Source organism: Muntiacus reevesi, chromosome 1 (assembly GCF_963930625.1).
Source record: "Muntiacus reevesi chromosome 1, mMunRee1.1, whole genome shotgun sequence".
In the NCBI taxonomy this organism is placed as follows: Eukaryota; Metazoa; Chordata; class Mammalia; order Artiodactyla; family Cervidae; genus Muntiacus; species Muntiacus reevesi.
In genome coordinates this window covers 181,879,106-182,019,411 of record NC_089249.1, presented here as the reverse complement: position 1 = coordinate 182,019,411, position 140,306 = coordinate 181,879,106, and the positions used below count along the sequence as shown (strand labels likewise).

At 50.4% G+C, this 140,306-nt stretch overlaps 5 protein-coding genes across 13 annotated transcripts; 3 read left to right on the top strand and 2 right to left on the bottom strand.

Annotated features, from left to right (window-relative positions):
• The first annotated feature begins 22,589 nt into the window (after window positions 1-22,589).
• On the top strand, window positions 22,590-87,849 carry WNT3A (Wnt family member 3A). Its single transcript, XM_065917304.1, has 4 exons — window positions 22,590-22,660; window positions 45,742-45,983; window positions 81,971-82,236; window positions 87,370-87,849. The coding sequence occupies exons 1-4, from the start codon at window positions 22,590-22,592 to the stop codon at window positions 87,847-87,849; spliced, it is 1,059 nt and encodes a 352-aa protein (XP_065773376.1).
• Window positions 87,850-105,006: 17,157 nt separating this feature from the next.
• Window positions 105,007-121,112, top strand: ARF1 (ADP ribosylation factor 1). Of its 2 annotated transcripts, none has more exons than XM_065917305.1 (5): window positions 105,007-105,159; window positions 119,037-119,221; window positions 119,296-119,406; window positions 119,496-119,620; window positions 119,791-121,112. In XM_065917305.1, the coding sequence occupies exons 2-5, from the start codon at window positions 119,074-119,076 to the stop codon at window positions 119,950-119,952; spliced, it is 546 nt and encodes a 181-aa protein (XP_065773377.1). In that variant the 5' UTR covers window positions 105,007-105,159; window positions 119,037-119,073; the 3' UTR covers window positions 119,953-121,112. The 2 variants fall into 2 exon arrangements, with proteins under 2 accessions (XP_065773377.1, XP_065773378.1); XM_065917306.1 differs by lacking the exon at window positions 105,007-105,159 and adding an exon at window positions 105,164-105,281.
• A 1,214-nt stretch (window positions 121,113-122,326) lies between these two features.
• On the bottom strand, window positions 122,327-124,619 carry C1H1orf35 (chromosome 1 C1orf35 homolog). The gene is made up of 8 exons (XM_065917293.1): window positions 124,406-124,619; window positions 124,166-124,316; window positions 123,958-124,003; window positions 123,792-123,871; window positions 123,510-123,582; window positions 123,248-123,333; window positions 122,708-122,830; window positions 122,327-122,623 (listed from the first exon to the last, which is right to left on the bottom strand). The coding sequence occupies exons 1-8, from the start codon at window positions 124,497-124,499 to the stop codon at window positions 122,569-122,571; spliced, it is 708 nt and encodes a 235-aa protein (XP_065773365.1). The 5' UTR covers window positions 124,500-124,619; the 3' UTR covers window positions 122,327-122,568.
• Window positions 124,620-125,261: 642 nt separating this feature from the next.
• Window positions 125,262-129,199, bottom strand: MRPL55 (mitochondrial ribosomal protein L55). 2 transcript variants are annotated; one of them, XM_065917303.1, is made up of 4 exons: window positions 128,967-129,199; window positions 128,162-128,248; window positions 125,931-126,135; window positions 125,262-125,530 (listed from the first exon to the last, which is right to left on the bottom strand). In XM_065917303.1, exons 2-4 carry the CDS (start codon window positions 128,227-128,229, stop codon window positions 125,381-125,383), a joined length of 423 nt encoding a protein of 140 aa, XP_065773375.1. In that variant the 5' UTR covers window positions 128,230-128,248; window positions 128,967-129,199; the 3' UTR covers window positions 125,262-125,380. The 2 variants fall into 2 exon arrangements, with proteins under 2 accessions (XP_065773375.1, XP_065773374.1); XM_065917302.1 differs by having other exon boundaries at window positions 128,162-128,251; window positions 128,967-129,198.
• Window positions 128,887-139,026, top strand: GUK1 (guanylate kinase 1). Of its 7 annotated transcripts, none has more exons than XM_065917301.1 (8): window positions 129,216-129,362; window positions 136,262-136,375; window positions 136,609-136,650; window positions 136,759-136,855; window positions 138,021-138,159; window positions 138,234-138,318; window positions 138,502-138,587; window positions 138,721-138,902. In XM_065917301.1, exons 1-8 carry the CDS (start codon window positions 129,302-129,304, stop codon window positions 138,754-138,756), a joined length of 660 nt encoding a protein of 219 aa, XP_065773373.1. In that variant the 5' UTR covers window positions 129,216-129,301; the 3' UTR covers window positions 138,757-138,902. The 7 variants fall into 7 exon arrangements, with proteins under 7 accessions (XP_065773367.1, XP_065773373.1, XP_065773366.1 ...); XM_065917296.1 differs by lacking the exon at window positions 138,502-138,587 and adding an exon at window positions 132,015-132,223 and having other exon boundaries at window positions 129,274-129,362; window positions 138,721-139,026; XM_065917295.1 differs by lacking the exons at window positions 129,216-129,362; window positions 138,502-138,587 and adding an exon at window positions 128,887-129,036 and having other exon boundaries at window positions 138,721-139,026.
• Window positions 139,027-140,306: the final 1,280 nt, after the last annotated feature.

Sequence of the window (140,306 nt, the reverse complement as noted above, 5' to 3'; positions counted from 1 at the left end):
CAGGGAGGCCTGGCGTGCTGCGATTCATGGGGTCACAAAGAGTCAGACATGACTGAGCGACTGAACTGACTGAACATGTATTCTTTCTAAATCCCAAGGAACATTTGCTGAGATAGATATCATATCTCATATGCAAAATAAACCCCAACAAATTTAAAAGAATTGAAATTATATAGAGTGTGTTCTCTAAACACAGTGGCATCAAACTAGAAAGCAGTACCACAAAAAGACACCTGGAGAGCCTCTAAACACTCTGAAACTAGACAACGCACTTATAGATAATCTATGGGTCAAAGGGTCTCAAGGGTCTCAAGGAAAATTTTTTAACATGTTTTTCAAATTTTTAGTTTTTAATTAAAGCAGAAACAATCTATCCCTTATTTGGAGAAAAGATTTCACTTCTATAATCTACACCAAACCAGTTTTCTGAATGGCCTCTTTTCCTCCCTTGGTTTATCCACAGCTAACAGGGACAGTGTCACTCCAGAGACTCCCCACATCTGTGGGGCCAGCAGAGAAAGTGGGCAGACACTCAGACTGAGACACCATTCCACCTGGACCCACAGATGGGGACTTGGTAGAGGGGGTGCTATTTGCACTTAGAGGTTATGCAGGAGTATGCTAGGTGCAGGCTGGTGTCCCATTTTCAAAGTCCCAGCCTCATGGATGGGACTCCCTTTTGGGACTAGGGAGCACCAATCCTGCATCCAGACTCTTCCTGGCCCATTGAGCCCATGCCTTCCTACCCTCCCAGGGGACAGCTTGGCTCTCCCAACCAGGCCTGGGTGGAGTTCTGACTCCACAACCACCACGTTCAGTCAGGTACCCAAACAAGAGGCCCTGGAAAGGTGCTCCTGTTCCATGGGGCTCACTGGCCTCCCCAAGTGGTTAGCACGTTCCCCAGTGGCTGGCCCCAGAGTTGGGGACTCACCCCAACGTTTTCAGGTTCCTTTGAAGTCAGGAGGGACGGCTGTTAGGTTTAGCAACAGGGTCAATTCTGCCAGCTGCCGTTCCTCTCTGGGAGCCCTGAGTGCCAAATGTCACTGCTGCCGAGTTGGACCCGCATTTTCCATGGCTTCTTCCTGAAGACTCAGGCAGCCTGGACCCCGCCAGGAACATTTTGTGTGACATTTGGAAAAAGTAAGTGAATGAGTGATGTGCTTTTGTGCCCAAAAGGTGGATGCCAGACCTGGATACCCTCTGTGATCAGTGAGGCTACCCAGCTCATACTGGACCTCCCGGATTGGCCATGATGTGCCTACCACAGTACAGAGGCCCACAGCACCTCTTCTTAGGACACCTCCATCTCCTTCCATTCCTTCTTGCCTACACGAACTTCCAAATGAACAACTTCACAGAGAGATGCAAGTTAGTGTGTTGGCTGGTAAAGGTGCTATTTTAGTGTCAGTGAAGGGGGCTCTTGGTATCACGGTAGGGCCGCCAGGATACAACAGTCATCCTTTCGAGCTCAGGCTCAGAAGCTGGTCCCACCCTGTCTGTGTCCCTCTCAAGTACCAGGACCAGCCCTAAGCCCAGTGTGAGGAGGGAAGGAAACATAAATGTCCAGCAGGGTTGAAAACTGATTTAACAAGAACTAATGAACTATCTGAAAAAGAAAGGAAAGTCACACCCTAGCTTTTCTATAAATGATTTTCAGAGGGATCAAAGAGGCATTAAAATAATGAAACTATAGGACAGCTTTCCACTGATGGGTTAGAATGGCTTTTGTAAACACGAAACACTGATGCTCATTTTTGATGTTCATTTTGATGCTCATTTGATGCTCACTTTTAGGCCACCTGGCAATATACCTGCAAAGTTTTAACTTTGTCAAAACTTTGACCCAGTCTCTAGGCTTTTATGCCAGAAAAAGAACAGAGATGAGCAAACAATCTGGGAAAGCCTAGGGATCAAAGCACTATTTTTAATAGTACAAAATTACAAACATGATAAATGTGCTCCAGAGGAGATCTTTTATCAAGTAACATTTCCAGGAAAGTTTTAATTGCTAAAAAAATACAAAAAAAAATTTTCTGGTTAAAGATGGATGTTTATCCCACACATTAATTTCTTCTTCCTCCTAAGACTTCACTAAAATGATAATAAATTAATTAAAAGATACGAGGCCCATGGGACAAAGTGATCCAGAGAAGCCAATGAGAGATTACAACAAATTTTTAAAGGAAAGAAAACAGATGGGTAAGTCTGGGCAGGGTCCAGGAAACCCCTGACTGAGAAGACAGCTGGGGTCCAAGGAGACTTATGAGCTAAACTGTGCCCCATGTTTAAATGTGGGTGCCCCAGCCCCCAAGACCTCAGAATTAATATATATGGAGGCAAGATCTTTAAAGAGGTGATCAAAGTAAAATGAAGCCATCAGAGTGTCCCCAATCCAGGGGAGGAAATGGGGATGAGAAAGGAGGAGGGGGACAGGGTGGAATGCAGGGTCCGGTTCAGGCCAGGCCACTCTGAGCCACCTGTAGGCAAGTCCCAGCCTCACCAGGCCTGTTTGTCCACCTGGGAGGTATGAGGTGAGGGCTGGGTGTTTGAACCGACATTCTGCAATTCTCTGTTACATGGCACTGCCTAGGAGAATAATGCCCAAAGGTGGGAGGTAAGGCATTGGCATCTGTCTTCTAAGGCATGATTTTTTTTATCAGAATCAGTGGCAGGTGGAGACTGCTGCTGTCTGAGTCAATCCTCTGACCGAACGTGGTCCCTGGGGACCAGGGCCCAGCTGCCCTGCCCCCCGAACTTCAGGGTCTTCCTCAACCAGGTCAACATGAAGCCCGTCCCAGATATCCGAGCTCCCCAATGTGGTTTTCCCATCTGACCACAGCAAGCTGAGTGCGGATATCAGTGCCTGGAGGTCAGTGAGTGAGGGCTGGGGGTGGGGAAAGAGTGAGTCAGACACACAGCAGGGAAGCAAATCATGCAGGGTCTTGCACTGAGCAAGTGGTCACACAAGTCTGGAGACCAGGGCAGAGTCCCTCAGGCTTCTGCACCAAGATCAGACTATGGTGCGAACAATGTACAGATGTGAGAGTTGGACCATAAAGAAAGCTGAGTGCCAAAGAATTGATGCTTTTGAACTGTGGTGTTGGAGAAGAGCCTTGAGACTCTTGCAATTGTCTGTGGTCTGCAATAGTCTTCCTTGGACTGCAAGAAAATCAAGCCAGTCCATCCTAAAGGAAATCAGTCCTGAATATTCATCGGAACGACTGATGCTGAAACTGAAGCTCCGATACTTTGGCCACCTGATGTGAAGAACTGACTCGTTGGAAAAGACCCTGATGGTGGGAAAGATTGAAGGCAGGAGGAGAAGGGGATGACAGAGGATGAGATGGTTGGATGGCATCCTCGACTTGATGGACGTGGGTTTGAGCAGGCTCTGGGAGTTGGTGTGCTGCAGTCCACGGGGTCGCAAAGAGTCGGACAAGACTGAGCGACTGAACTGAACTGAATGGGGCAAACAAGCAGGAACAAGGTGAATGAGAGCTGGCAGTGGTGGGCAGTCTCCGGCCATCCCTGCAGGGAGAGCTGACAGGCCTCTCAACACTCCTATCAGTAGAGGAAGACGAGAACAGCCAGACAGCCCCAAAACTGGGCTGCAGTCAGCTCAGATGGAAGGACTAAGGGACCAGCAGGTTCGAGAACCTGATGATGACTGTCAACATCAAGGCTGGAATTGAGGAAAGATGGCCAACAGGGTGTCAAAGGCATTTGAAAGAACATTTTTGAGATTCCCGCTACACTGGCAAATAAAAAAAGCCGCATTCTCCCTTCTTACAGATTTAACCCTGTATTCCGGGGACCACAGACAATTGCAACAAAGCAATCAACAGCAAAATGCATAGCAGACACAGAATCCCCAGCATCTTGGATACCTGAAAACAGTTTTGAACTGGCACTTGGGGTGGCAAGTCCAGGGTGGGAGGGAAAGGCTATTGTGAGCCTGGGGATCCTGCATGTCCATTGGCATAAGGACATGCTTTGAGAAACCTTGTCCCCAAACTCATAGACAGTAGGAACTTTGCTATCTGAAACCACACTGTTAAGAGTCATACAACCCATTCTTGCCTGAGAGACAGGAGCCTCATGGATCACTCTGACATGAACATATCTTTTTTGCCTTTTCATAGTCTTCATGGGGTTCTCAAGGCAAGAATACTGAAGTGATTTGCCATTCCCTTCTCCAGTATGTAGGTCAAGAAGCAACAGCTAGAACCAGACATGGAACAACAGACTGGTTCCAAATTGGGAAAGGAGTATGTCACGGCTGTATATCGTCACCCTGCTTATTTAACTTATATGCAGAGTACATCATGCAAAATGCCTGGTTGGATGAAGCACAAGCTGGAATCAAGTTGCTGGGAGAAATATCAATAACCTCAGATACACAGATGATACCACCATTATGGCATAAAGTGAAGAGGAACTAAAGAGCCTCTTGATGAAAGTGAAAGAGGAGAGTGAAAAAGTTGGCTTAAACCTCACCATTCAGAAAACTAAGATCATGGCATCCAGTCCCATCACCTCATGGGAAATAGATGGGGAAACAGTGGAAGCAGTGACAGACTTTAGTTTCTTGGGCTCCAAAATCACTGCAGGTTGTGACTGCAGCCATTAAATTAAAAGACACTTGCTCCTTGGAAGAAAAACTATGACCAACTTAGACAGCATATTAAAAAAGATATTACTTTGCCGACAAAGGTCCATCTAGTCAAAGCTGTGGTTTTTCCAGTGGTCATGTATGGATGTGAGAGTTTCACTATAAAGAAAGCTGAGCGCCGAAGAATTAATGCTTTTGAACTGTGGTGTTGGAGAAAACTCTTGCGAGTCCCTTGTACTGCAAGGAGATCAAACTAGATAATCCTAAAGGAAATCAGTCCTGAATGTTCATTGAAAGGACTGATGCGAAGAACTGACTCATTGAAAAAGACCCTGATGCTGGGAAAAATTGAGGGCAGAAGGAGAGGGCGACGACAGAGGATGAGATGGTTGGATGGCATCACCAACTGGATGGACATGAATTTGAGCAAGCTCCAGGAGTTGGTGATGGACAGGAAAGCCTGGTGTGCTGCAGTCCATGGAGTCTCAAAGACTGAGCAACTGAACTGAACTAAACTGAACTGATATGGACAAGCAGTTGGGTTCCAAACCTAGTATGGAAAGCAGGGTTCTAGGGTACCCCCCATGATCCCCACGCACAGGTGTTCGCACCTTGCATAAGCCTCAACCTTTGAGCGGGAATGAACCCGTGATTGTGATGGGATCAGGTTACTGACCAGTTGGCACTGAGAAGCTGAGTATCTAAGTGCATGCATGCGTGCTAAATCACTGCACTTGTGTCCAGCTCTTTTCGACGCTGTGGACAACAGCCCACCGGGCTCCAATGTGCATGAGATCCTCCAGGCAAAAATACTGGGATGGGTTGCCACGCCCTCCTCCAGGGGATCTTCCTGACCCAGGGACTGACCCTGCATCTCATGCCTCTGCATTGGCAGGTGGGTTCTTTTCCACTAGCGCCACCTGGGAGGCCTGAGTATCTAGGTGGGCCTGACCGAATCAGATGAACCTGTAGCTGGACCTGTCCCTCTCTGAGGTCACACAGATTGGAGGTGTAAGGGGCCCAGGGAGGGCCAGGCTGTGAGAAGGCTCATCGGCTTCTGAGAGCAGTCCCGGGTCGCAGCAGTAAGACGATAGGAGCCTCAGCCCTAGACCCACAAGGACCAAGGTTCTGCCAGTGGCCTCTGGGGTGTTGGGGTAGCTCTTCCCCAGCCCATCCCCCTAGTGAGAATGTAGCCTGCCCACGCTTGGTTTCAGCTTGACGACACCCTGACCAGAGGCCAGACGCATCCGGGTGCCATCTACAGAATGAGATGACGCTCAGGTTTTAAGCGCTGACCCTGTGCTAATTTGTTATGTGCCAAAAGAAAACTGACTCATCCGTTACAAAGCTTAGATCAAGGGGTTTCTTCAGACATGACTTTCCACATCAATCCAAACTTATAGGTTCCAGCAGGTGAAGGCTGCATGAGCAACATTTCTCCGCAGACAGTGCCATGCATTCTGAAGTGACCATTATTCCTTCCCTCCAGTCCCTATCTTGCCCCCACCCCACAAAGATGTTGGGAACCCCAATTGCTGACAGCACACTGAGCTGACCCTAATATCCCAAACCCTCTCAGAATTGCTCAATACAACACCTGGCCCTTTAAAAGGCCCCTCCTCCTCCCCAGGACACTTCAAGATTTCCCTTAGCACGAGGCCTCCCTGGCAAGTCAATGCACCCAGTGTGGCTCTGTTATGAGGGTGCCCCTGATGGTCTTTATCCACCAGACTTTATCAGCAGGTAGAAGGAGCATTCTGAATGTTCTGATCTTATCTTCTCCCACCTCCTAAACCTGCCTCTTGGACACAGAGATCAGTGATGGATCCCTTCTTTGATTCTCACATGCACAGATAAACTAATCCCAGGGCCATGCAGGGGAGGATTAAACCCAGACTACATCTCTAGGCAGGTAGAGGCAGCCTCTCCCGGTCCTGTGTTCCACCAGAGCACGGAATGACAGAAAGTGCAAATGTCTCACAGTGGCTTTTATGGGTCTGGGCCCTTTGTTCTGGAGCATCTTCTTAAAGCATCTTCCATATGTGCAAGCATTCTTTAAGCATCTTCTTAAAATCATGAACTGACCCAGACCAATGCTGTCTTTGCTGTCCTTCACTTCCCCGGCATGCTGCAGTCCATAGGATCGCAAAGAGTTGAACACAATTGAGTGACTCAGCAACAACAACAACAGCAAATAACTGCCTCTGACCCTCCTCAACTTATACTTCGTTGTTGTGACTTAGTCACTAAGTCATGTTTGACTCTTTGTGACCCCGTGGACCGCAGGGGCCAGGGTCCCCCGTCCTTCACTATCTCTCACAGTTTGCTCAAATTCATGTCTGTTGAGTCAGTGATGATATCTAACCATCTCGCCCTCTGCTACCCGCTTCTCTTTTTGCCTTCAATCTTTCCTAGCATCAGGGTCTTTTCCAATGAGTCATCTCTTCACATCAGGTGACCAAGGTATTAATGCTTCAGCATAAGTCTTTCCAATGAATATTCAGGACTGATTTCCTTTAGGACTGTCTAGTTTGATTTCCATACAGTTCAAGGGACTCTCAAGAGTCTTCTCCAGCACCACAATTTGAAAGCAACTATTCTTTAGTGCTCAGCCTCCTTTATGGTCCAAGTCTCACATCAATATATGATTACTGGAAAAAACACAGCTTTGCCTATAGGGACCTTTGTCAGCAAAGTGATGTCTTTGCTGTTTAATATACTGTCTAAGTTTGTCATAACTTTCTTTACAAGGAGCAAATGTCTTTTAATTTCATGGCTTCAGTCACCATCTACAGTGATTTTGGAGTCCCCCCAAAAAATAAAGTCTGTCACTGCTTCCACTTTTCCCCCTTTTATTTGCCATGGAGAGATGGGAAAAGATACCATTAGTTTTTTTGAATGTTGGATTTTAAACCAATTTTTTCACTCTCCTCTTTCACCTTCATCAAGAGGCTCTTTAGTTCCTCTTCACTTTCTGCCATTAGGGCGGTATCATCCATATATCTGAGGTTGTTGATATTTCTCCTGCAATCTTGATTCCTTGGCAGAAAGCTGGAATCCCCAGAGGACGAAGAGCTGAAAATGCCAGCCATCTCAGAATGAAAAGGTCAGAGGCAACACTAGTCTGGGTCAATTCCTGGTTTTAAGAAGATAGCATAGGATGAGCTCCAGCACAAAGGCCGCTGTGAACCATTTACACTCACTGCCATTCCGTGCTCTGGTGGCATGGAAGGCACCTGACAGGCAAGGAACGTTGGGCTGGGAGAAGCTGCCTCGACCTGCCTAGAGGTGTAATCTGGGTTTAATCCTCTGCTGCATGGCTTTTGCATGGCCCTGGGATTAGTTTATCTATGGACATGAGAACCAAGGAATGGGATAAAGGCTACTGGACACCATTCACCATCTGATGCAGAAGTAGCATGATGCTATTACCTAGGTCCATATAGTCACAGCTATGGTTTTTCCAGTAGTCATGTACGAACGTGAGAGTTGGACCGTGAAGAAGGCTGAGCACTGAAGAAATGATGCCTTCGACCTGTGGTGCTGGAGAAGACTCTTGAGATTCCCTTGAACTGCAAGGAGATCAAACCAGTCAATCCTAAGGTGAATCAACCCTGAAAACTTACTGGAAGGACTTATGTTAAAGCTGAAGCTCCAGTACTTTGGCCACCTGATGAGAAGAGCCTACTCAATGGAAAAGACCCGATGCTGGGAAGGACTGAAGGCAGGAGAAGCAGGAAGTGGCAGAGAATAAGATGATTGGATATCATCACTATCTCAATGGACATGAGTTTGAGCAAACTCTGGGAGATAGTGAAGGACAAGGAAGCCTAGCAAGCTGCAGTCCATGGGGTCTCAAAGAGTCGGACATAACTTAGTAACTAAACAACAATGACAACCACATTAACAAACTGTAGAATAAAAACCATATGATCATCTTAATAGATGCAGAAAAAGCTTCTGACAAAATTCAAAACCCATTTATAATGGAAAAAAAACTCCCCAGAAGATGAACTTAGAGGGAACCTATCTCAATGTATTAAAGGCCGTATATGACAAACTTACAGCTAACATTATATTCAATGGTGAAAAGCTGAAAGCATTTCCTCTAAGATCAGAATGAGGTAAGGATGTCCACTCACACTGCTTTTATTCAACATAGTTTTGGAAGTTATTAGAGAAGAAAGGGAAATAAAAGGAATAAAAGGAATCCAAATTGGAAAAGAGGAAGTAAAACTGTCACTGTTTGCAGATACTACACATAGAAAATCCTAAAGATGCTACCAGAAAACTATTAATTGAGATCATCAATGAATTTGATAAAGTTGCATGATAAATTAATACACAGAAATCTCTTACATTCCTATACAGTAACAATGAAAGATCAGAAAGAGAGATTAAGGAAACAATTTCGTTTACCATTGCATCAAAAAGAATAAAATACCAAGGAATAAACCTACCTAAAGAGGCAAAAGACCTGCACTCAGAAAACCATAAGACAATGATGGAAGAAGCAGAAACTCACACAGACAGATGGAAAAATATCCTATGCTCTTAAACTGGAAGAATCAGCATTGTCAAAATGACTATACTACACAAAAAAACCAACAGATTCAATGCTATTAAATTACCTATGGAATTTTTCAGAGAATTAGAAAAAAATTGTACAACTCGTATGGAAACACAAAAGACCCCAAACACTCAAACAAATCTTGAGAAAGAAAAACAGACCTTAAGGATTCAGGCTCCCTGACTTCAGAGTATACTACAAAGCTACAGCAATCAAAATAGCATGGTAATGGCACAAAAAGGGACATATAACTTAATGGGATAGGACAGAAAATTCAGAGATAAACCTACACACTTGTGGCTACCTAATCATGGCAAGATTACACAATGGAGAGAAGACAGCCTCTTCAATAAGCAGTGTGGGAAATCTGGACAGGTATATGAAAAGAATGAAATTAAAATATACCCTAACATCATACACAAAAATAAACTTAAAATGAATTAAAGACCTAAATATATGGCCTAAACAAATGGGCAGAACATGAGCAGAACACTCTTTGACATAAATTGCAGCAAGATCCTTTTTGATCCACCACTTAGAGAAACGAAAATAAAAATAAGCAAATGGGACGTAAGTAAACCTAAAAAGCTTTTGCACAGCAAAGGAAAAATAAACAAAATGAAAAGACAACTCTCAGAATGAGAAAAAATATTTTCAAACAAATCAACTGATGAGGGATTAATCTCCAATATACAGAAACAGGCTCACACTGGTCAATACAAAAAAAAAATACAATATAATACAATCCAAAAAATGGAAACGATTCATGTCAATGTATGACAAAAACCACTACAATATTGTAAAGTAATTAGTCTCCAACTAATTAAAATAAATGGAAAAAAAAGGAAACAAGACCTAAACATACATTTTTCCAAAGAAGACATACAGATGGCAAAAAAACACATGGATAAAGGCTGAACATTAGTTATTACAGAAATGTAAATCAACGCTACAATGAGGTATCACCTCACACCAGTTAGAATCGCCATTATAAAAAAATCTACAAACAGCAAATGTTGGAGAGGATGTGGAGAAAAGGGAACCCTTCTACACTGTTGGTGGGAATGTAAATTGGTAAAACCACTATGTAGAATAGTATGGAGGTTCCTTTAAAAACTAAAAATAGAGCTACAAGGTGATCCAGCTATCCACCTCCTGGGCGTACATCCAGAGAAAACCTTAAGTTGAAAGGATGAACACATCCTTGTGTTCATCGCAGCACTATTTACAGTAGCCAGAACATGGAAAAAACCTAAATGCCCACAATAGAGGAATGTATAAAGAAGATGTGGTACATATATACAGTGGAATATTGCTGTTGTTGTTTAGTCAACAAGTCATGTCCAACTCTTTGTGACCCCATGGACTGCAGCACACCAGGCTTCCCTGTCCCTCACCATCTCCCAGAGTTTGCCCAAGTACAATGGAATATTACTCAGCCATAAAAAGGAATGAAATAATGTCATTTGCACCAACACGAATGAACCTAGAGATTGTCGTACAGGGTGAAATAAGTCAGAAAAAGATAAGTATCTTATGAGATCATTTATATGTGAAGACTAGAAAAATAGTACAGATGAATTTATTTGCAAAGCAGAAATAGAGTCACAGATGTAGAAAACAAACCTTATAGTTACCATGAGGAGAAGGAGGCAGGATTAACCTGTAGAGTGTGGTTGACATATATACACTGCTATGTATATAAAACAGGTAACTATGGAGAAGGAAATGGCAACCCACTCCAGCATTCTTGCCTGGAGAATCCCACGGACAGAGGAGCCTGGTGGGCTGCCGTCCATGAGGTCGCAAAGACTCAAACACAACTGAGCAGCTAACACTTCCCACTTCCCGTACCACCAGTTACATTTGTCATGTTATCTGCACTGTTAAAGTCACATAGTTGCCAATTAAAAAAATAGATAGCTAATGAGAACCTACTGAGAGAACCTACACAGAGAATGCTATTCAATGCTCTGTGGTGACCTAAATAGGAAAAGAATCTTTTAAAAAGTGGATATATGTATATGTATAACTGGTTTACTTTGCATTGTAAAGCAGCTATACTCCAAAAAAATTTTAATTTAAAAAATAAAAACTTCTGTCCTCCTAAAGACAGTATTGAGAAAATAAAAATGCAAAGCATTAGACTGAAAGAAAAAATGTTCACAGTCATGTGTGTGTGTGAGAGAGAGAGAGACAAAGGTCTTGCATCCAGGCTGTATAAAGATCTATTCAGGAATACATCATGCAAAATGTTGGGCTGGATGAAGCACAAGCTGAAATCAAGATTGCCAGGATAAATAGCAATAACCTCAGATATGCAGATGACATCACCCTAATGGCAGAAAGCGAAGAGGAGCTAAAGAGCCTCTTGACGAAGGTGAAAGAGGAGAGTGAAAAAGTTGGCTTAAAACTCAACATTCAGAAAACTAAAATCATAGCATCTGGTCCCATCACTCCATGGCAAATAGATGGGGAAACAATGGAAACAGTGACTGACTTTATTTTCTTGGACTCCAAAATCACTGTGGGCAGTGGACTAACAGCCATGAAATTAAAAGACTCTTGCTCCTTGGAAGAAAAGCTAAGACAAATGTAGACAGCATATTAAAAAGCAGAGACATCACTTTGATGACAAAAGTCCACATAGGCAAAGCCATGGTTTTTTCAGTAGTCATGTACAGATGTGAGAAATGGACAATAAAAAGGCTGAGCACTGATAAATTAATACTTTTGAACTGTGGTGTTGAAGACTTCTGAGAGTCCCTTGGGCAGCAAGGAGATCAAACCAATCAATCCTAAAGGAAATCAGTCCTGAATATTGAAAGGACTAATGCTGAAGCTCCAATACTTTGGCCACCTGATGCAAAGCGCTGACTCATTAGAACAGACCCTAATGCTGGGAAAGATTGAAGGCAGGAGGAGAAGGGGATGACAGAGGACGAGATGGTTGGATGGCATCCCTGACTCAATGGACATGAGTTTGAGCAAACTCCAGGAGATGGTGAAGGACAGGGAAGCCTGGCGTGCAGCAGTCCATGGGGTCGCAAAGAGTTGGACACAACTGAGCAACTAAATAAAAACAACAAATCAAAAGTAAAAAGATAATGATCTCAGGAAAACATGTTAAACACTCAAATAGATACCTCAAAGTGAAAAGATGGACAAATGTTATTAGAAAAATGCAAATGAAAACCACAGTGAGCTATCACTTCACATCCACTAGCAGAACAAAAATTTAGATGAGTGAATAACATCAGGATTTTTGTTTCCAAGGGGTAACAGGGAATGGATTTACCTTGCGATCTAAAACAACAGCATCGAAGAATGGAAAAGAGAATAAATGGGCAAAATATAGAAAACAACAGATAGTGAGTGTCCAAACAGTGCAGGGCAGTGATTCCTGAACAAGGGAAAGCAAGCAAGGTCATCTCCAGTGGGCTGTCTGGGGAGATTTCACATTGAGGCAAGGAGGGGGATCTTCCTGGTGTCTTCCGGAGCTGAGGATGCAGTCGGGAGTCTAAGGATCCAGACTGGATGGAGTTCACAGGACAGAGCATTGGAGAGGAGAGAGCTGCGTGGAGAGGGTACCAAGACTTGCAGAGTGCTCCCTCGAGCCAACCACGAGCGCTGATCAGCGCATGCATGTGGTGAAACACCTGAAAGAATTAGAGAGATGGTCTCCATGGCTTACACAGGTCAGCAAGTTTCTGTTTCCAAGAGCCAGACTGGAAAAGCCTCATAATTCAGAAAATATCAAACAGCATCATCAGAAGTACATGGCCTCGATGCCAGGGAAAAGTTAGCCCTATACTAAATCCTGCTCAGGTCCTGACAAAGTTTAAAAGAAAGCCTCAGGAGAAGTTTTCAAGTAATTTAGTTGCATTCAGAATAAAGCTGAAGAATTTCTAAAAGAATGTAAAAGTATTCAGCCAAATAAGGTAAATTTCACAATGGCTGAGTCTCAATTGAAAATTATCAGACCTGCAAGTAAGTAGAAAAAGGACCCGTAGTGAAGACAAAAGGTAATCAAGCCACAGAAATAAACACAGATGATGCAGATGAGAAAAGGAGCAGGCGAGCACATCAACACAATGACCACAGGGATTTCACATATTTGTGAAGGTAGAGGAAAAACTCAACAGTTTGTGTTGTGACAAGGAGTATATTAAGGTGATGACACTTCTAAGGTTGAAGACTACAGTGTTTGAGAGTATTTGAGATGACACATACACTGGATGTGCAGATCAGACTCGGCAGAAAAGAATATTAGTGAACCAGAAGACACAGCACAGACGCAAAGGCTGAAAATATTAGCAGAGAATCAGTGAGTTGTGGGAGAGCTTCAGGCAGACTAATACTTGCATAATTGGAGTCCTAGAAGGTAGGATACAGGTTTATTATTAGGAATTGCTTACATATTTGTAGAGGCTGAGCACATCCAAAAGCCACAGAAATTCAGGAAAAGAAGATCACAGGCAGGTGCAAACCATGGGCTCTTTGAAAAGATCACTCTAGCCAGACTAATCAGGAAAAAGAGAGAGAGATTGATAATATCAAGTATTAGAAAGGTTACATCTCTACAGATACTACAGATATTAAAAATAAAAAATATTTTTACTGAGCATGCATGCAAGGGTTCATATTTGTAGTTGAACAGCTAGCCAAAAATAAAAAGTATTTTTATCATTTATATACCAATAAATTCTACAAGATCTATGAAGTGGACAAATTTCTTAAAAGACAGAGGCTATCAAGGCTTACTCAATAAGAAATAGATAACCAAAATAGCCCTACATTTATTAAAGAAATCAAATGTATAGTTAGTTACCAATCTTCCTGGAGAAAGATTTTCTTCCTAAGAACCCTTTACGCCCAGATGGCTTCATTGGTAAGTTCTACCAGACATTCAAGGAAAAATGACAGAAATAATCCACAGACTCTTCTAGATAATTAAAATTGGAAACACTCATGAGTAGTGTAAGAGGTCAGCATTATCCTGATGCCAAAATCCAACAAAGATATCAAAAAAGAAAATACCAGACCAATATCCCTCATGAACATAAATGCAAAAATTCTTAACTAAGTTTTAGCATATCCAATTCAGCAGTATGTAAAGAAAACAATACATCATGACCAAGTGGGATTTATCCTGGAAATGCAAGGTTGGTTTGACATTTGAACATCAATTCATATAATTCAGTATATTAACAGACTGGAAAATAAAAACCATATAATTGTCTCAATCGATGCAAAAGAATGAACAAATGCTAACATTTGGATAAAAACTTTCAGCTAACTAGGAACACAAGGGAACTTCCTCAACCCTTAAAAGGCATCTATGAAAAATCTACCAACATCATGCTCAAATGCAGAACAAAGCAAGAATATCTACTCTCATCACTTTTATTCAACATTGTCTTAGAGTTTCTAGCCAATGTGACAGGCAAGAAAAAAACGAAAGGTATCTGGAGTTGAAAGGAAGATGCAAAAATGTTTTTATTCATAGATAACACCAACATCTATGGAGAAAATCCTACAGAATCTATGGGGGGAAAAAAACTGCTAGAACTAACAAGTAAGTTTAGGAAGGATACAGGATCAGTGTACTAAAATCAATAGTATTTCTACATACTAGCAATGGATAATGGAAATGGAAAATGAAAGAAACGATATCATTTAAAATAGCATCTATCTCATAGACTAAAAAGAAACAGCTGGTCTAGAGGGCAAGTTGAAGATTTAAGAGAGAGGCGAGATGATGGCTTAGCCTGGAGACAATGAGAACAAATGCTTGCTGAATCTTCTGGATGAACTAGGTTGGTGGAAATTTCGTCCTCCGAGGCAGGGAAGATGAAGGCCCCATAGCAGGTTGTACTGGGAAAGCTGATGGCACCAATTTCCTTGTAAAACCTGCTATACAACATGAGAGAAGGGGGATGCCTTTTGAAAGCAGGAAGAAGGAGCTGTGCTGGTAGCGGGACGTGGGGATGCGAGGTGGAGCGTCTCAGCAGAGCAGGGAGATAGGGAGAAGGCCTACCAAGAGGCTGATGGCCTCGTAGGAAACACATTGTCAAGTCTCATTGGAGTCAGAGAATAGCAAAAGGGGAACGGAGTGCTCAGTGAGGACCTTGGACAGCTTCAGCCCCTCTGCCCTCCCTACTCACATGCTCCTATGATCATGCCCCACCCTTTCTGACCCGCTAACCACAACTTGGAGGTGTGTGAAGGCGACAACCCAGCCTCTCTTGACTCAGGGAGATGGAGACCAATGATAGCATGCTTCCCCCACCAGCCCTGGGGGAGGCACTGGAGATGAAGCGGAGGATTCAGTGCACTAAGAGAAGGCGATCTTGAGTGCAGAGGGAGTTAGAGGCTGAGTGGCAGGGAGGCAGCAAGGATGCCACGGAGGAGGCATCCAGACCCTAAGTCTGATCCTCTGAATGCCAGCCCCACGGATCTTGCACTCAGTTCCCCTGGGCCTCAGTTCTGACCCACATCCTGAGGAGAGTTACACCGTGTCTCAAGTTGTGACTCTCAAACAACCCGCCTAACTCAGACCAGCCGGGACTGAGCTCACTGCCGTTCCCAGGAGGAGGACCAGCTGCACCCAGTCTTGGGGGCGCCAAAGGCTGGGCAGGTGCTGAGGCTCGTTCCATCCACAGCTGAGCCCCAGCCTCACTGCCTGCACGTGACAGACCTAAAAGAGGCCCCGTGTCCTCCCAGCCCGCCTCCCTCAACATTTCCACACGGTGGCAGTGTTGTCCCAGAAGAGGACTTTTGGCAGGTGGCTAACGGCACCCCGGGGAAGTGATCACAACAAAACTTAGTGCTTTAGAATAGCTGGGATAACACAACACCCTCACTTTACAAGTGAGCAAAGCCTCGGAGTCAGGATTCTAGGCCTCACAGGAAGCCAAGATTCCAGGACAATTGATGTATAGATCCTAATGGTCATGATGAGCGTCCAGGATTCCAGAAAGTCCATGGTGTTGATTTTAAAATTCTTTTTGCTTATGGTTCTAAGACTCCATATGTGGCTCTCTGCTTGAGAATCAAGTGATGCCAAGATCCGATGGCTCAGCTCTGGGCCCCATGATTCTGTGACTGAGTGATGCCAGTGTTTCGAGAGTTCATTCATTCCGTTAAGCGGAATTCAGCATGTGGCTACTTGCCTGCATTCTAAGTTGATTCAGCCGTGTCCAACTCTTTACGATGCTATGCAATGGAGCCCTCCAGGCTCCTCTGTCTGTTTAATTCTCCAGGCAAGAATACTGGAGTGGGTTGCCATACCCTCCTCCAAGGGATCTTCCCAACACAGGGTCGAACCTGTGTCTCTTAAGTCTCCTGCGTTGGCAAGCAGGTTGTTTACCATGTGGCTACTTAGGGAGTTAGAAAACTCAATGGCCCTACTTTTTGACTCTTGGATTCCATCCTCCTCCTCCCTGTATCTCTCTGCAGAGATCCACAATTCCCAAATCACCAGGCCACCTCTGCCATCCAAGGAGGGCAAGCTCAAGGATAACGCAGCCTGGGAATTCCCTGGAAGTTCAGTGGTTAGTACTCAGCATTTTCACTGCAGTGGCCCAGGTTCAATCCCTGGGGCAGGGGGGGACTAAGATTCTGCAAGCCGCATGGTGTGGTCAAAAAAGAAAGAGTGCAACCTGCAAGCAGAACAGGCTCAGCCATGTCTTCCGCACTCCAAGTCCTAAATGGAGGGGATGGAAAGTTAGGGTGCCAACACAGAAAGACATATGCGGTATGGCTGCACACAGAAGTCTGCGTTACTGGGGATGTTTGCCAGCCTTCGATGATAGCTTCCCATACAACATCCAGAGCCTTGGCTCTTGGTGATCCAGGAGCAGACATCCTGAAAGGCATGAAGAATCCCTGGGCTATGAGGTCTAGAAATCAGAATCCTTTCACCCTGAGCCTACTTTCTCTGAACAAGGAGGGAGCTGACCTAAGGTTCTGGTCACAAATCAGAGCCTCCGATCAAAATCAAAATGGAACTCTCAGGGGAATTTAGAAAAGGTAAGGGGAGAGCCAGCTATAGTATGCTGTCTTGAGACAGATGGATTTGTTCTCAAAGAGACTTCCCTAAACTTCTGCAAATGCTCTCTCCACGGACTCCAGGAGGCAGGGAACGCAGCCCCCCAGGTGCCTCAGCCTTCACTCACAGGCATCAGCTCAGGAGGAACAGGCACAGACCGAGTGTGCTCTCCCGTGGACACATGCCCCCGTGCGTGACCTGTCCACCTCGGGAGTGTGTGCTCAGTCGCTTCCGTTGTGTCCGGCTCCTTGTGACCCTGTGGGCTGTAGTCCACCAGGCCTCTCTGTCCATGGGATTCTCCAGGCAAGAATGCTGGAGTGGGTTGTTGTGCCCTCCTCCAGGAGGTCTTCCCAAACCTGGGATTGAATCAGTATCTCCTGTGTCTCCTGCACTGCAGGCAGGTTCTTTACCTGAGCCACCACCCCGAACCACCTCTCCATCCCAGCCATAAACTTTTCAGGCTTCTGCCATGCAGCCTTCAGAATTATGAGTCCCTCCACTGGTAACTGAATCCCGGAAGGACTTACATTATCTACAGGTATGCAAGTTTGAGAGAGACTGAGACCCCAGTCCTGCCTTGACTCCTGGGGATCTGGGGAGAGCTGTCACCGAGCCTCCTTGCCTCCTTGTCCCCTTCAGAGACAGATGTTTCCAGGGGGCACTGGATGAGACCACGGCCCACAGCACTGGGCAGAGCCCTGGGCACCCAGAGCATGTGGGTACCTCAAAGAGCATCTGGGAAGTCATCTGATCTGCCTGCCTGCATTTGCCAGGAGAATCTTCCAGAGGGACAGGAGGAGGGGAAAAGTTCACTAGATGTGAACTGCAGAGGAGAGGTTCTTCGAACACTAACAAAACTACAAACCAAGTTGAAAAGATGTGGGCCAACAGTAAGGACCAACGCACACACACAAGGCAGGGCACATGAAGACGTGTACCCGCGGCCAGGAGAGGGAGGCATCAGCAGAAAAGCCAAGATGACTCCCACGCCTCATGAGCAGCTCGCCTAAGAACCACAGTTCCCAAAGTGTGTGCCAAGGCACCGTGGAGTGCCACAGCAAATTCCCAGGGTACTGCAGGATATTTTAAATGTTCAAGGAACAGGTAGCAATAAGGTCATCTGTAGGACAGATACCTACTAGCTCCAGGTAATTCTGTTTCAGCTTGGATGGTGGCATTTTCCTTTGTGAAGCTCAGTTTCCGGCTTTTGCTCTGATTACAACGCAAGTACCAAGTGAAAACTGATGAAGAACAGGAAGCAAAGTGTCTCCCCTGAGGCTGCAGGCACACACTTCCCATGGGTAAGTGACTGCAGTTATGTGAGGATGAAATAAATATAGCATTTTTTTCTTTTAACTTATATAAATTTCTTTTCCCAAGAGCTACTAACTAATACATTATTTGGACCTAACTACTTGCTAAACAAAACTGTTATGCATTTTTTGACCTCAGGCAAAAAACAAATGACAGAAAATGGACAGAAATTCTGCCTCTGAGTATAAGCACCCACTTCTGAAGAGCAGGTGTCCCAGTAATGACAGCCCCACGGCAGGTCAGGGAAGCTGCCAGAAAGAGCTTAGAACCAAATGGGCCTGAAGGTAAAAAGAGCACCCCTCCTTTGACTTTAGACCTTCAGCTTGTCCTCTCATAGCCCCTCCGAGGTCACAGCTGCAGGGCTTCACAGCTACCCAAAGCCTTTCCTGCCTCCCCTCAACTTAAAAAAAAATTTTTTTTGCCACTTTATTTTTTAATCCCCCAACTTTTTGAAAAAGAAGAAAGAGAATGATTAGGCATTTAGTGTCTGAAAGCCTGGCTCCCCTCTCCCCAGTACCGGAAGGATTTCTACCTGATACCTACCAGACTGGGATTCAAACGCTACCACGGACAAGAGTTCACTGGCTCAGAAAGCAAACTGCCCTTTCATCTGGGCTCCTTCACCCACCCTGGGTCCTTGCCCTCCCTTCCCTGTTTCCTGGAAGGGACCACCAACGCTCCTGGGGCCATATCTTCCTTCCTTCCCCTCTGGGACTACTCTGGAAGGAACGCAGCCCCAACGGGTCTCTGGAAGATCTATAGTGAGGCAAAAAAAAAAAAAAAAAATCTTTTCTCCAAGGGCATCCATAATTCTTCAGAATGCTGTATTAGATCTGTGGCCATGGGCCAGTCCTAGAAGCTCCCTCTATGTGACAGCAGACGGCGCTACCAGGAAGGCATCCTCCCCTTCACCCTCAGGGAAGGAACCCAGACTCCACGGCCGGCGTGACCAGCGAGCAGCAGTGCAGAGCAGACATGCCACGCCACAAGGCTGACTGTCCTTAAGTCAGACTGCAGAACTTCCAGCTGAACATCAGGGGGCAGGAAAGAGTTCCACTGACTCAGCTATGATAGAAACATCCCCCTCCTGCCCCAGTATTCTTCACTACCCCAGCCTGGGGACAGCCCCCACCCCCATGATCCTGGGCTCCTCAAGGGGCTTCTATGATGCCCAGAGAATGCAGTGGGGTCCCCTTTTCCCCATGCCACAAGCCCCATGAGAGCCTCACAGGGTCTGTGGAGGGCTGGTGGCCCTCGCCATCTGGACTCAGGTGGCACTGCTCTCCAGACGTCCCTCTAAGTTCCTGCCACCCAACTAAGGATCGCTGTTCCCCCTTTTCTCTACACTTACATGGCTGTTTGAGGTCAAAGCCTCCAAAAAAACTACAGAATCGTGGCAAAGGAAAAGAACCCTGCAAGATCACCATGCCAGCTCGGGAAGCCCCCAGCGCGGCGCCACCATGCAACTTGCCCTGGCTGCAGCTCGCTCAAAGGCACACTGTGATGAACATTTTTCAGGGAACTCTAAAGACCTAGGAATCTTTATGGGGGAGAGGAATCGGAGCAGTTATCTCTCTCTCTCTCCCTGCACCATAGGAGGCTTCCCAAGCTCAGGGTGCCCAGCTCTCTCTTCCTCTCTGCCACATAGCTTAGGCAGAGAGCACAAACCAAATGAATGGGTTGATTCATTCCCCAGTGGCTTAGCAGTAATGAATCCACCGGCAATGGAGGAAATATGGGTTCAATCCCTGGGTCAAGAAGATCCCCTGCAGAAGGAAATGGCAACTCACTCCAGTATTCTTGCCTGAGAAGCCCCATGGACAGAGGAGCCTGGAGGGCTGTCCACGGGGTCACCAGGGTCGGACACGACTTAGCAACAAAACAGCAGCAAGTAGGGACCAAATGAGAGAGAAGCAAGCAGCAAAGGAGGACAGCAGGGGCGTGGCAGATGAGGAGGCAGGAGGCAGGACTGAGGAGACAGCACCCACCAGCTCCGTCCTCTCCAGAGCCCGTCGCAGCGGGACAGTCCGTCGTTGGGCAGGACACAGCCATCCACTCCCCTTGTGTGTGAGGAGCCAGCAGCCTCTAATCCCAGGGCCCCACAGCTGGGGAGGGGGGTGGGAGTCTGCTGCATCAGGATTGGCCCCACCCTACTCCCACAGCCCAGGTCCCCAGTAATGCGATAATTGGGTGGGATTTTCACTGAGAGAGGGGAAGTCCAGAAGAGGACGAGCTAACTCCCCAACCTGCCTCATTCCGAAACTCTTCCCTCCTTTCCTCTGCGGGTGAGGGGGCACGGTGACTCAGAGGAGGCGCAGAAGGACCAGGCATGCGTAGACTCAACTGGATCCCACTGGCAGTGCCGGGAAAGGCAACACTCCTTGAAAGAGAGTGGCTCTTACTCCACATCGATAGGACCCCACAAGCACCCTCTACAGATTGGAAAATCAAGGTGGATGGGCCAGCATGTCACAGGGCATGGCCTGCCTCTAGCTCTCCAGCCAGTGCTAAACCTGTAGGGTCACTAATTCACTCCCTGCCCTGAGAAGCAGCCACATGCCAGCCAGAGGCCTCTTGGTGGAGTCACACACTCTGCAGATCAGGTGGTAAGGCAAGGCTCAGGGGCTCTGGAGAGGCCGATGGTCCACAAGAAGAGACAATACAGAAGGGCCTGGAGTTGGGATTTTTATTCATAGTCCTCCTCTCAATTGCAAAACACTAGCATGGATTCCTGCCCGCCTTTCTTCACAGTCATTGAGACTGACTGGGTCTCCTGCTAATACACAAAGTGGGGGAGGGAAGGGAAACCGGGAAGACTTCTTGACTTGGATCTTCCTCTCCCCAAATAACTCTGGCTCCTGTCTCCCTGGGCTACGGATGAATATGCAAACACAGCTTTGCAGTGGAGTAGGAGCTAGAGAACTGGCTAGCCACTCTTTGTGACCTTGGATAAGTCACTTACCCTCTCTGGTCTTCCCTTTCCCCATCAGCAAAAATCATAAGGCTTACCCGAGTTGTCAGAAATCGCTTCTGGCTGAAGAAGCCAGCCACCCTGGGCAGACTGTGCATTCAGTGGTTCCAGAGCCTGGGCACCAGTCGGCTACACTGTCCCTGGGGCCCAGAAGCGCCAGGACTGCTCTTCACTTCCCTAGCAGAGTGTGGGGGAGAACGCGGAGCAATCAACACCTGCCCCTAAACAGAGCTGGACTGTTTCCCAATAGTGACCTTCAGAAACGGGGCTGCACCCTAGATGCCCACCCAGCAGCTGTCCCCAGGCAGGCCTCCCCCTGTCCTGGCCGCTCGCCATTGGCCCAGCTCCCAGCAGAGCCGCAAGGCGCGGCTCGAGGAGTCTAGCCTCGGACGAACGGCCCCCCAGTAAGGGAATGGACGAAATGGAGCCGCAGCCCCAACCACCTGAGGGCAAGGGGCAGAGCGCGCGACCAAACCGGAGCAGGATCGACAGCGGGACAGAGCGTCCCGCAGTGAGTGCAGGGAGCGCGGGGTAGCAAACCTCAGGAACCTTCCATGAGCCCCGAGGGGGCGCGGCCCGGGAGCTCGGAGGGGATACCTGCGGACTCTGTAACCTCTGTCCGGCCGCCGCCTGGCCAGCCGCCCGTCCGGCACAACGCGACCCGTGCAGCCGGCGCACCCGCGCACCCCCGCACACCCCTGGCACCCCCGCGCTCCCCGCGGCCACGGGAGGGGCCGGCGCCGCAGCCGCCTCCGAGCTAGCTCCCAGGGCCCCGCCCGCCCCCTGCCTGCCCCGCCCCGGTCCCGGCCCCGGCGGGCGCCCCCCGCGGCGCTGCCCCGCCCCCGCCGTCCCGCGCTGCCCCGGGCCCCGGCCCGCCGCCCGGCTGCCGGCCCACCTGGCTCAGCGCCGCCCTCGGAGCCCGCGCACCCGCGCTCACCAGCGCACCCCGCGCACCCCGCGGCCGCAGGAGGGCCCAGCGCCGCCGCCCGCGAGCTCCCTGGGCCCGGCCCGCTCCGGCGCCCGCGCTCTCGGGGCGGACTCCTGGCCCTCCGAGATCTCCCGCCCGGCGATGGCCCCGCTCGGATATTTCATATTCCTCTACGGCCTGAAGCAAGCCCTGGGCAACTACCCGATCTGGTGGTGAGTGAGCCTTCCTCACGTTCTCCCCAGGCTGTGCGCGTCCCCCAGTCACCGTCCCCTCGGGCAGGGCCCCGCGGTGGCCCGGAGCCCACGCTCTGCCCTGCCCTCCTGTTCCGCGGGTGGTTTGTTTTCCTTGGCGGCCACTTTCGACCTGTTCGGGCCGGGGCTGGGACGCGGGTGGCGGAGTTTCCGGGGACATTGATCTCTCGGGCAGAGAGGAGCTCCCGGCGTCGGACGGGGCGAGCAGTGAGCTGCGAGAGGCAGAAACTGGATCCACACGGGTGGCACGAACGCTTGGGCAGCCCGAGGTCAAGAGAAGCCAGGAGGGCGAGCTGGGAGAGGGAGATCCGCCGGAGACTTTCCTTAGGACATGTGTTACACACCACACACGCACACACACACCTTAAAGCAAAGTCAGTGAGACAAGACCGAACAGCTCGAAGCAGCGTAGTTACGTAAAGACTGCGGGGACCCGGCCGGGAGTGGCGGGCGCACCGGGGCCAGCACCTGGCCCTGCTGCCTCTTCCTGCCGCGGTCCCGACCGAGATGGTAAGAGGGGGCTTCGGGAGAGGTAAAGAGGGAGAAAGCATCGAGTTTGAGGGCCCCTTAATGACAGGCTCCGCGAACCCACATCGGAGACGTCTTGCACTCCAGACAAGACACATTCCAGTGAAACCCTCCTAAACCTGGTGATGGAAGTGCAGATGAACCTAGAGAAGGTCCTGAAGGTCTACCGCACAAATCCCAAGGGGAGGAGGGATGCTACTTCGGTAGAGCCCCCACAGGCAAGGGTCGCTCCAGCTCCCCAGGGGAGAGGGCAGGGGCGCTCTGAGATGCCCAAGATTTGACGAACACAGCTGGGGGAAATACGGGAGCCGAGGGGCCTGAACGCGCCGCTGGAGGAGACCGAGATCAGAGACAAACCTTCACATACACATGCGCGCGCGCGCGCGCGCGCACACACACACACACACACACACGCACACACACACACACCAGGAACTCTCTCCGACGGCTTGCCTGGAATTATAATAATTATGCCGAGGGGAAGTTGGGGCGGGGGGAGACTGAGTGAGCCGAAGAACATCTAATCCGATAATAATTTTTCTCTTCGAGATTGTTCAGGAGCGGGGGCGCCCTAGGTGTGGGGCGCGGGTCCAGGCGCAGCCTGGCGGGACGGGGCGGGGCTCAAGAAGGAGGCACCGGCGGGTCCCAGGGCTCGGGAGAGGTGGCGGGGCGGCGGGGACGTGCTGCGGAGACCCCAGCGCGTCCCGCACCCGCGCGGCACCTGCAGCTCCTGACTGCAGCGGGCGTGCCCACGAACGCGGGGACACTGACTCCGGGGGAACCAGGGGAGCGCGTCGGAGAGAGCCCTCGGCGGCCTGCTCCCGCGGGGGCCTCTAATTAGAACCCGCCGCCGCTGCATTCCTGGGCGCTAGAGGAAGCGCCTTCGCCCCCGCGCTTCTTCCATAAAGAAGGGCCCTGTCACCAGTCTCTGGCCACCCAACGCCGTTGAATCTCTGTCCTCTCGGCCCTGAGCGTCCCTGGCCTTGCTCCCCTCAACACACCTATGCTAGCCTTTGCGCAGGGGCCAGACGTGTTCCATCCGAAAGATCCTGGGGCCTGCTCGGTGCTTCCGGCACGCTCCAGGTGAGTGGGGAGGGGCGTCCTGTCCCCACCCCTCCCTTTCAATGACCCACCCAATCAAGAGTCTAGAGCAACTCTAACCCCGAAGGGAAGAGGGTGCCACGGAGCCGCCCCGCCCCGCTTTGCTCGCTTGTTTCTTGAGAAGAAGCATCTTTGGTGGCCACAACCCCAGGGCTCGCTGAGGACCAGCACTTTTCTCTCTTCCTTCCCTTTGCCCCCAGGCCATCTGGACACAGCAAGGATGTGGTCTCTCCACGGTGCACATGAGCATAATGAAAAGGAGGGCTCACAAAGAAAGAAATGGCGTTTAACAGCAGCAGGAAGGCTCTCTGTCTTCATATCCAACCTGATGGAGTTTCCCACAGGTGGCTCCTTCTTTTTTCTTGCCAACCCCCTGTCCTGCTCCCCCACCCCTCAGTGAGGCCTTGGAGTGTGGGGGGGAGACCCTCTCTTTATAACTTCTCACCTTCACACTCAGCCTCCCTAACTGGTATTCTGTTTCACCTTCCCTCCCCAAAATGAAGTCCCTGCTCTCATCACTTCCCCCCACCCCACCCCCAACTCCTTGCATATGAAAGTGAAAGTGACAGGGACTTCCTCACCTGGAGAAACAAGGAAACAGCCCAAATTGGGAGTAATTAGGCTTTGAAGTTGGTGTAGTCTTGGTGGGAGGGTGGAAGGAGAGGAGGCGGTGGTGCCGCATCCTGTGGGGATTTAAAGAGCCAGCCGCCTCCCCAAGACCATCTTGGAAGTGTCCTTCACCCTAGATGTTCAAGGTCCAGAGACAGGTCCCAGCAGAGGCACAGACAGAGAGCCCTAAGACCAGAACGTTGGAAGTTGCAGAGACCTCCAAGAACGTGTGTTCTGGTCTCGTCGTATGACAGAGAAGGGACCTGGGAGGTGGCAGAACACAGGCCTAGGCACCTGATCCCAGAGGCCAGCCACCAGCATCCCATGGGGCCATGTACTGCAGACCTACGAGGACTCGCTAGCCCCTTCCCCCACACTGCCCTGATCCAGACTGAATTCTTGTTTAATTAGAATTGATCAGAAAGATCTATGTGAACACAGCACAGGCATCATGGTCCAGGGGAACACACGGAAACCTTGCAGAGCTATGCTCAGTACACAGCTGGTGATGTGCTGCCGGCACCTGCCTCCCACTTCGTGTGTCTGGGCTGATGGCGTCTTGTGATCCCCTCCCCTCCCCTGGGGCTGACCCTGGAGGTCAGCCTGTTTTCTCCCCTGCCCCCTCCCCACAAAGCTAGGCCTCTCCATCTCCTGCACCAGACTGCAGTGCCCCATCTCCCCACCTTCTGCGTCTATTCTCAGCTCCCTTCCACCCTCCCCTCTAACCCTCCTGGAGTTCCGGCTGCAGTGTCTTTACCTGCACAGAGAGCCTGGCCCTCCTTTTCCTGTCGGTTCCCCTTTCCTGCCACCCAGCACCCCACCAGTCTCTGCTGTACCTAGATCTCCCCAGCTCTGAATGGTACCTGGAGTGGATGTCACCCCAGCCGACCCCGGAAACTCCCTGGGAGGCCACGTCGGGTCTTCTCTCAGCCAGCTCAGCAGCCTGAGACAGACTCCCAGTGCAGTGCTCTCGGTTCTCCCCAGTTTCACTGCTTCTCTGCCCTCCTCCCCAGCCCACCGCACCCCACACCCTGCTCTGAGCCTGTATCCAGACCCTGAGGAATGCCAGCTTGGCCATCACCCCTCCACACACTCTAGAACTTTCTCTCTGCACAACCTTCCCTGGTGCTGGCTCTACTGGTTCTTCACACACAGGGGTCTTCTCCGCCCCAGGTGGAATAGAGGCTTCCCCACTGTGGACCCTGATATCTGTGAGGCAAAGGTGCATCTGTAATTCAGGGAGAATGAAAGAGAGCTCTAAAGGCTCTCTGCAGGACCCACAGCCTCAAAGGGTGTATGGGGGGAGCATGAGGGGGAGGAGGAGGAAGGGAGAGATGAGCAGTCACCCAGAGGAAGAGGTTGCTTGTGTCAGACGACACGGGATCTGGGAGGGCTGAGCCAGGCTCTGAGGCTTCTCAACCGGGAAGGGCCGAAGCAAGCCAGACTCCCTGAGCTGGCGTTCCCTGGTGAGCCTGCCCCGCTGCGGGTGCCTCCCAGGGCAGCCCTGTCCCTCCTGCCAATCCTTCCTTCTCACTTCTCCCTGTTTGTCCCTCTGTGTGTGCGCGCCTCTCCACCTATCTGTCTCTGTCTCTCTGTCTCTCTGTGTGTCTGTCTGTCCTCGTCCCTCTCTGTCTGTCTATATTTGTCCCTCTGAATCTCTGTGTCTGTCCCTCTCTCTCTCTCTGCCTCTCCCTGCAGCCCTGAGGCTGGTGATGGTACCAGCTAGCCTATGAAACTAAAGAAATCCAGATGCCAGTTCGACACCCTTGGTGTTGTAGGATCTCAGGGTACTAGGAACGATGCTCCTCCACAGAACCACCAGTGGACATCCTTTTATTGAAGAGCAATGTTAGAAATGACCATAGGTAAAATATGTATGACCAGAAATCTTGTTTTATATCACCAAGTTGAATATGCATCATCTTGATCCCTTGAAAGCTCATCATGGTACTCAGTCCTTCCAGAATGCAAAAGCATCACCCACCTCTCACATCCAACTTGATATGACTTGGCCACCTACACACTCGGGACTCTGTCTGGGACTCAGATTGGGGCAGCTTCTCCCACGCTAGCTAACCCTGCATTTCACTGGGCTTCTTGTCATCTTTTTAAATGATTCTGTTTTATTTGCACAAATCTCCTAGAATTCTTTGTGACAGCGAAGGGGGTGAGTAAATACAATCAAGGAGGAATACAGTCTGGAGAGGCTAGAAAATCACACTTTTCATGGTGGGTCTCACTTACAAATATCCAGCCTGTAAGGATGGAAGTTGCCTTGTTCCAGAGGGGCTGTCCACCATCGTGCAGGCCAGGACAAGGAAGGCAGGGTTTGGGTAAATCTCCTGTCCCTGAAATTATAAGTTATATTCAAACTGTAATCCACAGACCAGAGCCCACCATGGATGGTTGTTCATGAAGAAATAAGAACAGAAGTTGAAAATAGGTGTTCAGGAAGAATCATGGCGGTTTTAAAAATGTATTATGTATTATTTTAGCAGACTTTTAATGTAATTTATAATAATGGATTAGGAATTTTAAAAACCCCAAACCCAAGTTCTGTAGCTAGTTTGAGAAACTGAAGCCCCTACAACGGCCGCTTCTGCCATGCCCAAGTCAAGGGTCATTCCCCTTGAGGCTCCATCACCTAGCACTTGTCATTTGCATTTTTGAGCCAAGTCTTAGAGTTTGTATTTACCCCTTTCAAATGCAATTGAAGGACTGGAGCCTCCTGTGGTTGAGAAGTGTTGGGGGGACACCCCACTGAAGTTTGGTGTGTGAGAAATTGTTGGGCAAGGAGGACTGGACTTCTGTGTGGCTCTAGCAAATCCTGGGAGCAGAGGCTATAGGTAGCCAGAAGGCAGATTTTGGTTCAGTATAGGAAAGGCTTCCTCGATCTGAGAGTGGTGGTAGTGAGGTGCCCATCCATGGAAGGGTAGAAGCAGAGGCTGAGGAAGGAATAGCCTGCCTTGGTGGGGAGGTGGGGGCGGGGGGCATCCCACAGACACTACAGCGGCTGAGAATCCAGGGTTTATGAGACCCAACTCCTCCCCCACCCCCTCCCAGCTCAGCACAGCACTCATAGACCTCCTGGTAAGTTCCCTAAACTCCCCTAGGCACAGCGGGGATAGTTCACAGTTACACAGTGACCAATGAACCCATCCTGGCATGCCTTTGCCCCCCACATCCCAACAGCATGCCCTCCCCTCCTAGTACCCCTGCATCCTATCACACTTCCAGCCTTGCTCAGCTGACCCCAGATCTGACCATGACTCCTCACTCCTCACCAGACTGGGCTGGATGCTGTAGGGTAACATGAAGAGGTGGACAATAAGGCCCTGACTCCGGCCAGGCTGCCTGATCCCTGTGAAACCTGTCCCCCGCCACCTTTGTGGAACTGTCATAAGAATGGCACCTATATCACCAGGCTGTGAGATCCTACAGGGTATATGTTATCCTTCCCCCCACCTTGGCCCTTCACCCCTGTAGCTGTTAGAAAAGACTTTGTTGAACAAGTAAATGAAGGAATAAATGGGTGGAATATTTCCTATGAAAAACAGAAACTGTATTGGGTAGCCTGTGCTTGGGGGCATGAAAACATAGCTGACTGTTTTTACAGCCCCCTCGACTGAACCCCTGGCTCTAGGGCTGGGTCCCCCCCATGTACCAGACCAGCTCTGCCTCGGTCTCCCTCCCAGTCTCTCCAGGTGACACCCTGGAGGTGTCTCACACTTTGGTGCTTCCACATTCCTTCCCCGACGAAACGTGCCGCTGCCGCCCAGGGAAGCGGGCAAATGCATGGCCGCGGGCACGGGAGCCTCTGCCCGCCTGCTGGGACTTGCGCAAAGTATGTGTCAGTAATCCCGGCTCGGCCCGGTGGGGCAGGAGAGGGTGCTGGGAGGGCTGCAGGCAGGGCCACGCAGCCCAGAAGCTGGGAAGAGGTGGCCCCCGACACCAGGGATCCAGGCCTTGGGATGCCCCTCCTCATGGCCCCTCCCATTGCCAAAAGTGCTCCAGCTGCTGGGGAGGGGTCTTCCAGGCGAGAGAGAGAGAGCAAGGAGGCGTGTGGGCCCTTCTTGGAGATGTCATAGTGGGTAGGAAGAGAAGGCAAAATCTAGAACACCTGGGGCAGATGAGCACCCTTGGGGGAGTCTGAGTCCTACGAGCCTCCTGAACAGCTCCATCCAGAAAGGACAGAGCCTACCCATCAAACTGGGTAGCCATCAACCCACAAGGCAACCAACCTGTACTCAAGGCCTCCAGGCTGAGGATAGGAACCTGGTCCAGCCGTGGAGAGGCCCTGACCTTAGAAGACAGCAATTTAAAATGGGACAGGCACTCTGGAATCCTCATGTGTTTCGAGGAAAGTCTATGGGACCAACCACAATGCTCCTCCACAGAGGCCCTATAGGCAGAGTGGGCAACAGGGGGCCCCAGATGAGGAATGAGCAGAGATCTGTGCCCTCGAAGGACAAGGGAAAGTGTGGCCATGCTCTCTGGGGGTGGCCCCTTGTGGCCCACATGTGGGAGGTTGGGCAGGCGGAGTGGCAAGCTTCAGCGGGGTACAGAGAAGGCAGCTAGGAGCTCTGAGAGCCCAGAGCACTTCCTGGAGAGGTGACCCTGGATGATGTATGGATAGAATGTGGGTCACCCATCCCCCAAGGTGTGGATGAATCCGCCGTGCCTATGACTCACTTCCCCTCCAGGAGCCTCTGATAGAATGTGGCCCACCACCTCCTTGGACAGATGGAGAAACTGAGGCCCAGGAGAGAAGGGCAAGAACAGTTAATTCAGTGAATACCAGGAGGTGGTGATCACATCCTTTCCCCTAGACCTGGCCGAGCCCTCCTCCCCGCAGAGCCCTTCTCTCTTTGAGAATTGCTGTGAGGTCCCAGCCTCAGCAGGCAGCCGTAGGCAAGGGCAGAGTTGTGCCCACAGTGCACAGGTACCCTGTGTTTGCTGATCTTGCAAAAAGAAATCAGACCAGAGCTCAAGAGACCTAAGAGCCTGTGACTCCATTCTGATCTGTCAGATAACAGCGCACAAGCATTTAGGCACTCTGATTGAGGCTCCACCCCCAAAGGACCCAGGCAGGGACGGGGGCAGAGGGGGTCTGCGCCAGGTCCTGCCTTTGCCGCCAGCCTCTGTCCGTGAGAAGTGGCTTCTGTCCTCGGGTTTCACCACACATTTACAGTAAACTCTGCTTGAGTGAAGGCCATCAGCCCCGGGGAGCACAGTTGGCCCAGACTGGGTCCTGAGTGGCCTCCTTCCCCTGCGTGTCACAGCCAGCGCCTCTCCTCTATCTTGAGTAAGACCGTCTGGCAAGGCGCCTGGCCTTTCAACAGTGCAACTGTGCAGTCCTCAACAGGAGCGAACAGGGGCAGAGAGAGAAAAATCATTAGTGCTTTTGGGTGGCAGGCATGACTCACGTGGCCCCAGCCATAGGCTGGAATTGGAGTCTAGGGGCCACTTTGCAAACTGCACAAGTGTGTGCTCTGGGTTGAAAATGATGCCCTCACCCCCAAACAAATTATTACTAAAAATTAACCAAACATAGCATTCACAAAACCCTGGAAAACAAACAAGCTCTTCATCTTACCAACTTAATACAGGCATTTCCTCACTTTAGATTCTTCTCATTTTGCTTACACATTTTCCATGATCATAATAACAGTGTGCAGAGAAGACTATGTTCTGTTTTTTAAGGCTTACCATCTTCCACTAAACATTTTGCATCTGTGGGACCTTCTCAGCGATGGTACTAGCAGCTACTCAGGCTTGTGGTGTGGGCGTGCTTTAATCTCCTTGCCTGACCATTGCCCCCTTCTGCTGTATGGATGGCTCTGCCAGCAGAATCTCTCCAGAACCTAGGGTGAAGGCTCAGGGCTCAGAGAGGGATCTCCCCATAGCTGCGGGGAAAGGATGCATTCAGTTTGGGACAGTCTGATTTTGAGGGGCCTTTGGGACAGCAGATGTGACATCCAGCTGGGCATTTAAGATTCTAGCTCCCAGCCAGGGGGTGGCTGGTAGTGGGGATGCAGGCACTTCCTGGGTTGCCATGCGGCACTTCAGGGTTGGCAGTAGGAAGGGAAATGGAACAGATTCCTCATCGGGTGAATCATGGTGGCCAGGTGCAGGGTGAAGGAAGTGGGTGCAGTGAGGGCAGGGCCCTGGTGGTTCCCAGGAGAAGGGTGGCACACCCCCTCCCGCCTGGCTTTCCCTGAGGCCTCAGGACACAGTTTTTGTCCATCAGGGCAGGGCTGATGAGATCTGAAGTCATCATTGGCTAGAACATCCTGCGCTGGCAATGGCCATGAGGAGGAAGAGATCGTGAGACAAGGTCAGGCCCTCACAATGACCTAGACATATGGGCCAGAGCATAAATGAGGAGTGACTGGTTATGGGGTTCCCACACTCAGGGCTCACCTGATACCACCTCCTGTGAGTGGCCCTGAGTCAGGCCCCACCATCTCCATCTGGACCTCAGTTTGCACACCCGAAAAGCATGTGAGAGGCTGAGGGGGAGACTGAAAAATTAACCTGAAGCCCCAGACACCCAGGTAAAAACTCAGAGTGGGTTCCTGGGAGATTAATGAGACCTCATCCATCCTTGTGACCCCTCAGAGAGCCTCTCTCAGCAAGACCCTGAGTATGCCTCCTCGGGGTTTGGAAAATTCTGTAAGAGATAGGAATACCAGACCACCTGACCTGCCTCTTAAGAAATCTGTATGCAGGTTGGAAGCAACAGTTAGAACTGGACATGGAACAACAGACTGGTTCCAAATAGGAAAAGGAGTACATCAAGGCTGTATATTGTCACCCTGCTTACTTAACTCATATGCAGAGTACATCATGAGAAACGCTGGGCTAGGTGAAGCACAAGCTGGAATCAAGATTGCCGGGAGAAATATCAATAACATCAGATATGCAGATGACACCACCCTTATGGCAGAAAGTAAAGAAGAAATAAAGAGCCTCTTGATGAGAGTGAAAGAGGAGAGTGAAAAAGTTGGCTTAAAGCTCAACGTTAAGAAAACTAAGATCGTGGCATCTGGTCCCATCACTTCATGACAAATAGATACAGAAACAGTGGAAACAGTGGCTGACTTTATTTTTTGGGGCTCCAAAATCACTGCAAATGCTGACTGCAACCATGAAATAAAAAGACACTTACTTCTTGGAAGAAAAGTTATGACCAACCTAGACAGGATATTAAAAAGCAGAGACATTACTTTGCCAACAAAGGTCCATCTAGTCAAGGCTGTGGTTTTCCCAGTAGTCATGTATGGATGTGAGAGTTGGACTATAAAGAAAGCTGAGCACTAAAGAATTGATGCTTTTGAACTGTGGTGTTGGAGAAGACTCTTGAGAGTCCCTTGGACTGCAAGGAGATCCAACCAGTTCATCCTAAAGGAAATCAGTCCTGAGTGTTCGTTGGAAGGACTGATGTTGAAGCTGAAACTCCAATATTTTGGCCACCTGATGGGAAGAGCTGACTCATTTGAAAAGACACTGATGCTGGGAAAGATTGAGGGCAGGAGGAGAAGGGATGACAGAGGATGAGATGGTTGGATGGCATCACCGACTCAATGGACATGAGTTTGACTAAAATCCAGGAATTGGCAATGGACAGGGAGGCCTGGTGTGCTGCAGTCCATGGGGTCACAAAGAGTTGGACACGACTGAGCAGCTGAACTGAACTGAACTGCCCTGGGTTTGGAAATGGAAAGTCAGTGCCCTGCCTCAACATCATCCTTCCCACCACAACACTTCTGGAATGTTCACCGTTGTTGCTTCCTTCTTCTGTCACCACCTGGCTCTTTTTAGGATCCTCACCACCCCCAGATGAGAGTTGGGGTTTGGCTCCTGGTGATCTCACTTAATGCTGGCTCTGAGATACTAGGCTGGAGAGAAGCAAGTGGCCAGCCCCATGGAGACAGATGGGGCTCTGGGGGGAGGGGATACAGTGGCCCCACTCCTGAGCCTGGCTGAGCGTGCTCTCTCCTGCCACTATAATGGAATTCATGTTCTCAGAGAGCAGCACCAGAAGTTGCTGGAAGCCTTGGGATTTAGAAACAGAAATCAAAGGAAACCTTGATTGCCAGACCAAAGGGTTTGGACTTGAAGCTTCAAGAGGCTCCCTGGACTCAAAGTCCCGGGACTCAAAGTTAGGCTCACCTTCAGTGATCCCAGAATCAGTGGTTTCCAAACGCGGGCAAGAAACAGAAGCCCCTGCAGGGCCTGTCAGAGCAGGGCGCTGGCCCCGAGGTTCTGACTCAGCAGGCCTGGGGCAGCACCATCGGGGAACTTGCGCTTCTGACAGGTTCTGTGGCGCACGTGCTGCCAGCCCAGGGCCACCCTGAGTGTGCCCACCTCTCCCTCCAGCCATCTGGTGTTGTGGCTGGGAAACCCAGGTGCAAAGGCCACAGCAACAGGCAGAGGGGACCAGCCGGGGGGCAGATGGGAGCCACCGTACACATTGCCCCTCAATGACAGTTCTGTGCTAGAAACAGTGTCACATCAAACGCAGGAGCCCCACGGTGTCCTCTGTCTTTGGGTTCAGTGGTTTCTGTGTGGGGCTGTTCTTGAACATGACATTTACCTTACTCTCTGTCATAAACTGCATGTTCATGTTCCCCCAGATTTATACATTGATCCCCCAACCCCCCAGTGTGATGGTATTAGGAGGTGGGACCTCTGGGAGGTAATTGGGGTTAGATGAGGTCATGAAGGTGGAGTCCCGTGATGGGAATAGTTTCCTTAAAAGAAGAAGATATTAGAGTTCTCTGTCTGCCATATGAGGGCACAGCAAGAAGCTGGCCATCTGTGAACCAGGAACCCTTCGCCAGAACCCCACCATGTCCACACCCTCATCTCAAGACTGTGAGAAATGAATGTTTGTTGTTTCAGCCACCCAGTCTATGCTCTTTGTTGTGGTGGCCCACGCTCACCAAGATAGCTGTTCATAAATGTTATCTTGCATGACTGGTATTTAATATGTTTTAAGGGCGTAATAACATACTGGAAAGGGGAAGCCAACATGCCAAAACCCCATCCTGCCAAGTTAACGTAATGATGTTGGTCAGGTGTCTTGCTCTATCCCCAGCTTCTTGGTCCAGGAGATTCCCTGGGGTCCCACCTACCAGGTTGTATCATTTGGAAAGAGTCATATAGCAGCCAGGGCCAGGCGCAGGACCACACAGGTGATGCTGGTGGGGCAGGTGGGCCAGATAAGCAGCTCGACTTATGCAGGAAGAAAAGATTCCAGGGGCTTGAAAAGAAGAAGTAACCAGCCTCCGAGAGAGTGGTAGTGGGTCCCTGAGGAGGGGTGCTGTTGGGGACAGAGGTGGAGGAAGGGGAGAGCTGTCTAAAGGTTGTGGTGACCAGCCCTTGAAGGCGGCAGTGGCTTGAACCTGGAGGAGCCGCCTCCTGGCCTGAGCAGCTTTGAGGGCAAGAGAAAAGAGCCAGCATGCAGAGGAGAGAGATGGGGAATATTTAGTCTTTACTGAGTAACAACCGACCAGAGTTATGGCTTTAAACAGCACCTGTGCACTAGTTCACAGCTCTACAGGCCAGAGATCTTGGTGGTTTGCCTGGGTTTCCTGCTTATGATGTCTAGAGGCCAAAATCAAAGTGTTGGCCAATCTGGCAACAAATGTGCTCCCAAGCTCACCCAGCTGTCAAATTCTGGTCCTTGCGGTCTCCATGTTCTTACAGCTGTCTGCCACGGTGGTTCTCAGCTCCTCGAGGCTACTTTATGGTCTCAGAACGCAGCACCTTCATCTCAGAGCCAGCAACAGCTTCAGACGCTGTTGATGTCTCTGACTTCTGCTGCTAGGTGAAGACTCTGCTTTGAAAGCATACTTGTGGTTAGAGTAACCCAGATTGGTGGCCCTGATATGTCTGCTTTCCACTGCATGTCCTGCAGATATAGCAAGTGTAATCTGTCTGTATTCACAGTCCCAGACAGGAAGGTGGGCACTCTGGAGGCCTTGTGAGAACCTGGACTTGGTGGCCAGGAGAGCAGGAGAGCAACCACCTCCTTCAGGGTGTGCACAGCTGCTCTCTGTCATCAGATCTCATATGTGTGTGCTAAGTGGCTTCATTCATGTCCAACTCTTTGTGACCCTATGGACCATAGCCCACCAGGTTCCTCTATCCAGGGGATTCTTCAGGCAAGGATACTGGAGTGGGTTGCCATGCCCTCCTCCAGGGGATCTTCCTGACCCAGGGATTGAAACCCGAGTCTTTTATGTCTTCTGAGTTTGCAGACAGGGTCTTTACCACTAACACCACCTGGAAAGCTCAAACCACATGTCCCTTCCCAAATGCTCCTGAGTCATCTCCCTCTGGGTGCCAGTCCCCTGGGACAAGAAAATGACATCTTTATTTGTACCCACCACTAACTGCAGTTGAACCCACCTTCAGTTATGAATGGAGATGACAAACTGCCATAGCCTTTGTGGTTTTCTGCTATCGCCAGGGGAAAGCAGATACTTTCATCTCAGAAGATGATGGCAGTTGGTGCAGGTTACAAAATGTCACTGAGCCCTCAGCCCACTATGTAGGCTCAATAAAGAAACTCATGGTCCTGAATCACAAGCTTGTTCCCTGTTGTTGTAACCCGATGTCAGTCTGCTTGTTTAGTTGTAACTGTTTCTTTCTCCTCCCTTGGGTCTGGGATGATGACTTGACTATAGAGCAGAGAGTTTCTACAGGCCAAACCTGCTTCCCCTAGTGCTCACATCTCACACAATCGGTTTGTCTATCAGGATGGAGACCTTGCTAGCACACAGCCCAACACAGGCTGACTTCGGCAGTCTCTCCAGGGACATGCTTCTCTACTCCCGGATCTGACTCAGGAGTCCAGGCTGCATTGGTGTTACTGCGTTTTATGTGCTCTGAGCACTTGGGGAGCACAGAACACCAAGGTGGTGGCGCCCTGTAGTTGCAGCACTTTTCAGTTTACAGCATCCCTCTCCCACTAAGCTGTCTCTAGTTCCTGGAGAGACCGTTAAACAGGACAGTTCCTGGTTGTTCCTGGGGTCTGGGGCCCAGAGTCCTGGTGGACGCTGCTCCCCACCAACCTGTCCAGCCCCCAGCCCCAGGTCAATGTACCTTCCACCTCCTCCTGGAAGATCATGGGAGGAAGGAGTTACAAATCTTCATCTTCCAAGTATTAATTGACTGAGGGTACCTACCTCCTCCTCGGATTAGAAATCTGAATCTTGGGAATGTTGAGAAGATAGCACATGTCCAGTTTGGAGTTTTTTTCCAGCTTTATGGAGGTATAGAAGGCAATGGCAACCCACTCCAGTACTCTTGCTTGGAAAATCCCATGGGCAGAGGAGCCTGGTGGGCTGTAGTCCATGGGGTCGCAAAGAGTCGGACACAAATGAGCGACTTCACTTTCACTTTTCACTTTCATGCATTGGAGAAGGAAATGGCAGCCCACTCCAGTGTTCTTGCCTGGAGAATCCCAGGGACGGCAGAGCCTGGTGGGCTGCCATCTATGGGGTTGCACAGAGTCGGACACGACTGAAGTGACTTAGCAGCAGTAGCAGTTGACATATAACATTGTGTAAGGTTATTTGATGTATGTCCATGTAATAATGATGTATATATTGCAAAATGATTACCACAGTAAGGTTAGTGAACACACTTTGGATATTCAGTATAAATGTTTATGAACCAATTTATCCTTGAAGTCTCAACCAAAATTCAGTGACATCAACTGGGCCCCTGTGACCCTTCTCTGCCCCCTTTCTCCCACACACAGACTCCTCCCATGTCTGACAGGATTCCCCCCCCCCCCTCAACTTTCTGCCCTACATGGGCAGGGTCTGCATCACCAGGATCCTCTTTGTTGCCCAGCTCTGGGACAGAGGAACCTTTCTGGAAATAATTCAAGGAACTTAAGGGGCCACCAGGTCTAGCGTGGGTGGAAGAGGGATACAGTTGGGATTGGTGGAGGCCAGAACAGGGGAGTTCTGGGCTGGAAGTTCTCCCTCTGGGCTGGGAGCTGGCTGCCAGGACTCTGGCCTTGCTTGGGGAGTGGGAATACGGGCCCTGACTGGGAGGAGGCCAGGAGAAGGCAGGGTAGGGGCGCTAACTCAGCACCGCGACCTTGGGACGAGGCTGGGGAGAAGCCGTGAACTCGGGAGCCCCTCTGCTTTCCCTGGAACTGAGGTCTGGCAGTGTGAGGAGAGGTGGGGACAGGCCGCGGGGTTCTGGGGATGGGCAGCTCAGCCGCCACCCACAGTGAGCCCTGGCATCTGGCATCTGGCAGGGGGACAAGCACCCTGGGACTGGTGAGGACAGAGAGAGATGGAGTCCGCTTTTTTTTTTCTGTCTGAATTAAGTGGCCCTTTGTTTTTCCACTTGTTCTGAGTCTCCAAGTACATTCAGCCAGTTAAAGAAATCCACTCAGAAATCAATTGAGTAGATTTTCCTTCTGACAGACCATCTTCATCCCTTCTCCAGTTTGAGCCCGGCTGCCAGCAACAGAAGAGAAGGAGAGAACCCCACAGACCTCAGGAGCCAGCCCCCTTCAGAAAGGCTCCAAGACCAGAGCCATGAAGGGCAAACCCTACCATAATGTTCCATCAGGAAGTGTTCAAACATCCAAAAAGATGCAGGACTTGAACAAAGAACACCTAGGTACCCACAATGCACATTTTGCTTGACCCAGTGTATTCCATACCTCACCATCCCTTCTATTCACCCACCTATTCATTGTGTGTGTTTATGTGACCTCAATCCACTCTTTCCCTGAAGACTTTGGCTGGCTCATCATCAACTAGAGTTCGACATTTGTTTGCAAATCACATCCCATGTGGAGTGTCAAAATGTGGAACAGATGGGTGCAAAACATCCTGAATCACAGGGTGGAAGAGCCAGAGCTGATCAGGGCAGCCTCACCTGAAGTGACAGCTCACTCCTGCTTAAAAAATCCCTGGTGCTCCAATGGTTAAAAGTCCAGTTTGCAATGCAGGCTACACCAGTTCAATCCCTGGTCCAGGAGGATTGCACATGCCACAGAGCAGGTAGACCGTTGCCCCGCAGCTACTGAGCCAGCACTCCAGAGCCCATGAGCCACAGCTCAGGAAGCCTGCTCACCCTGGAGCCCATGCTCTGCAGTGAGAGAAGGCACTGCCGTGAGAAATCCACACACTATAACGAGACAGTAGCCCCCACTTGCTGCGAAGAGGGAAAGCCCGCTCAGAGCAATGAAGACCCAGCACAACCAAACATAAGTCCTTTTTTTAAAAAATGGAAGCCCCTTCAGTCCCAGGCAAACAAGACAGTTGGTCCCAGCCCCACCTGACCTGCTGGCCTCTGAGGCACCTCTGGGAGTCCTGGGTGCACTGAGGAACATAGATTGAAAACCACTAGCCTGGCCCCGACAGCACTCTCTCTGGCCTGGCACACCATCGAGGCCTCCAGAACTGGCCACAGCAGCCCAGTCTTTGCCTGAGGCAGAAGGAGCCTGGTGAGTGACCAGCCAGGCTAGCAGAGGTGGACTCCAAGCTATGGAAGCACAGTAGCAGCTGCTGAAGGGCCCTGAGCCAGAGCCTGATTCTTCCCCCACCTAGCTCTCACCCTGTGTTCCACCTGCTGGCTTCACAAGGCCACCTGGCTGTTCAGCCCCCTCCCCATGAGTCCCCCCACTCTTTACAGAGGTTGTCATCCGAAACTTATGCCTCCAGTTCCAAGTTACACCCTGCTTGTGCTGAGTGGAGTCGGAGAATGATGCTGGGCAAAGGTGGGAGGTGAGGGCATTCAGGGTCACTGTGAGAGGTATCACACGGTGGAAACGGATGGCCAACCTGAACCAGGAGCAGCCAGAGCCAGCCACATATGCCGATACAGGCAGAGTGGTCACCGGGGCCAAGACAGGGATGGCTCAGTGGGTGGGAGGGCACAGAAATTGGCTGAAGTCACTTGGGTAGGTGGTGGAGGTGACAATGTTCTGAAGGATACTGAGGTCCGGGGAGTTTCGCCCTCTGATTTATAAGTGGGAAGTGAAGTGAACTGTTAGTTGCTCATTCGTGTCTGAGTCTTTGCGATCCCATGGACTCTAGCTTGCCAGGCTCCTCTGTCCATGGGTCTCCAGGCAAGAATACTAGAGTAGGTTGCCATTCTCTTCTCTGGGGGAATCTTCCCAACCCAGGAATCAAACCCAGGTCTCCTGCATTGCAGGTGGATTCTTTACCACCTAAGCCACCAGGGAAGTGGGAGGTTATCCACAAAAGCTCAGACTGAGAGTGGCAGAGGGCATGCGGGTTAGACACAGTCTACCTCACCTGCTGACCCTCACCAAACCATCCTGGACATCTGAACTCAGCCTGGAGTGGGCAGAGCTGGCCCATCATCTCCACCCTGAAGTCCTCACCCTGCCCACTGGGTGCCCTCAAGAGCAGAGACTGCTGACCCTGGCCTGCATGCCACATCTGAGTCCAAGTGCCAGCTTCCCCCAATCCTCCCATCTGTGCATTCGGCCTATGCTGGTCCATCAGGAAGCTAAACACCTCGGTCAGCACAGAGGTCCGAGAGAGAGAGCGACAGCCCCTGCAGTCTCCACTCAGAGTCGTCTGTGCAGGACAGAGAGGCTCAGATCACAGAATACTTCCTAGAGAGGAGAGACCTCACAGCTGGGTGAAAGAAAGAGGCTGCCCTTTTTGAAAACCTTGGAGTCCCAGACTCTGCGGGGTGGGGAAAGCTGGGGAGGGTCAAGCCTGGCCAGGCACCCAGGATTCAATAGGCTCTGCAGGTAATGAAGAAACAAGTGAGGGAACAAGTCAGCCCCACAGTTGGAATGCCCCTCCAGGAATACAGACTCAGACAGGGCTATGGGGATGTCTGTGATATCCGCTGTGAGATCATGGCTGGGTTTTGGCTCATCAAGGCATGAGGATGCATAGGATGGAGACGGCACCCAGGGAAGGGTGTCAGATATTAGGGCACAGATGTAGGAGGGAACCAGGAGACCAGGAGTCTGGTTTGGAGGCTTCAGGTCTTCCCTAGAAATGGGGGCACTAGAGATGGCCACCCATGAAAAGAAGGCTCAGCTCCACTTGAGGACGTGGATGCATGGTGTCATGGAAATTCCCCGGGGAAAATAGGTTTTAACTCATGAGAGATGTACTTGATCAGGAAGGAAGAACAAGCCGAGGATAGAGGTTGCCCAGAAATGGTGGGCAGAATGGGCACAGGATGACACGATACCAAACTTGGGAAACCCTGTGTTCAAGACTTCAAGGAGTTGCCCTCTCCTCAGCCAGCTAACTGAATATACAACCACATAAGTGCTGCAGTGGGGAGGCGTAGAGGGTGACCCTCACACAGGAGGGCAGGGGGATTGCGGGAGATAAACGGAACTCTGTGTGGCCACAGAGTTCTGTCTCAGCCCCTGTGGGGTCCCTGGGTCCTGGTGCACACAAGGTTTGTTTGAGCCCTCTGAGCATCTCTGGCGGGAATGGGGTTTGATTCTAAACATGAACTCGCCCCTCCTACCATCTTCTGGGGCTTCTCCTTTGCCCTTGGGCGCAGGGTATCTCCTACTCCACATGGGATATTCTCCTTCAAGAATACGCAGAAGAACTATACAAAAAAGGTCTTCACGACCCAAATAATCATGATGGTGTGATTACTCACCTAGAGCCAGACATCCTAGAGTGTGAAGTCAAGTGGGCCTTAGGAAGCATCACTATGAACAAAGCTAGAGGAGGTGATGGAATTCCAGTTGAGCTATTTCAAATCCTAAAAGATGATGCTGTGAAAGTGCTGCACTCAATATGCCAGCAAATTTGGAAAATTCAGCAGTGGCCACAAGACTGGAAAAGGTCCATTTTCATTACAGTCCCAAAGAAAGGCAATGCCAAAGAATGCTCAAACTACCACACAATTGTACTCATTCACACGCTAGTCAAGTAATTCTCAAAAGTCTTCAAGCCAGGCTTCAACAGTATGTGAACTGTGAACTTCCAGATGTTCAAGCTGGTTTTAGAAAAGGCAGAGGAACCAGACATCAAATTGCCAACATCCGCTGGATCATCGAAAAAGCAAGAGAGTTCCAGAAGAACATGTGCTTCTGTTTATTGACTATGCCAAAGACTTTGACGTGTGGATCACCACAAATTGGATAATTCTTAAAGAGAAGGGAATACCAGACAACTTGACCTGCCTCTTAAGAAATCTGTATGCAGGTTAGGAAGCAACAGTTAGAACTGGACATGGAACAACAGACTGGTTCCAAATAGAGAAAGGAGTACGTCAAGGCTGTATTTTGTCACCCTGCTTATTTAACTTATATGCAGAGTACATCATGAGAAACGCTGGGCTGGAAGAAGCACAACCTGGAATCAAGATTGCCGGGAGAAATATCAATAACCTCAGATATGCAGATGACACCACCCTTATGGCAGAAAGCAAAGAAGAACTAAAGAGGCTCTTGATGAAAGTGAAAGAGGAGAGTGGAAAAAGTTGGCTTAAAGCTCAACATTCAGAAACCTAAGATCATGGCATCTGGTCCCGTCACTTCATGGCAAATAGATACAGAAACAGTGGAAACAGTGGCAGACTTTATCTTTTTGGGCTCCAAAATCACTGCAGACAGTGACTACAGCCATGAAATTAAAAGATACTTACTCCTTGGAAGAAAAGCTATGACCAACCTAGACAGCACATTAAAAAGCAGAGACATTGCTTTGCCAACAAAGGTCCATCTAGTCAAGGCTGTGGTTTTCCCAGTAGTCATGTATGGATGTGAGAGTTGGACTATAAAGAAAGCTGAGCACTAAAGAATTGATGCTTTTGAACTGTGGTGTTGGAGAAGACTCTTGAGAGTCCCTTGGACTGCAAGGAGATCCAAACCGTCCACCCTAAAGGAAATCAGCCCTGAATACTCATTGGAAGGACTGATGCTAAAGCTCAAACTCCAATACTTTGGCCACCTGATGGGAAGAGCTGACTCATTTGAAAAGACCCTGATGCTGGAAAAGATTGAAGGCGAGAGGAGAATGGGATGACAGAGGATGAGATGGTTGGATGGCATCACTGACTCAATTGACATGAGTTTGAGTAAACTCCGGGAGCTGGTGATGGACAGGGAGGCCTTGCGTGCTACAGTCCATGGGCTCGCAATGAGTCGGACATGACTGAGCGACTGAACGGAACTGTGGCCACAGAGATGCTTGTGACAAAGTCCCACATTGACTGAGAGATGGGTGAAGACAGGAACTGTGCCCAGAGCCTGGTGTGGCAGGAGCAGGGGGCTGGCAGAGTGTGAGAGGATGGAGGTGGACAGATCTCACAGGACTGTGCGGAATGAGGAAGTGTTCTCTCTGGGTCATCCAATGCAGTGTCTCCAGGTGGTGAAGGGCGTGGGCTGTGTGCCTCGAGGCAAGGCGGCCTCTGGAGATTTTGGAGACAAAGAGGGAAAGATGTTAGGGTCTGATTTGTATTTCCAGAGGGTAGGTTTATTTCTCTGAGAGACGGTGATTCCCGTTTCCTCTCATTCTCACCACAGATGGATGGATCTGGGTTGGACTCAGAGTAGGATTTACTGCAAGCATCATAGTGCAGGTGTGTGGCTTGCTAAGGAGCACAGAAACCTTTGTCCCATGTTCTTAGGGGCGCCTAACCCTCCAGGAGAGAGGAGATGCTGAACAAGAGGAACCTCTGGGGGCCCAGCTGAAATGTTTACAAAGTCACCCACCAAATAAAGGAAAGGGAAACAGACGTTTCCACCTGAATCCCACCAGAGAAACCTACCAGATAAGCAGGGATCATCTTGCCAGGCAGAGGGGTCAGTCTGGGTCTAGGACACATCCCACCAGAAACCCCAGTGGGAGGAGGAGATGGAGCTCTCAGAGGAGGAAGAGAGAGTGCTGAGGTTAAAGGCCAGGTGAACATGGGCAACACCTGTACCACTGTGCCAAGAGAGTGAGCAGATCTCTGGGGGCCAAGTAAGAAAACACAGAGCCACCCCACACCCAGTGGTCCCCCTAGGTCCACAGGGCCTCCCATGCATTGGTCTTCTCCTACCATCCTAAACATTTTCATGACCCTGAGACACCCTGAAGAGCCTTTGTGATATCCGTGGTTGATGGGAAACAGGCTTCAACAGATGGCCCTGAAAAAGAGCAGCGGCCACACAGTCGTTCACATGGAGTTTCCACCCAGGGGTGAAGGACGCATTGAGACACAGGAACCAAGCAGAGCTCTGCCGACAAGTGCCCATCACCCCACTACAAAGACAGATGCTCCCACAGATGGCAGAACCATGGGGTATCCATCAGATTGGGCAGGTATAACAACGTGTCACCGTGGGATTGGGGAAGCTCTTTCCCTCTGCCCTGGAAAGGGCCTGCTGGTTCTTCCTCTGAAATCAAGGGGTAATCAAACCTGTCCACCCTAAAGGAAATCAACCCTGAATATTCATTGGAAGGACTGATGCTGAAGCTGAAGCTCCAATACTTTGACCACCTGATGCAAAGAGTTGACTCATTGGAAAAGACCCTGATGCTGGGAAAGACTGAAGGCAGGAGGAGAAGGGGACAACAGAGGATGAGATGGTTGGATGGCATCATTGACTCAATGGACATGAGTTTGAGCAAACTCCAGGAGATGGTGAAGGACAGGGAAGCCTGACATGCTGCAGTCCATGGGGTTGCAGAGTCGGACACAACTGAGTGACTGAACAACAGTCACAAATAGTAACATGACTGCATTTCAATTAGTTGTGACACATAAACACGGGTGTAACCAACAGCCCCGTCAAACACAGAGCGCTTCCTTCACCCTAGACCCTAGCGGTCCAGTAGGACTTTCCACAGTGACCGAAATGTTCTTATATCTAACCATCCAACATGGTAACCACAGATCATGTATAGCTAGTGTGACTAAGAAACCAAATTTTTCTCTCATTTTTTGTCATTTTGCTTAAATTAAATAGGCACATGTGGTGAGTGGGAACCATTTGGCAAAGTACAGCCTGAGATACATTTTCTCATACCGCCTTTTGGTCAGGCCAGACCTCCCATGAGAATGAGGAAATATCCTGATTTCTGTACCTATCCACAGTGTTGCTGGGCCTTGGTCTCCATCAGCAGAATCGTGGTCACCCACACTGTGTCAGGTGTCGCTTAAGCTCCCTGCCAGGGAGATCTCTGACCTTCGCACCAGCAGGCCACTCCTCTCTATTTCCATGTAGCATTCCACTGCAAGTGTAAACACTGTCTGTTCATCCACGCTTCTATGGATGCATCCTTTGGTGGTTTCCAAGTTTTTCTCTGATGATCACAGCCCTGTGAATATTCTTAAGCTCATCTTATTGTGTGCATATGCTTTGATATCTGTTGAGTAAATAGCCAAAAGCTTGCTGGAATGGTGGGCATGAGTTCAGCAGTGGTTTTCACCTATATGATTTATTTACCCACTGCTGTGCCCCATCTCTATGTGTGTGCGTGCATGCTAAGTCGCTTCAGTCATGTCTGACTCTTGGTGACCCCATGGACTGTAGCCCACCAGGCTGCTCTGTCCATGGGATTCTCCAAGCAAGATTACTGAAGTGGGTTGCCATGCCCTCCTCCAGGGTGCCCCATCTCTAACTCCACTCTAACAGGAGAAAGCAGAGAACCAAAGAGCCTCTTGATGAAGATGAGAGTGAAAAAACTGGCTTCAAATTCAACATTCAAAAAACTAAGATCATGGCATCTGGTCCCATCACTTCATGGCATACAGAAGTGGGGAAAGTGGAAGCAGTGACAGATTTTCCTTTCTTGGGTTCCAAAATCACTGTGGACGGGGACTGCAGCCATGAAATCGAAAGACACTTGCTCCTTGAAAGGAAAGCTATGACAAACCTAGACAGCATGTTAAAGAACAAAAATGTCACCTTTTTGACAACAGTCCATGTAGTCAAAGCTATGGTTTTTCCAGTGGTCATGTACAGATGTGAGAATTGGACCATAAAAAACCTGAGCACTGAAGAATTGATGCCTTCAAATTGTGGTGCTGATGAAGACTCTTTAGAGTCTCTTGGACTGCAAGGAGATCAAACCAGTCGATCCTAAAGGAAATCAACCATAAATATTCATTGGAAAGACTGATGCTAAAGTTCCAATGCTTGGCCCCCAGATGTGAAGAGCTGACTCACTGGAAAAGACCCTGATGCTGGGAAAAATTGAGGGTAGGAGGAGAAGAGGATGGCAGATGATAAGATGGTTAGATAGCATCATTGACTTAATGGACGTGAACTTGAGCAACTCCAGGAGATAGTGAAGGACAGGGGAGCCCAGCATGCTGTAGTCCCTGAGCTGGACTTGACTTAGCTACTGAACAACGACAGCATGCTCTAGAAGTGACTGTCCTCCTGCCGCAGACCCAGCAGCACCTCCTCTCAGCAGCCCCTGTACTGACTCAGCATCACCTGTATGCTTGAGTTCTGTTCTCTGTGTTCCTGAACAGTGTCAGGGTGCTGCTGTCTCCACCCCACTGGGGCCAGGCCCTCTGCAGTTGTGCAGAGAAGCAGGGAAGCCTCCACCACTTCCTTGATTTCTTTTCTGTCAATCCATGTGCACGTCACGATGTTTTGTGCTAAGTCTCAGGTACAGGATAGGGACAGGTTTCCTCCATGGTAGAAGCACTTCTTCCCCTGGAATGCTCAAGTATCCGGAAGGAAAGGGCCTGTGTGCATCCTCCAAAGAAAGCTCACCCTAGGACAGGCCTGACTCCTGCTCCCGGTTCACGGGCCAGAAGGGCACTTCCCCTACTAACCAGGCCTCCTTGTCCTCCTCCCCCAGGTCCCTGGCTGTTGGGCCCCAGTACTCTTCCCTGGGGACACAGCCCATCCTCTGCGCCAGCATCCCAGGCTTAGTACCCAAGCAGCTGCGTTTCTGCCGGAACTACGTGGAGATCATGCCCAGCGTGGCAGAGGGCATCAAAATCAGCATCCAGGAGTGCCAACACCAGTTCCGTGGCCGCCGCTGGAATTGCACCACCATCAACAACAGCCTGGCCATCTTTGGCCCCGTGCTGGACAAAGGTACACGTGGTGCCCGTCATGGCTAGCCAGGCAGAGGTGGCAGCCCAGGGATGTGAATGCGGCAGGGCTCAATCCAGCTCCCCCTCAGTGGGAGTGGGTACAAGCCAGTTTGTTTCTTTCCTGCTTCTGTTTCTCACTTGTGCTCAAGCATAGGAACGGCACTTGCAGTAAGGGGGCCGTGCTCATTACTATAGGGATCTCCCATGTGGGTCCTTTCCAATGCTCACCCACTCTGGAGGGTGCTCCTGGAGTTTGGGAAGGGTATAGGATCACACAGCGATTCCTCCTGCTTCCCCGTTCCCAAAAAACAGTTACACAACTCCACGGGGACAGGATTAACCACTGCAGTTTTCCTGAAGGAGCCAGGACTTCAGGCAGGTCTTAGAGAGAAAATACCAAAACAAACAGAAAACACAAAAAAGAGTGAGGGTTGGGGATCACAGAGGCACACAGCTGAAGTTATCCAGGGCCCTGGAGCCAGGGAAAAAGAGATCTGGCAGGCTGGGTGTTGGTTAACTCTTGGTGAAGAGCAAATTTGCACAAGACATAGTAGCTTAAACAATAATAATCATGTGTTGTCGGTCCCAACATCTGCAGATGTGGGGAGATGCAGTAGGCAGGGCTGGTCTCTCCTAACGAGAGAGAGAGAGATGAGCTGGTCTTCATCTCTCTTACATGCCTGGTGGCCCCTGCTGCTTCTGCACATGACCTGGGTTCCCTTAAATGCAGTGGCTGGGCCCTCCAGCAAGTGAGGAGAGAGGCTTCTTTCACTGAGCATAATGTTTTCAAGATGCATCCACCTGTAGCATGTTTTGGTACTTTATTTCTTTTTATGGCTGAATTATATTCCATTGTATGGATGGATCACATTTTATTTATCCATTCATTTGTTAGAGGACAGTTAGTTTGTTTCAAGCCTTTTTTTGGCTGTTGTGAATAATGCTGATGTTTCAAGTATCTGAACACCTGTTTTTCAATTCTTCTGGGTATATTCCTAGAAGGAGAATTGCATAGTAATTCTGTGTTTTGAGGAATTATCAAACTCTTTTTCCACAGCAACTGCACCGTTTTGCTCTCCCACCAGCAACACAAGAGGGTTCCAGTTTCTCCACATTTTTGCCAATGTTTGTTATTCTCTTTTTTTTTTTCCTTTAGCCCTCCCAGTGGATCTGAAGTTATGTCTCATTGTAATTTTATTAGCACATCCCTGATGACTAATGATGTTGAGCATCTTTTCATGGGATTGTTGAACATCTGAATGTCTTCTTTGGAGAAATGTCTATGCAAGTCCTTTGCCCAGTTTTTAATTGGGTTGTTTGTGTTTCTATTGTTGAGTTGTCAGAGTTCTTTATATATCCAACACTGGACACTTAGCAGAAATATACTTTTCAAATATCTTCTCCCTTTATAGATTGTCTTTTCACTTTTATGACAGGGTCCTTTGATGTACAGATGTTTTAAATTTTGATGACATTCAATCCACCTATTTAGATATCATATCAAAGTAAACATTGCTTAATCTACAGTTATGAAGTTTTACACTTGTGTTTTCTCCTAAGAGTTTCATAGTTTTACTTCTTACATTTAGGTCTTTGGTCTATTTTTAGTGAATTTTTGTATATAGTGAGAAGTAAGGGTCCAGCTTAATTCTTTTGCATGTGGGAAACCAATTATTTCAGCACCATCTGTTCAAAAGACTAGTCTTTCCCCTATTGAATACTCTTGGCACCCTGGTTAAAAATCAATTGTCCATGGATGTCTGGGTTTGTTGCTGGACAATTCTATTCCATTGGTCTATATGTCTACCATTCTTCCAATATGACACTATTTTGATTTCTATGGTTTTATAGTATGCTTTAGAGTTGGGAAGTATAAGTTCTCAAACTTTATTTTTATTTTACAATTGCTTCGGCTTTGATTGTTTTGGCTTTTGAAGAATCCCTTACAATTCCATATGAATTTTAGGGTTGTTTTTTCATTTCTGCAAAAAAAAGATTTTTTGAATTTTAATGGAGATTGCATTGAATCTGTATATTAGTTTGAGAAGTAGTACCATTTTAACACTATTGTTTTCTAATCCATGGACATGGGATTTTTTCCATTTATTTAGGTCTTCCTTAAATTTTTGGCAGTGTTTTATAGTTTTCAATGAATGAGTCTTATGCATCTTTGGTTAACGCGTTCCTAAATATTTTATTTTTTTGATGCTATTATAAATGAAATCGTTTCATTCACTTCCTTTTCAAATTGTTCACTGACTATGTATAGAAGTACAATTGATTTTTGTGTTTTGATCCTGTATCCTGCAAATTTGATTAATTTTTTTCATTAGCTGTGAGAGTTTGTGTAGATTCTTTAGAATTTTCTATATATGAGATCAAGTCATCTGTGAATAGAAATGTTTTTGCTTCTTGCTTTCCAATTTGGATGCCTTTTCTTTCTTTTTCTTGCCTAATTGCTCTGGCTAGCACTTCCAGTACTGTGTTGAATATGAGCAATGAGAGTGGGTACCCTTGTCTTCTTCCTGATCTTAGAGGGAAAGCTTTTAGTCTTTCACCATTGAGTATATGATGCTAGTTGTGAATTTTTCATAACTTCCCTTTATCAGGTTAAGGAGATTGTCTTCTATTCCTAATCTGTTGAGTGTTTGTATCATGAAAAGGGTACTAGATTACATCAAATGCTCTTTCTAAATCAGTTAAGATGATCACGTGGTTTTGCCTTCATTCTGTTCACCTGGCATTTTTTCTAAGGAATTCTTGCCCACAGTAGTAGATATAATGGTCATCTGAATTAAATTTGACCATCCCGTCCATTTTAGTTCACCAATTCCTAACAAGTTGATGTTCACTCTCACCATCTCCTGTTTGACCACTTCCAATTTACCTTGATTCATGTACCTAACATTCCAGGTTCCTATGCAGTGTTGCTCTTTACAGCATCAGACTTTACTTTCACCACTAAACACACCCACACCTGTCATTTTTGCTTTCGCTCAGCCTCTTCATTCCTTCTGGAGCTATTTCTCCACTCTCCTCCAGCAGCACATTGGACTCCTACTGACCTGGGGGTGGGGATGGGGTCTCATTCTTCAGTGTCCTATCTTTTTGCCTTTTCATACTATTCATGGGGTTCTCAAGGCAAGAATGCCGAAGTGGTTTGCCATTCCCTTCTCCAGTGTACCACATTTTATCAGAACTCTCTACCATGACTTATCTGTCTTGGGTGGCCCAACATGGCCTGACTCATAGTTTCATTGAGTTACCCAAGAAGGCTGTGATCCATGTGATCATTTTGGTTAGTTTTCTGTGATTGCAGTTTTCATTCTGTCTGCCCTCTGACCAATGAGGACAAAAGGCTTGTGCAAGCTTCCTGATGGGAGGGACTTGTGGGAAAAACTGGGTCTTGCTCTGGTGGGTAAAGTGATGCTCAGTAAATCTTTATGCAATTTTCTGCTGATGGGTGAGGCTGTGTTCCTTCTCTGTGGTTTGGCCTGAGTCTAGCCCAGTCCTAGAATCTATTGTCTCTATGGTTGGCTATAGACTCTATGGTAGGCTCTAGGCTCCATGGTAGGGGTCATGCCGACCTCCTCCAAGAGGACTTATGCCAGCATTCTGCACCTACCAGGATGACTGCTGCCAGTGCCCCGATCCTGAGGCCATCCACTGTTGACCCACACCTCTGCTGGAGACTCCCAAACTCTCACAAGCAAGTCTGGCTGAGTCTCTTGTGGGGTCACTGCTCCTTTCTCTTGCGTTCTGGTACACACAAGGTTTTGTCTGCCCTCCAAGAGTCTTTGGCGGGTATGAGGTTTGATTTTAAACATGATTGCACCCTTTCTACCATCTTATTATGGCTTCTCCTTTGTCTTTGGACATGAGGTATCTTTTTTTGGTGGGTTCCAACATCCTCCTGTTGATGGTTGTTCAGCAGCTAGTTGCAATTTTGGTGTTCTCTCTGGAAACTGAGTGCACATCCTTTTACTTTCTCATATATGCATATATATATATATGTATATTTGCTAGATTATATATATACACATTAATATACAGTATTTGTTTTTCTCTTTTGACTTACTTTACTCTGTACAACAGGCTCTGGGTTCATCATCTCAATTCAGCTGACTCACATTCATTCCTTTTTATGACTGAGTAATAGGCCTTGTATAATATGACCATATCTTCTCATGCATTCATCTGTTGATGGACATCTAGGTTGCTTCCATGACCTGGCTATTGTAAATAGTGCTACAGTGAACATTGCGGTGTGTGTGTCTTTTCCAGTTATGGTTTTCTCAGGGTATATAACCAGTAGTGGGATTGCTGGGTCATATGGTAGTTCTATGTTTAATTTTTTAAGGAAACTCCACACTGTTCTCCGTAGTGGTTATACCAATTCTTCTTTTTTCTCCTCACTCTCTCCAGCATTCATTACTTATGGACTTTTTGATGATGACAATTCTGACTGGTGTGCATTGATACCTCCTTGTAGTTTTTATTTAGTATTTCTCTAATAATTAGTGATATTCAGCATCTTTTCATGTGTCTTTTGGCCATCTATATGTCTTATTTGGAGAGATGTCTATTTAGGTCTTCCATTCATTTTTTGGTTGGATTTTTTTATTTTTTTGATGTTGAGCTCCATGAGCTGTTTGTATATTTTGGAGATATTATTTGTATATAATTATATGTGTATAGATAATGTTTGTATATATTAATTTCCCTTTCTGCTCTATTTGTATATGTTAATCCTTTGCCTGTTGCTTAATTTGCAAATATTTTTACCCATTCTGCTGGAGTTTCCCTGGTGGCTCAGATGATAAAGAATCTGCCTGCAGTGCAGAAGGGTTTCCCTGATAGCTCAGCTGGTAAAGGATCCACCTGCAATGCAGGAGACCCCAGTTTGATTCCTGGGTCAGGAAGATCCACTGGAGAAGGGATACACTACCCACTCCAGTATTCTTGGGCTCCCTTGTGGCTCAGCTGGTAAAGAATCCACCTGCAATGAAGGAGACCTGGGTTCAATCCCTGGGTTGGGAAGATCCCCTGGTAAAGGGAAAGGCTACCCACCCCAGTATCCTGGCCTAGAGAATTCCATGGACTGTATAGTCCATGGCGTTGCAGAGTCAAACATGACTGCAATGCAGCAGAGTCAGGTTCGACCCCTGGGGTTGGAAGATCCCTAGAATAAAATGGCAACCTACTCCAGTATTCTTGCCTGGAAAATCCCATGGACAGAGGAGCCTGGCAGGCTACAGTCCACAGGGTCACAAAGAGTTGAACATGACTGAGCGACTAACACTGTTTTTCCTTTACCCATTCTGAGGGCTGTCTTTTCATTTTGTTCATGGTTTCCTTTCCTGTGCAAAAACTTTTAAGTTTAATTAGGTCCCATTTGTTTATTTTTCTTTTTACATTTTCATTATTCTAGAAGGTGCAAGAACTTCTTTGCAAGAAAGATTTTGCTGTGATTTATGTCAAAGAGTGTTTTTTCTATGTTTCCCTCTAAGAGTTTTATAGTGTCTGGACTTACATTTAGGTCTTTAATCTGTTCTGAGTTTGTTTTTGTGTATGATGTTAGGGAGTGTTCTAATTTCATTATTTTACATGTGGCTGTCTAGATTTCCCAGCACCACTTATTGAAGAGGCTGTCTTTTCTCCATTGTGTATTTTTGCCTCCTTTATCATAGGTTAGGTGATCATAGGTGCATGGGTTAACTTCTGGGCTTTCTATCCTGTACCATGGATCTATTTCTTTGTTTTTGTACCAGGACCACACTGTCTTGATTACTATAGCTTTGCAATATACTTTGAAGTTGGGAAGCCTGAATCCTCTAGCTCCATTTATCTTTATCAAGATTATTTTGGCTCTTTGGGGTGTTTTCATACAGATTGTAAAAATTTTTGTTCTAATTCTATCAAGAATGCCATTGGTAATTTGATAGGAACTCCATGGAATCTGTAGCTTGCTTTGGGCAATATACTCATCTTCATTACATTGATTCTTTCAATCCAAGAACATCTGTTTGTATCCTGCTTGATTTTCATCAGTGTTTTATAGTTTTCTGAATACAGGTCTTTTGCCTTCTGAGGTCAGTTTATTCCTAGGTATTTTATTATTTATGTTGTGATGGTAAGTGTGGTTGTTTCCTTAATTTCCCTTTCTGCTCTTTTGTTATTAGTGTGTAGGAATGCAGGCAATTTCTATGCATTAATTTTGTATCCTACAACTTTACCAAATTCACTATGTCCAGTAGTTTTCTGGTGGCACCTTAGGATTTTCTACATATAGTATCATGTCATCTGCAAACAATGACAGTTTTACTTCTTCTTTTCCAACTTGGATTCCTTTTATTTCTTTTTCATCTCTAATATCCATGGCAAGGACTTCCAAAACAATGTTGAATAAGAGTGATGAGAATGGACATCCTTGTCTTGTTCCTGATATTAGGGAAAATGCTTTCAGTTTTTCACCATTGAAAATTATGTTTGTTATATATTGCCTTTATTATGTTGAGGTTCCCTCTATGCTCATTTTCTGGAGAGTATTGTAGATAGGTGTTTAATTTTGTCAAAAGCTTTCTCTGAATCTATTGAGAGGATCATATGACTTTTATTCTTTAATTTGTTAATATGGTCTATCACTGCATAGACTATCACACTGATTGACTTGTGTACATTGAAAGATTTGTGTATATTCCTGGGATAAATCCCACCTTATCATGGTGTATGATCCTTTTAATGTATTATTGGATTCTGTTGTCTAGTATGTTTTTAAGCATTTCCCAATTATTTTAAATCAATTTATTTGTAAAAACAGAAAAAGGAAAGAAATAAACAAAACCATTAACAGTAGTACAGTCGATACAGTTGCTACGGCATTAATTACTTATAAAAGACATAATAGCTAGATAAGTGTGTGTGTTCACTTGCTAAGTCATGTCCAACTCTGTGACCACATGGACTGTAGCAGCCAGACTTCCTTGTCCTTCACCATCTCCCCGAGTTTACTCAGATTCATGTCCATTGAGTCAGTGATGCTATCTATAACCATTTTGTCCTCTGCCACCCTCTTCTCCTTTTGCCTTTCTTTCCCAGCATCAGGGTCTTTTCCAATAGGTCAGTTCTTCATATCAGGTGGCCAAAGTATTGGAACTTCAGCTTCAGCATCAGTCCTTTCAATGACTATTCAGAGTTGATTTCTTTTGGAATTGACTGGTTTGATCTCTTTGCAGTCCAAGGGACTCTCAAGAGTCTTCTAGAAAGCATCAATTCTTCAGTGCTCAGCTTTCTTTTTGGAGAAAGTAATGGCAACCCACTCCAGTGTTCTTATCTGGAGAATCCCATGAAAAGAAGAGCCTGGCGGGCTATAGACTATGGAGTTGCAAAGAGTCAGCCATGACTCAGCAACTAAACAACAACAACAGCCTTCTTTATGGTCCAACTCTCACATCCATACATGACTACTGGAAAAAACCATAGCTTTTACTATATGGACCTTTGTCGGCAAAGTGATGTCTCTGCTTTTTAATACTCTATCTAGGTTTGTCACAGCTTTCCCTCCCAGGAGCAAGTGTCTTTTTTTATCACAGCTACAGTCACCATCCACAGTGATTTTGGAGCCCAATAAAATATAATATGTCACTGCTTCCACTTTTTCCTCTTCTATATGCCATGAAGTGATGGGACCAGATGACATGATCTTAGTTTTTTGAAGGTTGAATTTTAATCTAGCCTCTTCACTTTCTGCCATTACAATGGTATTATCTGCATATCTGAGGTTGCTGATATTTCTCCTGGTAATCTTGATTCCAGCTTGAGTTATCCAGCCTGGCATTTCCCATACATTAAATAAGCAAGGTGATAATATACAGCCTTGGCATACTCCTTTACCATTCTGAACCAGTCTGTTGTTCTATGTCTGCTTCTAACTGTTGCTTCTTGACCTGCATATAGGTTTCTTAGGAGATAGGTAAGGTGGTCTGGTATTCCCATCTCTTTAAGAATTTTCCAGTTTGTTGTGAACCACACAATCAAAGACTTTAGCGTACTCAAAAAGCATAAGTAGATGTTTTGCTGAAATTTCCTTGTTTTCTCTATAATCCGAGAAATATTGGCAATTTAATCTCTGGTTCCTTTGCCTTTTCTAAACCCAGCTTATATGTCTGGAAGTTCTGTCTGGTTCATGTACTGCTGAAGCCTAGCTTGAAGAATTTTGAACATAACCTTTCTAGCATGTGAAATGAGCACAGTTGTAAGGTAGTTTGAACATTCTTTGGCTCTATACATGGCCATCACCAGATAGTCAATACCAAAATTAGATTGATTATATTCTTTACAGCTGAAGATGGAGAAGCTCTATACAGTCAGCAAAAACAAGACCTGGAGCTCACTGCAGCTCAGATCATCAGCCCCTTATTGCAAAATTCAGGCTTGAACTGAAGAAAACAGGGGAAACCATTAGGCCATTCAAGTTGACCTAATCAAATCCCTTATGATTATACCACATAGGCGACCAGTAGATTCAAAGGCTTAGATCTGGTCGACAGAGTGCCTGAAGAACTATGGACAGAGATTCATAACACCATACAGGAGGCAGGGACCAAAACCATTTGAAAGAAAAAGAAATACAAGAGGCAAAGTGGTTGTCTGAGGAGGCCGTACAAGTAGCTGAACAATGAAGAGATGCAAAAGTCAAGGGAGAAAGGAAAAGATACCCAACTGAATGCAGAGTTCCAAAGAATAGCAAGGAGCGATAAAAAGGCCTCCTTAAGTGAACATTGCAAAGAAAAAGAGGAAACAATAGAATGGCAAAGACTGAAATCTCTTTAAGAGAATTGGAGATATCGAGGGAAAATTTCATGCAAAGATGGGCACGATAAAGGACAGAAACGATAAAAGACAGAAAACTATTAGGTAAAGACCTAATAGAAGCAGAAGAGATTGAGAAGACATGGCAAGAGTTTTGTTGTTTTTGTTCAGTTGCTCATGTCCAACTCTTTGCAACCCCATGAACTGTAGCACGCCAGGCTTCCCTGTCCTTTACTACCTCCTGGAGTAGGCTCAAAATAATGTCCATTGAGTCAGTGATACCATCCAACCATCTCATCCTCTGTCATCCCCTTCTCCTCCTGCCTTCAATCTTTCCCAGCATCAGACTCTTTTCTATTGAGTCGGCTCTTCCCATCAGGCGGCCAAAGTGTTGGAGGTTCAGCTTTAGCATCAGTCCTTCCAATGAATATTTAGGATTGATTTCCTTCAGGATTGACTGTTTTGATCTCTTTGCAGTCCAAGGGACTTTCAAGAGTCTTCTAAAACACCACAGTTCAAAAGCATCAATTCTTCACCAATCAGCCTTCTTTATGGTCCAACTCTCACATCCATACATGGCTACTGGAAAAACCATAGCTTTGACTAGATGGCAAAGTGATGTCTGCTTTTTAATATGCTGTCTAGGTTGGTCATAGCTTTTCTTCCAAGAAGCAAGAATCTTCTAGTTTCAAGCCTGCAGTCACTGTCTGCAGTGATTTTGGAGCCCAAGAAAATAAAGTCTGTCACTGTTTCCAGTGTTTCCCCATCTATTTGTCATGAAGTGATGGGACCAGATGCCATGATCTTAGTTTTTTGAATGTTGAGTTTTAAGTCAGCTTTTTCACTCTCCTCTTTCACTTTCATCAAGAGGCTCTTAATTCTTCTTTCCTTTCTGCCATAAGGGTCATCTGCATATCTGAGGTTATTGATATTTCTCTCAGCAATCTTGATTCCAGCTTGTGGTTAATCCAGCCTGGCATTTTGCATGATGTACTCTGCTTATTTAACTCGTAAGTTAAATAAGCAGGGTGACAATATACAGCCTTGATGTACTCCTTTCCCAACTGGAACCAGTTTGTTGCTCCATGACCAGTTCTAACTGTTGCTTCTTGACCTGCATACAGATTTCTCAAGAGGCAGGTAAGATGGTCTGGTATTCCCATCTCTTTAAGAATTTTCCAGTTTGTTGTGATCCACACAGTCAAAGGCTTTAGTGTATTCAATGAAGCAGAAGTTGATGTTTTTCTGGAACTCCCTTGCTTTTTTTATGATCCAGTGGATGTTGGCAATTTGATCTCTGGTTCCTCTGCCTTTTCTAAATCCAGCTTGAATATCTGGAAGCTCTCAGTTCACATACTGTTGAAGCCTAGCTTGGAGAATTTTGAGCATTACTTTGCTAGCATGTGAAATGGGTGCAATTGTGTGGTAGTTTGAACATTCTTTGGCATTGCCTTTCTTTGGGATTGGAATGAAAACTGATATTTTCCAGTCCTGTGCCCCTGCTGAGTTTTCCAAATTTGCTGGCATATTGAGTGCAGCACTTTAACAGCATCATCTTTTAGGATTTGAAATAGCTCAGCTGGAATTCCATCACCTCCACTATCTTTGTAGTTATGCTTCTTAAGGCCCACTTGATTTCACACTCCAGGATGTCTGGTTCTAGGTGAGTGATCACACCATCATAGTTATTTGTGTCATTAAGATCTCTTTTGTATAGTTCCTCTGTGAATTCTTGCCACCTCTTCTTAGAATCTTCTGCTTCTGTTAGGTACATACTGTTTCTGTCCTTTATTGAACCCATCTTTGCACGAAATGTTCCCTTCTAACTTTCTTGAAGAGATCTCTAGTCTTTCCTATTCTATTGTTTTCCTCTATTTCTTTGCACTGTTCACTTTAGAAGACTTTCTTGTCTCCTTGCTATTCTTTGGAACTCTGCATTCAGATGGGTGTATCTTTCCTTTTCTCCTTTGCCTTTTACTTGTTTTCTCAGCTATTCATAAGACCTCCTCAAACAACCATTTTGGCTTTTTGTATTTCTTTTTCTCGGGGATGGTTTTGATTACCACCTCCTATACAATGTCACGAACTTCCATCTATAATTCTTCAGGCATTCTGTCTATCAGATCTAATCCCTTGACTATTTCTCACTTCTACTGTATAATTGTAAGGGATTTGATTATAGGTCATACCTGAATGGCCTAGTGATTTTCCCTACTTTCTTCAATTTAAGTCTGAATTTTGCAATAAGGAGCTCATGATCTGAGCCACAGTCAGCTCCCGGTCTTGTTTTTGCTGATTGTGTAGAGCTTCTCCCTCTTCGGCTGCAAAGAATATAATCAATCTGATTTTGGTGTTGACCATCGGGTGTTTTCCGTGTGTGGAGTCATCTCTTGTGTTGTTGGAAGAGGTGAGAATACACTGAAGAAATATACAAAACAGTTACTCTCTTAGTGACTTGGATAACCACGATGGGGTGGTCACTCACCCACAGCCAGACATCCTGGAGTGCAAAGTCAAGCGGGCCTTAGGAAGCATCACTGCGGACAAAGATAGTGGAGGTGATGGAATTCCAGCTGAACTATTTCAAATCCTAAAAGATGATCCTGTTAGAGTGCTGCACTCAATATGCCAGCAAATTTGGAACTCAGCAGTGACCTCAGGACTGAAAAATATCAGTTTCCATTCCAATCCCAGAGAAGGGCAATGCCAAAGAATTTTCAAACTACAGTACCTTTACATATAATGATTCTAAAAATAGTTAAACAGGAGGTGATGAGCTTTTCTCAGTATTGATGTGAAAGCAGGCAGTTTGGAATTTAAAAATATTTGTTGACTCAAATAGTTAATGCTTATCTGTTCCTTAACTTCCATAGTTTCTCAGAGAAGGCCAATTTTAAAATGTATTCTTCTTTTCATTATAAATACTTTAAGGAGAAAAAAGTAAAAACAATTAAAAAATTTAGTTCTTGTTACCTTTCATATATTTCAAAATGATCCTTACAGTGAGTCTAGTTACCATCTGTCAGTATACAAAGATATTATGTAGTTTTTGACTGTATGTATTCCCCACTCTGTGTATTTCTTACCTGTGACTCACTTATTTTGCAACTGGAAGTTTGTACCTCCTGATCTCCTTCACCCATTCTTTCCTCAGTATTTTCTCTAATCAGTAGTAAGAAATAATTGAATTTGATTTGAGCCTTTAGTGGCCAACCTTCACAATGTTGGCTAGTGTTTTATTAAGGATTTTTTGCATCTATACTCATCAGTGATGTTGATCTGTAATTTTCTTATTTTGTGAGATATCTTTGTCTGATTTTGGTATCAGGATGTTGACGGTGGCCTCATAGAACAAATTTGGGAGTGTTCCTCCCTCTGCAATTTTTTGAAAGAGTTTGAGAAGGTACAGTGTTAGCTGTTCTCTAAATGTTTGATAGAATTTGCCTATGAAGCCATCTGGTCATGAACTTTTATTTGTTAGAAGATTTTAATTACAGTTTCAATTTCATTACATGTGATTGATCTGCTTATATTTTCTAAGGCTTCCTGGCTCAGTCTTGCAAGGTTGTACCCTTCTAGAATTTGTCCATTTCTTTCAGGTTGTCCAATTTATTGGCATATAGTTGCTTTTAGTAGTCTCTTATGATCCTTTGTATTTCTGTGGTATCAGTTGTGATTTCCGCTTTTTCATTATTAGTTTTATCGATTTGTGTCCTCTCCCTTTTTCTCTTGAGGACTCTGGCTAAAGATTTATCGATTTTGTTTATCTTCTCAAAGAACCGATTTTTGCTTTTATTTATCATTGCTATTGTTTTCTTCACTTCTATTTCATTTATTTCTAATCTGATCTTTATGATTTTTTCCCTCCTGCTGGCTTTGGATTTTCTTTGTTCTCCTTCCTCTTGTTGCTTTTGGTGTAGGGTTATATTGTTTATTTGTGATTTTTCTTGTTTCTTGAGGCATGAATGAATTGCTATAAACTTCCCTCTTAGAATTTGTTGTGTCCCATGGGTTTTGGGTCATCATGTTTTTATTGTCATTTGTTTCTATGTCGTTTTTATTTTCTCTTTAATTTCTTCAGTGATCTCTTGGTTATTTAGCAGTGCACTCTTTAGCCTCCATGTGTTTGTGGGTTTTTACAGTTTTTTTTTCCTGTAATTGATATCTAATCTCATAGTGTTGTGATCAAAAAAGATGCTTAGTACAATTTCAATTTTCTTAAATGTTCTGAGGCTTGATTTGTGACTCAAGATGTGGTCTATCCTGGAGAATATTCCATGTGCACTTGAGAAGAAAGTGTATTCTGCTACTTTCAGGGGGAATGTCCCATAAATATCAATTAAATCTATCTAGTCTATTGTGTCATTTAAAGCTTATGTTTCCTTATTTATTTTCTGCCTGGATGATCTGTCCATTGGTGTAAATGGGATGTTAAAGTCCCCTACTATTATTGGGTTCCTGTCAAAGTCCGCTTGTATGTCTGTTAGCATTTGTCTTATGCACTGAGGTGTTCCTATGTTGGATGCATAAATATTTGTAACTGTTTAATCTTCTTGTATTGACCCCTTAATCGTTATGTAGTGTCCTTCCTTATCTCCTACAATGGGTTTTTTGATAATTTTATTTATGTGTTTATTTCTAACTGTGCTGGGTGTCTGTTGCTGTGCAGGTCCTCCTCTAGTTGTGGTGAGCAGGGGCTCATCTTCGTTGCAGTGTGTAGGCTTCTCACAGCTGTGGCTTCTCTTGTTGCAGACCTCAGGCTTCAGGGCATGCAGTCGTGGTGTGTGGGCTTCAGTTGTTGCAGTTCCCGGGCTCTGGAGCACAGGCTTAATAGTTGTGGTGCTTGGGCTTAGTTGCTCTGTGGCCTGTTGCTCCCAGGCCAGAGACTGAACCCATATGTCCTGCGCTGACAGCTGGACTCTACCACTGAGCCACCAGGGAAGCCCAGTAGTTTTTAGTTTAAAGTCTGTTTCGTCTGATGTGAGTATTGCTACTCCAGCTTTCTTTTGATTTCCATTTGCATGGAATATTTTTTCCAACCCTTCACTTTCATTCTGTTTGTGTCCCTAGGTCTGAAGTGGGTCTCTTGTAGGTAGTATATACATGGGATTTTTTTTTATTATTATTATTCATTCAGCTAGTCTGTGTCTTTTGGTTGGAGCATTTAATCCACTTACATTTGAGATAATTATTGATGGGTATGTTCCTGTTACCATTTTCTTAATTGATTTGGGTTTGTTTTTGTGAATCTTTTTCTTCTCTTGTGTTTCCTGCCTTGAGAAATTCCCTTGGCATTTGTTTCAAGGCTGGTTTGATGGTACTGAATTCTGTTAGTCTTTGCTTGTCTATAAAACTTTTGATTTCTCCATCAGATTCAGATGAGAGTCTTTCTGGGTTAGAGTAATCTTGGTTGTAGATTTCCCCCTTTCATCGCTTTAAATACATCCTACCACTTCCTTCTGGCCTGCAGAGTTTCTGCTGAAAAATCAGCTGATAGCCTTATGGGGATTCACTTGTATGTGATTTTTTGCTTTTCACTTGCTTTTGATATTTTTTCTTTGTATCTAATTTTGATTAGTTTGATTAACATGTGTCTTGGCATGTTTCTCATTGGGTTTCTCTTGTGTGGGATTCTCTGCACTTCCTATTCATGGGTGGCTATTCTTTCCCCATATTAGGCAAGTTCTTTACTGCAATTCCTTCAAATATTTTCTCATACCTCTTTCTCTTCTTCTTCTGGGACCCCTATAATTTGAATGTTGGTGAGTTTAATACTGTCCCGGAGGTCTCTGATACTGTCCTCAATTCTTTTTCATTCTTTTTTTGTTATTCTTCTCCTTGGCATTCTCTCTTCCAGCTCACTTATTATTCATTTTCTCTCAGTTACTCAACTGTTGGTTCCTTGTAGAATACTTATAATTTCAGTTATTGTGTTGTTCATCACTGTTCGTTTATTCTTTAGTTCTTCTAGGTCATTATTAAATGGTTCTTGCATTCATTTTCTCCATTGTATTTTCAAGATTTGGGAATATATTTGCTATCATTTCTCTAAATTCTTTTTCAGATAGAGTGCCTATTTCCTCTTCATTTATTTGATCCTGTAGATTTTTACCCTGGTCCTTCATCTGTAAGATATCTTTTTGTTTTCTCAATTTTTGTTTTAATTGATGGGTGGAACTGTTCCTGTTTTACTAGTTGTTTGTCCTGAGGTTTCCAACAGTGGAGTTTGTAGGCAGTTGAGTAGAGCCAAGTCCTGGTGTTGAGATGTGGACCTTTGGGAAGCCTCATTCCAATTAATATTCCCTGAGGCCTAACAGTTTCTGTTAGTCCAGTGATTCTGACTCGTTGCTCCAACCACAGGAGCTCAGGCCTGATCTCCGCCCATGAACTGAGATCCCACAACCCACAGAATATGGCAAAAGGAAAAAAAAAGAAGCAGAGCAATAACAAAGAATAAAAATAAAATAAATTTATAAAACTAACAGATGTTTTAGAAAAAATAAGAATATATGTGAAACAACCATTGGAAGGTAAAACAGAACTCCAATAGCAAAGAACAGAAGAAGAAAAAGGCAGAAGCCTTGGTTGGAGGGGCAGGGCTTAGGCAGAACAGGGCTTAGGTTGGGGTGGGGTCTAAGCTCAGGACCCACACCTCTGGAAAAGGCCCTGGGTGGAGGTACAGGGTGGTGTCCAGGCTTAGCGCAGCCCAGAACAGAGTGTATAAGATCAGGCCTGGGACCTTAGAAGGCTTCCCAGGGGTTGAGTGGGTAGAGAACTCCAGGTGCTTCCCTCATCCTCCAACCCTGGAAGCTCCCTTCCTGCCCCTTTGATTCCCAGGAGTTAAGGTAAGTGTACTTCTTCAGGCGTATGAAACCCTCCCCTCCCCAAGCTACCCCTCAGGTGTCCTGTGAGGTCTTGCTTCTCCTGCCCCCTTGCTCCCCCCACACTCCTATCCCGTTGCTTGGGGGTTCTTCCCTTCTACCTGGACATCTGAGGTCCGCAACCAGCATCCATTAAATGTCCTAGCTGTGGGGAGACATGGACTCTTGGTCTTCCTTCGCTGTCATCTTGGCTCCATCCTTCTGTCTCTATCTTTTGATAGTTTGATTAAAATGTCTTAGTGTGGAGCTGTCTATGCTTATCCAGCTTGAAGCTTGTTGAGCTTCTTGGGAGTATCTTGAATCTTCAAATTTTTTTTTAAATCAATTGGAACTTTGGGTCATATTTCCTTAAATATATTCTTTCTGCTCCTTTCTCTCCATTGTCTTCTTCTGGGACTTTTATAATATGTCTGTTGCTATATTTGATGGTATCCCACAGATAAGTTCATTTTACTTCTTTTTTCTTCCTTCTCTTCAGACTGTATAATTTGAGTTGAGCTGTCTTCAGCATCACTGATTCTTTTTTTTTATTCTTTTTTTCTTTCTTTTTTTTTTTTAAATTATGAAAGTATGATGACACATTCACAGGAGACTTGGAAAATACAGAACAAAGTTACTTACAGTTTTGCTATATGTTACAATTATTTTTTAAGTAGATAAATTAAGATTTTTGGTTGGAGTTTCAATAGCAAACTCTCAAAAATTAATAGAATGAATATACAGAAAAGTAGAAGGGTACAGTAGACCTGAAAAGCACCACAGGTTCACTGATTCTTTCTTCTGCCTGCTCAACTCTGCTGTTGAAAACTTCAAGTGAACATTTTGTTTCAGTTATTGTACTTTTCAGTTCCACAAATTTTATTTGGATACTATTTATAATGTCTGTCTCTTTATTGATTTTCTCTCTTTCTTGAGACATTTTTCTTCTGGTTTCCTCTTTCTTTTTGAGAATATTTAGGACAATTAATTTTGAGTGATTGTCTAGAGTGTTCAATATTTGTGCTTCCTCAGAGATAGTTTCTGTTAATTTAGTTTTCTTTTTCCTATGGATGGTCCATACTTTCCTGTTTCTTTGCATGCCTAGTAATTTTTTTGTGGAAAGATGTACCTTTTGAATATTATCATATGGTAACTCAGGAAATTAGATTCTTCTTCCTCTTCAGGGTTAGTTGTTGTTGTTTTTATGGGTTGTTATTGTATGTTTGTTCAGTAACTTTTCTAAATTATGTTTAATTACTGTATTCTACATTATATATGGTTCTGAAGTCTCTGTTTCTTTAGGTTAGAGTCAGCTAATGATTTGGCAGAGAGTTCCTTAATATCCTGGAATGACAACAAGAAAAACCCTCCCACTCTGCCATTTTGCTGATACCACTTTGTATCACCTTCTGAGACCTGGCCTCAAAGGCTGTGCAGTCCCACAGTCTGTTGGTTGATTCTAGGGTACCCAGATTCTAGGGTAGCGACACATCCCATTCTTGATGGCACATCAAGGTCACATTAGAAAATGGGACATCCCCTGATGTGGCCGCCTCTGGAACATACCATCCACTCTAGGATGGGCCAACAGGGATGTGATGGCTGAGATGGGTCCCCAGAGGCCATAGCCAAGCATGTTATCAGTAGCTAGAACTAGACTAGACCGAAGAAGAGAGTGATGCCAAAGGAAGGCCGCTGGGACAGAGATAAAGGGGACATGTCAGCAAAGATCTGCTAGGGGCTCCTGCTGTAGTCCCACGGGGCATTGGTGATAGGATGGCCAAGGCCATGTGCCTCTCCCACACACCTGCTTTCCCATCTTTGTAAAAGGCAGCCCCATCCTTCTGTTACTTTGACTTACTTGTTATTCCTCTCCATCACAAGTGCAATCAGCAATACCTTCAGATTCAATCCTGAATCCAGTCATCTACCACCAAGCCCAGACACCCTGACAGCCTGTATGATCAAAGTGGCTCCTGTACAACTGCTCAGTGGCATTTTCAATGTCCCCAAGGCCAAAAGAGCTGTGTCAAGCACACTCCTCCTTCGCTTGGGCCCTGCAGGGCTCCCAGCTCTCTCAAACTCTCTGGCCCTGCTGCCTCTTTTCCCACCTCCTCTTCATCTTTCCTGTGTCCCTCTCCATCCCACTGGCCTCTTGGCTGCTTCCCAAATCCTGAGGACAGTTCTAGCTCCACCTATGCTCTTGCAGATCCCCAGCCATTGCTCTTTTTTCTGCTTCTGTATGATTTTCCCCTTCCATTTCCCTCCATCTCCTTCTAAATGTCACCTTGTCTCCATATCACCTAGCCCCATGCTGGCCTCTCTCTCCCCATCACCTGAAATCACCTCTTGCTTCTCACTGTCCTCAGTCCTTTACCACCACATCCATCAGCCTCCCCATGAGTACTGTGAGGCCCACCCCAGCTGCCCTTTCCGTCTTGCCAGCACATGGCCACTACGTTTGGGAGGAACAAATGGCCTTGCTCAGCCCTGGTAGCTGGAATGCAGAGGAAGGAAGAACAAAAGATGCCTGGGAGGAAGACATGCCAGGCCCTGAGACTGCTGGCGTGCATGTGCACAGAGGTCCTGACAGTGCAACTGAGCATTGCATGATGCCAGGTGGGGCTCGATGGTGTTCGTTCAAGGGGTCAGGGCTCCTCGACATCAGGCAATCATGGCCACGCCCCTCCAGCTTGGCCTATGTTCTCTAGAGTCAGGAAGGGGCAGGAGAGAGTCACACCATGTGACCTTGACCGGCAAGCCAGCTCACTTCCTGGAGCATTAGCGTCCCCATCTATAAAATGGGAGAATAATTGCCACTCAGCCAACTTCACAGAGCCACTGGCGGGGGCAATTACACAGCAGGTCCTGTGGGGACGGCCACTGCCATGAGTGGGAAAAGTTAGGGCCACTGGGTGATGTGACACATCGAGTGTGGGGGCATGTGTGTGTGACTGTGTGCACGTGTGTGTGTGCATGCATGTAAATATGCATGATTGTATGTGTGGTGCATATACATGTGGAGTTATGTGTGCAAGTGTGTGTGTGCATGCATGTAAATGTGCATGATTGTGTGTGTGGTGCATGTACATGTGGAGTCGTGTGTGCATATGCATAAGTGTGTATGTGTTCACATGTGTGCATGTGCAAATTTGTCTGTAGTGTGCTTGTGATTCCAATCCCAAAGAAAGGCAATGCGAAAGAATGCTCAAACTACCGCACAATTGCACTCATCTCACATGCTAGCAAAGTAATGCTCAAAATTCTCCAAGCCAAGCTTCAACAGAATGTGAACTGTGGACTTCCAGATGTTCAAGCTGGTTTTAGAAAAGGCAGAGGAACCAGACACCAAATTACCAACATCTGCTGGATCATCGAAAAAGCAAGAGAGTTCCAGAAAAACCTCTACTTCTGCTTTATTGACTATGCTTTTATTGACTGCTTTATTGACTATTTGACTATTGACTATTCGACTATTGACTACTGTTGTGTGGATCACAACAAACTGTGGAACATTCTTAAAGAGAATACCAGACCACCTGACCTGCCTTTTGAGAAACTTGTATGCAAGTCAGGAAGCAACAATTAGAATTGGACATGGAACAACAGACTGGTTCCAATTGGGAAAGGAGTACATAAAGGCTGTATATTGTCACCCTGCTTATTTAACTTATATGCAGAGAACATCATGAGAAATGCTGGGCTGGAGGAAGCACAAGCTGGAATCAAGATTGCTGGGAGAAATATCAATAACCTCAGATATGCAGATGACACCACCCTTAAGGCAGAAAGTGAAGAGGAACTAAAAAGCCTCTTGATGAAAGTGAAAGAGGAGAGTGAAAAAGTTGGCTTAAAACTCAACATTCAAAAAACTAAGATCATGGCATCCGGTCCCATCACTTCATGGCAAATAGATGGGGAAACACTGGAAACGGTGACAGACTTTATTTTATTGGGCTCCAAAAATAACTGCAGACAGTGACTGAAGCCATGAAATTAAAAGATGCTTACTCCTTGGAAGAAAAATTATGCACAACCTAGAGAGCATATTAAAAAGCAGAGACATTACTTTGCCAACAAAGGTCCAAGCTGTGGTTTTTCCAGTAGTCATGTATGGATGCAAGAGTTGGACTATAAAGAAAGCCGAGCACCAAAGAATTGATGCTTTTGAACTGTGGTGTTGGAGAAGACTCTTGAGAGTCCCTTGAACTGCAAGGAGATCCAACCAGTCCATCCCAAAGGAAATCAGTCCTGAATATTCATTGGAAGGACTGATGCTGAAGCTGAAACTCCAATACTTTGGCCACCTGATGCAAAGAGCTGATGGCATCACCGACTCCATGGATATGAGTTTACGTAAACTCCAGGAGTTGGTGATGGACAGGGAGGCCTGGCATGCTGGAGTCCATGGGGTTGCAGAATTAGACAGGACTGAGTGGCTGAACTGAACTGTGCATGTGCATTTATGTACATGTGTGTGGTATGCGATGTGTAGTGTGCGTGTGGTGCAGGGTTTTATGCTGTGCCGTGGTCAGCGGTGTTGTGGTGCAGGAAGGTATTGTCATCAATTTCACCATGCCCAGGAGGGTAAAGACGGGAGCATGGTGCCGTCTGGGTTCCTGGCTCCAGAACCTAATGTGGATGTCTAAGGTTCCCACTCTCCCATGTAAGAAGGAATATCAGGGATTTCGGGAAGAAGGCAGAAGCCTGTCCCACCTGGAAGCGCTGTCATCCTGGTGGCAGAGGAAGGCTGCATCAGGTGGGGTCAGGCTCTCCTGAAAGCCAGAGAAGGAAGTATGGGTTTGTTTCTGGGCTCTGTTCTACCCCACAGGTTCACATGTCTGTCCTATGCCCAGGCCACATTGTCTTGATATCTGCGGCCCTACAATAACTTTGAAAACAGGGAAGTGTGAGTTCAACTCTGTCTGCTTTTCCAAGCTTGTTTCAACTCTTCAGAGCCCCTTATTTGGCTTTTAAGATCAGCTAGTCAATTCCTGGGGGGAAAACTTGCTCTTTTTAAAGGTTACACTGAATCTGCAGATCACTGAGAGGAATATTGCCACCTTAGCAGTTTTAAGTCTTCTGATCCAAGAACATAGAGTGTCTTCATTTATTTAGGTCTTTAATGTCTTTCAATGACATTTTGCAGCTCATAGCATACAAATCTTATATTTCTTTTGTCAGATTTATTCCTAAGCATTTTTTTCTTTTTGATGCTATTATAAATGGAATTGTTTCCTTAATCTCATTTTTGCACTGCTCATTGCTGGTATATAGCAATATGGTTGATTTTCAGATATTGCCCTCTTGAGCTCTATGGTTGATTTTCAAATATAGATCTCATACTCTATGATGAAAGTTTATCAATTCTAATAGATGTTTCATGCATTACTTAGAATTTTCATGTCATTTGCTAATAGAGACAGTTTCCTCCAATCTGGACCCTTTTTATTTATTTATGTTTTTCTTGGTCAGTTGCCCTGGCTGGAGCCTCCAGGACAATGTTGAAAAGCAGTGAGCAGAGCAGGTGCCCCTGATTTCCTCCTGATCTTGGAGGAACAGCTTTCAGGGCCCATTGTGTTCTTAAAATTTAAAGATCTAGGAATGAGAATTATCCTTCACAAAAATAAATAGATAAAAGAGGGAGACTTTTGATAGAACATGTCTCGATTCTTTGAATATTTTCTCAGTTATATATGCCAAAAATCTCACAGTGATGTATTGATACAGTGATGTATCAAAACATTTTTAAAATTTGTCAGCTCATCGTTCTATTGGGTCCTCTTTCATTCTGAAACAAGAAATTGGAAACACCTGATTTACACAGGTCTTGGCGTCCCAGTCTTTATAGCTGACACCAGGGCTGGACATGGACCAGGAAAACTGGGGGTGTCTTCATGGGTCAAGTGGCAGATGGGTGGTCCTGGAAGGGAAGGCCAGAGAAGAAGCAATGATGCAGGCAAGAATGACAGTCAGGATGCCCTGGGGTGACCCATGCTGTCCTATAGGCCCTGGTCTGTTTCTGTGTACCCCTAGGGATATGTGAACATGCCTTGGAGACCTTTGGGGCACAGCATCACCCTCACTGGCCTATGGGCCTTGTCCCTTTTCCGCACATTCAAAGGATCCTGTCACGCTCGACCCCAAACTGCAATTTTCCAGCCATGATCGAACACAAGCACCTTAGTCAGGGCGGCCGTGGTGACAGTCAGGATGCTAACTCCCTTCTGTGTTACCCACCCCGGCGTGCCACAGCACCCAAGCCCTCTCCCTGGCGACTTTTCCAAGTCTCCGCTGTAGACGGACCTACCCTGCCAGTCCAGCGCTGTCTGCACCTGCTGCTTCCTGGGCCTCGCAGTCCGAAACGGGATCAGTCTTTGTGGCCCCCATTGTTGCAACCTCCATCCTCTCCAGATCCGTCTTCTCTTTAGCTCTCAGCCCACAGGGCCCACCTAGGGGACAGCTCCCATCCTCCAGGGCAGCTCCTAGTTTCCTGGCTCCATCCTCAACATCACTCTCCCAGGACAAGCGCTGAGCCCCGCAGGGTGCTCTCCAGTCTGGTGTGGGGCTCCCTGCCATGCACAGCAGGTTCACATGGCCGGCACAGAGGGCAGTGCCAAGGCTTGCTCTGGCACAGAGTGGTTACTTCATAAGGACGTGCTGGGTGAATGACTGAAGGATGACCACGTGGGCTTGAGGGTGCCCGTGCAAGCAGGCTTCTCTGGGGAGGGGGAACCTAAGCTAGATCTTAAAGAGCTTTCTTTTCATTTAAAACGTGTATACAGTGCTTTTGAAACCATGTGTTAGAGTGTCTTACACACAGCGGTAAACTGAATCATAACACCCATCTCATGAGCCAGCACTATGGTTATAAGTTAAGGAAACAGATACAAAGAACGGGCTGGGCCAGGACTCCTAAGAATGCACCGGCCTGTGGGGGGTTGGCGGGTTCTGTAGAGGCTATTCAGGTGAGAGCAGCCCTGAAGGTGCCCAGGGCCTGCGTCAGGGCTGGAGGCCCAGGAAGCTCCCCCTCTTTGCACACCCTCACTTCCTCGAACAGCTCTCAGAGGGAGTCTAGTCTCCAGCAGACCTCCAGGCCCCGTGTAGCCTTGGGGTCCCCACCCCGCTCCCCCGCACCCGCCCTTCCCGAGCCCATGCTCCTGTCTTGTCTCTCCCTCACGTGCACTGTCCCCCGTGTTCTCCCCTTCACGCTCACCGCCCCATCTCTGTGCTCCACCCTTTGCCCTTTGCTCCCCCCTCCCCTCAGCCTCTCTCTCTGCCTCCATTTTCAGCGGGATGAAAGTCACCTCAGCTGCATTTGTCCTCATCACTTGGTCTAAGGGGAAAGGAAAGACCTCTCCCCCCGTCGCTCGCCGCGGGGCTGAGAAATGGCCGGATGCATTGTGGCGCAGAGCTGAATGGCCCAGGAGGAAGGAGCCTGCCAGGGGCCCCAGAGAGAGGCCAGCTCTGGGAGGCCATTGTGGAGGCCCCCGCCTGCCCACCCGACCACACTCACAGTAATCAATCTGATTGGATTAGGGTCAGGGCGACCCTAATCGTGTCAGAGGTCACTCGGGCTTTGTGGCAGGGTCCACGGGGCGCTTGACCACCCCTGCTGAGGCGGCCTAGTTGAACAAAGCTTAACACTGCCAGCTGAGGAGTGGGGCCCAGCCCCATGTGGAGGTGTGCGAGTGTGTGCGTGTGTGAGCATGTGTGTGGGGGTGAGGATAAGAGGGAAGGAGTGTGTTCATGTGTCCTGCTTCCAGCGCGCTCACTCTCGGTCTCACACACACACACCGTCTGTCTGCCTGGCCTGGGACTGCAGACTGGTCGGCCAGGTGGACCCCTGAGAAGCTGCCACCAAGGAGCGTGAGGCTGGGCGGCAGAGGCGAGCCTGGGCTTGGAAGAAGTACCATCCACTCTCATTTGCGCAGTGGCAGGACAATTTAACCTGCACTGGGCAGAAAGCATGTGAAGAATTTTGAGTGCGTGGAGGCTGGCACACGAGGCAGCTTATCTGTCCCTCCCGGACACTGGAGCACCAGCTTTCCCTAAGAGCTGGCCGACACCCACTCTTGACCTCCAATGAGGTGAAGGGAGTGGAGGCCGGGAGGCAGGGAAGGCAGGTCCCAGACGTCAGCGCTTTCGCAGACACTCTGGAGGAAGCCCCGCCGGGACCACGCCCCGCAGGAAGTGGGATAGCCGGTCCAAGGTCCAGGCCAGTGGGTTTGTGGGTGGCGCATACTTTGAGGGGCCTGTGTCGCAGCTAGGTGGGGCATTTGCACCTTACAGAAATGGAGGGGGCTGTAAGAGGTGACTCATCCACGGTGGGAAGCAGGACCCTTGATGTCTCTCCCACTGGTGTCCCACCACGTCAGCGTGAACAGGTGGGGCATGGGCCCCAGTTTCATCATCAATGGCCCCTAAGAAGCTGGGCCTCAGCCTGGGTCCATCCACGAGTTTAGTCCCCTTGGTAGAGTGTTCTTGCCAGCGGCTTTCCCAGGCACCCCACCACCGCCCCCACCCCGCCCCCAGCCAAGGCCTCGGAGGCTTCCCTAGACTGGAGGAGCCGCTCAACCCTGCCTCTGATTCCAGCCTGTGTGCCTCTAAGTGTTCCTTCGGGGTCTCAGTCCTCACCTGAGTCCTCACCCACTGGACCTCACCCACTGACAGCTGAGCTGGGGGCCCCGGCTGACCCCCTCAAAGCCCATCATGTCAGAATCCTGGCTGCTTACTTGAGGTCTGTGGTGTCAGTCGAAGTCTCAGAAAGTGTGTTCTGGGTGCCTGAGGCCTGCTCTGGCTCCCCAGGCCCGGCTTAGCCCCTTGCAGCCCTCCGCCTGTGCCCTTGGGCAGCCCTGGGACAGGCACCCACCTCTGCCTCCCTTCTACCCCGTTTTCCTCGCGGCGCCGGCTGGAGAGGGCCGGAGGGGGATGGCACAGCCTGGCCTCTCCCGGGCAGAGCCCCTTCCCTTGGCCAGGCTCCAGGGGGCGGTCTGTCCACCTCCCTGTGTGTCCTGGCGCGATCCTCGGAGGGCCAGAGTGCAGGCACGGGGCCAGGGCAGGACAGCCGGGCCGGCACCAACCGCGGGGCTCAGGAGGGGCCAGAGAGAAGGGGGGCCCTCCAGAGAACCAGCATCCCTGAATCCAGGTTGCAACCCCTGACCCCCATCGGAAAGTGTTTCGGTTCACGGTGGTTGGGGGGCTCCGACCGTCTCTGCGGCCGCCCCTGTATATCATTAACTCTCCCCAGTTGGGGGTGTGTGTAAAGGGGCCAGGAGAGACCCCGGTGACACCCTGCCGGGCCCGGCTCAGAAAACAATATCCCCACGAAGACGACAAGATTAAGCACAAGAGAAAAGCGAAAATGCTGCTGGCGATTCACACGCCCTCAGGAGTGCTGTGTTAAAGCGTGTGAATAGTGAGCTCCCCTCGTGCCCCAGGCCCCTGGGCTGCGCATACCTCCCGGTTGCTATGACTGGCTTGCTATGGCCTAATCGCCGACGAGGGGGAAATTCATATAAAATATCGAGGGCCATTGTGGGCCTAACGCGGCGTGACAGTGGCTGACAATGCCAGATTCATTAGCCCCAGCAGGTAATCAGGACGCCGGCCGTGCTGGCGGCCGGGCGGTGTCAGGGGCCGCTGCCACGGTGGGGCGCAGGCCGCATTCCGCTCTCAGGTGGCTCCATCCTTTGTGCAGGACGGGCCAACAGGATTACCAAATGCCACTGCCCACTGCGACACCCCCTCCTCGCCACCCCGCCAGCTCCAAGACCAAGGAAGGTGGGCTGTGTGGGAAGGGGGCAGACTTCAGGCTAGGGGCTCTGCCAGTCTTCCGTCTCGCCTTTCCTCACGTTGGAGCATTGCTAGGGGGAAGAGGTAGCAACCTCTGGATGCTCTGAAAGTGCTCCTGAGGCCTTCGTGGGCCAGGACACGGAGAATTTGCTGACCTCTCTGCACCTGAATGAGCACTGTAGGACTTGCTTGTCTTTGCGGGGCGTTGGTTATCCCTGGACCTGCCTCTCTGCATCCCTCCCCACCTATAGCCTCCCACCTGCCAGGTATGCAGAGGCCCGATTCTGGCCCAGGGAGGCTGAGAGGGAGCCACGGTCGCTGCCTTTGAGTGTGTGCTGGGGATGTGGCAGAGTGAGGTCACTGAGTTCTTTTTGTGTCTTGCCAGGGATGCTCTGTAGGCAGGTGGGAGCAGAGAAATGCCCCCACTGAGGCTCCCGTGGAGGCTCAGTGTCCACAGAGCCATTTGCCCCAAGGCGGCCTCTCTGAAGGCCTCTCCCACTGTGAGCGCCAGCATGCGGCACAAAGAACTTACCTGGAGCACCGGGGAAGACTCAGAGGACTCCCAGCTGAGTAAGGGCAAGCCCGTGGGATGGGGGAATTCGCCTCACATAGCTGGTGAGAGAGAAGCTTCCCTGCAGCATAGTAGAGTGGTGGGGCGAGGATCCAGGACTCCCCACCCTGAGCAGGCGATGGTGGTCGCAGCCATGGTCCTGGCAGGGGGAAGGGGTCTCCATGGAGGCAAGGAAGCTTGCCTCCTACCTGCACCTCCTCTGCTGATCAACTCCAGCATCAACATTGCCCATGGAAGTAGAGCCCCAGGTCTCAAGGGACCACAGGGGAGGCACACCCAGGTAAGAGAGGGCTGTCTCTCAGGCCAAAACTCAGCCAGGAGGCTTTGACAGGCAGGTCCTACAGCTCTAAAGGAGGAGTCACATCCCACCCTGCCCCAGGCTGTGTCCCCACCCAGCTACCAGATGATAGCAGCCAAGTCCCAGGGACCCAGGGCCTCACTTCGCTTAGAAGCCAGGCCAGAGATGCGTAGCCCACTGCAGGAGCCTGCAGTAAGGGGGAGCAGGTGACACCCCCCGTTTTAGCTCTTTCCATGTCCCTCCAATGGCAGGGAGTGTGTCAGAGACACCCTTGCCATGGTAAACCCTCTCCCTTCAGAACCCTGTCCTGGGACCTCCTTTCCAGATGCCTCTTGGGTCTGGCCACCTTCCAGAGGAGGGGCTTAGGAATCTGAGACCATAATGGAGCTTGAGTTCAGCTCAGGAATGTATCAGAATCACCGAAGGATTCCTCACAGATATACATGCTCCCCTCCCAGAACTGCAGCCCTGGGTCCATTGGTAGGTCTGCAGTGACCACTGCTGGGGCATCTAGTTACCTGCAGAGCTTCTCAAAGGGCCCATTGTGTGGACCCCACAGACAGAATGCCCCAGGAGCTTGATTTCATTGGTCAGTGGTCAAATTTGAACCACAGTCCCCTTCCAGGAACTTCCACTGCCTGAGAGGTTATACTCATTCCTCAAAAAAGGGATCCATGGCCCCTTCAGGCCAATGGGTCATCCCAGGAGCCCTGAGCCATCCCTTCCTTCTCATCCAGGACCAGCCCCCCACAGCCTTCCCCTCCCAGGAGAGGACTGGAGGGTCTCTCCCCATGCCCTGCGGCTGCGAAGTATGGGGCCAGCCTAGCAGGGCAGGTGGGCCCTCCACCTCCTGAAAGCTGCAACTGTGGAAACTGCCTGGTGGTGATGGAGCCCACTGCTGGGAGATGCAGGAGCCTCTGTCTGGGCTCAGTGCTCACGGCTGGGCAGTCTGGGGCCTGGGCTGACTATCCTGAGCCTCTACCCATCTCTGCGGCTGAGAGGGCCTGCAGGACCCATTATGGTGGCTCAGCAGAGAGGAGACCCTCTTTTTGTCTGGACCAGTTTTAAAAGGATGTGCAAAGCCTAGGGCAGGGAGGCCTCTGGGGTGGTGCTTTCCTACCAATCCCTGATAAAAAGGCCTTCTGGGTAACCTCCCAGAGGGAAAATCATCTCTGGGACAGAGACCACAGTCTTCTTGTCCACTCAGACCACAGTCAACACTTAATAAGTAGTTACTAACCACTGGGGAAATTTTAAAGACAAGGACCTTGGAATATTTTTTTGAACTTTCTTCAGCATATAGGACTTCAGAAATAAATCCTTTTTTGATGTTAAAAAAGGTCCTTTTCTGAAATTGTGATTGTCATTTCTTATGTATCTTATTCTCTCAAAAATGTAACAAAATTTCACAGTCCTATGTCAGTCCCCAAGTAATTTTTAGTACTTTCCAAGCCTATGACATCCAAATTTGGAAACAGGGTTTATTAAAATCCTTCTAGAATCTAGAACTAGTGTTCTAAAGTTCTGAGACCCAGGGAAGTAAAGTAACCGCCAAAGCCCATCTCACATGTGACACTTGTCCCTGGTACCCAAGGCTGCACTGGTCTCAGTGATGGTGCAGCCATGCCAGACAACTCTCCCTGTGTGTCCCTCCCCGCTCACCCCTGCCAGGACTCCAAGCTCTTACAACATGGTAACCTGCCCCAGGTTTTACCTCTGCCCATCCATCCATCCACCATTCATCCATCCATCCATCAATCCATCATTCAGCCATCATCCACCTGCTATCCACCACCCACTCATCCATTCATTCATTCATTCATCCACCCAGTCTCCACCATTCATTCATCCATCCACTGACCATTCATTCAGCCACCCCTCCACCCAAACCTGCCTCAGAGCTTACATTGCCAAGCCTATTGTGTGTCCTTTCCCCCTACTCTCTTCATCATAAACTGTAATCTCCCAAAGGCAGGTGACCCAGCACAGCCCAAAGCAAAGAACCTGACTTGCAATAGCAGGGCCTCCCACTAAAGGAATGCGAAGACTTCTCTGGTTCACCCTTCTCCTCCCCAGTGCAGGGATTCCCTCTAGCTAACAGTGGGTCATTCAGTTTATGCTTAATTATCACCAGGACACGTAGCTCCTTCAACTTTCAGAAAATCTAGGTTCTTAGAAATTTCATCAGAGCAGCAATCCACTTTCTTACAGATTTCTTACTTTGGTTCTTGAGAATGGGCACCTTGCATCTTACTTATCTTGTATTTCTAGTTGTGAGCCTAGTGTATGGTTCATTATAGACTCTTGGGTCCTGGATGGGTGGATGACTATATTGATAGATGGATGATGGGTGGTGAATGAATGAATGGATGATGGATGGATGGATGTATAGATGGTGGAGGGATGGTAGATGAATAGATAGATGGATGGGTTGATTGTAGATGGATGGATTGTGGATAAATGATAAAAGCTCATTGATCCTTTGAATGAACTGAATAAATAATTGCTAATAAAACAATTATTAGCAATTAGGAACTAAACAGCCTCTTGATGAGGTGAAGGAAGAGAGTGAAAAGGCCGGCTTAAAGATAAATATTAAAAAACTAAGATCATGGCATCTGGCCCTATTACTTAACAGCAAATAGAAGGGGAAAAGGTGGAAGCAATGACATATTTTCTCTTCTTGGGCTCTAAAATCATTGAGGATGGTGACTGCAGCCTTGAAATCAGAAGATGATTGCTTCTTGGCAGGAAAGCTATGACAAATCTAGACAGTGTGTTGGAAAGCAGAGACATTACTCTGCAGACAAAAGTCCATATAGTCAAGGTTATGTTCTTTCCTATGGTCACATAGAATTGTGAGAGCTGGACCATAGAGAAGGCAGAACGCAAAAGAATTGATGCCTTTGAACTGTGGTGCTGGAGAAGACTCCTGAGAGTCCCTTGAACAGCAAAGAGAACAAACCAGTCAATCTTAAGGGAAATCAAGCCTGAATACTTGTTAGATGCTGAAGCTCCAGTATTTTGGTCATCCGATGCAAATGGCTGACTCATTGGAAAAGTCCCTGATGCTGGGAAAGATTGAGGGCAGAAGGAGAAGAGGGCATCAGAGAATGAAATAGCTGGATGGCATCACTGATGCAAGGGCCATGAACTTGGACAAACTTCGGGAGATGGTGAGGGACAGAGGGGCCTGACGAGCTACAGTCCATGGGGTCGCAAAGAGTCGGACATGACTGGGCGACTGAACAACAATGAAAAAATATCAAGCTTCTGCGGAGGATGGTTTTCTTGATGGAAGACACTTGTCTTACAAAAAGACTCTTTCAGGAGATTCCCTTTCTTCTTCCTTTTCCCAATCCCAGATTGCAGCGTGGGAATGAGAGTCCTGAGCTGGCACAGAGCAGGCTTGGGGAGCCCTAACAGCTCATGTAGGCTCTATTCTAGCAATGCACCCCTTCTTATAGGCTGTGTCCCTTCCTCCTCTCTTGACCTGCCAAAGCCCACTTACAAGAAAGCATTTTGCTGTTGACAGGGGGTATTTCCAGTCTCATCTCCAAGAAGCAATTTCTCCTCCCACAGGCAGAATGGTTCTCTCTCCCTATCTGTACGTGTCTGCGGTCTGTGGCTAAAATTTTGCTGTAACTGGAGTTGCTACTGTGCTCTCCCAGCCCATGACCTCAGGAGAGCCCTGTGTCCCTTCCTTTCTAAACTGAGGCTAATCCAGAAGGTCATGACTTTCTTGGTTCAGACCCCTGTGGAAATCTGATTTAAAAAAAACAATCTATCCAGAAAAACCACAAGTTTTCAGACATGCCCTGGAATTCAGCTTATGATTTTGGGAGGGTTATGTTCTGGACTTTGTTGGTATGTTGCTGTTACATATTGACAAGAACTTTAGGTTGAAAGACTTTTGTAAGTCTACAATAAACCTTGTTTTAGGGATAGAGTAAACGAACACCTGAGCTTCCCTGTGGCTTGGTGGTAAAGAACCTGCCTGCCAAAGCAGAAGACTCAGGTTTGATTCCTGGGTCTGGGAGATCCCCTGAAGAAGGAAACGGCATCCCACTCCAGTATTCTTGCTTGGAGAATCCCATGGACAGAGGAGCCTGGCAGGCTACAGTCCATGGGGTGGCAAAGAGTCAAACACCACTGAGCAACTAAAACAACAAACAACAATGAACATCCTAAAGCTTACCTGTGGTTTCCTGTGTTAAAAGCCCCACAGCTGTGGGATGTCAACTGGGCATTCTGGGGGTCTTCTGCACAGCATCAGAATGTGTTTTAACTTTTTCTTTGGAAATAATTGTGTAGACTTACAGAAACATTGCAGGAATCCAGATCTCTTCCCAGGCCTCCCCATTGCTGACATGACACAAATCCAGTTAGATTCATCAAAACCAAGATCCATCACTAAACTCCAGGCTTTACCCAGATTTCATCCATTTCCCCACTAATGTCCCTTATCTGTCCCATCCCACGTCCATGGGCTCCTCACCCCAGCCCTTGCCCTTCATGCCCTTGAAACCAGGAGGAATTTGGTTAGGGCTTTGGGGGTGTCTGATGTTTCTTGATAATTAAATCTTTAAAATGCCTCGAAGAGGGTGGAATTTCCTTGGGACATCGTCTTAGGAGGCACATGGCATCCATCCATTTTCTGTCTCATTGCTGGTGACGGCAACCCAGATTTCTCTGGTGAGGAGGGACCTGCCATAGTGTTCAGTGCGAAGTTTCAGCTTTTCCCTTTGTGACTGATCAGCTTCTCTGGTAACTGCTTAAAGACCTGTGTCTTCAATTTTAAAAGGATTTTCTTTGCCAGAAAGAACCATCTTACTTTTTTCTTTTGGCTTATGGTCTTCGTAAGGCTTCTTTTCCTCATGAGCAATTTGAAGGCCAGCTCCAAAGTTTCCTTGGTCCTCAGATCTTTATTTGTGAGGAGCCCCTCTCCTCATTTGACAGAAAAGGAAACGGAGGTGCCCAGAGGAGAGAGAAGTGTGCAGGCCCACACAGCTAGTTGGTGACAGAGCAGTGCAGGAATGAGTTTTCTCCTCTAAGTTCAAGAGGGAACACCCCTCCCATCCCCGCCCACCCTTCCCCTCAAGTTGTCTGGAAGCCCTGGACTGTTTGCCTGAGCTTGATAAGCAGAGATCTCCAAGCCCTGTTCAGGGCAGGGCAAAGCCCCAGGCCCGCTTTCTCTCCCCTTATCTCAGTAGCTGGAGAGAGGAGGTGAATAGGGGCTAGTAAGGGGTGCAGAGCAGAGGCGGAGACAGAAGGCAGGATCCTCCTACAGCGGCTCGCCTTGGGCCTCTGGGGACAGGCTCAGAGGGACCTGGGGGAGCATATCCAGGACTCGGAGATGCTGAGCCTTGAGAAGGGCCACCAGAGAGCGCGCGGTAGGGGAGGCATCAGACTGTGCAGTGGGTTCCAGGGATGCCCAGGACATACTGGCTCGACCCTGCCCTGGGAGGGGTGGTGAGGAACCCCCAGACCTCCAGCTCACAGCCCCGAACCCAGGGTCACTGCAAGGGCAGGAGGTGAGACACCGGACCAGGACCCTGGAGGGGTGAGAGTCAGGTTAGCCCAGCCTCCAAAGAGTTGGAGTCCTTGAGAAGACAAAATGAGGGTGCAGGCTCTGCTGAGTGGAAGAACAGGAAGGAAGGGGGTCTGTGTCCGAGTCGTGTGTGCCTGGAGTCAGCAGGAAGTGGCTCCAGGCCACCCTGAAACTAATCAGGTGTACTATAAAAGGGTAACAGGACAGGGGTTCGTGTCTTGAGAGGCAGCTGCCCGACTGATGTCTGGGAAAGAGGACGGTGAGGGGAGCCGTCCTGAATTTCTTCCAGGACAAGCTGAGTAGGGAGAGGTAGAGAGCCAGGTCCCCTGGGGTGGGCCTGTCCAGGTGTGCTCAGACCCCCCTGGAACTCCCTGCCCCAGCCCAGGGCCTCTGCCCTCTCCTCTGACCAGGCCCTCGCTCACCAATAACTATCTGAGGGTGGGCCTGGGGCTACAGATTAGAAACAAAAGGTGAACTCGACACAGCCCCCACCTCAGGGAGCTTTTGGGCAGAATGGGTGTGAGATGGTTCTTGGGGAGCCCTAGGGCCCCAGAGCCAGGCGTGGACTGAGCCCAGACTGCATCCTCGGATCCCCAAAGAGCAGGGATGGGGCCACAGCAGATGCACAGCAGCAGAGAAGCAGTTGGAAAGAACCCAGGGGAAGGATGAGGGCTGAGTGTGGCTGGCGGCCAAGGAGTGGTGATCAGGACTGAGAGGGTAGCAGGTGGAGCAGAGTCAGCCTGTGTGTGAGTCAAGCAAGGACACAGTGGCAAGGACAGGAGAAGGGGCTTGGCAGGGCCAGATGGGCTCTGGACAAAGCATTCCTCCTACAGTATGTATAGGGGGATGTGCATACTTGTGTGAGTGTGTGCATATATGTGTATGTCTGTGTGTGCGTGCATATGTGGGTATGAGAGGTGAGAGTGTCTCTGTGTGTGGATGGGGGGTAGGGAGCTGGAAGCTAGAGGCGGTTGTCCCAACTAGGATCCTCTTCTGGTGCAAGTGGGAGATTCTGAGGTCTGGACTCATAGTTGAGAACCAGGAGAGGCAAGATGGGCCACGGCCATTTCAGGAGGCCAGAGCAGCCTTCAGACTTGGGTAGATCCCAGTCAAGCTGTCAGTGGGAGGCTGATGGGGGAGAAATGGGGAGTCCCTTTCTGGGTTTGTGACTGGGTGCTTGCCACCTGGGAGTTTCCAGAAAGAAGCAGGTGTCCAGGCCTGCTTTGGGGAAAACATGGGAAGTACATAGGTTGGCTGTGGCCTGGAGAGGACCTTCCAGAAGTGCTGACAAATCCATAGAAAAAAAGTCACCAAAAGCAGGGTGGAGCCTTGCAGCTATCAAGAGGCTGGTGCCTAGGGCACTTTTTCAGACACATCCCGCTCTGTGTGTTCCTAGTATAAGAGTAAATGTGCTTTTCTCAGTGGCAGATGTGTGTGGATGTATACAAACCTGTGTGGCTGAGTCTGAGTGTGTGCACACTGCTGGCTGGAACCCTATCTTACCACTTCCCTGACTCTGCTGTCTGAGTTTTGGGACACACATCCTTGGCTGCAAACCTGGGAGCAGGTAAGACCATGCAGTTGAAGGAGGTGTGGGATGCAACTCCAAACCTCTGCTTGCTCCCCAGGGTGGAGCCCCCTCTCCATCCCCCTCCCAGGAAAAAAAGCCTCCTGAGCGTTGATGTGGGTGAGGAGATAGCAGCCCCCTGGGATGACTCTCCTGTAGCTGTTTCGAGCCCTTGCATGGTCCAGGCCTGCGGTGGGGCCTCTGTCCAAGAAGAGCTCAGGGAGAAAGTGGGGCACATACCCCTTGCCAGACACAGAAGGCCCTGGTTGGTCCTGTTCTTCTATCTCTCCAACTCACTCCTCAGTCCATAGCAATTTTTTTACATGGGATTTTAAAATTCTTGCTAATCAGCGGGTAAGCTCCACAAGGTTATCTTGCTCCCTGATGTTTCTCCAGCAGGGTTTGGCAAACAGCAGGTGCTCCACACACGTGTGGAATGGTGATTTGAGGAGTGAGTGAGTTCTATCAGTTCATACAGGACCCAGGATACGCCCAGGACCTGGTCCTCCACCTGGAGCAGATCATGGCTTGGCGCATTGAGGAAATGTTTGTACACACTCAGGAGACGTGATGCATTGATGCATTCATTCACACCGTCTGGGGAAGCCTGGCTGAGGATCCAGCCTCTACCAAGTCCAGGCTGTCCCCCACATGCCCTGTATTTCCCTCTGGTCCTACCAGCCCAGCCCCTCCCCACCTGGGGAGCTGACTTTGTGAGCCCCCAGGCAGAATACCCCTGCCTCCTGCTTTTCCTCTGACGACTTCCTGCCTGTCCTTTGAGACCAGCTCCTCTAGGGTTCTGTCTGCCAGGCTGAGGCGAGGCCTCCCACACCCAGCAACCCCCTGCAGCTGGCCTCTCCAAGGCAGGCCTCTGCTGACTCCCTCACATGCCTGTCTGATCCAGTTCAGCCCCACTGACTTTTTCTTCCTAAGCTTCAGCCACCCCTCACTGGCCTTCTAAAAACAAATGCCACATCCCCTGATTCAGTTCCTCCATGTGTAGAAGGAGAAGACAGCATTCAGGGGCCCAGCAGCTCAAATATCAGGTCAGAGGCAGTCTGCCAGCTCCTGGAGGGCATTCAGTTCCAGACCCAAACACGAGGGGCCAGCATAGGGCAAAGTGCACACGGAGGCACTTACCTTCAGACGGTTCCAGAAGAGATGGCCCTTCCGCTGGGCCTCTCAGTACCCAGTGTCTAAAGTGGAAGAAGGGAAGGGTGTGCAGGCAGTAAAAGAGGCACATGTGGGCAGCATGTGAACCAGGAGCCACACCCTGGGCAGGGCTGCTAGCAGCTTTCAACAAGGACATCTGGGCAGGAGGGCTCCACCATGGGTTAGGAGGACACTAGAAGGAGTATCTGCCTTTTTGTCTCCCTTTTAATCAATCCACGTAATTATTTTGAGATTCATCCATCCTGTCTTTCCTGGTACGCTGAGTAGAATTCCACTTCATAAATATGCCACAGGTTTTAATTGAAATATAATTGACATATAACATTATATTAGTTTCGGGATTCCCTGGGGGCTCAGACTGTGGGTGTACAAAATAGTGATGGGCTTCCCTGGTGGCTCAGATGATAAAGAATCCCCCTGCAATGCAGGAGACCCTGATTCAATCCCCGAGTCAGGAAGATCCCCTGGAGAAGGGAATGGCTACCCACCCCAGTATTCTTGTCTGGAAAATCCCATAGACAGAGGAGCCTGGCGGGCTACAGCCCATGGGGTTGCAAAGAGTCGGACAGGACTGAGTGACTAACACTACTACTACAACTGCAACATAATGATTTCGGTGTTTGTACACACTGTGACCTAATCACCACGGTGAGTTTAATTAACACCCATTACCCCACGTGGTTACAAGACTTTTTCTTATGATGAGAACTTTAAGATCTATGTTCTTAACAACTTCCAAATATACAATATTAATTCTAGTTGCCATCTGTAACCTACGGCTTATTTACCTTATGCCACTATTTTTCATCCATTCACCTGTTGATTAACATTTTAGAACTCAGTTTAGGACTATTATAAATAAAGTTGCAGTGACATTTGCTTCCTGGTCTTTACACGAACACAGGTTTTCTCCAGGGTTAATACCTTAGAGGTAAATGACCAGGTCATAGGGTAGGTATATGTTTTCAAGAAGCTGCCAGATCGATTTCCAAGCGGGAAGCACCAGTTCCTTCCAGCCAGCAGTCTACAGCGTTCTGATTTCTCTACATCCTCACCAGCACTGGTTATGATCTGACTTTCTGGTTTCAACCGTCCCTGCGGTTCTCCATGACAAGTGATGTCCAGCATCTTGCCTTGGCTCCTTAGCTCTCTGTCTACTTTCTTTGTGGAAACTCTCTCCCCTCCTTGGGTCCTTACTCGGGGACGCGCGCTCCTGTCCCACTGCAGCCCTGCCTCCCCATCACTGTGCTGCGGTTACCCACGCCCACTGTGGGTGCCCAGGGCAAGAGGCAGCCACGCCCCCCACGGCCAGCCCCACCCAGCCATGCCGGGTCCTGCCAAGCAAGTCATCTCTTTTCGCAGCTACTCGGGAGTCAGCCTTCGTGCACGCCATCGCCTCTGCCGGCGTAGCCTTCGCAGTGACGCGCTCTTGCGCCGAGGGCTCCGCTGCCATCTGCGGCTGCAGCGGCCGCCATCAGGGCTCGCCCGGTGAGGGCTGGAAGTGGGGCGGCTGCAGCGAGGACATCGAGTTCGGCGGGATGGTGTCTCGGGAGTTCGCAGATGCGCGGGAGAACCGCCCGGACGCTCGCTCCGCGATGAACCGCCACAACAATGAGGCTGGGCGCCAGGTACGTCTGTGGCCCCCTTCAGTCCTGGGGGTGAAGCAGAAATCCCTGCGGGGCTCTGGGAAACAGCTTTCTGAATAGGCTGTGTGCCCTGGCCCCCTGAGGGGTATGGCCCGCTGGAGGCAGGGTGGTGGGCCGTGGGGGGGATGTATCTGATGGCCAAACTGGGGGTCTACTCACCTCCTGCCCAGGAGTGTCTGAAACACAGGGCTGTCCCGTTGCTCCACGAGGTCTAGGGCATTCTCACAGGATGGCAGGTCTGCCTGTGACGTTGGGGTCCCAAGGAAGGAGGGTCGGGAGAAAGGCCTGCTCCTGCACATTCCAGCAGGGAGACAGACAGGCTGTTCCACCGCAGTGTGGTAAGTTCTCCAATGAACAAATGCACGCGCGCGCGCGCGCGCACACACACACACACACACACACACACACACACACACACAGAGGCAAGGTGATCTGGGCATATGGAGAGGTCAGACCCAGACTAGTGTCTCAAAAAAAGACTTCTATTGACAGAGGTGGTGAGTGGAGACAAGCAGAATCATCGGCAGACAGGGAAGCCTGGCGCGCTGCAGTCCATGGGGTCTCAAAGAGTCGCCGATTGAGCGACTGAACTGAACTGAAGTGAGATGAGGGGGAGCCAGGAGAGCCTCTGGGTAACCCACAGTGAAAGAATGCACAGGAGTTAGTTCAGACAGAATATGGAGAACAGAGAAAGAAAGATGCGGGGAATGGAGAGGCTGCCAGAGACCAAGCTGTAAAAGGCTTTGTGAGCCTTTTTGAAAAGAACTTGATTAGAGGGTCAGTGGGGAACTGCTAATAGGAAGTGATGTGTGTAGGGGCTGAAAAATGTCCAGTAAAGTTGGCTCTGACCTTGGCCAGTGAAACTGGGGCATTGCAGAGGGCTGAAGAGTGAACATTTAATTTCCAACAACAGACAACAGGGAACTTGGTGACTCACATTAATCTTCTGACTAAAGAGTACAAAACTACAAATGTAGGATGAAATGTAAACATCACCCTTTATACCCTGATACAGTTACCTGACTTATCACAGGGAAGAAGACAGTGCAGTGCAAAGGGGGAAATGGTCTTTTCAATAAAGTATGCTCAGTCAACTGGATATCAATATGGTAAAGAATTAATCTTGACCCCTACTTCACACCATATTTTAAAAAAATCAATTTCCCATTTCCAAATAGGAAAGAGTAAACAAAAAATGTTTAGAAGAAAATATAAGAAAATATCTTTGTGACCTTGGAGTGGGCAACGTTTCCTAAACAGGCCAAAAAAACACTCATAATGAAAGAAAAATGTGATAATGCAAAGTGTATTAAAATTTGTAAAACTGCACCACCGTGAAACTGAAAAGGCAATCCATATAGGAGGAGAGATCCACAATATATACTCAACCTGTATATTAAAGTTATAGTATTAAAAAAAACCTACAAAGTAATAAGAAAAAGACTGATAACCCAATAGAAAGTTGGCTAAAAAATGGAAAGCCACTTCACAAAAGAAAATCTAGAAATGACCAATATGTGTGAATATGTGAAAGGGTGATCGATATCACTAGTCATCAAGGAAATGCTGTTGGAATACATGCCCTGGCAGGAAAGAAGATAACAACTGGACGAGAGCATGATGGGAGTTTCCAAGGAGCTGGTGTTCTGAGGCTGGTAATTTGTGAAATTTGGTCATATTTCATGCTTATGACATATAAACTGTTGCATGTATACTACACTTCCAAAAAAATAATTGTTAAGTGTCAAATAGCTAACATATAGTAAGGAATTATCAGTCCAAAGTTCAAAAAGGCGACTATAGACTCCAAGCCTGGTGGCTGGGGGCAGCTTTTATCCAGGGGTCATTTGCTGGTCTGAGAAAAAAGTATATATGCTGAGCTGCACTTTTAGCAACCTCACCGAGCTAAAAGGGACCATCAAAGGTTCTGTGTCTGGGAAATAATTCCTCAGTTTAGGCGGGATTCTGAGGAGTAAACGAAAACCAGAAGTAGACAAGCCCTCGTGCACATGTGCAGGCTAGCAAAATCTCAAAACTGGATTAAGGTGATCCCAAATTGCTGGTATCCCCACGCACCTGGAAAAAGAAGACAAATCCTTTTCGGAGAATGATAACCTTATGATAGGCTGATTTGTTTTCTACAAACAATTTTTCAAACACAATGTTCAACACATGATCAAATATAACCTATTAAATGAGCTGGTGACATAATGAGTGATAACCAGTCAAACAAAACAAAGCGAAACAAGAACAACAACAAAAACAGAAATACGAGTCGAATACTGAAATTATTAGACACAGATCGTGAGAAAAAAATATGCTTACTTGTGTTCACCAAGCTAAAATGTAATACAATAGATTTGGGAAAGAATCCCAAAGAAATTGTAGACCTGGAAATTGAATGGGAGCTTCCAGTTAAAAAAAAATGACAAACTAAATACGAAGGATTTTTGTCTGCAGTCTCCTAGAACATCACTAAAATGACAATGAATTAATTTTAAGATACTTAAATAAACTATAGAGAACATGGAAAACAGAAAAGGGGACAAAGGCAATAAAACTTTGAAAGCAAAAAGCAGCATCTCAGTACAGTCAAGAAAGCTGAATCTTAAGCCAATAGAAACTCTTAAACTAGATTGGCTTTAAAGCAATCAACCCAGGAATTTCTAGTATCCGATATCTTAAGAAGTAGAGATAGATATAGAGCTTGGAAACAGAAAGATTGGTTGAAATCTATTTTAAAAGCACTTTTAAACCTACCAGTTCTTCTGTCCAACCTCTTGCATCCAGACAACGCCCCTCCATCACCATGGATAAGCTTGGAGGCTTATTCCCTAATGAGGGTAAAGCAGAAGATGTCTGGACTGCTGAGGGTGAGGCTGCCCAAGTGAAAGGAGTCTGTCTATATACACATTTCTCTTCTTAATCTTCTAGTATCACAGTGAATCTTATATGCTCTAGGTGGGAGAATGGAAGACTCTCCCCTGAAAATCAGACCAATCCAAGAGAAGAGACTTGAAGATATTGATGTGGGGTTTCCCCTAAAAGCAATGTGACCAGATCACTCTACAGTGAGGGTCCAAGTACATGAGTCTCTCCTGTGTACAGGAGGTTCCAATAAGTTTTTGGTGCCCCACTTTTAAATATAGCAGGTAGTTAGGGATCACTGAACATGATGCTTTCCTACAACCACAAAGATAAAGACCAAAATAAATAAACAAAATCCAAACTTATGGGAAAGAGACATTGTAAAGAGAGACAGTGGTAAAGAATCTGCCTGCAATGCAGGTGACCCTGGTTTGATTCCTGGGTGGGGAAGATCCACTGGAGAAGGGATAGGCTACCCACTCCAGTATTCTTGAGGTTCCCTGGTGGCTCAGCTGATAAAGAATCCACTTGCAATGCCAGAGACCTGTGTTTGATCCCTGGGTTGGGAAGATCCCCTGGAGAAGGGAAAGGCTACCCACTCCAGTATTCTGGCCTGGAGAGTTCCATGGACTGTATAGTCCATGGTGTCACAAAGAATCAGACATGGCTGAGCGTCTTTCATTTTCAACACTGTCAGCACTAAGTTTTGATCTAACTGGAACTATGCTATAGTTTTTAGAGTAGGGAGGGGGCTTGGAAAAACTGTGCATCAGAATTGTGGCATAAGGTCCCCCAATGGGACCTCCATGGTGATAGGTCCATAAGACAAGGCCAAACACTGAAAAATCAAGAAATAACAAGTGAAGTGTTAGGTGCTCAGTTGTGTCCAATTGTTTGCAATCCCATGGACTGTAGCCCACCAGGTTCCTCTGTCTGTGGATTCTCCAGGCAAGGATATTGGAGTAGGTAGCCATTCCCTTCGCCAAGGGATCTTCCTGACCTAGGGATCAAACCTGGGTCAAGACAAGCATCTTATTAGAGGTGCAGAGGTGAAAGGTGCTGCCCCTAGTAGGTCAGGAAAGTGCTGTTAATGAGAGTGTGGGAGCAGAACTCCTGTTTTTCTAAAAGGAAACAGGTGAAATTTGTTTTAAATAATAAATTTTATTGAGCCCAATAACCAACATGTTACCATGACAGTAATGCAATCAATATTAAAATTTTGAATGAGATATTTTACATCCTCTTATGAAATCTGGGGATTTAGTGTGACCCAGCAATGTAGTGTGCCCTTAACAGCACTTCTCAGTTTGGACCACCAGCCACATCTCACGACCTCACAGGTGGCTATTTCTGAGTACATCACAGGACCTTTCACCCCCAGCCCCACTCCTTCCCCCAAAGAGAGAAGGGAAGAGAACCTGCTACTGGGATGCCCACAGGAGAAACATAATGTAATACTCAGCTGCTGCTGCTGCCAAGTTGCTTCAGTCATATCCGACTCTGTGTGACCCCATAGACGGCAGCCCACCAGGCTCCCTCATCCCTGGGATTCTCCGGGCAAGAACACTGGAGTGGGTTGCCATTTCCTTCTCCAATGCATGAAAGTGAAAAGTGAAAGGGAAGTCCCTCAGTCGAGTCCGACTCTTAGCTTCCCCATGGACTGCAGTCCACCAGGCTCCTCTATCCATGGGATTTTCCAGGCAAGAGTACTGGAGTGGGTTTCCAATGCCTTCTCCGAATGTAATTCTCAGCACTTCCCTACAATGCAATAAACCCAGTTTCCTGGGCCCTGAAGATACTGTGCTCAAGCCACTTGCATTATTCATGCTCAGGTCAGCCCCCAGGCTTGCCACCCAGCCCTTGTGCATCTCCTCTAGACCAAAGCCTTGAATTTCCTCAGTTAGAAGGAACCATTTCCCTTTTCCACCCCTGCACTTACATGTCACATCTTACAGCCCCTTCTTTCCTTCACTGAACATAGATAGCCTAGAAGTAGACTCAGCCCAGGAGGGGGCTTCCCAGACCCTGCCCTCCAGGGATCTTGGGTCTGCCAGGGGAACCACCTCAAGGGTGGCATTGGGAGAGGGTATCTGCTCCGCCTGGGAGTCCCAGAGCTTTATGGAGCAGGTTGGGGGATTGTTTGACAGATGAGTAGAAGGAAGACTAAGGCAAGGAGCACAGCCATCCTCCGGGGAGGTGGGGAGGTTGAGGGCCTGCCCTGACTCCACCGCTTGCCCGCTTCTGTAGGCCATCGCTAGTCACATGCACCTCAAGTGCAAGTGCCATGGGCTCTCGGGCAGCTGTGAAGTGAAGACCTGCTGGTGGTCGCAGCCTGACTTCCGCGCCATTGGTGACTTCCTCAAGGATAAGTATGACAGCGCCTCAGAGATGGTGGTGGAGAAGCACCGCGAGTCGCGCGGCTGGGTGGAGACCCTGCGGCCACGCTACACTTATTTCAAGGTGCCCACAGAGCGCGACCTGGTCTACTACGAGGCCTCACCCAACTTCTGTGAGCCCAACCCCGAGACGGGATCTTTCGGCACGCGGGACCGCACCTGCAACGTGAGCTCGCACGGCATAGACGGCTGCGACCTGCTGTGCTGCGGCCGCGGCCACAACGCGCGAACGGAGCAGCGGAGGGAGAAGTGTCACTGCGTCTTCCACTGGTGCTGCTACGTGAGCTGCCAGGAGTGCGCGCGCGTCTACGACGTGCACACCTGCAAGTAGAGGGCGCCGCTACCGGCCCCGCGGGTTAGAGCTCCACCTGGCGGGGGCGGGGCCCCGTGAGCGGGGCTGGAGGCGGGGCTCTGAGGTAGAGCTCCTCCGTGGGCGGGGCAGGGGCGGGGCTCTGAGGTAGAGCTCCTCCGTGGGCGGGGCGGGGGCGGGGCTCTGAGGTAGAGCTCCCCCGTGGGCTGGGCGGGGCGGGGGCGGGGCTTGAGGTAGAGCTCCTGGAGCGGGGCGGGGTCCAACTAGGACAGAGTTGAGGCTCCTGAGTGGCATAGAGTTCTTCCCCGTCCTGGAGTGAAACCCAAGACCCTTCCTGGGTCCTCCTCTCTGGAGTTGGGGCTCCAGGGACGGGGATTTAGCCTGCTATTACTGGCCCTCGAAGGCCACATGGTTCCATCGTCCCGACCTCGTCTGTGTAAAGCAGAATCTCCTGGCAGAATGAGCTGTGGAGAGACTGTGGGGAACATCTTGTCCTCCTACCCCTCCCACTGAGGTCCGAGGTATATCCTCCAAGGATTCCTCCCTCAAAGATGCCTGCCAACGCTCTCAACCAGGCCCTACAGAACCGCAAGAATGGCTGGGGTTTGGGTCAAGGAGATAGGGCCCGGTGGCAGAAGGTTGAGGAAGGGCCTGGACGTGTGGCCTGAGTCTGCCCTGGCTGCTTTGTGCTGGGCCTCAGACACCTGGGCCCTCTTCCCAGTGTTCTGCTGTCACCCAGGCCCCGCAAGGCACCACGCTGCCTGGCCAGCTCTGCCCCCGACTTTGCCGCTGACAGAGCTCTAGCCTGGTTCGCCCACCTCCCTGTCTTCACGTTCCCACGTGCACCCGATCTCATCCACAGGAGAGGAGCAAAGCCTCCTGTCCCAGTCTTGCTGTTGCCGGCCTCTTGGCATCAGCACCTCTCTCCAGCTCCCTCATTCACAGTCCTCTGTAAGGCATAGGCAAGAAGGGGACCTAGACTCTAAGGCTGCCCAGAGTCACTGCTGCCAAGGTCCTACTCAGCTCTATAACCTAGCTTAGAGGCTTACCTTGGGTTGTTTGGGAGATTTGGAGTTGGGGGATGATACAACACTGGTGCTACAGAGAGAGGACCCAAAGAGCCCAGAGGAGTGGTCTCTGCCCCAGCCCCTTGTGGCCAGGACTGACCCCCAGGTCCTGCTGCTACGTCCTTGGTACACCAGACCTACCTGTCACTGGTCATTGCGGAGTCTCCGGTTGGCTACTTGACTTGGCCCTCATCACATCTGACTCATCCATCCTGTCTGGGAATGAGCAAGGCCGATGGACCCCTCAACTAATGCCCATAGGAACTGCCCACCATGTGCGGCCTTGCCAAGACTTTTCCTCCTCTGCCTCTGGTACTGTGAATTGTTGCCTGGAGCCTGGCCCTGAAGGCCTCCTCTCCAGGCAGGGGGAAAGACAATGGAGGGACCTGCACACCCCACTAGGAATACGACCTTCCTTTGCCTTCAATTTTGCATTTGTGGGTTTTAATTTTATTTCTGATGCTGCTATATTCACCATACACAGGAGCTAGACAAACAGATGTGTTGTTGTTGTTTTCCTTTTCTTTCTATGAAAGAAACTTTTAGTCATAGCTTGTGAGTTTCAAACAATGGGGAAAGTAAAAACAAACAAAAAACAAAACAAAGAAGAAGAAGAAACAACCAAACAAGCCTGTGAATTGTGCTGGATTTTTGGTGGTGGGTCAGCAAGACATGGGACCTGGATTGGTCATGACCCTCTGGGAGGGGCCACGATGGGAGGTGGTGGTGGGCATGTTTAGCACAGAGACTCCTAGGGGCTCTGTAGTGGCCTCCAGGGCCAGAATTCCAGAGGAAGGAAGAAGGATGGCCACTCCAAAGAAGGAAGGAAACAGCCAGTGGTCTCAAAGTCGAGGGGGAGACAGACCTGTGAAAAGTGCAGAGAGCGGGGAAGGAGGTCTGCCTGTTGCAGAGGATGTGTGATGCAGCAAGCAGGGCACCACGGCCGCCCCAGGGGGCAGACCCCACGCCAGTCAGGGGTGCAGTAGGACATCCACCAAGTCAGCTGAAAGCCACTTCCCCAAACATCCACAGCATGCTCACTCAGTTGACATCTGAGCTATGTGGCCATGACTAGCTATGTGGCCATGCTTCCTGGGCTTGGGGACACGAACTCTGTGTGGGGTCGGTCCTCTTCTCAGCCTGCCATGGGGCACTCTAGGAGCCTGGTCTGACCTGGAGGCAAGACATGTTCCCTCAATTGGAGGCTCACCAGCCAGAAGCCTGGAAATCAGGCAGGAACTTCTCACTGGGCCTCGCCTCCTTCTGCCTCCTGCAAAGGCCTCATTAGAAGTCACAGCTCATGCAGCAGGAATCCAGTTGGGAGATCATGAGGGACATCCATCGCTGGCAGAGAGCTAATATATGAAGCCAAGAACTCTTAGGGGCTCCTTCCTGCCTCTGTCCATCCTCAGGCCTGAGCTGACCCTGGACCCTGGCCTCCTCTCCACCACAGGGCATAGCTCAGGTGTCTGAGGACTGGCAGGGGTCAGCACTCTCTATATGTATGGTTGGCCAGATCCTGGAATCGTGCTCAGAATCTTGGGGTGGGGATCTTTCCAAGGCAAACAGGGAGAGACTCAAGGGCAAGCAAAGCATACTCTTGGCAGAAGTGTCACGCTGTGCCTCCATGGCTATTGCCTACATCCACCCTCAATCCAGGGTATTCAGGATATGCAGAGCTGGATAGCCCTCTGAAAACTGAGGCTACAGGAGCCAGGAGATGAAGGGATGGCTTTCTCAAACCACATCTTCACCTCTTCAAGCCAAGAGCAGGATCCTTGCTTCTCTCTCTGTCCCTCCATGCTCTCCTCCTTACTACTACCACTGCCTCTGAGCCCTGCCCTGATATCCGAGCAGACCCACAAGGAGGGAGAAAGGGGAAGCAGGGGTGGAGGGGCATGCTGGGGCAGGTGGGACATGGGGAGAGCTGATGCTGGAGCTGAGGCAAGGAGGCCTAGTTCCCACCCTCTCAGAGGTCAGGCTCAGCACAGCCGCCCTGCAGGAGCCATATGCTGGAAAGGAGGGGGCTGGGGGCAGACGGGAGCCTCATAATCTGGAGGCTTGTGCCTGCTGAGAGCAGAGGGAGGAAAGCCCAGTTCAGCTGGCTCCATGGCTAGACATCAGGGCCACATGGTATCCTTGAGAGCAAAGGAATGAAGGGTGACCCTCTGCCAACAGAGAGCCAGAGCTGGCTGGCCAGGGTCCTGGCCAGGGCTGTGCAGACCCAGCATGGGCAAGAGTATCCACTCCACATAGAACCCTGCACTGGGAGAGAGGGTTTGGGAGCTGCCTGGTGGAGGGAGTAGGAACCCTTCAAGGGAGGAAGGGAGGAAAGAGGAAACATGGTGATAGGAGGTCGTGGCCTCATCACTCCAGACAGGACCTGGGGAATACCACCCCCATCACGCTAATGGCCACACTGGTCTTTGCTGCAGGCTCCAAGCCACTAAAGTCAGAGCCAGAAGAGGTCCAGCAAGGCTAAGGGACTAGAGGCAGGGACTTCCCCACAGTCATCCTGTGGTTAAGAATCAGCCTGCCAATGCAAGGGGCAGATTCAATCCCTGGTCCAGGAAGATTCCACATGCCACAGGGCAGCTAAGCCTGTGCGCCACAACTACCAAAGCCTGCGCACCCTAGAACCTGTGCTCTGCAACAAGAGAAGCCTGGGCACTGCAACTCGAATAGCCCCCACTTGCTGTAACTAGAGAAAGCCCTTGTGCAGCAACAAAGACCCAGCACAGTCAAAAATAAATATTAGTAGATATAACATATATTTTTTAAAGGGACTTCAGAGAGACACAGGGCTCTGGACTCCCAGATCCTCTGCTTTCACACTCCACATCATTATCAGCTTCCCAGGCTGGCACACCCAAGTCCCACCCAAGCCACTCACCCTTGTTGGCCCGGGGCTCACTGCCTCCTTCACCAGGCCCATTTCAGGCCAGGTCACCACTGCCCCAGGGCTGTAGCTGACCACCAGGGGCTCCCTACTGTGGCCTCAAGGGGTCAGCTGGAGTCAGATGGACTACAGGCAGACTCTATAAAGAGGGAGACACTGATTAAGCTCACAGGGCAGTGTCCAGGCCTGGAGCACAGGTGGCCAATCTCACCTGCAGGACTGAGTCACCAGCAGAAAGACCCCAGGCCCACATAGCCCACCAGTCAATAGAGTGAGATCAGAGACTCCACACAAGGGTCAGGTCCTGGGGCAGGGGTGACAGGTGCCCCCCTAGAGCTACCTGTGGGCCACATCCACAGTGCACAGACAGTACAAAAGGTGCAGCACCTCTTATTAGCTAGGGTCTGGGCAGGAGTTGCCCTAATTGGCACCTGCTGAAAACTAGGTGCTAGGGGCTCCACAGATGAAAGGGTAGGAGAGATGGGCTAGTCAGGGAGTAGAGGCATAGCCACAGGGTCACAAGGGTGAGACGCCAAGAGAGGAAGGAAGGACACAGCCAGGCTTCGTAAGAGAGCAGAGGCCAGACACCCAGAAGGAAGATGGAAGCTACCTGGGAGTTGATGCAGAAGTAGGTTCTGCCTGCTGGGTCTCAGCCCTCCACCAAGTGAGGCACTAGGCCCCCACTCCCCATGTCTATGGCTCAAGGGCAGAGAGAGGCAGAACCCCACCAGAAGAGGCCCGTATGTCCACAGGACAGGCTCCAGTAAATAGTCGAGGGGAGCTAGCAAGAGCCTGTGTGGGTGAGGAGGTGAAACCCTCAACTCTGCCAGCCAGGAGCAAGCCCCACCCAGAGCCTTAGTTTCCCGCCAGAGGAAGAGGAAGTGGGATGATGGGGCTCCCCTTTCTGCCTTTCTGCTCCTGCCTTTTGCTAATGTGGGATGTTCCATCTGGAGGCCTCTCTGGAGCCCAACTGGCCCCCCTCACCTGCCAACATCAGCATGTTCCCATGAACTCTGGTCCAGCCTCCCCACCCCCACCCTTTACCCCCAGCTCACAAGGAGGGCAGAACACAGGGTGGCCAGCCTGCCTGGGCCTTAGAAGCCACCTCTCCAGGGAGTTTACAGCCCCTCCCGACAGCCCTGAAGAAGGAGGAAATGGGCCTGGTGGGCCTGTTCACAGGTAGTTGAGACAGGAGAGGAATAACCATATTAAAGGCCCGGAGGTAGTGGGGCCTCACCCCACCAGGGCCCCTCCTTGGCCCAGCTCCCTGCAAATCTCACACCCCCAGGGCTTCAGCTTTGAAGTCCTGGAGGGGGTGTGGTGAGCCCCCTCCTCCTAGGACCCCCACAGGCCCTCCTCTCTCCTCTCCCCTCCCCCATCTTCCCTCATACTCCCACTTTCTGGGTCCTTAGGACCTGTTTCCATACTTCAAGGATGCTCTGAACCATCCCATCCCCCCACCCCTATGCTGGCCCAGAATCTCCAGGGCTGGGACCCTCAGAGCAACAGGTGCAGGGCTCTGGGTCACCAAGCCTGTTACAGAGCACTGAGGACCCCCAGCCAGGCTTCCTAGTCCTACACAGTGATGGCCTTCACCTCTACAGTAGAGCTTGGACTGGATGGGCCTCAAGATCCTGCTGCCATGCCTTTGCCCCTTTCCTGAGGGTCTGGTCTGGGGACATGACTTAGCCCATCCTGGGGTCTGGCCTGATGGCCTGGGACAGCCCCAGTCCCTCAGCTCTCCCCTGAAGAGGCCTAGCCCCACTCCAAACTGCATGATCCCTCCCCAAGCTGCGTGGTCCTCTTGCCTGCAACTCATCTGCCTATAGGAACCCTGTGTCCCTTCATGAAACTCTCTGGTTGGGACTCGCAAGGACAAGGCATCCTAGCAGTCAGCAGCTTCCTCTCCAGTAGCCCCCTGGCCTCCTGACCTGAGCAGAAACAGGGCACCTCATGCACCCACACTGCACTCTAGTCTCAACTCCAGCTTCAGTCTGGACAGCAGACAACCTCCCAAGGTGATGCCTGAGCCTTAGAGGAACAGGACCGCATCTCTGCCATCCCACCTGGGTGGGAGTTCTTCCAGTCCTTCTTCCAGTGCCATAGGCACTGGCAGGTAAACTGAGACCTACTGGATAAAGCCTCTCTCCCCAGTGTGAGTTCATGAAGGCAAGACTACCCCCATTTTCTCCCTCCCTGTCCCCCCATAAAATGGGGGCACCAGGAGAAGCTGACAGAGGGCACGCCCACTTGCACACTCCTCATCCCCGCAGATGACCTTGGCCCCAGAGATCTGGGTGATGGGCCCTTCCATACCTTCCGTGTCATCTGGGAGGGCTCCCAAGAGGAGGTGAGCACGTGGTGCAGTTTCTGTGGCTCTGACATCCTTGATCTGTGCCCCTTAGGCATCCTGTACTTCTGAGAGGTCCGCCCTACAGATGCCAGGATCAGGTGGGTACCCAGGGCACTGGGGAAGCCCTGGAAGGGCCCCAGCCTGGGAGCCGCCACTGCCTGGCCTGGCAGCTGGGACAGGAGCTACTCAGAAGGTGCTAATTGATGTTTAGATCCAGGCTGGCTCCTCAATCACGTCTCTCTCTCTTTCTCTCTCTCTTTTTTATTTGAGTCTCTGGAGCACACAGTAAACAGTCATTTGGCTCTCAGGGCCCTGCAAATTGGTGTTTATGGTATAAGGACCAGGACTCGTCCACCCAAACACAGCAGGCTAGGAGGGAGGCACTGGGCTGGCAGGGATGGCATGCTCTCCCGCCCATGGAGGCCCGGCTCTGGGAAGGCCTTCCCTCCACTCTAAAGGAGAAGGCAGGCCTGCTCCCAGTAACCTTGATGCCTGCAGCCTGGCCTGAGGCAAGGAACTAGCTGGTTCACCCACCAGCAAAGGGCCAGCACTGGCCAGAATCCTGCCAGCCAGGCACTTGTGTGTTTGGAGCTGGCCAATACTTGAGGCATTGTCATTAATCCAGGAGGGCTTCTTGGAGCCGGTGAGTCTCTGTGACAGAGAGGACCCTCCAAAGGGAGCTCTGAAGGTTCATCAGGGCCCTCAGATTCCCCTGGGGCTCTGTGTCCAAGCTTCTCCCAGGCTTCCATTTCCTTCGAGTTTCTCCAAGTCCCTGTGGCAGATGCTAGGACCCTCTACCCACACACCTTCTCCCAACCCCAGCAGCCATCTCCAGAACGAAAGACAGGAATGTGGGCAGACCCGGGCCTTAATGCAAGAGGTTGAATGGTGGAATTCCAAGACAGCAGTGGAGAGGTTTTGGGAGAGAAGGGAGACTTCCCAATGTCTGCCCCTTGCCTGACAATTGAACTGCAGAGAAGTAGGCCAGTGTAGAACATGCAGCCAGACCAAATAGCTGTCCTAAGTTCCTTAGCTCCCTCTGCTGCCTACAAGTTGCAGGGATTCATTCTACCTCACCTGGCTCACCCAGTCTGTCAGCCTGCAACCTACAGAAAGGCAAAGCCTGGGGCCCTGGGGAAGTTGTTTGATGTTTGGATTTGGGAAGGAGTACCATAGATCCCATGTGCTTCTTCCCTGAGTGCACTCTGAATTTTCAGGTCTGAGCTACAGAACAGGAAACGAGCCCCCTCCTCTGCTCAAGAACCTTCCATGGCTCTCCAGTGCCAAGTTGGAGTTGGAGTACCTCAGCCTACACCCCTCACAAATTGGTCCCACTCTGAGCTAAAGGGGGACCTCTAATCTATGGATGGAGAAACTTGCCCAGAGGGCACTCAGCATGTTAGTCAGGCAGAGTCTTAAGGAAAGCTGAGACCTCACATCATACATTCTGGTCCCACTTGCAGTTCACTCTCAACTTCCTTCACCCTTGCCTCCATCCCTCAGTCTCAGGCATCTCCTGGCCTCTGCTGAGGCCTCCTCACCATCGCACAGCCATAACCTTTGTGGTTCCTATATCATGATCCCCCAGGACCCAGCTGCACCTTAGGGACCCATGCAAGGCAGAGGAGAACCTGTGTATGTTGCATTTGGGGGAGGGATCTCTGGTGCCAAGTTGATCCATCCCCAGGGCTGCAGGCCTCTGCAGGGGCCCTGACCAGTTCCAAGGGCTCAGCTATCTCCCTAGCTCTAGACCTAGCTCCCAGCAGATCCACCCTTCCAACTCCAGCTGCGACCTCAGGCAGGCCAGTCTAAGTCAAATGATCAGAATGCCTCAGGAGAATGCCCCTTATCTGGGAGCGGTTGGGACACCTGCAGTGGGCCGTCCCTACAACATGTGGCCTCAGTATCAGTGATGCCGAGGGTCCCTGTGTGGATGCCTCCTGTGGAACCTCTCCCCACCTCCCACATCAGGGTCCCCAGGAGATGGCCACGAGGAAGGGTGTCCCAGGTCTCAGGATGACAGGATAGCAGCTGGTCACGTTGCAAACAGGGAAACTGAGGCTGGGAAAGAGGCAGAACTTGTCCCAGCCTCTCAAAGTCAACAGCACACTGCGGACAGGCAGAATCACACATTGCATCACTCCTGCTCTGGGAGGCCACTGGGAACGGGCTGCATCCGTTGTGGGCAGCTCTAGCTGGGCAAGAGTCTAGCAAGGATAGGTGCTGCCTGGGACAGGATCAGGGTCAGTCTGAGGTCAGAAGTCAGCCCGGCAGGTCAGAGTGGTCTGGGGCTGCCCCTTGCCTATGTCCAGAGGGTTGGTCTTCGTGGATGTCCCCCCCAGTGTGGGGGATGGGTGGCCTCACCCAGGCTCCTGGACACATCTGCAAGCGCAGCCCCCCACCCACTGGGCCGTCAGGAACTGCTCTGGCACTTCCCAGTGGCTCACAACTCTGCCAGTGCTTGTCTGAAGACTACGCCTAGTGAATGTGGAGGTTGGTGAGTTCTAGCCTCTCAGGTGGGGGAGATGGGCACTGAGCCCACAGCTGATGTGAGGACCCCCAGTGGGGCTGTTTCAGCACACACCCACTCAGGCTAGGAGGACAGTGTGGAAGAAAGTCGGCTCAGCTTGCCCTAGAGTAGCCAAGAATAACAGGGATGGTGGGGACACAGGTGAGGGGGCGGCAGGTGAGGACACTGAAGGTAAGAAGGATGCTGTAGGTGAGGACAATGCAGGCGGGGAGGATACAAGTGGGGACACTGCTGTTGTGGGTGCCGCAGGTGGGGACAATGCAAGGGAGCACACTACAGGTGGAGTTGCACACAGCACAGGTGTGATGCCTCAGGCTTGGACACACTCACAGGTCATTCAGACTCACTCTGCCTCTCCGTGTCACATGGCTTGCCCTATGATGAACCAAAAAAAGGGGAGATTATTTCCTGACCCCAGGTTTAGCCCCTTGCCCTGGGCTGATCCTCAACTGTGAGCTCAGCCAGCCCAGGCCCACAGGGTCCAGCTCCTGCATTCCAGCCCAAGGCTGACATGAGAAGTGGGACAGGCCACCATCCACTCTTGACATGCTTCCTCAGTCAGCAGCTTCAGGAGCAGGTGTGACCACTCCCTGTTTCCCCTCCCATAGGGCCTGGGGTCCCCAAGCAGGCCACTGGGTTGAGGGTGTGAGGACACACCTGGGCCCTGGAATAGGACCAGAGGTCTCTCCAGGGCTCCCCCTGCAGCTCAAACCCAGCCTGGCCTGACATGCTGGTGGGCAGCAGCACCTGCCAGCCAATACCCAACCCAGACAAGCTCCCGGCATGGCCAGCAGTCTCCGACTCTGGGTCCAGTGTCAAGTGTCCTTGTCCAGTTAATGAGGAATAGTTTCTCTCCAGAACCAGAAATAATGCTGGGCCTCCTCACACTACCTGGCCTGCCTGCTCAGGTTCTTCCATCCCTCAGCCTGGCTCTGCTGGACCTCTGGACCTGGACTGCCTGTTGCTTTGATGTCCAGCTCTGGGCAGGCAAGCAGGCAGACATCCACCCCTTTGGGCAGCAGCGAGGCACTCTGGCCATTTCTTTTCCCATCTATGACAGAACAGTGGTTGCTTCTGTCAGGGACTTGCCTTCCTCGGCCTGTCCGTCTCCCTCTTTATGACCAGATCTTTGAAGGATCAGATCCCAGACCCTGATGTCCCTGGCTGATCACCTGGAAGGCTTCTGCCTCCCCACTGGCCTCCCTCACAGGGCACCCACCCCTTAAACACACCTGGGGAGCCAGGTGCCCTCTAGGGTGACCTTAGCCTCTCCCCTTGCAGATAGCCCTGACATGGGGTGGTAGGAGGTAGCAGTCTGTGTAGGAAGAGGCTTGAGCTCCCTCTTGAAAAGGGGGCTTCCCAGGGCAGGTGCCCAGTTGGGCTTGTAGGTAGGGGTGGGGTGCTAAAAAGAGCAGGGCTGGCCCACCTTGACCTGGGAGCCAGAAGCAGCACCCAGCACCCCCGGCAGAAACAGACTGGTGTCCCCAGAGCCAGCCTGCCCTCACTTGGTGGAGACAGAAAGCCACTTCAGAGCCTCAGGATCCCTGTGAGATGTTCACAGTCTTGGAGAGACCAGAGTGGAAAGCATGGAGCTGGACCCCAAGCCTAGGAACAGGTGTGGAGGCCAGCCCTCTGGAGTGTGAGTCAGGGCGCAAGCAGCAGATCCCGGCAGCAGACGCTGGGACATGCTGCCCGCCCCCCCCCTCCTTGGGCTGGGCTTTTTAATTAACCTCGGCCACTCTGATGGGCCCCAATTAAGTGGAGAATGTGATGGCAGAGCGGGTTCAGGCAGAGAGATGGGTTTTAATTAAACCACTGAAGGGTCCTAGCCAGGGTAGTGGTAGCCTAGGCAGGAGCGCCCCCGCCTGACCATCTCGGTCCTAATCTTGCTCCAAAGGATGCTGGCACACCTCAGGTGGCAAGAAAAAGTACTGCTTGCCCATGGTCAGGCATGGCACCCGCAGGGCCTGTGACCTCTCACCCTCTCTGTGTGGCCCAAGATCAGGCAGCTCCTCTCTGAGCTACTGTCCCCACTGGCTTCCCCTCTCTTCTTCCTGTCTCTGAGCATCTATATCATGTCCACTGTAAAGGCCCTGCTGGGTGGCAGAGGACAGAGAAAAAAACCATGAAACAAACGTGAAAGTGAAACTGAAATTCGCTCAGTCATGTCCGACTCTTTGCGACCCCATGGACTATATAGTCCATGGAATTCTCCAGGCCAGAATACTGGAGTGGATAGCCTTTCCCTTCTCCAGGGGATCTTCCCAACTCAGGGATCGAATTCAGGTCTCCCGCATGAAACAAATAAATGGATTAAATGTGTTCATGTGCAATAGGGGAGAGTAGAGTGAAGGGAGGGCTATTTTCAATGGAGAGGGGAGTTCAAAGGAGCATAGACCCTCAGAAGGAGGAAGGAAGGAGAAAGCAAACTCACCTGGAAGGGGGCAGTCACTGCAAAGGCTTTGGGTCAGAACCCTGGGCACAGCTGAGCTGCCTGATACCAGCAAACTAAAATGAGAGGGAGGGCCTCCCTGGTGGTCCAGGGGTTAAGAATGCAAGCTGCAATGCCAGGAACACTGGTTCAGTCCTGGTCTGGGAAGATCCCACATACCGCAGAGGAGCTCAGCCCCTGGGCCACAACTACTGAGCCTGCGCTCCGAGTCCTTGGTCTACAACTAGAGAAGCCACTGCAACAAGAAGCCCGCATAGCACAGCTGGACAGCAGCCTGCGCAGCAGTGAAGACCAGGCAGAGCCAGAAATCAACAAAAATAAATACAAACTTTAAAAAATAAAAGGAGAGGGAGCCAGACAGCAGAAAGTCATAGGCATGGAAGGTTTTCAGAGTCACTCAGGTGGACAAGGACCACTTGGGGCTTCTGAGTTGGGCCACTTGCTAGGCTCCAGGAACCAGAATGCCTGACCACCATAACTCGGACACCAATCTGCTTGGTGCTCCCTAGCCTTGCTCAGTGGAACGGCAAGCGAGACACTTGTGAGTCCTTGACAGATTCTGTGAGTCTGAGGATGGTTCACACTTGGGCCTGGGCCTGGAGCTGTTGGGGAGAGACGGTGGCAGGCAGGCACATGAGTCCTGCCCCACAGCTGCCCATCTTTCTTCAGAACAGTTCTGCAATAACTGCAGCTACAAGGCTGACATTCTCCATGGCTGGCTCCCTCCAGACCCGGGGCTTTGGGAGTGATGCATGAAGGAAACAGGGTGAGAGGGTGTCCTTCCCCTGGTCCTGCCAGGGGCTGCAGGGCAAGGGGAACCCAGGAAAGGACTGCTCTAACCCCAAGAGCCAGAACCACTGCGAGGTGTGGCAGTCACGGCAGGGGATGCCTGCCCAGTGGGGGACACACACCCAGATGCACAGGTCATGTGGCCACTTGCAAGAAGCTGGCTACCCTCGGGCCAATGTGTGCAGATACCACCTGGACAGGCAGGTGAAAGGAAAGAGGGGTGTCTAGGGGACCCCATACTTTCAGCCCCAGAAACCAGTCCACATGAGCCCCTGGGAAGGCCGTGACAAATTTCCACAAATGTAGTGGCTAAAACAACAGAAATTTGTTCTCTCCTGGGATTGGAGGCTGGAAGTTCGAAATGAACATGTGGGGAGAGTGTGCTCCCTCTAGAGGCCCTAGGGGCAGACCCTTCCTGCTTCTCCTGGTTCTTGGTGCCCCAGGCGTCCGCAGGCTTATGGCTGCATCACCCCAACCTCTGCCTCTGTGGTCAGGCGGCCACCTTCTGGCATCTGTGTCTCAAATCACCTTTAACAACACTTGTCATTGAATCTAGGGCCCTAATCCAGAGTCATCTCACCTCAAGATTCTCAATTAATTACAACTGCAAAGACACCATTTCTAGACAAGACCCCATTCTGAGATTCTGGACAGATATGACTTTGGGGGGATACCATTCTACCCCCTGAAAATCCCATGGGGTAAACCCAGGTACTACCGCTATTTGGCTGCACCACATGCAATCCTGGTGCCAGTGCATGTCACCAAGATGCTCCTAGGTCCTAAACCCCAAGGAGATTGCCTATATAAGGACTGTCATTTTAAGCCACTAGGGCTTGTGGAACTTGTCACCAGTCCACAGATAGGGCAGGGACCAACAAACTTTTCCCTTTCCCAGGGTTTCTGAAACCCTGAATTCATCAGATGCCTCCCAAGACAGGTTGGGTCCCTCCTTCCTGCTGTCCTCTGGGGGTTGAAAGGGGGAGAAGGGCCCCCCCAGAGAGAGGAACAGACACCAGCCCTCTCAAACCTGGGGGTGAGCCCCAAGAGAACAGCTTGGTCCCGGTGGCGACGAAGACTGCAGGCCCGCTCACAATCTGTGATACAATCTGTGCCCAGACCCATGAGGGCCTACCCCTCCTCCCACCCTCCCCTACCCATCAACTTGCTGAGTGCCATGGCTCCACACCCTGGTCAGCCTGATCCTGATGATCTCCTCCTGCTGACTTCCTGGCCTCCAGCCATACTGCAGGGACCACCACGGAAAGTGCCTGAGTCACTGGGGTCTTCCTGTCCCTCAAATTCCATGTCAAATATCTCTGCTGGTCCCCTGCCTGGCAGCTTGCCACATGCCATCCCCAAGTGGGGCCTCTCTCCCTCCCCTACTGACCTCATCTAGAAGTTAGAGCAGGGAGGTTATGTGGGCACTAGGGACCCCCTAGCAGACTAGGGAAGTCCATGAGCTCCTTCTCAGAATACGGTTTTATTACTACCTGACATAAATGATGCACCATCAGAAATAGATCCAGTTATCAAAAGTTTTAAGATTTTCATGGCATGTGACTTCAGGGGCAACAGGTTTCTGTTACCTCGATGAGAATGATGGTTTCCAAAATGTACTGAGTGCAGTTACCACTTTCCAGACTGCATACATCCAGTGTGTCCTTCTGACTGCGTTCAGCTCCATAATGCTGGAAGACGTGGAAATGAAGCATTGTGCAGAAGGGGGCACGGAATGCAGCACTGTCATTTCTGTCAGCCTCAGTTCCCAGCACCAGAGATGAAAAAGCTAGCTGCAGGCTGACAACCTCTGTAATTTCAGTTGAGCAGGGAACAGAAACAAGATTTCATGGTTCCTGCAACAGCCATGACAAGACATATAATTGTCTTGAGGTTTCTGTTGCTAACAACATCATAGGTCCAGTGCATACCACTATTTGGCAATGTCACCTATATTCAAAATGGGAGGGGATGGCAAATACCAGTCAGAGGGTCCTAAAAACAAAGGCGTGCTTTTTGGCATCCCAGTGCAAAGCTCACTGAGAAGCACTCCCTGGACTCGCCTTACCTATTGTCTGCCCAGGCATGAAGTGAGACCAAGAACCAGGTAAGAAACATCTTTCCTAGTGAAGCTGGCCTTCTAGAGAGCACTGGCATGCACAGGAGAGCTGACATGAGTGTTCAAGAATTGCACATTCCCAGATAGTGCCCAGGAAAGGGGTGAAAAGCCCTGGGTAGGGAATGGTCCTGGGCTGTTCCTGTGAGCTGGGCCAGAGAGAGGATGCAGGGAAGGGAGGAGCCTGCATGATACGGGGACACTGAGGCAGGAGTGGGTATGCTCAAAGAGTCTCAAGGTGAGAGAGGCCCCAGAGTCAGTCCACTCACAGGCATGGAACTGGGCCATGGTCCTCCCACTGACTCTTGACTGCCATGCGGCTCTCGGTGGGCACACCCCCACGCCAAACACAGGCTTCCGACATACCTAGCTGTCCCCAGACTCCAACCCAGGCCCAGGACAAGGGGCAGAATGGCCTGGGGATGGGCATGGGCATGGAGGGCATGCAGGTGCCGTCCCAGGACCCACACCACCAGAACAGCTGTAATAATCCCTGAAGCCTGCACCAGGAGGAACACGCAGGAGAGAGGGCTTTGAGGGCGGGTCCTAGAGAAGAAGGGCTCTGAGCTGAGCAGAGGGAAGGGTTGGGTCCTCTTCACATCCCACCCGTATCTGGGACAGAAACCTGTCTCAGGGTCCCCTCTGGGCTCAGGGGTTCTTTAGAGGCCAGCTCACCAGGGGAGGGCAAGCAGGCAGAGACACTCCAATCTGCTCACCATCTCGAGAAGTTTAAGAGGATACAGTTCTGCAACTAGGTCCTGGGTGTTGAGTGCCTTAATAAGTACTGAGCTCCCCATCACTGGAGGAATCCAAGATAATGTTGCAGCCTACAGAAGCACTGAAGCTCCAATGTCTTCAGAGGCAGGGAAGGGACAGAGGAAGAGATGCTGGCAACAAACATGCTAGGATCCGAGATCCAGGGGCTCAATTCAAACTGTGTGAGCTTGGGTGGGCTTGCAACCTCTCTGACTGCCAGTAGGCTGGCACAAATGTTGCCCACCTCACAGATGCCACACATAGAAGCTGCATGAAGTACTTACCAGGCTGGGGGTCTTAGAGGGTGTACTCATATTCCCTCTCCCTCCTGCCTTGGCCCCTTTGCTCTTTCTGGTACTTCTGTTCCTCTAACCACCCTTCCTAGGGTTTAGCATCCCTGTGTCTGATCTTGTCTCTGGACTCAGGCGCACCCCCCACCCCCCACCCCCAGAGGGGAGGAACTTAGCCCCAGACTTCCACTCTAGGTAAAGCTGAAGGTGAGGATCTGGGCTGAGGGCTTTGAACCTGACAGTGGATGTGGCCATGGATGCTGGCAGGCACTCTAGTCGGCTCATTCTGCCCTCTCCTGGCCAAAGCTGGGCAGGTACACAGCTTTTCCATCCCTGGAAAGGGGACAGGGAGATCCTGGTGGGCATTAAGGCCTCATTTTCCCAAGGCAATTGCCTAGTACCTCCTGACTCTCTAACGTCTCCTGCTTGGGGCAGGGATCCTTCCCCTGATGTGCCCACCCTGGGCCCCCATACCTGTCTGGTCTGAAGACACCCTCTTTTCCCAAGGAGGGGGCCAGACCAGGAGAAAAGAATCAGGAAGCAGGTAAATTCAGTAACCTGGGGTTTACAGAGGAATCCACCTTATTTTTTAAAACTGTGTATGTATCTTTGACATGCTCCTTCCTGTCTATTTAAGGACATTCCTGAGGACACAATCATTTACAGGCATTCAGCTGTGGGTCAGTTCTCTAGGGAAGAGAGCCGGTACCACCAGAAGGTTCTGTGCCCCTCTCTGGAGATACAAAACCCTGAGGGAACGTTGAGTGAGCATTGTGATGTGTTTATAGCAATGGGGGGCGGGTGGCAGAAGTTGAGGTGCAGAGCACACACTAGATCTTCCATAAATGATGAGGTCTGGGGGAGGCTGGGGCTCAAAACAAGAATCTGGCTCACAAGATTGAGGGCCCTCAGCCTCTCGGAAGAGGAGGTCATCAGTGTTTGGTGCAGGAGGGCTGCCTGGGGGTGGTGGGCAGCCCCAGGGAGGGCTGGTGAGGTCCCAGCCACCCCAGCAGAAAACGGAGGCCCCAAGAGGAGTGGGTAGGTGGGGGGGGGGGGGGGGGTGGGACAGGAGAGAGGTGACAGGAGGCTGCCGGCATGCTCCACAACACATGTCTTGTCTGCCAGGCAGGCCCCTGGACCAAGGCCCAGGTAATGACCTGCTTTGTGCTCTCCACAACATGCAAGATACCAAGTGAAGGCTGCCCAGCAATCCCACCTATGCCTCTTGATTGGGGGACCCATCCCAGCAGCTGGAGGATAGTACAGGAGAGTGTTCAAGTAGCACAGGAGCGGAGCGATGGTACGGGGGGAGGGCGGGGGGGGGCTCGGGTCGGCAGGCCACTCTGAGTTCCCAAGTAGGGGGCCACAGTAAGGCCCGAGCCTGGAGAACATGGAGAGGAACGACAACAGGCCCCCTCTCCCTTCTGATCAGCTTAGGGAGGCTTCCCAGAGGTGGGGCTCTCCTGTGTCACCTGGATCCCGCTTAGGTGGCACCCCAGGGCAGCACTGTTCCCTGCCCAGCTTTGGCTACTTGCTCCACCCGTGCTACTAGAGGTCTTCTCCATTTGATCTTGACTCTTGCTTCTCCAGGTCGCTCCACGACCGCGCAGAGGACAGCGTGGGTCCCTGCGGTCACCGGGGCTGAGGCTGGAGAGGGGAGCTGGCATCCAGAACGGCCGCCCCGGGACCACAGAGCCCGCCTGAGACTCAGTCTCTGCATCTGCCAAATGGGCTTGAGAACTCACCCCCGGGCAGATTACCGACTGTCGCGCGCAGGCGCAGCCGGACTCTGCCTGCGCTGGGCGCGCTGGGGACGCGGGGGGCGCGCGCAAGCGCAGCGGTGAACGAGGCGTCCTCCCTGAGCCCCGCGCCTACCCAAGGTCCTGTCCCTACCTCCCGCACAGAGTCTGCGCGTGCGCACCGCAAAGGGAGAGTGGGTGGGACCGCGGGGGGGACTGCCCCGTTCCCCAGCGTCCCCCGCGGCAGCAGGCACTGACGTGGCCGCCGTCAGAGCCGCCATCTTGTGGGAGCGAAACCAACGCCTGCCTCCGAGCAGCATCTGCGCCGCGGCCTCCGAGGGTGAGGCTGGGCTGGGGCCGAGGCGGGGGCGGGGGCCGAGTTGAGGCCCGGCGCGAGGCTGAGCCGGGGCGGTGAGGGCCGAGACAGGGGCCGAGGTGAGGCCAGGCCTGGCGAGGGGCGAGGTGAGAGCCGACGTGAGGCCGGGCCGGGGGCCGAGGCGAGGAGTCGAGGCGGAGAGCCAAGGCCCGGCGGGCCCAGGGTCGAATAGAGGCCGGGGGTTGAGGCGAGTCTAGGCCAGGTTGGGGGTTCGGGCTGGGCTGGGGACCGGGGCGGGGCGGGGCAGGGTGGGTGCGGAATGCGGGGCCAGGGGTCTAGGCTGGGATGGGGGTCGAGTCGGGGCCGAGCTGGGGCGGGGGCTGAGTCGGGGCCGGGGAGGGGGTCTATCTGGCCACCCTCTTACCAAGCCCCCCAGAGTGGCCGGGGCGGGCTCCCGGAAGTCCGGCCCGCAACGCGGACTCTCCAGGAAGCCCCGCTTTTGCTCCGCCTCCAAGGCCTCCAGTCTCGGGGTCGCAAGGACCAGGAAACTGAGGCCCGCAGCCCGGGACACGGCCAAGGTCACACGATGGCCAGGGTTTGAGCCCAGTTCCTGTTTATTCTGAGGACAGAGCCGGCGAGGCCGGGCGGAGCCCCGGGTTCCTAGGCGCGTGCTGTTGCGCTTGGGTCTGAGTAGGAGCGCCTATGGCCAAGGAAGCCCTCGATGGACGCGTCTATGGCTTTGTAGGGCCCCTTTATCCAAGATTGCTGCAACCCCGGGATTGCTTCCTGGGTGCTTTTGACATGGATTAGAATGCACTTCCGAGCTGGTGAATCTTTAACCTACCTATAGAACGCGACCTGGCAGAGTTGAGGCAGCCTCCCTAGCAGAGCGTCCTAACGCTTTCCAGTCTAAACAGTTACGGACGGTAAAACAGTAGCTTTGTTAATAAGGCTTGGCAATTAATTTCAGAGTACTTAAATATTAGCTAACCAGTTGAGCACTTTTCAGCGCTCAACAGAACACCAAGTTGCTGTTTCTAGCGAAATCTAGCGAAATTGCACAAGAAATCACTGGCAGGAGACGGGCAATTCAAACGCTTTGGGTGGCCCCGGAAGTCACTGTTGAGAACTGTGTAGTTGTAGTCGTAACTGATGTAGTTGGTGTTGGAGTGGTCAGCTCTTGTTCTTGTTTCAGAACTAGTGGTCAGCGTTTTTTTTTTTTTCCCCTGCTGGCTGTTTGCATGGTTGCTCCTGCGTTTTTGGCAGAGTGTCTGAAGGAGTGTGAGATGCCATGGCGTGTGCTATGTCCTTGGGAGTTTTCAGAAACCATCATGAGTAGCCAAAACTGGAAGAACTTTGGATGCATGGTGTTGCTGAGTCCAAAATTATGAGTAATTGAGTGTATGTGTTTATCACAAATATGGCCACTCTGTTACAGTGTGCTATGTTCCTCCCATAAAGGTTTTCTCTAGTTAATGGGTAGAATGTAATGTGTCTCTTCACTGGGAATGTCCTGTTGAAAACAAATCCTTGTCACTTGGTCATTAGAAATCTGTTTCCTGTGATGGCTAACTTCAGATACAAGTATTCAAAATTGCTACTTCAGAAAGATTTAAAATAGTTGGTTTGGATGATAGCTGACTCACATGCTGTCTGCTCATCATTGTAAGAAAGTTAGAAAGCAAAAACTGGTTCTGTGCTTCTCACAGTTCTGGTTTTTTAAATTGTGCGGTTTAGCTATTTGCTTTGCCTCTTGCGCAATGTGAAGGGGACGGACGTTCAGACCTGCTAAGCCACCTTTTCCAAAGATCACGACAGGCTTGAAACTACAACAAGGTACACCTTGAGTTTTCTGTTGACTTTAGTAAAATTTAGTATGGACCCTCGAGTTGCTCTCCATGGTCAAATGACCTTAGGAATAAACCTAACAAAGTGGGGAAAACCCTTGTGCAAGTTCATAAATAGTATATTAACTTGGTTTGAGAGAGTTGAATCAATTTTCTTTAAGTTCTTCAAATTGGATGTTCCCTTGATACATGAATTTAAGTCTGCTCTTGATCACAGGTCAGGCTCACCGAGCATTTCTGTAGCCCTCCCGAGCATTGTGATCCCTTACCAAGCTGGTGTTCAAACCCATCTAGCCTGTGCTTCCTATACCACTTATGACTGTCTCTGTGCACAGCATTCCATAGTCTCCCCTTTGACCTTCCAACCTTTGTAGGATTAGGAGAATGAAGGAAGTAAAATGCACATCTGTCAGAGGTTGGAAAAGAAACATGAAAAATTCCTTTCAGTTGGGATCTTAAAATTAGGTAAGAACTTAATCTCTTTTGTGATCCGTCTGCTCCTCATTGATGTGGATGGTATTAGAAATGTCCTCCTAGCACCATCCGAAGTGGTCTTTTGGAAATGTTTTTGACCTAACAGTGGGTTGGGTGTAATGCTTCCTACTGGCAAGTAAAGGAGGGCTTGGGAATGTGTGAGTATGAGAAAGGGTGGTTGGTTAATTTCAGAATGTGAGCCAAGGTGAGGGGAGTACTTCATCCTTATCCTTTTGTGATTGTTAAAAATTCTTTAACATATAGCATCTGTTACAGCTGTATAGCTGTAACACTATTCTGGAAGGTACTTCAGCATTCTTAGATGGATCAGATGGCCTGATTAGCTAGAAAAAATGTGGCAGAGTTTAACACAAACACATCAAATGCTCCTTATTTGTAGGAGAATCTGTTAGGCCCTCACCCAGTTCTTTCACTTAAGCTTCCTTATATGAGTGGGTAGAAATAGTGAAGCTATCTGTTGCAGGAACTAACCTCAATATTCCTAACAAACTCATGTTTCCTGATTTTTGCGTATGTTGGAGACTGAACTGGGCATCCTTTCATCGGCAAATAGGAAGGGAAGAATAGGACTTCTCACTGACTAAAAGAGACAGAAAGCATCCAAGGCAGGCAGATTTTTACACACATAGCACTTGGGAGTGCTTCTTTTCAGGAGGCAAACATTTTTACACACCTGAGGTGACAGAGGTGACTGTTAGTGTGCAGCATAAATTAACAAGAGTCCCAGTTGTGATCCATGCACAGTTTCAGAAGGTCACATTTTATCATATGACACTGTCTTTCGTTTTCTAGTTACATTTTAGTTGGGGCAGCATGGGTTTTTTGCAGTCCAGTGAGTATGTTGGTTATATTGTCTCCTAGCTTCCTTCTGAATGGTAGAGGTGATGCTGTGAAATGCATGGGAGTGTTGGCTCTGATCTTTTTAAGGAACCTGAATTTGGTCTGATCTTTCCTAATAGTCCCCTCTTGCTGGCATCTGAAACATCTTGTGGAGTGACAGCTATAGGCTTTGGAAATGCCAGAGGGCGGGAGGTACGGTGACCAGGACCAGGCACAGGCAGACAGTGATGGGGAAGCACCCTTTGAAAAAAGAGATGGTGGGACTTGCCAGTAAACAGATTGGGGAGGAGAGGGACAGAGTGGGATTGTGGGTATCCCTGAAGTTTGGGTCTGAGGAACTGGGAGGAAGTTGCACAGGATTAAAGTGGGAAAGAGAGGGTCCTTTTATATTTGAGGATTAGATTTTGATGGGAGATCCATGCATTGAGGGGGAAATAGGAGATAAATCTGGAGATGAAAGGAAGGTTCAGCTGGGGTTCCATATAGGAGGTTGCATTCCTCTGGGAGTGAATGGCTGGACAGGGCAGTGCTAGTGAGTGAAAGCACAAGACACTGAGTCTTGCACTGGTGGGACTTCTGGTCACTTGAGAGGGGTGCCACGGACTGCTGGGAGGTTTTAAGCAGAGGATGGCAGGAGCAGGTATATGAATGAAATTTTCTTGAGTCCAGGGCTGCCCCAGTTTAAAATGTGAGCAGGATAGGAAGAGGCCAACTGAGAGGGTTGCTGTGGCTGTTGAGGCCAGGGAGAAGTTCACCCAATCACATCGGCCTCCCAGGCAAGACCAGCAAGGGTGTCCTGAGTGTTCCCGGCTGGTGCAGCATCTCTGGGTGCTTCTAAGAAGGGTCTCAGGGGGGCGGGTCTGGCAGGGGGCGTCAGAGGTACAGGATCTAACAGTCTCGACCATTGCTGCTCTTCCCTGTTTTCTGTCCTCTGGGAAGCCCATCGCTCAGAAAAAGAGGTAGGGCTTCGATGTTTTTCACATTTTGCTTTCAAAAATGAAAGTTCTCTGCAGGCAAAAATCAAGTTTTGGAGATTGATTTAATCATTTTCAGTTCAGTTGCTCAGTCGTGTCCAACTCTTTGCAACTCAGTTAATCATTTTAGTCATTCACAAAGTTTTCTTGCTCTGAAAAAGCCTGGGGGTGGGGACACCTGCCACTCTGAGAACTTTGAGGAAGAACTGGGCACTTTGACAAGCTAATAGTTGGTTGCACTTCCCTTTTTCTTCAAGGGTGTGGAGAGAGTCTTGGCAACACTGGCTTCCCCAGAGCCCTACCTTCATGCCTGGAGAGGGTCCTGTGTCTGCACTATAGATGCAGGTGGCCTTTTTGAGAAGACACCAGAACAGAAACCACAGAGGCTTCAGCACATTTGGGTGATTACATAATTAGAGTAGAGTGACGAAAGCAAATTAATGTGATTTATTTCACAACAGAATCCTGAATTGCCATCTCTTTCTCATTCTCACTTCTAAAACTAAAACACAGGATTGTGCTATTTGACAGATGTGCCTGCTTTTTCTGTGAGGATCATGGGGACTGAGACTTCAGCAGCTGGAGATGTGTGTGCATGCGTGTGTGTGCATGCGTGCGTGCCCTCACGTGCACATACTAAAGCTTTGGGCCCCAGTGTAACTATGGATCAGTCTTCTGACATTTAACATGAGGGGCCCAAAGGCCTCTAAAAACTAGTTTACCGTTGAGGTGAGGTTGGGAGGGTAAGCATGTCACTGTCCACTTGGGTTTCACCATCTGTCAGTTGGTTTCAGTGAGCATTGAGCTTTTGTGTGCCCAAAGCTGTGCTCCTCACACAGCTGCTCCTTAACGTGAGTGTGGTGACTGTTCACCCCACCGTGTGTTGAGGGTGCACTGAAAAACATAAAAAGGAAAGGACTTTTTCTTGTGAAAGGCAGCATCTGAACTTGCCTTCAGAGGTTGAGTGAAGGGCTCGGTGGGCATCACATGGAGAATCAGTATGAAGAGGCGACTGGGAGCACAGCTAAGGTCTGAACAAAGGATTGCTGATGTGCAGAATTGGTAAGGAGTTAGTGGTAGGGCACTTCTCAGGGTGTCTAGGTGGTTTAGGGGAAGTTCCCCTAGAGGAGGGCATGGCAGCCCACTCCAGTATCCTTGCCTGGAGAATCCATAGATGGAGGAGCCTGGCAGGCCACAGTCCATGGGGTTGCGGAGAGTCAGACACAACTGAAGTGACTTAGCACAGCACAGGTGGTTTAGAGTTGCCTGTAGTTTTCATTTCCTGCTTTGCATTTTAGTCATAAGTTGCTTTGTTTCCTCTATTTCTGTTAATTTGTCATACATCTTTTTTTTAAAAAATATTTATTTAGCTGTGTGGGCTCATGGGCTCTTGTTGTCGTGTGCAGGCTTAGTTGCCCTGAGCATGTGATACCTTAATTCCCTGACTAGAGTTTGAACTCATGTCTCCTGCATTGGAAGACCGATTCTTAATGACTGGACCACCAAAGGAAGACCCTGTTGCACATTTTAATGTTGTGAGGTTGATGCAAATTTGTGTTTTGGGTCTTGTGATTTTTTTTCCCTCACAGTAACCACTTCTTCAGATGTAAGTGTGTTTGGAGTCAGGGTGTATGTGCCCTGACTCCTAGAATAGGAGTACTTGTTAGGGTCCGTGGTGCCGGCTGCTCCATAGTGGAGGGCCCAGGTGCCCACCACCGGTCTGCAGGACCTGCAAGCCGTCCCATCCCGTGGACAGCGTACTCAGATGGTCCTGCATAGCTGCCGGGCACTAGGAATGTAGGTTTACCCTGGAAGGCCTCCGTCTGCGGCCAGGACAAATGCACAGAGCCGTGAGAGAGCTCCTGATGGGGTATCTGAGCGAAGCCTCTACTTGTAGGTATCATCCACTCCTTGTTTCACCCCAGTTGAAGGCCATGTGACGTTTCTGTTCAGAGGTCCTATGTGGATGTTGTTTTCATTTGGGCTAGATCATCTAGTTATTTGGTCTCATCTGTAGATTTCAGATCGATATAAGTGTCTTTGGGTATGGATTTTGAGGATAGTTATGTTTTTTTTTTAAAAAGTGGTAAAATAAAACTTAAAGACTATGAATGAGAAGGAACTGCAAAACCTAAATATGTTCATCAGTTAATGCTTTGACTTTTGCAGTTACTGAAAAGTAGGGTTAATTGCAGTTACGCTGTTTCAATATTTGCCTTGTGGTTTAGTGTGCTTGTTCCATTAGATACTGGACAGTGACTGTTGAGTGTTCAAGTTAGTGTAGACCAAGAGCTATATTCATGAAGGAAACTTGTTTCTTGTTGTCATTTTAAGAATTTCACCTTGAATCTTAAGCAGGCATAGAGGGATGTAAATTGAATTTCACTGGTCTAAGAATCAGACCTGACTGGAAATCCCCTCCTTCAGCTTTGGAAGGCAGCTTGCAGGGCAACTGGAGACCAGCTCTCCAGTGTCTTTGTACTAGCCTTTGGGTTTCTGGCACTCATCCTTCTTTAGGGGCGGGAATTGGGGGTAACTGCTGCATAAAGACCAGGTCTAGTGTCTAACTGATTGATTCCTGCAAAACATCCTGAAAGTTCAATCATGAAAAACAAAAATCAGTCTCTCATGGGAACTCACCTTTAGATGCAGATGAGAATTACACTGTTCTAGAATGTTTTTGCATGTTCTTTCATTTATTCTTTTTCTTTGTATTGAAAGTTCAGAGTCAAGGTGGGTGAAGGTGGTCAAAAGATACAAACTTGTGGTTATAAGATAAACCCTGGAATGTAAGGTACAGTATGCTGACTGTAATTCGCCATACTGTATTGTATATTTGAAAGTTGTTAAGAGAGGAAATCTTAAAAGTTCTCATCACAAAGATAAAAGGGTGACTGTATGAGGTGACAAAAGTTAAACTTTGTGTCATCATTTCATAATAAATACACATATCAGATCATTATTTTGTACACCTGAGAATAATACAGTTCAGTCAATTATATCCTTTGAGTGTCTCAGTCTGAATAGTCTTCCTTCTGAACATGTTGATCCTTAGCTTTGTCACAGTTGTGTTAGGCCTGTAAAGCATATCTATCTATCATTAGTATTGGCATGTTCAGTTTTCTTACACTACTTTTTATAAAATAGTGACAATATGTGGTGGTCTGCTCAATTGCAGAAAAGTGTTAGCGCTACAGAAGTGGAATGCTGGCCTAGCAGAGCAGTGCCTTAAGGCTCTATTTAGTTGATGTGCTGGGATGTGCAAACATCAGTTTGTAGCAGATAGTAATATGTGATCATATCGCTTATGAAAGTAGAGGACCTTCCCCTTCAGTATTAAATCCTACATGTCAGAGATGAATTAGGCTTTTGAGTGGCTGATAATCTAAGCACATTCACTCTGCTAAAGGAATAAATGGAACAGTTAAAGTGTTTTATAATGTATGTCAGTTCCTCGGGAAGGTCTTCACTTTGTTAATTTTTCTCAAATTAGATATTAAAACTGACATTATGAATTGTTGAGCTGTACATTTTACTATATGTAGCTTATGTAACCTAATAAACTTACAAAAAAAAAAAAAAGGTAAAATGAGAAAAAGCTCTGATGTCACCTAGCTTGTTCATTTGAGTAGGGGAGACCCATATGATCTCTTATTTACAGAGGGACCACAGCAGCCTGTACCGGTCTGAAGCACAGAATAGAAAACACATGGTTTTTAAAAAAAAATTTTTTTTTTTGCCTTCCTGGGTCACACTTTCATTTCCCAAGCCATGCTCCAGGTTAGTAATTTATTCTTAAATGTCAACCCACTCCAGTACTCTTGCCTGGAAAATCCCGTAGGCTACGGTCCATGGGGTCACGAAGAGTCGGACACGACTGAGCGACTTCACTTTCACTTTTCACTTTCATGCATTGGAGAAGGAAATGGCAACCCACTCCAGTGTTCTTAGGAATGGGGAAGCCTGGTGGGCTGCTTTCTATGGGGTCACACAGAATCGGATACGACTGAAGCGACTTAGCAGCAGTGATTCTCAATAGTTTGGGTCATCTTGATATCCATTGGTACAGAGATTCTGTTAAATAAACCAGCTCCTAGCCATTTCAGAAAATTGACAGATTTTCCTTCTGCAGAAATAAGCTGCACAACTCTGTAGGGGAGGGTTTCCCTTGCTCATCCTGAATCCTCTGAGACTTGTTAGGAGATGCAGTGGGCACAGGTAGAGGTCATGGAGATATATATTTCTCTTTAACAGCTATAAACCAGTTACTATGGATTCATTTACTGGCATGGAACAGGTGTAAACTTACAGCTACATTTTTTCCCTCCCTCTCCTGGCTTTCCTGGGGTGGCATCTTGTTTGGCCTTGGCCTGCATCCTAGTAGATCTTCGCAGACAGCACTGTAGCCAGCCCGTTGTGTCCTGTTCTTCGCTATAATGTTGAACCACCACCCAGTCTTGTTTCTGGTCCTAACCAGGAAAAGAGAAAAAATGTTCTTAAGGGGCTGCATCTGCTCAGTGCTTTCTGTCTCAGGAAAGAGATGATCTTTTGTTACTCTCTTTATGAGCCAGCACAAAGGTGCAAACTCAGGCAGGTGCAGAGAAGTGCTTTTCTGAGAAAGTCAATGTCTTCACTGCTTACAAATACGATCATTACCATGAACCTGAAAAACAGGTTTTGGGCTGAGTGCAAAGGATCCTGGTGGAGGAAAGGGTGAAATAGGCTTAGGCTGGATGTCCTGAAGGTTAGAACCTGTATGGAGAGGCCACAGAACAACTCTTGTGGTCCCTGTTGAACCTTTCCACTGTGACACATCCCGTGTTAGATTAGGAGCTGACAGGGTCCCTGGACCAGGTGCAGGCAGATGTAGCTAGATGGGTTGTACGGTGGGAGAAACCAGGTGCTGTGTGTAGCGTCTCCTGGAGTTCCTGTGCTGTGTGCTCCGTCGCTTCAGTCGTGTCTGACTCTTTGCCACTCTATGGAATGTAGCCCCCCAGACTCCTCCATCCGTGGGATTCTCCAGGCAAGAATATTGGAGTGGGTTGCCATGCCCTCGTCCAGGGCATCTTCCTGACCCAGGGATCAAACCCGCATCTTGCAGGCAGATTCTTTACCATTGAGCCCAGGGAAGCCCAGAGTTCCTGCTCATCCCCATCTAGGTTCAGCCACCAAATATATGGTCCACTTTCCCTCTGGGGCTGCGGGAGTTGGGTAAGTTGAAAAACTGTGGAGGGAAGGGACCAGATTGATCATTAGGGCTCAGCCGACCAGGGCCAAGGCAGGCCAGGGAGCGTGAGTGGGCAGACGTGCTGGGCTGGATGGGGGGCAGAGGAGGCCCTGGCCGGCTGTGGCTGTGGCTGGCTGCATCTTCGGGCTGCCGTGCGGGTGTGGGCGTGCTGCTGGGCCCAGCTTACCTGGGACATGCCATCAGTGCCATGTAGGGGTTGGGAAAGTGCAGAAAACTGTTTCACTCCTTAGTGCCCAGGTTTTTGTGTCCGTGTGTATGAACTTAATGCTAAAACAAATGTAAACAGCAGTCTTCCAGCCTGCTTCCCAGGGATAGCCCCTTTATGCCTTACTGTTCTGAATAGGGTGCTAATACTGTTTCTCAGTATGTCAGCTTTGGACCCTGAGGGTTGGCCCTTGAGACCGCAAGTTCTGTCCTTGGCTTCCCGGTACCCAGGAGTGCCAGTCAGAGTGTCATGACTAAATAAATATTATTCACTGCTGAGTCAAGTGGCGACTGGCTTATTATGTTTTCCCTCAGGAAATCTTCAAATGACTTCTTTTCATTTTCATCTTTGGGTTTTTCCCTGGATGTTTGTCATTATTTTTTCCCAATTTCCTTAGAATTGCCGAGCCCCGTGTTTAAACCACACAGGTACCGTGCTCCTCTTTTCCTGGAGCTCTCCTCCTTCCTGGGCCGGCTGCTGCTCAGGCCTTCCTCTGCGTCCCCTCTGTCACCTTAGGCGGGGATGGAGGTGTTGGCCTTGCCTTTGGCAACCTGGAGACAGGTGTGTGTGAGACTTTGCACTTGTGACCTCCTTGTCCTGCCCTTTCACCGAGTCCATGCTTCGGTTGACCCAGAACTACAGATGGAAAGCAGTGTTTGTGTCTTTCTTTGCAGGGAACAGTTTTAGGTTCACCACATAATTGAGGGAAAGGCACAGAGATTTCCTGTACACACACAGCCTTCCTCACTGTGTCCCCCACTAGAGTTTGTTATAGTTGATGAACCTACGTTGACACATCATCATTCAGAGCCCACAGTTTATCCTAGGGTTCACTCTTGGTATTGTGCGTTCTCTAGGTTTGGACAAATGTATAATGACGTGTATCAACCATTATAGTGTCATACAAAATAGTTTCACTGTCCTGAAAATGCCCTATGCTCTTACCTATTCATCCTCCCTTCCTCCTAACCCCTCAAAACCCCTGAATGGATCTTTCTACTCTCTCCACAGTAGTCTTTTCCAGAATGTCACGTAGTTGGAATCATATACTGTATAGTATTCTTAGATTGGCTTCTTTTCACTTAATGCACATTTATACTGTGATGATAATAATATACATTTATCTGTGTCTTTTCATGTCTTAATAGCACTTTTCTTTTAGTGTTGAATAACATTCTATTTAGATTTACCAAACAACAGTTCATCCATTCACCTACTGAAAGACATCGTGGTTGCTTCCAGATTGTGGCAATCATGAATAAGACTTGTGAACATCAGTGTACAGGTGTCTGTGTGATTGCTCGTTTGCAGCCCCTTTGGGAGCATGAGTGCTGAGTTCCATGTTCAGAGTGCTTTGTAAGAAACCTCCAAACTGTTTTCAGAATGGCTGTTCTTACTTTCATGGGTTCATGTCTTTGGTGTTGTGTCTAAAGTCATCACCATACCCAAGGTAGATGTTGGTCTTTTACGTTGCTCCTAGTTTCCCTGTGTTTGAGGTTCTTGTGTGTGTGGATTTTTTTCACTTTGGTTGTGAGCTCTGCCATGTCTGTCCTAATGTCCTGTTCTTGTTTGATGGGTACCAGATCCCCACCACATTGATGCCAGGGCTATGTGTGGGTTGGGGGTTTTGTCTTTAAGTTCTCTTCTGTCTTGCTTCTCTCCAGACTCTTTGTTTCAGTCATTTCCACTGGGGGCTCCTTACAGGGAGATGGGGCGTGGATGTTTGGGGGCCTCCAGGTGTGAGAGTTAAGTCCCGGCCTTGAGGCCTCCGTGTCTAATGTGCAGGTCTGTGGGGGCAGTGTGCCATATTCCTCTGTTTCCAGAGCACTGTGCCGTCCTCTGACTGGAGCGCAGAGTCAGGACCCCTGGTTCAGTTGCTCCAAAGAGGTCCCCTGGCTCTCCTGCAGGGCTGAGGACGAGTGCTTGGTCAGGGTCAGACCCCACCAGAATTGTACCCCCTTCTCTCTGTCCTTTTAGTCAATCATCACTTGTACTTTATTGGTAGTGACTTCAGGAATAAGCTGAGATAGATATATGTTCAGTTCATTCTGTTTTCCATAATTTTTTTTTGAGATTTAATGTAAGGTTTGTTGAACATAATAATATTGCACTATTGGTAAGTGATGTGATAAATATGAGAAGAGCAAACATATTGTAATATATACACTTACTGAAGCAACATGATGTACACCTTAAATTTACACACTCCACAAACAGAAATGGTGGTAGAACAACTAGATATACATTTGCAAAATAAAGTTTGACTCCTGCTGCTAAGTCACATCAGTCGTGTCCGACTGACTCTGTGAGACCCCATAGACGGCAGCCCACCAGGCTCCTGCCCCTGGGATTCTCCAGGCAAGAATACTGGAGTGGGTTGCCATTTCCTTCTCCTGTTTTCCATAATCTATCATCCTCTATATTTAGGAAAAGTGGTTGTCTGCCAAAAAGGAAATACCGTAGTAAAGATGTTTTTAAATTTAATTTTATTAATAGGTAATACTATTCAAAACCAAGCAGAATTGTAAAATGTTGAAAGTGCCCCGAAGCCTGCTAGGAGGGGCCCCGCTGGCTGCCCCTAAGACCACTGGAGCACCTGGGTCACAGTGGGGCGGTGGCCCTGGCCCACTGAGTAGTAGGGATTCCTGGGCTCACACTGTGTCAGTAGGCGGAGAAGAGAGCGGTGGTTCTTTGGGTAGAAGGCTAACCAAAGCTGGAGGAATGACTCCATAGAGAACCACCATTCAACTATCCTCACGGCAGTCATTCAGCCAGGAAATGTCAGAATGCTGAAACTAAAGGGTGGGAGTTGGATGAGGAGCAGAACATGTATGTAGTCCCCAGATGCTCACTGATGACTAAGGCAGAGAGGAACTTAGGATGGAGACCCGGCCTGTCATCAGAGGTGACGTGGGGTGGTGGGGATCTGGGGCACACCCCCGAGGCGGAATGGAGAGGGGAGTGCCTGTGGCAGGCCCATTTCTGCGTTCTCCATGGGCCTGGCCTCTCAGCCAAGCAGTGTCCATCCAGGGTTCAAACACTGGGGATCGCATAGTTACTTCTGGGGGGTTAGGTATGCAGGGCGAGGCTCCTTCCCAACCTTGACAGTAGCTTCCACCAGCACCCTCCCAGGGATCAGGTGTGAGCATCTCCCATCAGCTTAGAGCAAGCTCTTTGTGGTTCATTTGGTTTTCTGTCAACATTCACACAGAATCTGCCCAGTTGAAGGCTGCTCAGCCCTCCACAGATTGACTTCACCATAGGTGCTAAGTCCAGATTCCTAAGCATTTGAGAAAGTGACTGTATTTTCCTAAAGCCTTGTTTGGAAACAAAAGAGTTGAAGGATAAATGTACTGAGTGTGGAGAGGCCATATCTGGGCACCTCTGGTGCCCTGTGGGTCTTATAGTATAGGAGATCCCCTCGTCTGTGATCACTTATCCCTTCCTGCAGGTCTGGGTATTGGGGCCTGGGCTCTGACCTTGGGTCCAGTCGGCTCCGTGACTGCTCCCAGTCTGCTCTGCTGAGCGAGGAAAGGCCGGGGAGCCCAGACACAGCACACGTTCTTCTGCACACTTGGGGCTGCACCACACAGGCCTTCTCTCTGGAGCAGCGCTGACCACAGGTCTCAGGAAAGTGTTCCCTAACATGGCCATGCTGTGGGCTCAGCCTTGGACTGAATGCCCTGGTGTGCGCCCCTTGACCCCAGTGTTCTCACTCACCCAGTCTGCCTGAAGGGTGTGCTGAGCTCTCAGCTTGTTAGGAAGGGTTGGCTCTTGGTCTCGGCCAGGCCCTCCTAAGGTTCTCGGGTATTAGTTGTCTTACCATGGAACTCTGTTTCATTGAGACGTGGAGCAGTTGGGAGACATGGTAGGGCCTTGAAGTGGTTGTTTCTGGCCCCTTGAAGAACTCTATTAGATTATGGAGAATCTAGCATTCATTTGAAAGCCACACTTACTGCGCCTCAGAGTGGTGAGTTGAAGGACTTTAGAGGTAAGTTGCCCTAAGGCCTTGGGTGTAAGTTCCTCAGATAATGGTAGCAACTGCTTCAAATTCCAGTCAGCCTTGTTCTAAGATTCCCATATGCTGCCTTGTAAGAGTGATTTAGAGGTTCAAGAGGTAGGTGGGCAGGACTGTTTTCTTTTGGATAGGAACCAGACTTTCATCAGTTGGTGCCTTGTGATAGAGGAGGAGCTGCATCAGTCTGGCTGTGGGTGAGTGGTCTCCAAGCTGTTCCTGCTTGCCTGACCTTGGGCAGCACAGAAAAAAACCCCAGGACTCCTTGTTCCTGTAGGTTTCTCTGGCCAGTGTTGCTCCCACCGGTCTGCAGCATGGGGAATATCTTTGCAAACCTCTTCAAGGGCCTTTTTGGCAAAAAAGAAATGCGCATTCTCATGGTGGGCCTAGATGCTGCGGGAAAGACCACCATCCTGTACAAACTGAAGCTGGGTGAAATTGTGACCACCATTCCCACTATCGGTGAGGACGCTGGGCCTTGGGAGGCTGGGAGGTGGTGGTGCCTCTGGCGATAGGCTCACCCAGGTCTCCTCCAGGCTTCAACGTGGAGACCGTGGAGTACAAGAACATCAGCTTCACTGTGTGGGACGTGGGCGGCCAGGACAAGATCCGGCCTCTGTGGCGCCACTACTTTCAAAACACACAAGGTAAGAGTGAGCTACCCCATTACACCCCTCAGGAGTGGGGGTCAGGGTGTCTTGAGCACCTGTGCTCACGCTTACTGTTCCCTCTGCAGGTCTCATCTTTGTGGTTGACAGCAATGACAGAGAGCGTGTGAATGAGGCCCGCGAGGAGCTCATGAGGATGTTGGCAGAAGACGAGCTCAGGGACGCAGTTCTGCTCGTGTTTGCTAACAAACAGGTACGTGTGACTGAGCTACCCAGTGTGCTGGTGGGGGGGTGCATGTCAGGCAGCCAGCCTCCCAGGGCTGGAGGTCTGAACGGGGGCGGGGGGTGGTCACAGGCCAAATGGAAAGGGTTCCACGCAGCCCCTTGACCCACGCCTGCTGTGCTGCCACCCACCCCCCCCAGGACCTCCCCAATGCCATGAATGCGGCCGAGATCACGGACAAGCTGGGCCTACACTCTCTGCGCCACAGGAACTGGTACATTCAGGCCACCTGTGCCACCAGCGGGGACGGGCTTTACGAGGGACTGGACTGGCTGTCCAATCAGCTCCGGAACCAGAAATGAGCTGTAATCCTCTCTCCTCCCCTCTCACTCCCTCCTTCTACCCTCGCTTTACTCTCATGTGGCAAACGTGCCCCTGTGGTGTGAGTGCCAGAAGCTGTCTCCATGGTCGGTCACAGTGTGCTTCACCATGCTGTAAATGTGCAGACGCAGCCTGCAACTGGGTTTTTATTTAATGTAAATAGTTTTTGTTTCCAATGAGGCAGTTTCTGGTACTCCTATGCAATATTACTCAGCTTTTTTTATTGTAAAAAGAAAATCAACCCACTGTTTAGTACTGAGAAGGGATTTTAGGCACACGGGTCATCCAGGAGTTGTGTGTCAGATGAGCCCAATACTCCTCCTCTGGGCTTTAGATCTGTGTTGAGATCCATTTTGGTGGTTGGTTTTTAACCCAAACTCAGTGCATTTTTTAAAATAGTTACAAATACAAAATAAGGAGAACACTTGAACACACAGAAGGGAGAAATGTGCCTAATGTAGGTTCTGCGGTAACGGCCTGAGTCCAGTCCACCGGTGGTCTGTTTCCCGTTGGGAACATGAAACGGGGCAGAACCAGCCATGATATCCATTCTGCATGGTCACAATAGGGTCCCTGTGATTTGCTCTGTCTCGGGTCATCCCACACCCCATAGCGTTTGTGCTTGTATTTGTGCGTACATGGCCGCCCAGGAGATGGGGTGGAGGCTGCAGCCGCCGTTCTCAGACCCCTTGGAAGAACCCCGGCCTTTTCTCGGGTCAGCATGGGCACTTTGGTTGGAACGCCCTGGCTGGAGCGGGAGTCCTGCAGTCCCCTTGCTTGCCTGCTCCGGGCTCTCTGGGGTCTCACCAGCAGGAGTGCGGGTGGTCATCCTTGAGCCCCAGCCCCTCAGAGCCCCTGTCTACATGTGCTTTCACTCCCTCAGCCTGCAAGGGTCAGATTTGCCATTGAAAATGATAACCTCTACTTTTTTCTTTTGTATTTTGATAAACACTGAAGAAGCTGGAGCTGTTAAACTTTATCTTGGGGAAAACCTCAGAACTGGTTTATTTGGTGTCGTGGAACCTCTTACTGCTTTCAATACACAATTAGTAATCAACTGTTTTGTATACTTGTTTTCAGTTTTCATTTCGACAAACAAGCACTGTAATTACAGCTATTAGAATAAAATCTCTTAACTATTTCATGGCTCTCCTGTGTTTCGGTGCCCCTGACAGCCTGCCCTCTGGGAGTTGGGCAAGGACAGCCACTTTCTCCTCACTTAGTGAGGGCTGGATTGCTCTGCCTTGCCCCATTCTCTCGCTTTGCCCATCCCTTCCCTGCCCACGCCCCCACCTTCACTTGGCCGTGGTCGGGTGTAGGTCCCAGCACCCTTGGGGCCACGTCATTGGTCTCATTGCTGGCAGTCCTGCCCCCTGGTCGCAGGCTTTGCAGTGCCCAGTCAGGAGAGGGACAGCAGGGTCACCATATAGGGTATGCCCCAGGGGCCAGGGCCAAGGGTGGTATGGAAGAAACCACCCCTTCCTAACATGCACACTCTCTGGTACCCCCAGGCCATACAGCTTGTCCTCTGGAGGGGCAGGACAATCTCCAGTATTGCTGCCACAGTAATGGACACATGCCTGGCTGGGTGATTTGTGTGTCTGTGCCATAGACCCCCTCCCACTTTTGCAGGAGTCGCCGCTCTGACCTGGAGCCCTTCTTGGCACTCTTGTTTTCCTCACTGGGGCGGCCTTTGGCAGGCCAAAGTCCAGGTGGCCTTCCCCTAGGAGACAGGCCCTACCCTAGATAGTGATCTCTAACAGGTTGATAACCAGTGCCAAGTGCCTTTAAGAGAGTTGCTTTCAGTTCTCATTTCTTTTAAAATCAGCAGCAAAGCAAGAACCTCGGTAATGAATCCAGTCTAGGTTTTGTCTTTATTCCAGTGTGGTTTGTAGGATGTTTTCTTTTTTTCTATGGATGGCAAGGTTCTGTATGTGCCTTCAGCCTTGGAGATGGGCGCCGGGTGGAGGGAGCCAGTGCCTTTACAGGTGGCAGGAGGCAGGGGGGGTACGTGTGAGATGGTGGTTAGGAGATCTTTGGTGGCCTAGGAAGTCCACGTCCCCATGATCTACCAGCCCAGACTGCCCCCTTCTCGCATGGTCACCTGCTTGCAGCTGAGCACCTTTTGGTCCCTCTGCCCTCCCTGCCGACCACACATAATCCAGGACTCTTGGTACACCTGAAGTAGATGCAGGGACCAGGCCAGCAGGGGACCCCAGGATGCTGACCACCAAAAGGACAGTGCCCCTAAGTGTGACTGCAGACGGCCTTGCTGGAACTCCCAAGATTTACTGCATTTTCACACATCACTTTCTGTTGTGACACAACAGCAAGTTTCCTTTTAGTATAAGACACTTTCCACTTAAAATAAGTTTATTTAAGTACAAAGAGTGAGTCAATACAAAGAAAAATAGCAGTAGCCATACTGGGCCACAACTAAGCCTCTTCAGTATTCTGGCCTGGAGAATTCCATAGACGGAGGAGCCCGACGGGCTACAGTCCATGGGGTCACAGAGTCGGACATGACTGAGGGACTTGCAAGCCTCTCTGGGAGCCTGGGGTAACCCCCACAGGCCCGTCCTCCAGACCCCTGGGCCTCAGTCGCTGTCATGCCTGCGCTTCTTGCAGCAAGTTGAGGAGTCAGAGTCACGCCTAGGGAGACCGCGAGACGCCTGGGGTGAGGGGCTCGGCCTGCCAAGCACGCCCTCATCTCCACCCCCAGGCAGCTGCACCTACTGGACAGGGGCAGGGGGCAGTGAGGAGTCCAGCCTTCTCCCACGCTCCTTTTCTTTCTTCCTCTTCTCTTTCTTGTGCCTCTTCTTTTTCTTCTCTTTCCTGCTCTTCCTGTGGCTTTCAGGACTACAAGGGGGAGCGCGTGAGTGCTAGAGGCTCCTAGGACTTTGGGGGTCTAGACCACAGTGGCTGCTGACCATGTGTAGCCATTTCAACCTCAAGTCACTAAGAATAACTCAGTACCACGTGTGGCCAGCGGCACAGACACATTATGACGATGGCAAAAGGTCTGCAGGACACCTACCTGACAATCTCAGCTGCTTCCAGCCCTCCCACTGGGATGCCCCTGCACTCTTGGGGCCAAGTGCTGACACTCCAGTGCCCCTGACCCTGCTGCGGGTTGGTGGGCCGTCATGAGCCTTCCCTGGGGCTCACTGCACCCCAAGGCTCCTCAGAAGAAAAAGGGGGCTGGAGCTGGGAGCCTGACTGGAGAAGCAGCCAACATGCTGAGAGAAAGGAGTTCTGTGCCCTGGGGGCCCTTACCCCGGCTCCACCTTCTCCTCTGACCGAGGCTTCTTCTTGGCCAAAGCCAAGGAGGTCCCTGGCCGACTGCTCTCCACGCGGTGGTGCTGCCGAGAAATGCCACTCTGGGGGCGTGCAGGGTGCCCCGGCATACCGACAAGGGAGAACCAGCCAGAAGCTGGGAGGGCTTCCCCAAGGGCCTGCCTCGTGGCCCTCAACTGGAAGAGGCGCTCAGACCCATTCCCACCCCACCATGAGATCCAGCATATTTGGGAGTAATTACCGTGAATACCGAAAGCCCCAGCTTAGCGGCCTCTTTGTCTTCCCGGGACAGCGCCACTCGCCCTACAGAGCCACTGCGGGGACGTGGGTAAAATACTCTATGGTGAAACACCCCCACGACGAGGACCGCCTCCCATCCCCAGGCCTCCCTAGAGAAGTGGTTGGCCTGGATGACCCGCACTGGTTTCCACCTAGGCAGCTGATGGTGCCAAGCCCCAAGAAGCCGCACCCTCGCGATTTCTGGGGCTCCCGAGGTCCCCCCCACCCCCACCCGGCCCCGCACCTGGAGCTCCCTAGACCCAGAAGCCGGTCCACTCCCTTCTCGGGGTCACCACCTTCCCGCTTACAAACTTCGACAAAGTCCTGTGGAGGGGAGTGCAGTGCTCGCTGGAGAGCGGGATCAGCCCCCTCACCAACCCAGCCCCACCCTCCAAAAGAGCCCATCTCACCTCCTTGCTCAGGCCGGTGGGCTGCTTCTTTACGTTCTTGTAGCCTCTGCGGGGGCCGCGCGTGAGCTTCAGGGAGCGGCGAGCCTCGCCTCGCCTCTTCCCCCAGCCACGCCGCGGTCCCATCCACCCCCGCCGCGCACCCACCCAGAAGTAACACCCCCACCCCACCGCCGCCGCCTCCCCACTCAAGCTCTCGAGGCACACTCACAGCGCTGCCATGAGCGCCTCCTGTTCCGCCTGCCTCACAGCCGCCAATTCCTGCTCCCGGCTCAGTCCAGCGCTGTTCGCCCGGCCCTTGGCGTACCAAGTAAGGTCACGGCCCTTCTGCCAGCGGCCCACTGGGGCCATCAGCGAGTTGCCTGCGGGAACAGAGCGCCAAGCCCTCTGCACGGCCCATGGGTCGGCGAACCCACAGCCCGCGAGCTCCGGGTCCCTGCGCCCCACTCACCCAGGTAGTTCTCCCTCTGCTTGTCTGTCTTCACATCCTCCCAGCTGAACTGGTCCTGCCCGCCGCGCACGCCGCCCCGGCTGGAGCCGAACATTGTGGTAACGTGCAGGACCTCTCCCCGGGATTCCCGGTACCAAGGCCCTACAGGTCCCAGCTCCCACTCCCACGTCGCACACGGTGACGTCACGTCCGCGCCAACCCCACGCGCTTGCGCACTGTCCCCCTCCCCCGCCCCAGGCATCCTAGCCAGAGCGCCTGCGCACTGACGCGACCCGGCATCTGCACTTGCGAAAGGTGCGGCTGTACCTGAGCATCGCGCTGCCAAGACCGACAGTTTTATAAATCATATTATGTGGGTGACGCCGCAGAGCTACAGTTCCCATTGCCTGCCGTGTTCCCGGGGCTGTGCTGGAGGAGGGGTAGGCACCAGAGAGAGAACGACTGAAGGTTTCCAACTATAGCTGATGGAGGTTTCTATCAGGTAGCAGGCTGCCTGGGAGACAGGAGAGCGGCCAAGGTCAGGTCGTGCCTGCAACGCTCAGCCTCCGCCCTCGGGGGGACCACCTGTGTCTAGTTTCCGAGGAAGCAGGCAAGCACACCTCGTTGGGTTCACTCCCCCAGACAGCGCGGAGAATGCCTCAGTCTCCCCCAAGGTGTTGGCAGTCACTGCTGATGGGTCAGTATCCGAACTAAAGCGAGCTAGTTGTTGGGCAAGTGCGTTCTGTTTATCATCACAGCAGACCAGATTAGACTCAATGACAACAATTCTAGTGGGTGAAGGGATGCCACTCCACTAGCCAACCCCTGAATTGAAACGGTAAGGGTTTCTGAGGGATTTACAACAGTGTCAAGAGTGTTATTTGAATGTCCTTTTTGTATTGATCTTTTCACAAGAGACAGCGTCCTCAACTCATGATTTACAGACACGTGCCCCTCCCTGCTTCACAGCTAGGACACAGCAGCTTCCAGGCACCATCACTTTTTGGTCCAGAACTGCTTGTACCGCTCCACATCAAAGTCGTCACCAAGCTCTGGCTCCTCCTCCTTCTCTCTGAGCTGGCCCTCTCGTTTTCGCAATCGTGCACGCCTCTCCTCTGGGGACAAGGAGTCCAGGTCCACAGGCATCTGTGGGGAGAACGGGGTATGTACATGGCTCAGGTGCAGGGTACCAGGATGTTCTCCAGAGTCTCCACTTCACCTTGTTATCATCTACCACGTAGTTTAGGTTTTATGTGTTCTATGGGTTTTCTCTCCCTTCAAAACTTTTTTTTCAACCTTCTCTTCTTGTTTTCCCAAGACTTGCCATTTTTTTCAACCATACAGCTCACTGCTTTCTTACCTTGGTCTGTGGAGTGCACTGCAGGTCACTTCCTGCCCTCTCCTCAACCAAAAATTCTGACCTAATTCACTCCCCTCCTAGCCCAGCGATGGTGGGTTCTAAGCCCATGAGCTCCTGGAGGAGTAGTTTCTACAGGCTAGGTCCCCCAGGACCTGATCCTAGGGAGTGTCAGGGAAGGAAGCTTACTGTGAGCATCCGACGAGGTTCCGGATAGCGGATGTGGATGGTGGAACCATCCTGCTTGACCAGGAGAACAGGGTAGAGGCGTGCGTAGGTCTGCCGGTGCACTCGAGTGAGTGAGGCTCTGTTGCAATCAGCCCGCCAAGAGGACATATACAGGTGGCGGCAGCTCTCAGGGGCAGCCCTTGTCATCCCATGCTGCCAGAGCAGGCTGCAGACACACACATGCTGGTCAGTGGCTGGTGCCAGGATCAGATTGGCCACGCAGCCCAGCTCCTAAGGGGGCACACAGCAACGTGCACCAGGGCAGGATGTGGTCAGAGCAGCTCCACTCCACATCCAGAAACCTGGTGGGTCTCTAGTGAGGCCTGACCCCATGGCTAGGGTGCTAGACTATAGCACTGAATGGGAAGCTGACGTCCAGGGGACTGCAAACCTGGTGTTGTGAACTGGCCATTTGAGTCCACCCCGTCCCCATTCACACGTTGAAGCCCTAACCCCAGTGAGATGGTGTCAGGAGGTGGCACCTCTGGATGGTGATTAGGGTTAGATGATGGCGGGGTCCCCACAGTATGACTGGTACCCTTATAAGAAGAGACCAGAGAGCTAACTCTCTGCACCAGACGAGAACACCACCAAAGGCAGCCATCTCTGAACCAAGAACCTGGTTCATCAGAATCCTGCTGGCACCCTAATCTCAGACTTCCAGTTTTCATAAGCTGCCTGGTCTGTGATGTTCTGCTAGATCAGCCCAAGCTGACTGAGACACTTGGTCCACTTGGCTTCTGAGTGTGATGGGCACACAGCAGAGCGCATGCTCTAAGGTGACAGAATAGGGCCTGTTCACGCCCCACTCAACCCAGCTTACATGAAGGCACATTTCTCTCATCCACTCAGGACCTGGATTTCCCCGTCCTAACCTTGCCCTGTGACACCGCCCCCCACACAGAGTCCCTTCCAGCCTGCTTTCATACAAACTTGAATTCCAAACCACAGACTGTGCCTCAGTCAATCTGTTTCCTGATATTCACATCAATTCAGTAGCTCCCACCAGACTTTCAGGACTTCTCTCTCCACAAAGCAGCCACAGGCCATGCACAGCCAGAGAATGGCAGCCTCTGCTTTCGTTGTGGTTCCTGCCACCCCGCTGCAATTTCCAGCTGACACCTCAGACTGATAGCCCATTTCTTCCACTAGTCTGATGGCCTGGGGTGAGAGAACTGCATCTTACTTGCTATGAAGCCCCAGACTCTCCCTAGCTGAGTGCTCAGTAAATTTTGGCAAAATCCTCCAGAAGTACAAGACTGGAGAAAGAAGTGGGTGAACTCCAGCACCAGAGGAACCCACAGTGAGTTGGGCAGGGCCTGTACCTAAGCAATACCACGGAGCTCAGGGCACAGCCACTCCAGACAATCTGGGGTTGGTGATTCAGGAGGCTCCTGGAAGGGGCTGGAACCAACCCTTGAGGGGAAAGAGTGAATGCTTTCCCACCAGGACAGTAGCTTCAGTTTCAACATGAACCTTTTCCAGCACAAGGGCCCTCCTGGAAATTTTGCAACCAAGTCCCTTCCCCATCTTCATACTAACCCACAGCTCAAGTGCAACAATCCCTCTTCCTAGGTTCCACAGAAACAATTTAAAGCCTGCATTCATTCTCTCCTCCATCAGCACTCACTTGGGGAGATCAGGGGAAGAGAGGAAAATGCAGATGGGGAGGCAGTTCTGGTGGGAAGAGCAGGAAGGCCATGGTCTTCTCCAGGGGTGGCCTGCAGGCTCTGAATAGGACAGTGGCCACCACCACATCTGTTTGGTGCCAGGTACTCACAAGTCACTTCCATTCCTCCTTCAACACGGTTAAGGTGTCCATACATATGTAGTGGTGGTGATTTAGTCGCTAAGTCATGTCCAACTCTTGTCACCCCAGGAACTATAGTGGCCAGACTCCTCTGTCCATGGGATTTCTCAGGCAAGAATACTGGAGTGGGTTGCTATTTCCTTCTCCAAGGAATCTTCCTGACCCAGCAATCAAACCTGGGTCTCCTGCACTGCAAGCAGATTCTTTACTGACTGAGCCACCAGGGAAACCCCCACAAATATGTACTTGTATGTACTTCTCCAGATAAAACACGCTGGCTCTGGAGACTTTACTAAGGCTGCAAAGCCTAAGGCTGTTGAGTCGGGATTCTTCCGGTGGCCCCATTATAGGAGTCCCAAAGGGCCTGGAAGTCCATGCTTACCGAAGCAGGCTGCCCTGGGCCGCCATTCCTCCTGAGAGCCCCTGCTGCACGTAAAGGCCTAGGGTCATTCACTGGTCCAGTATGCAACTGCTAGGCAAGGAAATAAAAGATCTTTTTAAAAGACAGGATTTTCCACCTAATCGGTTCTCAACAAATCCTAGGCAGGAACAAAGCCATCTCAGACAGACTTTAGCAGGTCAGTGCAAGCGTTGCCCAAACAATCTATGAGGCTTTCAGCCCTCACCTGGCATTAGAATTATCTGTGGAACGTCTCTGATCTGCAGATGCCTCAGTTCTACTCCCAAAAACTTTGACTCAATAAACTGTCTGCAGCAGGGCCTGAGCCTATTCTGGTGGGTTACAAGTCACTCTGAGGATGGAATGCAATGTAAACGGTGACAACTAGCTTATACCTGTTTTCCAAGGTCATTTCATTCTCACAAAATCCAGCGAGGTGAGGATTACCAAAGAGCAGCCGCAGCTTACTAAACCCTGACTCCCAGGGAAACTGAGGTTTCCGCGGTGATAAACCAGTTGCTTCAAATGTCGTATACCTGATGTCTCAAACATTAAGACCCCAGGAAAAGAGCCCTCCCTGTCGAGATAAACAGGTTTGCCTTGCTATATTTTCCCTGCAGGCCTCCTTCCGCCTTAGGAGATGACTCAACAGGAAACCGCAAAGCTATAAACCTCCCAAGTGATACCCTCAAGGGCAGCTAGCGGCAGGGCCCGAACCCTCCTTTGAAGGAAGCCCTCAAAGCCCGCGCGACGCGGCGCCTTTCTGGCACCAACTTGCCACCCTCACCGGCTCCGGAGCGGCCTCGAGGACCAGCGGCTCGGCCGCCACAGGCCAACGGGTGCGGGGCTGGCCAGAGGTGAGTACACAGTCAAGGTAAACTCAGTTTTCACTCCTCGTGTGGCTTCGCCCCGACGTCATCCGCGGGCGAAGGGTCTCGCGGCGGTGACCTACAGCCTTCCAAGGCGCGGCGAGACCGTCGCCGCTCTGACTTACTTGCCCGCTGGCTCAGGCGGGTCTGGCGCGGCGGTGACGTACGCCTCTGAGGGGCGGAGAGAGGCCGGCGCGGCGCGGCGCGACGATATGACGTATGTCCGCCCGGGTGGCGGCGACTGCGGCCCTTCATGCTGCGGCGCCCGCTGGCCGGGCTGGCAGCGGCCGCCCTTGGCCGGGCCCCCTCGGACGGTGAGTGGCGGCCCCTCACAGCGGGACGGAGTTCTGGGCGCGCGCAGACCCCAGAAGGATCCAGGCCCGTGTGTCACGGTCTGAATCCGCGGCAGAGAGGCGGGGACCGCCGCTACTCGCGTGCGAGGCGCCACCGGAGCCCGTGCTGAGCGCGGGTGTCGTGGGCCTCCTTCAGGGACTCGTGGGGTTGTGCTCGTGAATTCTGTCATTTCGTTAGCCACCGAAACTGCCCTCGGCGTCCCTCAGTGGTTCCCAGAGCTCTGTTTCAGCATAAGTAGAGCGGGGGGAGACAAGAACAAGGTAGTCTTTTCATGGAGTTAAATTCAGGGAGGCTTCCCTTCACTTTGAAGTTTTATCCAGTGTGTCTCTGTGTTAGAATTGCCTTTGGTAGTTATTATTTTTACTTGGAAAATTTAAAAACTGGTTCCCCTGTATCAGTCCTCAAAATATAAGAGGAAATCATTCTGATATTGGAAGCTCCAAACAGTTTGTAAAACCCCTGCAATCTGAGAACTTCATGCTGGACGCCTTGTGGACCCTGCAGGATGCGGAGGGGCAAAGAGGGAAAGCCACTTGACACCCTTCTCCAAGGTGGGCCACAGAACAGAGCGAAAAACCCTGGGAGATCAGGGTTTTGAAGGCCCTTAGGTTGCCCCAGGTATGGCAGAGTCACCAAAGTCCCGGTTAGCTCACCTGGCCTGTAGAAATATGTAGTCTACGCCGCATTTAAGGGAAACCCCTCCCAGTAGTCCAGCTCTGGCACTGTTTGGTTCCCACCGGAGATTGCAAACCCAGGGCCGGGTCCTAGTGGGCACAGCTGACTGCTCCAAGGACTCCCAGACAGGAGGGCCCCTGGGACTGCCGCAGTTTCTTGGCCAGCCCCCCAGCCTAGCACTGTTGGACATTGCAGATTTGGGCACTTCTACACGGGAGCAGGTTGTTGGTGGCAGGCCTTCCTGACGTGACATGGGGATGGTAGTTGGGGTTCAGCGTCCCTGGGGACAAGACATGGCAAGTCTCCGTTGCTGGAGCTGCTTATCTGCTTTTTTTAGACATTCTTTTGGAAGCAGTGAAGGGGAATAAGCCTCCTTTACCCAGGTGCTCGTTTGAGGAGGAGCAGTGAGGTATGCCACCTCGCTTGTTTTGACTGCCTTTCATAGGGGTGGGTGGAGAAGGCAATGGCAACCCACTCCAGTACTCTTGCCTGGAAAATCTCAAAGACGGAGGAGTCTGGTAGGCTGCAGTCCATGGGGTAGCTAAGATTTGGACACGACTGAGTGACTTCACTTTCATGCATTGGAGAAGGAAATGACAACCCACTCCAGTGCTCTTGCCTGGAAACTCCCAGGGACGGGGGAGCCTGGTGGGCTGCCGTCTATGGGGTCACACAGAGTTGGACACGACTGAAGCGACTTAGCAGCAGCAGCAGCAGCAGCAGCAGCAGCATGGGGTGGGGGATGGCTGGCCAGTGTGAGGCAGGGCCAAGCAGGACAGGAGGAGGAAGCCAGGATGCGCTTTTCACGGCTGTCCCTCATGCATGAGTCCCGTGCCCCTTGGTGGCGTGCCTGCCCAAATGTGGGCTTTTCTGTCATTCGCCTCCCCCAGACCATGACTTGTGAAGTGTATGAGTCGCTCAGTCATGTGCAACTCTTTGTGACCCCACAGACTGTAGTTCAACAGGCTCCTCTGTCCGTAGAATTCTTTGGGCAAGAATACTGGAGTGGGTTGCCATTTCCTCCTCCAGGTGATCTTCCCCACCCAGGGATCGAACTTGGGTCTCCTGTATTGCAGGCAGATTGGTAATTGTCTGAGCCACCAGGGAAGCCCATATGCCTTGTGAGTGACCCAGGAAAACTGTTGCCACTGAGAGGAATATGGGGTGGGTGTGGCCTCCGGTCTGATCATTAACAAGTTGAATTTCCCGCCACGTGAGCTCTCACTCTGTTCTTTTCTTGTAAGGATTCACACACTTGCCTGCACACACCAGGCCAGCTTGTAATCTGAGTTGGTGCCACACCTGTGACAGGTGTAGTTTGCCTGGGCTTTCCTTTAGAGTCTGAGAACACATTGACCCGACCTTAGTCTGGAACTGGGAAAATCAGAAGTTTCTTTGAGTAGTAAGTAGATTCTGGGAGTTCTGAAATTGTACATTTTTCTTCAGCCATACCCAGATTTTTTTTTAAAGGTCTGAACTGTTACTTTCTATCGTTTGCATCGCATTTAGCATAACTCAAGAAACATGTTCAGAGAATTTGAGGAAGAACAGGAAGGAAGGTATTACAGTGTGGTTGGGGTGGAAGGAGGTGACCCCAGTCCTTAAGGGGAAAAGGGAAGGCGCAGAGGGTGAGCTGCTGGGGCCCTGGTGTGGCAGCGGGGCCCTGCAGGCAGGCTCTGACCCCCGGCCGGAGCTGTGCGCCAGCCTCTTTCCCTTCTGGGCCCTCCTCTGACCCTAGGTGTGCCCAGCCCAGTGCTCTAGGCCCCTCTCTGATCCTGTGTGTGCTGGGCCTGGATTCTCCCTGGTCCCTGGCTGGTCCTTTCTTCCCCTCTGTGAGAGTGAACCTGCTCCACCCAGAAGGGGTCGGGCTGCTTCAGGCTCCATGGTTTGTATGTCCTGGACCCCTTTCCTCTCATGCTCCCTCTGCCTTCCCTTAGGGCTAGAACTGAGGCTCTCATGGAAGACTGACTCTCGGTTCTTCTCGCTGATGGAGAGAGACCCAGATGCCGCTGTGTTGCCTGTGTAGTGCCGTGACGGGCCCACGTCCTCCCCACTGTGCGCCTCTTGCCACAGTGCAGCTGCTTCTTCCCTGAGAGGGCCAGGCTTCCTCCATGCAAGGCGTGGTCCCACCCTACTGTAAGAGGAAGTAAGAAGGAAACCTCTTCCCTGAGAGGGCCAGGCTTCCTCCATGCAAGGCGTGGTCCCACCCTACTGTAAGAGGAAGTAAGAAGGAAACCTCTTCCCTGAGAGGGCCAGGCTTCCTCCATACAAGGCGTGGTCCCACCCAGCTGTAAGAGAAAGTAAGAAGGAAGCCGCCTCTTCCCTGAGAGGGCCAGGCTTCCTCCATGCAAGGCGTGGTCCCACCCTTCCGAGAGGAGAAGTAAGAAGGAAACCAAGAGAAGTAAGAAGGAAACTGCTGGCTCTCCCACTGCAAATCAGGTTCTTGAAGGTTAACTGGTTTCTGAAGGTCACTGTGCCAGGACGTATCCCACACATGGAGCCCCTGAGGCGAAGGCCAGAGTAGTTCTGTCCCACACAGCCTGTTTGGGGGGTGGGGCGTGATCAGCCATCCTGACCCAGATCAACACAGGTCTAGTGTTTTACAAGAGTGCTAATGGGGTCTGACTGTCCCTTCTCTGTGTCCCCAGAGGGTTGTACCTTGTCTTAGGTTCTCAGGAGAGAGGTGGTGGCCATGCCCAGCCCTTGGGACAGGACGGGAAATCAGGTGGAAGCAGAAGGGAGGGCAGGGAATGCTTCTCAAGGCAGACCTCCCAGGGTTGCCTGAGGAGCTCCTTGTGAAGGGTTCTAACAGAGCATTCCAGAACACACAAGCTTGTACCAGCAATTCTTTCAGAAATTGCATCCCTCATCCTTATTGGTGTCCTTGTGAAAATTTCCAGTATCTTGCCAGGAAGCTGGAGTTTGCAGTTGTGAAACAGTCGAGGCGTAGAGGCTACAGAACGTCCCTAACTGCCATCGGTTCTGCCAGGAGATGGGGCCAGAATCAGTCTCGGGGTCTGGTGCCCTTGGTCACTGGGACTGAGAGGCCTGAGCTCAGCCCCACGCTGAGCTCGCTCCTGTCGAAGGGGCTTTCGTGAGCGCTCCTGTCACCACGGTCACTGGGCGGGGCCCAGCGCTCAGCGGCCCCCGGGTCCTTCTGCAGGGCTCGGCCACTCCGGTGTGGTCTGTGTGGTTCGAACCTCTGGTGAAAGGAGACAGCCTCAGGGAGGGACCTCACAAGAGGAAAGCCTCTGCATGGATGCACACATGAGCTCGGCCAGCTAGATCCCACTCCCCTCGAGGCGTGGTGCTCGGTGGGTTCCCTCTCCCCTGGTCACCAGTAGTGTTCCTTTGAAGAAGAGCAGCAGGGGTGACAGCTCTGAGGAGGCCTGGGGCCTGGGCTTTGGGGCGGGGGGAAGTTGGGAGGATACCCTCAGGGGTAGGTGGCAGGGTGCAGTGATGACCCACGCAGGCAGTGAGTGCAGCAGCCGCCAGCCAGTCCCCCATGTGTGCATACGTGCCTGCTGCTCACTGCCCGTGGTGGTTGGGCTGGGGGGTGGGAGGTCTCAGTGGGATGCAGGGGCTGTGTCCTTGCCCCCAGAGTTCCCACATGGGGTATAAAGCCAGATGGAAACCAGTGTTTCAAGGTGAGACGATGAGTAAGACTTGTGCACGACATGACCCATGAGGGTTTTAGGCGCTGGGACTTCCGTGTGCAGTAATTGGTCCTGACTGAAGACATGTCTTCCCTGTGTCGTTTTCCAGTGTTCAGATGTTAGAGCTTATGACCACAACGTGTAGCCGTGGCTGCGTGCATAGGAAGCAGAGCTGCCAGGGGAGTGTGTGAGGGGACCTGTGTGCCAGGCTGCAAGCACAGAGCAGTTAGGCACAGCCTCTGGGTGTTGCTGGCAGGCTTGTAGTTGCAGGCTATGGGATGTGAGGGTGGGGTAACTGCCCAGATTGGGCGTGTGGAAAGGAGCAGTGTTCCTGAGGGGAATCTTCAGAGGCAGGTGAGATGGATTCTCCCCTCCCTGGAGATGGATGCCCCAAGTTGGGTCTGGAAGGTGCCATCTGCATCCTCTGAGTGGAGAGTTTGTTGCTGCAAGCAAGGCCCAGGGAGGCTTTCTGGTCCATCTCTTGTGAGAACTGGCATGTATCCATTTTGGTGGTACCCCTGCCATGGAGAAACTCACATTCCTGTGGTGCCAGTGTGCTGCTGGGGCCTGGGAGGACCGAGGATGCTGAACGGCCACAGCTGCCCCTGCTTGCGAGGTTGGCAGGGACATGTGTGCAGTGGTGACTCGGCGCAATCCAGAGGCCAGGCAGTGGGTGACAGACCCCAGCCTCCGTACTCCCTTTCCAGGGCCCTTCCAGAAGCAGCAGCCTTGCTCGGGGACCTAGTGACCCCCAGTATCTCCTCTGCCCTCCGATATCCCTCCCCCATAACTCGCCCAGCACCCTGGTCACTCAGCATCTAGAAAGTCAGGACAGACCCAGGGGGGTGGGCTGGGCTGCCCACAGGATGCTCGTTCTGCAAAGGAAGGGATTTATGAAGGGCAGTGTGAGGCAGAAGTAAGACCTTCCCTTGCACCAGTCCTTAGGGTAGCAAGGGGACTGTGCTCTCCTGGGCAGGCAACAGCAGTGGGCTTGAAGTCAGACACACAAATGTGTAGGCATTTGTATGGTGGCGCTGTGTCTGGGTGGGAAAATCAGGACCCCAGAGAGGAGTCGTGAGTCAGTGGGGCTTGCTATTTTAAAACAGTGCACTATTGGGCTTCCCTGGTGGCTCAGATGGTAAAGAGTCTGCCTGCAGTGCGGGAGATACGGGTTCAACCCCAGGTCAGGAAGATCCCCTGGAGAAGGAGATGGCAACCCACTCCAGTATTCTTGCCTGGAAAACCCCGTGGATGGAGGAGCCTGGTGGGCTGCAGTCCACGGGGTCGCAGAGTCGAGCATGACCGAGCAGCTTCACTTTCACTATTCTGATGGGAAACGTGGACGAGACGAAGGAGCTGAGAGCTGGTCACTTAGAAATGGCAGAGCACTGATGAGCTCCTCTGGATGCATTTCTTCCGTCTCTTCAGCAGGTGGTCATGTCTTGATTCCCAAGTCCTTCTTTAGGGCATTTGCGTGCAGCCTGATGGTCCCAGAATAGCTATGCTTTAGCCAGATTACTCAAGTTGGCCTACATTGCAGATTAGGAAAGCAGTGCCCACCAGGGGCCCTGCTGGAGAGCTGCCCACACAGCCTGTTCCTCCCGGCCACCACTGCTTCTTGGGGACCCCCACACAGAGAGCACTGCAGGGGCAGGCCAGCCCATCACTCGCCCTTCTGGGCTCTGCCTCCCTCTGGGGCTGTGCGTAGCCTCCCAGCCCCTTAGCTTAGCGCCAGCCTTGATTCCTGTCTTCTGATCTCCCAGTGTACCTAGCCTTCCTCGGCCCGTCTCGTCACGTGGCGGGGAAGGCAGGTGCACTTCTCGGGTGAGGAGCAGCGTTCCCCTCTGCTGAGCAGGTGGTGCTGGCTTCTCTGGGAGGGATTTAGTGCTCAGACAGTGGGGAGCAGGCAAGGATTACCACTCTCTTAGCTCATCCAGTGCAGCCCCAAGCTGAACACAGAGGCTGCTCAGAAGGTAGGTCCTATATGAGGGGTGCAGGGTGGTCCAGTGGGCATAGAGCAGGCTAAGCTGATGCCTCCAGACCTTTTCCACTCTCCCTGCCCTCGGTGTTCTCACCTGTGAGGGTGATGCCCTGCTCTCTAGCTGGCTTCCTGAGGCCCAGGTGTCACAGAGGGAGTCAGGGACCCTGGGATTAGCCCCTCGCTTTTCAATGGAAGTTACCCGGGGCAGACCTTGGGTTCCACTGACCTTGACCAGGGACACCTCTGAGGTGTGGTGCCAGGAGACACAGGAATTGGGACCTGGATGTGCCCCTCCCAGGAGCCAAAGTCCAGGCTCCTTGAGAGGTAGGCCAGTAGTGGGCGTCTGCGGTTGGTGCATATGTTACCACCCAGAGGGAAGCACAGGCGGGTTTAAGCATGGCTCTGCGTGACTGCACCCCGGCTCTGCCTCCTTGCTGGGCTGAATTCACTTGGCACTGCAGCCACCGCCATGCGCAGCAGCATACGCACCTCCATGCTGCAGGGAGCAAGGCCCTGCTGAGACTTGCATCTCCCCCTACCCGCACAGGGATGTCAGGACCAAGGCCCGTTGTCCTGAGCGGACCCTCAGGGGCTGGGAAGAGCACCCTGCTGAAGAGACTCCTCCAGGAACATGGCAGCATCTTTGGCTTCAGCGTGTCCCGTGAGGCCCGGGGAGGTGGGGAGGGTCCTGAAGAAGCTGGGGGCAAGACCCTTGCTAACGTGCCCTGAAGCACTGCCCACACAGTGGGGCAGAAGCCCCGCACTGCCGACCCTAGCCTGTAGCCTCCCTTCCCACACCTCCGGATGGGCGGAGCCAGACCGTGGGGCAGGCCCTGGGGATGGGATGTGTGACGTTCCAGGTGTCCCAAGGCCGTCACTGGTACTTATTCCTAGACACGACAAGGGACCCGAGGCCAGGAGAGGAGAACGGCAAAGGTGAGCTTGGCCAGCTGCCCCTGTGCTCCGGCACAAGACTCGAGCAGACCGACACTCGTCAGAGTGATGCCTGAGGGCTGTCTCCCCGTCTGCGCCTTCTCCTTGCAGATTACTACTTTGTGACCAGGGAGGTGATGCAGCGCGACATTGCTGCCGGAGACTTCATTGAGCACGCCGAGTTCTCAGGGAACTTGTATGGGACCAGGTGGGCCGTGCTCTGGGCCTTCCCTTCCTCTCATTGCCCCAGAGACTGAGAGTGCGTGACCCAGGCAGGGGGTGTCTGTAAGCCCTGGGGGGGTCTCCCCTTGGGGTGAGGTTGGGGTGTTCTCTCTGCCGGCTGTCTGGGCACTTGAGGCCAAGGACTCAGCCCTCTAAAGGTCACGATGGAGCGTGAGTCAGAAATCTCCAGGCTGCCTGCTCTGGGCCCAGCCCCACTTGTGTCCCCCTGGCCAGGCTGCTGTGGGAACAGTGGGCCAGGCAGTGAGGACTCAGGGGACCTAGGTCTGCAGGTTTCGTGTGGCCCCTCGCCTCCAGTCAGTAGGGCGACTGGAGAAGGGTCCCTGGCAAAACAGCAGCTGCCCCCCTCCCACCCTAACAACCAACCAGAGCAGGGTCTCTGCTGGCTCCTGCCATCTGACTCACAAGGCCCGGGAGCAGTGTCCTGACTCAGGCAGGCAGGCCCAGGCCTGCCTCTGTGCACAGCGGATCCCCAAGCAGCCTGGCTGGGCGAAGGGGGCACCGCATGGGACCCATTGTCCTCTGCCCCAGGTGTAGATGGGCAGCGCGGTGGGCCCCTGAGCGGGGTCATTTGACCCCTGTTGAGACACACAGGACGCACTGAGGGGCAGTCCCCCCACGGGTGAGGAGCACATGGTCCTTGGTGACCCCCGGGTGGGGGGCCAAGGCCTGCAGAGGGCAGCCAGGAGACGAGAAAGCCCAGGGGTGTGTCCTGCAGCGCAGTGGGGGCCAGAGCATCCCTCCCCACACAGGGCCGTCACATGCAGGACGTGGCAGGGGGTTTGCCATTGGCAGCCTGGGGACACAAGCCAGAAGGTAATGCAGACGCTTCTGGAGGCGTGATGGCGTGGTGTGGGGCCTGGGGTAGGTGCCAGGAGAGGGAGAGGCTCTGGGCCAGGGTCTGAAGGTGCTGCTCCTACCAAAGTGCCTTTCACACACACTCCCTACCATCACCCTCGGACCAGCAGAGGGCCCCCTTATGCAAGTGTTACTTGGGGAGCAGATGCCAGTTAGAGTAGGCCCTTGGCACCCGCAGACAGACCCAGAGCGGGGTACGGGTAATGAGGTCCCGCGGAGGCTCCTAGGACCCGGGGCGCCCACGGCTGAGCGGCTCCCCTCCCCTCATTCTGCAGCAAGGCCGCTGTGCGGGCCGTGCAGGCCATGAACCGCATCTGCGTGCTGGACGTGGACCTGCAGGGCGTGCGCAACATCAAGAAGACCGACCTGCGGCCCATCTACATCTTCGTGCAGCCGCCCTCACTGGATGTCCTGGTGGGGGCTGAAGGGGAGGGCGTGGGGGGGCAGCCCTGGGTGCTTGGACCTTCTGACCTCGTGCTCTGTCTCAGGAGCAGCGGCTGCGACAGCGGAACACAGAGACAGAGGAGAGCCTGGCCAAGCGTCTGGCGGCGGCCCGGGCTGATATGGAGAGCAGTGAGTGAGGGCGCCTGTCACTCTGTCTCCCCTAGACCCTCCCCACACCCCACAGGAGACCAGTGCCCCCCACCACGGGGTAGCGGAGGGCTGGAGCGGTCACCCAGCCCCGTGGTCCCTGTGAAGGGTCCCCAGAACCCCCTCCGTTCCCAGAGATTCCGCTGACCCTGCCCCCACCCTCAGGCAAGGAGCCCGGCCTGTTTGACCTGATCATCGTCAACGACAGTCTGGACAAGGCCTACTGGGCCCTGAAGGAGGCGCTCTCCGAGGTGGGCTGGGGGTGGAGCTGGGGCCTCAGACATCTGTGTGCCAAACGGGTAAAGCAGGCTGGGACAGGTGATATGGTGGCCCCAGGCCCTGGGCGAGATCTTCCTTTCCTCAGCCTGTCTTTCTCTCTGGCAGGAAATAAAGAAGGCACAAGCAACTGGTCAGTCCTGATGCCAGCTGTGTCCTCTCAGGTGGGGCCTAGGGCCTGGCGCTCACGCCAATGGGCCAGAGTCTCCTGGCAGTGGCTCTGCTCACCTCAGCTGACACCCAGAGATTGGGGTGCTGCCCATCTTCCCTCACCCCCCACCGTGGTTGGAGGACCTTGTCTCTTACCCCCACTCCCCACATCCATTTCTAGGCTTCCTCCCCACCATGCCCTGTCAACCCCTTACCTGTGGAAGCCAGGCCAACATCCAAATAAAGAACTGCTGGGTTAGTGTTCTTGAGCCCTTGGATCATGGCCCTGGGTGGGTGGGTCCACAGTACACCATTCCAGAGCCACCCCATCCCCAGTCTGGACAGTCACGCTCTGACCGGCCACCCCCAGAGGGCAGCAGCCTCCTCACACCTGCTGCTGTGGGCTGCCGGCCCCCAGAGAGGCTGCTCCTGAGCTGCCGCACACTGCTTGCCCAGGACTCCCACCAGGTGGGTGCAGGACCTCATTTCCCACTGTCTGTCTGAGTTGCCATCGAGGCTGGGGTCAGAAGGTCCTGGGGCTCATCCTTCTCAAAGCACTCCTCCTGACCTGACCTGGACTGAGAGTGGCAGAGGGACAGACACTGCCTACCTGGAGAGGAGACTCCTGCCTCAGTGTGCCTTGTGCACGGCCCCCTGGGGATCTGGCAGGCCCCAGAGAGGCCCGCCCGGGGAGAACGCCTGGGGGCCTCTGTTGGGGTTCCGGGCCCTGGAGTCTCAGAAGATGCCTTGAGAAGCTGCCCGTCTCGAGTCAGGGCAGCTGGGCTGGATCAGTACTAGACACAGGAGGTGCTTGCCTGGGCCCTGGTCCACGTCCAGGCCATGTTCCTGCCCTGGAACCCAGACGTGGTAGATGCAGGCTGGGAGGAGGCAGGCAGCCCGTGCAGGAACAGAGAGGCTGGGCTTCATCCCTAAGCCCGGATAGACAGGGCAGGCGAGAGCTGGGCCTGGACCCTGGAGGGCAGGCAGAGGGGTGCTACACAGCCTCCAGGCCTGAGGGCCAGCCAGACGGGGCTGGGCTGCCTCCTGACCTGCTGTGTGGCCTGGGAGAGGCTGCTTCCCTCTCTGGGACCCGTCCAGCCCCAGGGACAATCAGGGATTCAGACCCCGGGCCATGGGGGGAACAATGGAGCCCTTGAAGGCCCTCCCCCCACATTGTGCTTGGCGGTGAGAGGTGGCCCTGGGTCGGGCCCTGGACTTAGCTGGGTGCACACTCAGGAGGGCTGTGTCCAGCTGGCTAGCAGGTGGAAGGGCTCAGAAGGACTTGTTTCCTGGCCTGGAAAAGGTAGGATGTCACCAGGAGACCATGGGTGGGGTGCCATTTAGGGCTGAGCGGCACATTCTTCACTCTGGGTCCACGGTCCCAGGGGCCTAGGCACAACTCTTGAAACAGCCAACCCCAAGAGATAACCGGTCTGGGCCTGACTGGCCCTCCATTCTGGGGGTCTGTCCATCTCAGGCCCCCTGCCCTCAAAAGAGCCAGACTGGGTGATACCTCTGGTGCAGTATGACTTGAGGGTAGTAGG

Excerpts from the sequence above, each read along its gene's own strand:
- WNT3A (XM_065917304.1), top strand. The coding sequence starts at position 22,590 with ATGGCCCCGCTCGGATATTTCATATTCCTCTACGGCCTGAAGCAAGCC. Across the intron at positions 45,984-81,970 it reads TGGCCCCGTGCTGGACAAAG|CTACTCGGGAGTCAGCCTTC; the intron begins GTACACGTGGTG and ends CTCTTTTCGCAG. Across the intron at positions 82,237-87,369 it reads ACAATGAGGCTGGGCGCCAG|GCCATCGCTAGTCACATGCA; the intron begins GTACGTCTGTGG and ends CCGCTTCTGTAG.
- ARF1 (XM_065917305.1), top strand. The coding sequence starts at position 119,074 with ATGGGGAATATCTTTGCAAACCTCTTCAAGGGCCTTTTTGGCAAAAAA. Across the intron at positions 119,407-119,495 it reads CTACTTTCAAAACACACAAG|GTCTCATCTTTGTGGTTGAC; the intron begins GTAAGAGTGAGC and ends TTCCCTCTGCAG. Across the intron at positions 119,621-119,790 it reads TCGTGTTTGCTAACAAACAG|GACCTCCCCAATGCCATGAA; the intron begins GTACGTGTGACT and ends CACCCCCCCCAG.
- C1H1orf35 (XM_065917293.1), bottom strand. The coding sequence starts at position 124,499 with ATGTTCGGCTCCAGCCGGGGCGGCGTGCGCGGCGGGCAGGACCAGTTC. Across the intron at positions 123,583-123,791 it reads CTGGGTCTAGGGAGCTCCAG|TGGCTCTGTAGGGCGAGTGG; the intron begins GTGCGGGGCCGG and ends ACGTCCCCGCAG. Across the intron at positions 123,334-123,509 it reads TGGGGCTTTCGGTATTCACG|CACCACCGCGTGGAGAGCAG; the intron begins GTAATTACTCCC and ends ATTTCTCGGCAG.
- MRPL55 (XM_065917303.1), bottom strand. The coding sequence starts at position 128,229 with ATGACCCTAGGCCTTTACGTGCAGCAGGGGCTCTCAGGAGGAATGGCG. Across the intron at positions 126,136-128,161 it reads GCCCAGGGCAGCCTGCTTCG|CCTGCTCTGGCAGCATGGGA; the intron begins GTAAGCATGGAC and ends GTGTGTCTGCAG. Across the intron at positions 125,531-125,930 it reads AACCTCGTCGGATGCTCACA|ATGCCTGTGGACCTGGACTC; the intron begins GTAAGCTTCCTT and ends TTCTCCCCACAG.
- GUK1 (XM_065917294.1), top strand. The coding sequence starts at position 129,302 with ATGCTGCGGCGCCCGCTGGCCGGGCTGGCAGCGGCCGCCCTTGGCCGG. Across the intron at positions 129,363-136,261 it reads TGGCCGGGCCCCCTCGGACG|GGATGTCAGGACCAAGGCCC; the intron begins GTGAGTGGCGGC and ends CTACCCGCACAG. Across the intron at positions 138,319-138,720 it reads CCGGGCTGATATGGAGAGCA|GAAATAAAGAAGGCACAAGC; the intron begins GTGAGTGAGGGC and ends TCTCTCTGGCAG.